Raw genomic sequence first — 111,025 nt, 5'->3', positions numbered from 1 at the left:
GACTAATTTCCCTGTCACTAGACTTACGTGTTTACTGTGAAACGTTCCTATAAACCTTACCAAAAAATTGCTTACACATGCGACGGGCAACCGCGGAGCACGGGACGGCTCTGTGCTGCCTGGAGCAGGAGAGCTGGGCAGAAGTCGCCAAGCGAGCTCTGGAAGCCGACACAAGACCAGACTCCTCGGTGGCGTGGCACGCCTTGTAGCATCTGGTGAGTTTTAAAGCTCCGTCCCCTCCAGCCTGGCCGCGGAGAACGAGGGTGGTTCTCAGCAGGGCGGCTGGCAGTGCCCCCTGCCCGCCGGGGGCTCCGCGCCGCCCAGGGCCCGTTCCCCGCAGCCCGGCACCTCAGCTGCGCGGCCCGTTCCCCACAGCCCGGCGCCAACGGCCGCCCGGCGGCCGTTACAGCGGCCCGCGCCTCCCAGCAGCCCCCGCGCCGCTGTGGCGGGGCCGGGGCGGGAAGCGGCCGGCGGGTCCCGGCGCCTGCGTGGCCCTGCCCGGGCAGGGCGGCTGGGCCGGCCCCGGCTCCCCGCCGCACCGCCCGATGCCATGCTGAGGCCAGAGGTGTCCGCTTCCTACCAAGAGGTACGGGGGGGAAGGACGGGGCTGGGCTGGTGGGCGGCGGGCCGCAGCTCGCCGGGAGGGGCCGGGGCTTGCCGAGGGGTTACCCTCAGCGCTGCCGCCCTGCGCGCAGCTCGGCTCCGGTGCGTGGCTCTGCGGCTCGGCAGCGCTGGGGGAGCGGGGTCCCTGCCGCGGCTTCGCTGGTCCCCGCCGGCCCGTCGGCATCTGCCGCAGCGCGGCTGAGCCCGCTGTGTCTGGGTCCGGCCGTGCGCGCCTCCCGGTGCTGCCCGCGCCCTCCGCACCGCCGGCAGCCGCGCTGTCAGCTTGCAGCTGCGCTCGCCAGAAAGAAACGCGCCTTTCGGGTGCGCTTGATTTCATGGTTTACCTTTAAAAAGGGTTAACGTAACTGGCAGCAGTACTTTTTAAGCGTATGAACTGGGCACAGCTGGCCGGCGAGCTCGTTCGTAACGAGCGGCTGCGGTACCGGAGCCCTGACATCGGAAACCGGAGGCCCCGGTGCCGCCCGGCCGGGAGCCCGCGGCGGCGCTTGGTTTGCGTATCGATGTGCGGGCTCCGGCAGCCGGAATTCCTTGCTCGTTCCTGTCTCTCGTGCTAGAGACAGAAGCTGTTTGCGCCGAGCTCGGCAGCGGTGGAGACTCGCAGCAGGTCACTTCTGTTTGCATCTTGCCGGCAAAAGGAATGCAGGTGTTCGCCTTCCTCTGCATGTGATGGGTAGTTTAGGGCTCTGCTGCTCTGCGTCCTGATTTAGTTTAGTATTGCCTGTTTAGTTTCAGCTCCTGGTTTCTTTTTGGGGTAGAAGACATTGGAAGGTGAAGAATCAGTGGACCAGAAAAGGCCTGTATGGACAAGTTCTCCCTTTATTTAAGAGGGTTTTATCCAGTAGGAAGGTTTTATCCCATGATTATCAGGATGAAATGAACTCCTGTAAGAGCTTGTATTTAGTGGAGGTACTTGAGAGACTTAATGAAGTTGCACTGGTACCTGAAGTGTGGCCTGAACTATACATGTTACATTTCCACCTTGTGTATCAGCCACCACTGACACTGCTCCATGTATTTGAGATTGTCCCAAACTCCGTTGTGCAAGTCTAGATGGTGCCTAAGTGCAGCAGCTGCAGGTCCATCCCTTCTCCAGCACCTGGGGCAGTCTGTGGTGCTCCTGCCCTTAACAGGGATGCTGAAATGTCTGTAGCTGCCTTTTCTGAGCTTCCGTTTGTCCAGTGCTTTTCTGTGTACAGGACTGAAAAGGAACTGCTGGGTCATGAGCAGGCTCCTGCAGTTGTTTCTCACTCAACTTCACATGCTGAGCCCAGAGGAATGCTGAGCAAATGTCTATTTCATGCCCTTCCTGCTCTTGACATTCTATCCTATCTCTGCATCCTTTTGCACATTTAACTGCCCTGCAAGTTTATGCTGCTTCTGCATTCATACCACACTTCACTGCTTTATCAAAAATGAGATGTAGGAAGAGCTGGCCTGTGAGGGTGAACGTGGTTGGCGTATGCCAGGTTCACTGTTGTCAGCTGCCTTGATTTGGGGATTCTACAAAGCATGGAGAAAGTAGAATCAACTGTCATGCAGTAATGCTGTGCTGCCTTCTCAGTTGTTAGGAAACTGCTGCTTAATATGCCTGAGAGTCATTGTTTTTGCAGGTCTGTGCTGCTGTGCCTTGTAGAGTCGTTGTGCTGCGTGTTGTATGCTTGGAATGCGGTGGCTGAGCCATGGACAGTGCTGGGCTTTTGGTGGTTTCAGTGGGTTTATGAAACTTCTCCGCTTGTCAAGCCAGGTGTTTGGTATTTTCAATGAAATTAGTTGGTTTTAGGGGGGTCTTGCACATGAGCTCAACTTGCTGCACCTGAGGCCATGTTAGCATTCCTGCTTTTGATTAGCTGTCCTTCACTGGTTTTACATGTGAAAAGCTTATGAAACTGTGTGCCTTGGGAGCGGAGATAATAAAACATAGTTGCCTGTTGTTTAGGGTTTTTTTGGTTTGTTTCTAAGGAATGCTGAAAGGTTACATTTTCTGAATTTTTCTTCCACATGTTGAAGAGTTGCTGTAGGTCCTCTCGAGAGGATAAGAAATGTTGCATGTTGTGTTCTTGCTTAAACTTGTGTTGGGATCTCCTTGCTATCAGGAATAGAATTTGTTTACCCTCTATGTAACCTCAATTGATGGAGTGCCTGTACCTGGGGAACTGCGGCTGAACCAGAGAGGTGTGGGAGTCAGATTAGAAACTGCAGTGACTTTGTAACTTACGTTAAATTTTTTTGATCGCTTCAGTATAAGGAATTTGCATGAGTACAATTGGAACTGGCTTCTTAGCTGATTCAGCTTAACCAGTACAAGAAGTTCAGTGAATACTCATGTGTCAGAATAGCTTCTTTTGGATCAGGTAAACAAAGAGAACTGGTGTGGTTCTGCAAAAAGGAGCAGAGTCTTAATTTTCATTTATTTTATGGCGATAATTGAAAAAAAGTATCTTTGGTTGGACCCTGGTAAGCCCTCCTGCAAATGAGTTGAGATTAGGCAATTAGTTACCTCCATACCTCGCACCACAGGAAATCATGCTTTATGTATATGCAAAACATTTAAAAACAACTGGGTAACTGCTTTCAACTTGCTTTGCGTGGTGGAAGTGAATACAGAAATATAGCAGGAGGTGATGGAGACTTTACGTCAGACTTTGAAGGCGTAAAGTGAGTGGACTCTTTCCTAATAAGTGAAAATGATGATCTGTTAATGGTATAGTGATGATTTCAATACAGAATTAAAGTTGGGTGAAATAAAAGCACTTCCTTATGGATACGTGCACTTTACTGTTGAGTAAGTTGGGGGTGTAAAGTTCAATAGCATTCAGTGTGGCTGCTATATTAACTGTGCCCTCATTTTTCTTGAGATCGGAACAAAGGTAATCTTCTTTACCTAATTAGGTAGGTGATGCTGAGTGTTTAGCTTGGACAGTTACTGTGTAACACATCATGTGTGCTGCAAGCTTATGCCCTGGTTTGCTTTGCTATAATTTGTACGTCAGTTCCTGCCGTGAAAGAAATTTGGAAAACATACAGGAGATACTTTATATAGATATAAAAGTCTAATGCTTCGTGGTCTCATGTGATGCCTATCTGATCTGACAACCTTCTGACTTTGACGGAAGCGTCTTGGCGGTTTGGGCCCAGAGCTCTGAGTACCAAACCAAGAAAACATCTGGTCTCTGTTGCCGTTTTAGAAACACTGGAAGACTAATTAGTTGCATAACCACTAATATATAATAATATGTACAGTGAGCTCAAATAAGTACCAGAAATGTAGGGATGTTTGGCTATTGTAATGACCCACCTACCTATGTGGCTGAGACTGCATTTGAGCTGCTTGCCCTGTCAAAATGCAACTTGCCCCTTTTGCACCTCTTTATTAAGAAGTGCTAAGGCTCTGTTTGCTGGTATGTGCTGTGGTTTGTTTATGCCTAAAAATACATTCCTGAGTGACAGAATGAAGTTCCTGCTAATTTCAGAGGGCATTGTCCTAATTTGGGGTTTAAAGTGAGCTGAAGCTGCCAGGGAAACAATTACTTTGATCTTAAAAGAAAAGGTGATGTTATTGTTGAAACAGCAGGGTGGAAGTAGGTTAAATTTAATGTGCCATCATTCTCTTAATTTTGTCTGTTGGTCTACGTAAATGTGGCTCTTGCCTTGCGAACAAATGGAACAGGTGTTGGGTGCTCTTGGACTGGGGGCATATTTTTGTGTGTTTGGTTAGTTGGAGCCTCTTTTATTTGTACCATAGAAATTCCAGCAATTGCAAGTTGAGAGCATATTTGGAAATTGAACCACTGTTTTAACTACACAGCTGAGTGAAGATGTGGAGCGAGCATCTGAAAACCCAGCAGATGAGAGAGAAGGAGAGATGGAAGTTCATGAAGATTCCAGCTCTGTTATTTTACCAGGTGAGAACTATTGACACAGAAGTTACCAGTTTTAAGTACCCGATAAGCTGCTTCCATGTGTGGGTTTGGTTGAGGTTTGGGTTTTTTTTTTTTAATTGTATTTCTGAAAGGAAACAAACCACTGAATTACTTATTTTGGGGAATAAGTGCTGATGGAAAGCCAAGGAGTTTTTTCCAAGGACTAAGATGAGAACATTTCTTTCCCATGAACTGTGCTCAGTCAAAGAAGATTCAGCACATCTGGTTCTGAGATAACAGAAAGGAAGATGGCATACTAAGCTGTATTTTACCTGAGTTGCAGTGTCTGTGATGGCAGTGGACTGCAGGCAAAATCTGTGCCAGTTTTACACGAGCAAGCTGCAATATTGACTAGATGTGCTTTTAAACAGGTTTTGGTTTGGATTTGCTTTTGGAGGGTGCAGGGCAGTGTTAAATGGGCTCGTTGCAGCTCAGATGCAGGTGTTAAGGTAAGCCAACCTGAAATGATGATCCTTTAAATGCTTTGCAGCTGTTTAATTTCCTTGGCTGCCATCTCCTGGCATATAACTTGGGAACCTGTGTGTGACCATGGACCTTCTTAAGAGGTTATGCGTTCAGCAGGACTTACTAAAAGGCTAGTGTTGGCTGTGGTAAGGAACAAACACCAAACCATGCTATTATAGTTGAATGGCAGAGTGTGACATGGCCTGAAAGGGCCTGACTCATTAAATTATACCACACAAAAGAGTCCATGTAAAATATGCCTATTTATCTCCTTTCCTATGTTGGCTTTTAATGCTCCTTTTGCGTGTTCAGCTGTGTATCGCTCACAATCAAAACATGACATGTAACTCAAGAGTACATGAACTTTTCCCTTGCAAGTATTGCCAAAAGAAATGGCAAATGCACGGAGTATGGGGAAAGCAGCGTCTATGAACAAGTGAGACTAGCGTGAAGATTTTCGCAAAATACGCTTTGAAGGCAAGGAAACTGTGAGAGAATTGAGTCAGTCTTTTTCTAGATGTAATTGGAAGAATCCTTTTGTGAGACTCTATGTAGTGTGCACAAGGAGTTATGAACTGGAGTCCAGAAATGAGAGGGTGACAAGTATCTAGTGACTTCTGCCATGGTGGAGATGCAATGCAGGTACCTGTGTGAGAGCATTAGAATATTAAATCTCTCTGCTGATGCATATGCTGAGTGTGTAAGAATGACCGCAGACTGGGAGGCGGGGAAAGGAGTTGCTTTCTCCAGGAGGGAAGATGGAACATCGACAGACATTTTTTCATATGAACTTTGAAATTTGTTTCCGAGTTGTCCTTCTTGAGAATAAACTTGTTTCCTGCCTGCCATGCCCTTAAGCAGAGTGATAAACACAACATGTGAAAAAGAGGCACAATCTTTGGATGATTGTGCCTCATGCTTGAGAAGGAAGCATCTAACTGATGACCAAAACCAGCAATAGTTGTGGGGGTTTTTTTTAATCTAGCTGAGTTTGAAGCTTACTTTCCTCTCAAGTGATTGTTCTTCGAATAAATGCTACATAAATTCTGCCCAGCTATCTGTATTTTACAGTCCTAATCCATATTCTGTTTGGTTCCAGATAATGAACTGGGTACCGCTGCCCCTTCTTTGCGTTTCAGCAAGACCTGCCTAAAGAATGTTTTTTCAGTAATTCTCCTGTTTATTTATCTGCTGCTCATGGCTGTAGCTGTGTTCCTTGTCTACCAAACCATAAGTGACTTCAGGGAGAAGCTCAAGCACCCAGTGATGTCTGTCTCTTACAAGGAAGTGTCCTTGTACGATGCACCCGGTAAGAGTGGTAGCAAACAAAATGGATTAAGTTGTTGTTCACGTTTATCTTATTTCACATTTTTGATGTTGATTTTCCAGGGCCCAGAGTGCATGTAATGCTTTGACCCAGGTCTTTTGCTTCCCCTTTTTTAATCAATGTTGTGTTGAGTTTGCACAGAAATGTTATTATTATGTGGCAGATTTTGGTAGCTTTCATGCCAATAACATGAATGACAGTAGCTATGGAGCATTATGCAACATTTGATAGATAAGTGTTTTCAGACTCTAAAATCAGTCCTCTCTTAGGGAAAGAAGGTAGTTCCTTATGGAAATAGTCCCAAAAGTGTATTGAGCAGGGTAGATGTTTATCAGGACCTCAGTGCTACACTGGACAGTGAGATGCTGTTGACCCTGAAGAAGGTGAATTTCTCAAACCTGTCACGAAATAACCACAATGCCATTTTCTGCTGCTGTTCCGCATTGTTTACAACTTAGTATTACATCAGTAGGCAATGAAAATGTGATGTGACTGCAGGGAACAATGTTGGCATAAAAATGCAGTGTGGCATCAGAAAAAATGTGTTTCAGTTTGCAGGAGGGATTACGCCACAGAAGCATGTTTGAATAGTGAGTTCTGTTGTTATTATTTTTTTCAATTATCCAGTAACCATTCATATATAGAGTTGTGGTAGAAATGCAGCTCAAACAGTCATAGGTCAGTTTCCAATTTAAAAATAACACTTTTGTTCAAAGTGTTACCACATTTTGCAAATACCCACTCCAGTAATTGTGGCTGAAAGGTGAATGTTTCAAGTTGTCGCCATATTCCTGTAGTTGTTTTTCTCTGTGGTCAGTTAGGCTCAGCTCTGTAAGTAGGTCCTTGTGTTTGGACCATATGGATCTGACTATAAGAGCAGGCTTTTCCCTCTTATTTTACTTGTTTTTTTTTTTTAATGTGAACTTTTCATACAGCAAGAGGAAGAAAATGTCATTTAAAGAAGCAGAGCAATGTACATGTAAATCCAGAAGTATTGGTGGGGATCCCTGAAGGATCAGAGAACCTGGATTAACGTAGCTCTTTACTTAATTGCTCTTTTGAAGTGTTGAGATGGCAAGTTGCAAGCATGGAGCACTGGAGAAAGGGATAAAGCCTGTTTAGACTGAAACACGCTGGCTGCTTTAACGTCTCGCATTTTGCCGGACAGGTCATGTCAATTGTGAGAGTTAATCATATCTAATAAATCATACTTTTTTTTTTTTTTTTTGGTAGTTGGTCTAGATTATCTTCAAGCAAGCTTGTTTCCAATACTGAATGTGGCATGTGTGGTGTAACAGGTTTTTTGGGCCCTGTATTTTGCTAGCCACCTACTGCTGAGGTGACTGAGGTTATTCTAATGCATGCTTTGGTCTGAAACAGTAGGTTTATTTGATATGTGAATTTCCATATAGGTGAAGTAGTAGCCTACCTACCCAGTGATACAAGTAATGAGGGATGGTAACAGTTAGTACTTGTTTGATGGCTTTGATTTTTATCATGACATCATATTGAGTGAATAGACGATCCTAGATGTTCTGAAGAGCATCTTTTTCACTTTTATTAGATCAGCCAGTGATCTTTAATCTGTCATGCATAGTACATGCATTACTTCCAATTAAAATTTGACATGTTGAATTATAATACCTGAAAACATGTACACACTGAAGTGCTACATGTCCCATTTGACTTCAGTAGCCTCCTAACTAAGTTCACACATTCATTTAATCTGGGGTAGGAGAGACTGTGTTGTGTTAGCTGATGGCTTGTGGGAAGACATGGGAAACTTTGGAGCTTCTGTGAACCTTCAGTTGTAACAGAATATGAATCCTGATTTTATTTCAATGCATCGGGGGGAGTTCTGTCCTGATGCAGCTGGCACTTTTGTCCTGCTCCAGAAGAATCCTGAAGCATGTGGTTTGATTTGATTGTTTTGCTGGATCTTGAGGATATCTCAATATCTGTGGGATTAAATCCCAGAATGAAAATCTATGTACTTGGGAAAGAAATCAGCTCTCTTCAGTGTTTTTTCTCCCCAAACAGGTATTGCCTTTTACCCAGGCAAGGCTCGGCTGCTTAGCTGCAAGCATCATTACTATGATCACATCCCGCCTCTGATAAATCCAGGTCAGCCAGGAGACATCGATTGCACCACTGAGAGAATCAACTACACAGATCCTTTTACTAATCAAACTATGGTAATAATAATATAATAGAAAAAAGCTTATTTAGTGGAATTTTTCTGCTTGTAATGGTATTTGAAAGTAAAAATATGTACTTAGTGCTGCAAAAAATCCTTGCTTCTAGTTTTTTTCCAAGCCATCTGTCCTTTTGTTTTCAAAAGTGTAAAAGACCCTAGTCAGTGTGTGTGTTATGGAAGATCAGCTGTCATGTGGGTGTGTGCGGGATGACAACCTGAATGGGACAAAATAAGTCATTTTTCACAATGAAACTTGTGCTTCATTCCTCTCCTAAATGAACTGGCAAGCGTACTCCTTGATATAGTAAATCTAGCTTTGACTGAAAGCGGTAGCAGTTATTCCATTAAAGCAGGATAGCTTTTCTCTTTTGCTATGTTTGCTGGGAGTTACATACTATTTTTGTCACCCTTGGAAAAATCTTAACTGGGCACCAGGCATTTCATTACACTGAAATACTGTGAACCAAAAAAGATGAGTACCTTGTGTGATAGTCTGTCTTAAATTGCCCTTAAAAATAAAGGGAATCTAGCTTTCGTGTAAACAAATGTTCAAAAAATAAAGTATTGAATATGTCCATTTGTATCTAAAGTGATTGATCAGGTTGTTTTTAAGGAAACTAAACATTAACAAACCATCTAGGTACCTGTTTTGGTCAGCTTTTTTCTCTTAATGCTTTGCCTTTTGTCTAATCAACATTTCTTTCTGGGAATCAGCTCCTTAGTATATTTGAAAGTAGTATTCTAGGTGCAAGTCTAATTTAATTTCTGCCACTAATATGCTCTTTTTGCATATTTTAACAGGCTAAGAACCTACGTTTTATGCTGCATGGTAGATTGATTTAGAAGCTTGCTGATCGCATAGGCTCTAGTCCTGCAGTGGAATGGAGAGACACTGAGGCAGAGACCTGAACCGCGCAGAGCCATGTTCAAATTGGCCAAGTCCTTCTGCAAGCAGCAGCTTGCTGTTCTATATCATGCCTGCACTACTTCAAGTTTTATTCTGCCCGCTAGCATTTTTATTTTATTAATGTTTTTCCTTTAAGCAGCTTAACTTGAGGTGCTGTGGGCTGTGAAACTGTTCCTCTTTCTCAAAGAGAAGCCTAATGTTCTCCACATCAGCTTGTTTAATGTCAAGAGCTGAAGAGTTTTAGACTTTAAAACAGTTTTGATTGTCCAGAATGCAGGTTGCAGGGCCTCGACTGGTAATTCCACATGAATCCAAAGGACTGTGGTAGAATGAAAGCAGATTTTTTAGAAAACCACAAAATCTTGATATAAAGACTTAATTTTTAAACTTAGAGGAGGGATTCAGTTGGCATTCTTGTTTGATATTTTAATAGATGTATACTTCGTCATGGCCAAGAAAATCTTGGTGTGTATTAGATTTCTATAGAGTATTAGTTCCAGCTGGCAAATTAATGAACAGGAAATAAGGACTCCTTCGCTACTCTCACCACCTCTCTGTCTGCTTACAGAAGCATGCTTTGGTTGTTCAAGGCCCTCGTGATGTGAAGAAAAAGGAACTGGTGTTTTTGCAGTTTCATTTAAATGGAACAGACCAAGATTTTAGCGCAATCGACTACCTTCTGTTTTCTTCTTTCCAAGAGTTCATCGACAGGTATGGAAAGGGATGAGCCTGTAACTGCATTGAACTTGCTACAACAATACTAGTGAAAAAGTGAAAGCAGGGGTTTTTTTAAGTGAAAATCAGACAGGCTTTTTTTTTTTTCCCTTCCATGTTTGGGTTACACTGATGCTCTTTCATGTCTTAGGTTACTAATATTACTTTTTAGAAAGTGAAGTGAGGACTTTTTCAGTGACAAAAACTGCCCTTCCGCTGTGCTTCAGCCATTTGTTGCTGCGTTTTCGGTAAGTTTGAAGTTTGTGCTGGCTTACTGCTGTTGTCAGCTGCGGGTGATCAGGAGGTGTGCTGTCCTGCAAAGTGTGCTCAGGAAGTGCACTGAGAACACTAATGTTTCTGTACCTTTTATTTTATTTTATTTTTTTTTAAAGCAATTACTGTGAAGATCAGATCCCTAGATTGATTTGTTGTGATTTCCTTGAAAGATTAACTGTATTGCTTTGTATTACTAGCTTTATGTAAGATTCTACAGAATTATGTAATTTCATAGATAGGGTTTTCAGAATTGCTTCGTATTGGTTTGACATTGGTGCCATTGGAATTATTGATCAACCTTCTTCCAGTTTTAACAAGGAGTGGAATTAATCCTGCCTTGAACTTTCAAGAAAGCCTCACCCTTTTTCCCACCTTGTGAGAATGAATTCCATACTGTTTGATTTTTGTTTTATTTAAATTTGAGTTCTGTTCTTCTCTCTGTGGTCCAAATGAAAAGCTAGACAAGATATATTAGTCACAGTGAGACTTAGAAAGCCTTAAATTGGTAACAGTCACATGCTCAGTGAAAAAAGGGGCAGGGGAGAAAGGCCATATGCAGAACAAAATTAGTTGAGGGAGCGGAAGAGAAATAACAGATTTTATCATAACAAAGCATTCTTGGAAGCTTGGACGTGATCATACTGGTGCTTGTCAGATGGAGCAAAGACTGGAAGTGTTCAGTCACAGTATCTCTGGGTAGGCAAAGACCAATTATCTGAATTTGTTCTTTACGAAAGTATTTCTACTTCAGTATAGGAGAACTTAAGTAATCAAGTACTTTCTGTAACTGTACCTCATAAAATCCTAATGTTTTGGGTATGTTAGACATTGACATTTCAGGATGAGAAAATACCAGTTAAGAATATTGATGTAGAGGGTGCTACTTCTTCCTTCTGTGTTGATTTTTCACAGAGTTTGTGGCTCGTGCCGCAGTTAGTGGTATGTACAGTGGGACCGATACCAGCAAGGTGCACAGCTATGTCTATACTGCAAGACATGAGCACTGTCCGAGACCAGCTCTGGTGAAACACAGAGCAGAAGGCACAGTTGTGTTGCGTCTGGTTCCTGCCTCTTTGCAGAATGAGCCAACTTGCCAAGACACAGCTTGGTCTGTGCATACTCCAGTCTTGGAAGCCACATTTCTTTGCTCAGTGTACCAATTTGCAGATAAGCCATTTTAAAGAGCTGTTTCTTCCCAAGTTAAAGCACGTATGTCATACTTAAGTACTTCTGCAATCGAGCTGCATGTCTGGATGCTGCTGCCCCAAACATTTGACATTTGACACAGTCTCCCACAGCATCCTCGCTGCTAAACTGAGGAAGTGTGGACTGGATGATCGGGTAGTGAGGTGGACTGTGAACTGGCTGAAGGGAAGAAGCCAGAGAGTCGTGGTCAATGGGGCAGAGTCTGGTTGGAGGCCTGTATCTAGTGGAGTGCCTCAAGGGTCGGTACTGGGACCCGTACTATTCAATATATTCATCAATGACTTGGATGAGGGACTAGAGTGCACTGTCAGCAAGTTTGCTGATGACACCAAGCTGGGAGGAGTGGCTGACACGCCAGAAGGCTGTGCTGCCATCCAGAGACCTGGACAGGCTGGAGAGTTGGGCGGGGAAATATTTAATGAAATATAACAAGGGAAAGTGCAGAGTCTTACATCTGGGCAGGAACAACCCCAGGTTCCAGTACAAGTCGGGCAATGACCTGTTAGAGAGCAGTGTAGGTGAAAGGGACCTGGGGGTCCTGGTGGACAGCAGGATGGCCATGAGCCAGCACTGTGCCCTTGTGGCCAGGAAGGCCAATGGCATCCTGGGGTGTATTAGAAGGGGGGTGGTTGGTAGGTGGAGAGAGGTTCTCCTTCCCCTCTACTCTGCCCTGGTGAGACCTCATCTGGAATATTGTGTCCAGTTCTGGGCCCCTCAGTTCCAGAAGGACAGGGAACTGCTGGAGAGAGTCCAGCGCAGGGCAACGAAGGTGATGAAGGGAGTGGAGCATCTCCCTTATGAGGAAAGGCTGAGGGAGCTGGGTCTCTTTAGCTTGGAGGAGACTGAGGGGTGACCTCATTAATGTTTATAAATATGTAAAGGGTGAGTGTCAGGAGGATGGAGCCAGGCTCTTCTCGGTGACAACCAATGATAGGACAAGGGGTAATGGGTGCAAACTGGAACACAAGAGGTTCCACTTAAATACAAGAAGAAACTTCTTCTCAGTGAGGGTGACAGAGCCTGGAACAGGCTGCCCAGGGAGGTTGTGGAGTCTCCTTCTCTGGAGACATTCAAAACCCGCCTGGACGCCTTCCTGTGTAACCTCACCTAGGTGTTCCTGCTCCGGCGTGGGGGATTGGACTGGATGATCTTTTGAGGTCCCTTCCAATCCCTAACATTCTGTGATTCTGTGATACTGTGAAACACTTGTGCCACATGTTGTGCGAAGGCAAGTTAGAAGTCCAAAGCAGCAATAAACAGTATCACAAAGGTTCTAGCTTCAAGGCTGTGTTTGTGCCAGTGTAGGTGAACGAGTAAGAACCATGTGTGGGCTGCCTTGGAGAAACCTGGATCGCAAGCTCCTGCCTCCAGGTTTGCCAGGTCAAACTGGTTAGATGGCAGAATCAATCCCTGAAGCAATGGGGGAATGTCACGTTGTCCCTAGAGAAGCTGCTTTGTCTCGCTGTTGGAAGGCACCAGAACTGAAGCCGTGAGAGCAAAGGCTGAGCCTGGGTTATGTTTGCAGCAAAGTGAAAAGGTGGGAAATGGTGGTGTCTGTTTGGGGCCGCATCCTTTCTGTCTTGCGCCAGGTGGTAGGAATGTGAGTTAAAACTGGTTTTGAACTAACCCAGATGATGGTAAAACTGGCAATGGTATGTAGGCGTTTAAACTCAGTAGTAAATGATCTGGTTGTCTATGTGGAATACAAGAAGAGAACTAGTTGTGCACCAGAAGCCGGTTGTGTCTCTTTCATAGCATCCTTCAAAGCTTGGTACAAATTGTATGGCTTGTCTTGCTCAGCCTTGTGTCTTGCTGTCCTGGTGTCCTGGGGCATCAACTGGACAGGCTTAGGGCAGCTTGAAAGTTTGTTTTCTCCTGACTATGAAGCGCATGCGGAACCACATGCGTGTGTGGAATATACTCATTCTGTCCAACTTCCAGCAGAAGAGAAAATAGAAATGATTTCCAGTTCATCAGCGGTTGCTAAATTTAGTTGATGGGAGGTCTGGGCTAAGATGTCTGTAGAAACTGTTGTGTATTGATAACACAAGTTTTGTCCTTCCATGCAGCCTCTAAAAACTTCAGTTACTGGCTGCTAACTACTTTTCCTGACAAAGTGTCTCTCTGGTTATGAGAGCATGTTATTAGCACTGTGTCCAGCAATTAATGTGAGGTGTTATCAAAGATGTTGAGATATATGCTAAAACTCATGAGATATCATAATTATCTATACAGTTTTTTGCCATGGCTGCAAACCGCTTAGGTTGGGCTGGGCAGGCAGACTGCTATAAGATACATGTGTAGGGTATTCCATGATCTTAAATCACAATCCAAGCTCCCTTGAAATTGGTGAGAAGAGTCCTGCTGTATCTACACCACAGTTCCTGTGTAGGCAGGATTATGTGCAGCTCACTTTTGCTTTAAACAGCAATAATTGTATCAGTGAATGCTGCTGCAAGCATCAGCAATAATAAAAATGTCATCTAGAAACTTGTATCTTTAAGGGTTTTTTTGAGGCATAGCAAGTGGTGAGGACTCAAGGTACAGTTGTTTCTGTCAGGGGTTTTGTTCTCTGTTGCTCCTGGGTTAAAATTGGATCGACAGACTACATGAAACTGGCACTGCTTGCTAGTTTTGTTCTGGCCTTCACAGAACGCTGCTGGACTGTGTGCTATTGTTGGCCTGTGAGCTGGAGGGATGCTGCCACTGGCTTGGTTTTTTTTTGAGACAGTGGCAGCCGCTGTCTGTACCGTATTAATTAGAAGGAAGAAAATAATGAAACTCTTGCAAATTACCAAAAAAGTGTAGTTAAAAATACAAGTTCCTTTCCTGAACTGTCATTAGTATAATACGTGGGTTTAAGAAGAAAATCCTCTTGAACGTATTATTGATAAAACTACTGTTAGTGTAGCACGTAAAATAACTTAGTCGTGTGAGATGATTAATACCAGTCTGAACAGATCAGAGATTATTTAAGGGTCTGAACAGAGCTCCATGTTCGTGTCTCTGGTCTGGATTGCTGCATGCAGAGAAATCAGTGATAACGTAGAAGGGTTGAGATTTTTGGTAGCACACCATCTGGTCACCAGAGAGCACTGGCTGCGGGGAGAGCGGGGCTTTGTAGCTCACCTGAGTGAGACAGTGGCCTCTTCCACTTCTTTTTGTCTGCTGTGATGGAGGAATTTTTGCATGGTCTTGAGGTACCATTAATATCCTGGGAGAGCATGGTGCAGAGTATTCCAGGAATCTTACAATACGGCTAAAGGGCAGTATCACAGGTAGAAGAACTTACTGAACAAAATAAAATGAAATAATGTGCAACCTTTGTATGTTGTCTGTCTTTGGGGTGAAGAGGGAATTAAAACAAACTGCCTGGAAAATTATTCTTCATCCTAAAATCCCTTGCCTGTCTTGTGTTCATTTAGCCGTGTGCGGTTTTTAAGCTGCTTTATCTGCTCTTCGCTATTAATTGTACAAACCTTGTGCCTCTCTGCTCTCCCTGCCCTACTCCCCCCACCCCTTTTTATTTTTCCTGACTCTCTGGCAGTGGTCTGGATTATGTGCACATGCAAGGAGATGCCTTCTCAGATCGCTTCTCCTAGGATATTATTAATCTTTTTCAAACCTACAATTACTGTCAAAGGCAAAGCATACTACTGCTCTCTGCTTACCATGTAGGTTGTGGCTGTAATGTTCAGCTCTGTGTCATAACTTCCTGCCTCGATTTTCCACATTGGTTTGGAAAGCTTTCCTGGGATGCCGGCTTTAGTCAGGCATTACGCATATGACTGGCCAGCAGAGTGCTAATTATGGTTGTTCCTCTGAGTGGCAAAGCCTCCATGCTCTTCCGTGCTGTCCCATCAGTTGCTGCTGTACCCACATACCGAAATGGGAAGAAATCATTGTGCGATTAGGTCTCCCGGTGTCATTGGTTTATATGGTGAGGAGCAGTCAGACGATCGGCTTTGTTCTGATGCTTTGCTTACATCTTCCTTGTGGGGGTTAAGGACGTGCACTGCCATCCTGGTGGGATCACTAATCAAGCACCTAATGTAACAAATAGATAAAGATACAGCCTGTGCTTTTAATGCTTCATGACTCATCACAGTGGTCTACCCCTTCATTTCAAATGAAACCTTATTGAAAAAGCAGCTGCAGAGCCAGGCGTATTTCATAGAGGTGACATGGAAGTGGCTAAAATCACAGTACTGAGGAGCTCCAAGTAAATAGCCTGGTTAATTCATTGTGTCGTGTGCAGTAGGTAGAGAAAGGATGGAGACCAGATATGCCTTAGAGGTGCCTCATTACTTCTTGCTGCATGAGAGGTATTGGAAGCCTTAAAATGGGTTACGGTAGCAGCATTAAAAAAAGATACAAAGCAATCCTGCTGTTCTGGGGCTACAAATATCTGTGATTGCATTTTGGGAAAACAGCCATGCTATTGAAGGTGGGAGCCTTACACCAAAGGTATAGTGTTTCCACAATAGTAGGAATATACTGAATGTAAATTGCAAAGCATTTTAAGTACGTCTGCATTGCAAGCAGTTTATTTGCATCCCAGAAATGGGCTGAGCAGCCCGCCCTACCTCTAGGCCGTTCCTTCCATCTCTTGCTTTCTAGCATTGTGGTGAATTGTTTCCTGCAGTCCTGGCTCTGCTCCTTTCTGTCCCAGAGATGACCCATGAGCAGAACCAAGCTCCCCTATAAGGCAGAGCAATCCTGGCGGCAGGCAGAACTCTAGGGCGGTGGGGCACCAGGTGAATCTTCTGCGATTAAGAACACATGAGTGCAAGTGGTACTGTTAATCAAAACATAAGTACTCAAAATGTTTTAGGTATGCTGAATTTTAGGAGTTGAAACATAATAGGAATTGCAAATACATTTTGAAGTGGCTGTAGGTCTGACATTCTCCTGCCTACAGTGCTCAGATACCGTTCTGAGCTCGGTCAGTAATGTAATGGTCTTTTTCCTTTAGTCCAGAAAAAGCAGAATTTATGAAGGACTGTGAAAGTTCATACTCCAGCTGGAAGTTTTCCGGAGGCTTTCGAACTTGGGTCAAGATGTCCTTGGTGAAAACAAAAGAAGAAGATGGTAGTGAGACTGTCGAATTCAAACAAGAGGTAAAAAAAAAAATAAAAAATCAGGAAGAGTCTTTTGGGACCTGTTAGTTTATTAGGAACTAGTTACTGCTGCAGTTTTAATGATAACTGGCCAACAGAAACAGTTCTTGGGGCAAATACCAATGAGTTGCAAGAAGGGTGGGTGGGTTGGCTGGTTAAGTAAGTGAAACATCAGGAGCTTGGGGTTTTTTTTTGTTTGTTTCATTGCATCTATTGCGCCACTTGCCACTGAGCAGTTTTGGCTGTACAGTTACTTGCATCCTTTCTTAACAGGGAGAGGTTCTGTAAAAGCATAAATGTCTTGATGTGTGCAGCTGTTGGTAGGACTTAGTGAGACATCTCAGGAAAACATCCCCTAATGGGGAGGCGAGAAAGTCCAGGGCTTGAACGTGTTGACAGCTGTAATCTGAGGTAAGGGTCCAAAGAGACCGACACAGAAATGCTAACACAGCTGCCTTTAGTTAAAAGTGGGGAACAATTGCCAGAGGAATTGTCTAAATAGCTGGTATTGGAAAGGGGTAATGTTTAGGTTACCACAAGGGCTGATGTGAGGATGAAGAGGTAAACATAAGCCTTTTATCCTTTGTAGCATTCTCATGTCTGCTTTTTGTTGGGGACTGGCATTTCTATCTGTTGAGTATCTTTAGAAAAATGGAGTAACTTAACTTCTTGCATCATTTAAAACTAGAAAATACGCAGGTGGAAGATGCAAACTTAGCTAGAGATTAAATGAGTTTGATTCCCGTGCTGTTTACAGTAATGGACAGGACACTAATTGTGTTTTGAGTTTGTTATCTTGCTCCCAGTGTTGGTTGGGGATAAAGAGTCTTGTTGGTGATGAGCAATGAGAATTTTAAGAGAAATCCTTTTCAGACAGTATGTGTTTCAGAGGCAACATGGTCTCTTAGTTTACTGTACACTTGGAAAGAGTACTTTGGAGACTAAGATGATGCAGAATCTTCAGTTCCCTGATCTTTAATTTTCACAGTTTAGGGCCTTATGTGGCAAAGCCTTAGGGGAAGAGCAGAGCAGTCACCAAGGTGGTTACCCTCCTGCTCCGCTGGAGGAGGCCAGGAGGCAAAGCCCAAATCCATGCAAGTCCCTAGCTCATGCCTTGGTTTGGAGGAAAGGATGCATCAGTCAGCTGCTGCCATGGATACGCTAACAGCAGTTGTCTGTCTATCCCACATTGCCTACAGCTCTGTATCACTTGCCATTTGGTACTTACCTAGTGTAGCACTTTTGAAAGTCGTCCTTGGTGTGCACAAGTCTAACATGTTGCGAAGCGGAAACAAAAGGCTGACTCAAACTCGGAAAAAGCCGAGCTTTTTGTGACCATGAACATCCATTTAGTCCAGCAGTTATGACTCTGATCATCTGGGTAGATGAATGCTGTGTTGGGTTTATTTGGTTTTGTGGGGTGTGTTTGATTTAAAAAACAAACAAACAAAAAACCCAACTAGGAAATAGGAATCGGTACAAATATGAATTTTGGATTGCAGATCCCTGTTACCAATACAGTAGGAGTTGAAATAGCTCAGCCATAAATTGCACTTGCTTTGTTTGACAGTGTCTCCTCAAATTGCGTAAGGAAGTCCCATTAGCCTTTCAAATCTAAAAGTGGGAGACAGCGTACCAGAAAGGTAGATACAAATATTAGGTCAAATAGCAGAGTCAGCCAGTCTGCTCACTGACCCCAGTAGTCATTACGTTGTCTTTTCTTCCTTCCCCACTGCCTTCATTTAGCTTTGTCTGCTGTGTGCTTCCTGGTGCACAGTTTTCTGGAATGAGTGTAGTTGGGGTGATGGCATGCTGCAATTATTAAATGAGCTGTAGAAGTATGGGGTAAGCCTGTAGCAAAGGTGTTTGACCAGAAAACGTGAGGTGGTGAAGCTCCCATGTGCTCTGAATGGACACATGTAGAGTTCTAGCTCCTGCTTCTTCGTGTTGGCAGCCTAAAATCAGGTCAGGCAGGGTGTGGGGAGACAGCTGATAGAAATTGTGAAGTATTTGTAAAGAAACTGGGTTTTTGTGGTAGGTCATACAATGTCTGTTTTCATAGCTATAGTTCCTGTCACAATCCTGAAATGAAGTTACAGTACTGCTGGATTACTTCCAGTACAGTGTTAAACCAGTGTAGGAAGAGCAGCAGGACACCCCTCTGCACTCACCATGATGTAAATACTCCTTTGAGAGCTGGAGAAGGGAGCGGTTCTTCCATCACTTTTTCAGCTGCAACTCTGGGTGCTTTCCTGTTCCATAACTGCCTGGCTGTTGAGTGCTTTATATTGTCTCCTAGTGGCACAGGGAGTGGTACAAACTGGTGTGACTGCCTGTATACAAACCCCTTTAGTTCCCCTCTGGGCTGGGGGTGTGTTACAAGACATGATAAATGTTTTTCTGAGGCCTGATGTCTTAAGACTATGGTTTCATGTGGCTGTAACATCAAGCTGTACGCTAAACTGGTGGAATTGTGCTGAAGCTCTCTGCCGGTCAGTGCTAGTTTAAAACGGTAACTTAGTTAATGGGCAGTACTGGGAAGTATGGTTTTGTTAACATCTACGCTTCCTTCCCTTCTGTTTTCATTCTGTGCTTGCTAGCATCTTCTACTTTAAAAAAAACCCAAAACCAGTTGTAGGATAAAGTCTTCCTGCTGCCATTGTGAAGTTCTCTGGTAAACAAAAGTAATTTGGTATTCATTCATGAGGACTTTCCAAATGATGTTTTACTCCAAGTAAATGAACACTGTAAATGTTATTTCCCCCCTTGAAAGGGAAAAACCTATGTGAAACAATAAAGGCCCTGGCTACCAGTGTAAAAACAGTATTGCAGTGTTTTACTAAGTGAGAAATAGGAAAAGAATATGAACATGAGACAGATGGAAGAAACTGCCTTTTCCCGATTTTGGTAGCCTCATTTTCCAGGTAGAGGAAGGCTGAGTTCCTGAGCAGTCTGCTGTTTTCTCCTCCTTGCAAGCCTTTTCTGTTGTACAGTTGACTCATTACACCACTGAAGGAAGTAACCTGCATGTTTTTATTTCCCTCTCTCCAGACTAGTGTGGTTAACTATATTGACCAGAGAACTAAACCGAGAAGTGACCAGCTGTTTTTTGTGGTGTTCGAATGGAAAGATCCTTTTATACAGACTGTTCAAGATGTGAGTAACACCAGTCCCTTTCCAAATCATTGTCTCCTTGTACAGCCTCATGGTTTATGTGTGTGTGCAAGCCTGTTACCTCACTCCTAGCAGAAATTCAGAGGAAACAGTGAGGTTACTTCTGAAATTTCAGTCTGGGCTCTTCCTTATATCCAGTAATGTGTGTTCTGCAGAGGTCAAGACCATTTGATGCTTTTCCTTGGCTTGGAGCATTCTGTTTGCAGCTGGAGCTAAGAAAAAGCACGTCCCCTGTGTTCTAGCAAAGTGTAGCTTCAGGTCAAGTCTGAACTTTGTGCTTAAATAAGCGTGCTTTTGATTTAATGCCTTTTTATTGACAAGTAAGAAATCTAGGCTTAAATCAGAATAATAAAAATAAATAACTAGTGCATTTTTTTTATCCCTTATTTGACTAGAATTTGGTACTGCAATCAAATGCAGAAAAAGCACTTGAAAATTTAGTTCAATATAGAATCATTCTGGTTGGAAGACACCCTCAGAATGATTGAGTCCAACCATAACCTAACGCTGGCACTAAACCATGTCCCTAAGAACCTCATCTAAATGCCTTTTAAACCCCTCCAGGGATGGTGACTCCACCACTGCCCTGGGCAGCCTATTCTAATGCCTGACAACCCTTTCCGTGAAGAATTTTTTCTTAATATCCAATCTGAAGCTCCTCTGGTGCAGACTGAGGCCATTTCCTATGCTGCAGTCAGAGGTGTATGATGTGCCAGACCAAACCACTCAGTTAATGAGTGCTTCAAAGCTGTGCAGGTGTGTGCTGTGGGTACATGTGCTTCAAGCATGTGAGCTAGATCTTGTTTTTCTGGTGTTCGAAGGGAGAACGTCAGATACATTTGCCCTCCCCAGGAAAACGTAGAACTGCAAAGTGTGCAAAAACAATCTGTTTAAGGTTTTTGCATTTAAAATGGCCCTACCTGACAACCAAAATCACCAGCAACATCCACAGTGTTCCTGTTGTCTTGCCCAAAACGGGAGTGCAAATGCAGAGCGTGCAGGTCAAGAGTTGGTAGTTGGTCCTTCACACTCCTGCTGTCATGGCTGTGCCGCGCACCCTCCTCAGCCTCGAGAGCCCTGTCCCGCTGCCAGGGGAGTTCACAACCTCTGCCCTCTTGGAGCTCAAAGGTGCCCTCAACCCAGTGGGCTGGGACAGCTTGTTTCCTCCTCAAAGAGGCCACAGCTCCTGAGCACTGGCAGCCAGCACTGCTGCTTGTAGGAGGATGAACAAACACAGAAAGCCTGTGTAAGACCTTCTGGTTTGGCTGGTGACCTAGAGACACTGCGCTCATGCTGACCCTTGGAGCTGTGTGCTGCTGCATTGCTGCCTGAGCCTAGCTCTGCTTGCTTCACCTGAGATCCTAGAAGTCATCCTTGTACCTACAGAGAAACTTAACTACTCTTGAATAAAACGGAGTTAAAAATAGAAATATAAAATAGTTGCTGTAGGTCTACAGAAACAGTTGCCACTGTCAAAACCTGGTTTAGCCTTACAATGCTGTCTTGTTAAAGCCTTCCAGTAGCTGCTTCGAGCTGCTTATTTTTGTAAATCTTTAATATAGTAAATTAAATCTATAATCTTAAAATTAGCAGTTTAACTGTATCTTTAAAGTTTTAAACAATCCAATAACCTGAAATAGTCTAAAAAATTTCACACCTGGTACAGTGTGGTTTCTTCCTGACAGAAGGAATCAGAAAAGCCATGGTGTGAGGCAGATGTGTGGAGAAGGCACCGCAGGCCACCTCTGCAGCAGAAAGGAGCAGCCGCAAAACCTTTCACTTTGAAAAATGGAATTGTTACTGACTAGGTCTAATATATGCTGAGTCAGATGAGGGGAATAATATTTTAATCTCTTTCAGATCGTCACAGCAAATCCCTGGAACATGATTGCTCTTCTTTGCGGTATCTTTTTGGCTCTGTTTAAAGCAGCAGACTTTGCTAAGTTAAGTGTTAAGTGGATGATCAAAATCCGAAAGAGACATCTGAAGAGGAAGAGTCAAGTGATGAACCACATAAACTGAGACTGACCGCCTTTTAACTAACAGAAGGGGCAGAAAATAACTGGAATAAACTTTGATCAGCCATACAGCAACTGAAGATGCAAACCAGGTATGTTTTCTTCAGGAAGAACAATGACTGGAGGAACAGCCTAGTGAGCTGGCCTTTGAACTTCAGAAAGGAGCTAACTCTAGGACAGGTCTAACAAACTCATGCTTTTCTACTCTAAATTTAACAAGCTTACCTCAATGTATGAGGGGACCAAGGGAGAAGGAGACAATTCTCTCATGTTCAGAACATCACCACTGTAATGGTTCAGCTCTAAAACATGGATGGTGTTTGAATGCATCTCAGAACAGGAGACTATTGAACTTCCACATGAGCTGTGACCTGCATCTGCTGCCCTCACACAGTTAATTCCTTGATGCTGTTGAGTGGAACAGAAGGTAAAGCACTCAACAAAACAGTCTGGCCTCCCCTCTCCAAAGTACACATTAAAATACACTGGATGTCTATTACATGTCATTTTTGATTTAAAATACAGTGACTTTAATATTAAAAAAACCCCAAACTTCAAATAAGATATTGTGTACATTCATTGAAACTACCTGCTCCCAGATTCAGCTGGTGCTGTACAGGAGGTGGTCTAGGCAGGAGTATTAGGGCAAGAAGATAAGGTGAAAACCTAAAAATCTATTCCTGATCAGTCCAACTCAATCAGTAAACTCAGTCAGCTCAATACCTGGGCAGCTGAGCTGATGGTAGATTTCAAAGTTTGTCTTAGGCTGTTACTCTTCCCTCTTTCCCCAAGTCTTTGCTAAGGAAGTACAAAACAGTCTTTCATCAGCCTGGCATTTAAATGTGCCTCTCTATTATATAGAGAATGTGTGCTAACGAACTGTAATGCGCTGGTGTAGTCTTTTTCTTCCTTATAAGTCCTTTATTAGTCTAGATGCCCAACTCAGACTTGTGGAAGCGACAGGAGCAGCGCACCACACTCCGTGTTTGCTCTGTAGACTTTGTTGCAAGGAAAGAAGCATGCCAAGTCATATTTCCTTCTTCCATCCTCTACTAACAGAGTATTAATAAGAACAGTAAGTATATCAAAAGTACCCCCTCATTCTTTTTTTGCCTTCTAAAGAGGCATTTTAGAACAAAAATTACTACTTCCAGCTGATTTCCAGAGCAAAAGTGTAGGTACAGAGACAGGTGAGCTCTCAACTCCTCCCTGTCAAAGAAACACCCAAGTGTACCTTTAACAAATGATATTACAGCAGCTATTTCTTGGATTTTACAACAATATTTAGAAAGAACGACTTGATCAGGTACCAATGCATCCTACTGCATTTTTTTTGTTCTTTTTTTGCTAATGAGGTCAGAGAAGGTGAGCTGGAAGACAACTTTGCCCCAGCTCTAGGCTAAGTAGGAGGTGTGGTTAAATAAAGGATGCACTCCTTTCTGCTCTATTTAATGTACTATTTTTTTTCTTTTCTTTTTCAAATCAATTCCCATACTAATCAACTTCAGTCACTACATCTCAGCTATCACGATTTTGTTTTATAAGGAAACATTGTTACTGGAGTAGGCCACCTGATGCCAGCCAAGAAACCTTTCTTTTGTATGTCTATTTATAGGAGTGATGCTAATAGCAAAGTGTTGCACAATTTGTTAGAAATGGCCTCTCACAGCTAGTGTTGTTTTTCTGTTACTTACTCTTGATGTCCATATTTGTAAATTTTTTAACAACTCATAACAACAACTTGTTCTTTGTGCCATTGCAAGGTGTTAGATTCCCCAGTGTCTGTATAATTTATTTCCCTTAGACTTTAGAGCAGCTGAAAATATTTTCTCTCTTAAACTGGGGGTTTTATTCTTCTATGGAAAAAATACACTAAAATACTAAACTGAGGTAAGCTGTGTCTGCGTGACAGTGATCTCCCTCCTGAGCTGGCAGAGTGTACCCATGCAGGCCCCAGGGTGTTCAACATCTGGTTTCACGACTTCAAGAGAACACCACGAAAAGTAAAGGATTCTTTTCCCCCCAAGATTTTGGGCAGCTACTTACCAAGGCAGAATCTACTTTGGTCAGCTGATTATGTAGCCTTTTCATGTAAAACTGACATGTAGAGAATAGTAGCTTCTTGGTTTTGATCAGACAGAGCTAGTGAAAGTCACTTCAGGCAGTGTTATTCCCATTTCCTCTGTGAAACACAACTACTTGGGAGACAAAGAAAATGAAGTAACAATAAAAGTGTAATAAAGGCAACTGAAACAGCACAGTAAAGATTTTTCCCCCCAGGAAACTGAGTGAAGTTGGAAAACCAGCCAAGCAATAGGTAAGACAAGCCCAGGACACACACCTGCCTCAGCACCTGCTTGTATTGCACAGAGCCAAGCAAAGCTTCTGCCTTGCTGGCAAAAATGAAACCCCAGCAGCCTGTGCCTCCCACACTTGTGCCACTCGCTGAAAAGCCACAGGTTATTCAGATGCACGTGCAGTTAAAAGGTTGGTTGTTAAAGCCATTCTAGTTCTCCTGGTCTTTATAAACACAAAGATGTGATATACAGCACTAAATACAAACATAAAGACTTTATTGAATGCTGCTCAATTCCCCAAAGATCTTTCATTACAAAAGTTTTCCACACAACTGCAATTTAAGAGATTGGAATGGTACTCTGATAAAAGATGTGAAAAATACTTGATCAAGTAAACAGACAAGACTTCTATTGTCAACTTTTCACCTTTAAGAAACAGACTGTATTTTCTTTAAATAAAACAAGGAACTCTTTCTTTACATCCTTCCCTCCTTACTAAAAAAAAAAAAAAAAAATACAGATTAATCCCAATTTTGGTCTTGTTCTTCAGTCAATGAGATGCTAAAACTAATGCAGAAACATCCACAATGGTCTCTAGGAGACCTGCACTACTCTGCAGGGAGTCCTTGGGCTGATGAGGAGCATCATTGATGGGCTCTCTGGAGGAAGCTCCATCCTCAGCTGCAGCAGGAGGAGATCTCTAAGCAGCCCAGGACCAAAAGGCAGCGAGAATGGGGTAGAGACACTCACCAAGTGGTAGGCCAGATGCACGGACCACCCCAGCCTGTTCAACCTCATCCTAAGGTGAGTGTTAAATCTGAATTCAAGGACAGCACCATAGCCAAGTTCCTTTCAGTGCTGTAAGGGGCACATACTCTGAATATTCCAAGTTACTGGTAACGTACCTTGGTTTTATTTGAGAAAATACAGCACAACTAGAAGCCTTTCTATAATCTTAACCAAAGTATGCAGCGATGTGAAAAGCACATATAAAACAAGGAAAAAAAAATGTACATAGCAAACTATACCACCTATGTGCAACACAATCAAAAATTCAAGTCATAATTCTCACCACTCCCGTAATGATTTCACTCATTAACAATGATAATTCAGTTCTATGAAACGTTGGAAGTGACAGTATATCAATAATTAGACAAATTTACAATATGCTGTGGTAATGACATCACTTAACTGCTGTATTTAAATTCAAATCTTTACATTTGCCAGAAAAAAAAAAAATGGCTGTTTCTATTATACTGATGAGGTTTGTTTTGCAAATCCTTATGCATTTCAAAAGGGTACAAAAAAGTATGTCTGCTGAGTAGAGGTGGTCATTTCTTTTATTTGGCACTTGTATTGTGTGCATTTAGCACATTGTGAGTGCTGTTCTGTTTTTCTACCATAGCCTTCTTAAGCTTTAACTCCTCCAGCTTTCTCCACAACTCTTCACGTTCCAATTCTTTCTTTTTCTCTCTGTAAAAGAGTGAAATATCAATTTCAGATGTGTTTTAAGTGCAACGTGGAGATACAGCTAATTAACAACCACGATTTAGATCTAGTTTTTCTCCAAAGCTACTTTTAGAGGCAATTACGATTTCCTCTATTAAAAAGCGAGCATACAAATTGGTAAGGGTTAGTGGTAAAACTGTAACTTTGCTCCAGCAAACTCAGACAACTGCTGTAGTGTGGCTCTGCACAGACGCCTGCAATTCTAAGGAGGTTCTTTATCACATGCATCCTTTGGGGAGAAAAGCACAACTATTGAAAGGAGACACAGCATGGGGTCTCAGCTGGCTCAGGATAACTTGTGCCCTGCTTCCCCTTCAACAGTCCTGCTTAGTAGGTTAGTAGGATACGAGAAGTTTTAGCTGAGCTGTGGGAGAGATTCTCCAGCTCAGCTTCCTTCAGACAACAGCCCCGAAGCAGCAGAGCCGGTGCCAGGCGGCCCCTCGCAGCAGCAGCACCTGAGCCTGGTTTTCCCAGGCAGGACGAGGGGACAGGGCCTTCATAGAATTGTTTTGGTTGGAAAAGACCTTTAAGATCATTAAGTCCAACCATTAACCCAGCGCTGCCACGTCCTGCCGCCTCCAGGGGCTTCAGCTTCCACACCTGCGTGGGTGCTGCGTACTCGAGTGACACCCAGAGCCAGCACCTGCTGAGCAGTTCCACTACACAACCCCACAGCCACAAGAGTGAAGTTGTTTCTTTTCAGCTGGTACCTTTTAGATCTGTATTCATCAACATGCATTTGGAAGAAAAAAATACCAGTACCTTTGCCTTTCTGCTTTATATGAGCTTGTAAGTTCATCGAAGAGCTTGCCATTCATCTCCATCAGGGTTTTCAGCACATTATATACCAGTGCCACTATAGTTCTAGAACACAAGGAACACAACCATTAGAATTACTTAACACTAAATTAACTTCAGTTAAAAAGTGTCCTTTTCTTTATTTTTTTAAACTCTGAGCTTCTTATTTAAGATACTACTGTAAGATCAGTGACTTTCTGACACAAAATCCTTTACTATAATTTCCTTTGTAAATTAATAAAATGCATATTTAAACATTTTTTGAAATGTCTACTTAAATTCCTAACTCTTATAATTGCACAGGATATAATTATTAGTACTGTGGCTGTACTACAAAGCCATTCATTGATGTTAACATTTAATAAGCCAAGTTTTAACAACAATTTAAGATTTGAGTAATGGAATGTGAGAGTCTAGAAGAATAAACTTCTGGCTAATAGCTTCAGGACTGGGCAAAAGAATGCAGCAGAGGAACCACAGGTGTGTGGTTTAATACAGCTACTAAAAGCTCTACCAGGAGCATTTCTGGGTAGCAGATACTTTCGCTGCACATGCCCCACTAGAGAACTGAACTGAAAACATCAGACAACGGTTTCCAGTACCTCAGTTGCTTTAAGAAACTGAGCAGCTTGAGCAACACTGGCTGTGTCTTAAATGGCTGGCTGTATTTCCATGTTAGGTGTTGCTCTGATTTTTGTGAAGGCACTCATATTTCAGTAAGTTAAACAATATTTAAGGTATCTCCTTTAAGCCCTCTCTCAATTAGAGACAGAAATAGCAATAAAATTAAACATTTCAAAGGTGCCTTTCATTAAGCTCGACACTAATCTAAAAAGTTGGTAAACTGTCATCCCCAATCTTTCCCTTGGCTGGCAGCTCCCCTTCCCGCAGCAGCCTTGACTGTAGGGCTGTGGGGCAGGGGTGCCCCGCAGTCTTGTGGCCTTGAAAAATGAGCAAAAGGAAAAATCTACAAAGTAACCAAAGGACCAAGTTTGCCTTTTGGGTCCACTCTGCCTGCTGTGGCACTAGGAAATCACCCAGCTGTTGGTCAGAGGCCTTATGCGCAGTCAAAATGCACCGTACGCTTCGTACACTTTACCTGTCTATGCACCTTTTTTTTTTTTATTTGGAACCCTGACTTTCACATGGTTTGAAGACAAAAACTTATTTGGGATTTTGATTTTCTGAGAGGAAAAGCTGGATTTTGAGCAAGTAGTTAAGTCCACATCAAACAGCTTGATGGATAGAAGCCTATTTCTCCGCCCTCCAAAACAGTTTAAAACCAAAGGGTTAGATTTTGTGCCCACACAGTTACCCTGTGCCTTTCACTTCCCTCATAAAGAGCCACCTCTGTCCACTGCAAGGGAGAGAGGGACATCCTCCAAATTGGTTGAGGTCCCAAGCATGAGCTCCAAGAACTAGTTCTCCAAAATTTTATATTCAAGTCTCGGCTGATACATTTGCAACTAGACATACCATCTAGATAAACTCAGAATAATTTCAGAGCTTCTGAGGGCTTGAAACAGGACACTGGATTTACTGAAACGTTGCAGGAAGCTCCTGCCTACCCTGGCTTTTGTGTGAGCTTTACTTTCTGCAAATAGATTTGCAACTTGAATTCAGGATGGTGGAGATGAGCAAACTTTGCTTCCTAGTATTTCAGTGTAGTTACTGCTGCTTTCAAACATGATGTAGAAATACTAATATTTAACTTGTGGCATTACATATACAATGAAATAGTCACTCATTTGTCATTCCTACCACCCTTCATAGTGGTAGGAATTTCTCTTCTCCTATAGTATCTATCCCCCTTACCTCACCGGGCAGCAGTAACTACTTATGAAGACGCTGACAGAATTTTATTCATCTGAAGTAGTAAAAGACTTAACTTTAACATTACTACTTAAAGCATAACTGCAGCAGAAGCATCCCCTGGAAATTGTTTTGCCTTAAGTAGTATTAATTTGCATTAACTAATCCATAAAATTAAGTGTGATTATAGTATGAAGACCATCATCCGATTTCCTCATACTTTTTCAATAAATTCCAGGTCTCCATCATAACAATGCAGACAGTGAATGCATAATATAGCTGAAAATTACATCTGTTTTAGCACCCATAATCTCATTGAGTTCATCAGATTTAAGTAAAAATGAAGTCATATTTACAAGCTTAAAATACAAATCTGAAATAGTGGACAACTTATTTATAGTACTATAGATAAAGTTAAACGTTACATACGGATTCCAGTGTTCTTTGGAGATCTTGTATAAACTGCCAAACATAATTGGTAGAATTTTATCAATATTCTCCTCAATCAGGCTAAGAATATATTCATTATTCCAGAAGTACAAAGCTCTTTCTGCAACCTGAAACACAGAGTTTAGGGGTCAACAGCCACAAAATAAATTACTACAAGTGATTTTTTTATACCTTTTTTTTTTTTTTTACCTGAAAATGTGAACTTGACACACACTTGGATATTTGCTTAAATAAAGGCTCTTCTATTTTTTTGAATTGCGTCGGTTCTATTACATCTAAGATTTCTTCAATTTCACCTAAAAACATTACCTGTTTGTATAAAAGAAATATATCAAATACTGCAAGAATGTTTGATATTGCCATTGTAACTAGGATCAAATAAAATACCACTTATACATTAGTCATGAATCCCGCAAGGAACACTGTCTGTAATTACAATGCATTAGACATCCACAGCTTTTTTGCAGCCTGAAAGAAGTCAATCATCAGTTTCAGTGACCAGGTTACTGCTCTCATCTCGGATTTCTTCTTTTGTGTACTTGCTCTAAACACTTCACAGAACTACTTCTGCAGAATATGGGGTTTTTACAGTTAAAAAAATCCTAGAACATTTTATTTCTTCAAGAATGGCTGCAGAGGTTACCATTATCCGAGAGCTCCAAAGTAGCTTTTGAAGTGATAAATAGTTAATTCTCGTTTTAAATTACAACCAGCAGAACACAAGGTATGTGGGACAGAAAAATTCAATACCACTCACAAGCAGGGACAACCGTGTTAAGGGATCCCACTTTTAAAGAGCCGGCAGGGTGGGATTTGGTGGCATAAATCAAACTCCTGATTTTCATACTCATTTTAACTACATAGAAGAAACAAGAAAAAAAAAGCATTTCCCAAGACCACTGAAAGTTATTTTTATACAACAGCAAAAGAATGTATGTATGCTTTACCAGACATTTATTCGGTATCTCAATTGCTAAGTCTGTGTCACATTGCAGATGACTACCTCCTACCTGCTCCTTATCTCCCAAGATACTTCTCAGCTTGGAAAATTGTTTCTCTAGACAATATCTTAATTAGAATGCAACTTTTAATATAATTTTAACATAATAACACCATAGTAAGAACAGACATATAAAGCAGTTGCACTGAGTTGCATGATGAAGATGAGCACCTCAAGAAGCTTCAAGAACTGCACGTTTCCTGCAAAGTGTCTTGAAAAGCCCAGCAGAGCCCGCACTACGTTTTACATCACAGCGAACACCAGAAACATGAGACAAAACCAACCTCTTTCTGACTGCAAGTTTTGGGCCAAAATTTGAGCAGTCCTCTGATTACCTGTATTAAAAACACAAGTTAAAGCAGAAAAAAGTTTCTATTACATATTTGATAAGATTAAAGAAAAAAAAAAAGTACTATTTTTCATTGAGCCTCTGGTTAAGGAAAAGCAAACTAAATGCAGCTGGATGTAGTTCCACTAAAAATAAATACTGTGCTGTCTCATTTAAATATTTATCTTGTTTAGGCTACCAGAATAATTTAGACGCTTATCTCTTTGATTATCCATTCACACTCTACTCCCATGCCACTGCACACATTAACTGATAGGATGTTGATAACATCAAAGCGTCACAAAAGGAACTTAACCCCCCTGTAGCGAGATTCCCCACAATCTTTTTTGCCTTTTACTCATCCATACTTTGGGGAGCACCTGTCTTGGCATCAAGGTTTGAAGCCAAAGAGCAAGTGTGCACTGACTATGAGGAACTACAGCCTCTACCACTTCTTTTTTTTCTAGAAATTGAAATGCTAAAGACTAGAAACTACCAAAAAAAAAAAGTGAACTTACAGAGAAAATGTATTCTGGTATCTACATGGGAAACTATCTTACACAAGACTGGAAAAAATCCTTCAGGAAACTTAATTAGAAAGTACAGCCCCCAAGAGGAAAGGAGGGGGAAAAAAAACCCCATACAGCAAAGGCTGGAGGCCTGTTTCCTAGAAACAAACATCTGACATGGCATCAAAATTACAAAATTAATGCTGGTTAAAAAAAAAAAAGCTGCAATTGGATGTTTCGGAAGCAGAAACATTCTCGGAGCCTTATAAACTTTAATTCTGAGGAAGAGATCTCTATTTTTATGATACAACAGCACCTAATTGATCATATCCAAGGGTTAAGCTTCCTCAACGATTTGAATACCTTCCATGTTTGATTTTTGCCAAGCTGATTTTTTTTTTCCGGCTTCCCAGCTGTCTGTTTTATTCACAACTACGTGTACTATCAAAAGTGACTTTCCAGAGAAAAAGTTAATATGATTTTAAGTGCCCACAAGTCTTTATCCTAGGATACAGACATATCCTGCTACTACAAAACTGAATGTCACTTCAAATGACACAGAGCAAATGTAGAAACCTCAGCCAGCTGGTGAACTCCTATGCTCAAATCCACAAAATAAAGTAGGTTACATGGAAAGAACCGATCCCTTAGAGATCCTCAACCACACAGTTCTACCCAGCTGGCTTAATGCTACAGACAGCTGAAACACTAAACACCATCATAGAATCATTACAGTTGGAAGAGACCCTCAGGATCATTGAGTCCAACCATAACCTAACTAGCACTAAACCATGTCCCTAAGAACCTCGTCTAAACACCTTTTAAACCCCTCCAGGGATGGTGACTCCACCACTGCCCTGGGCAGCCTGTTCCAATGCCCGACAATCCTTTCCATTAAGAATTTTTTCCTAATATCCAATCTAAACCTCCCCTGGCGCAACTTATGCCCATTTCCTCTCATCCTATCACTTGCTACTCGGGAGAAGAGCCCAAGCCCCTCCATGCTCCAGCCTCCTTTCAGGCAGTTGCAGACAGCGATCAGGTCTCCCCTCAGCCTCCTTTTCTCCAGGCTGAACAGCCCCAGGTTCCTCAGCCGCTCCTCATCAGACTTGTGCTCCAGACCCCTCACCAGCCTCGTCACCCTCCTCTGCACTCTTTCCAGCACCTCAATGTCCTCCTTATGATGAGAGGCCTAAAACTGAACACGGCATTCAAGGTGCGGCCTCACCAGTGCCGAGTATGGTAGCACAATCACCTGGCAGGTGCCGAAGGAGCAGAAGGCCTGGGTCGGCCCACGCAGGTGACAACTTTGCAGCCTGGCCCCCAAAAGCCGAGCTCCCTCCCACCTCCATGGACGGAGCAGAGGAGCTGGGGCATGTGGCACAGTGACAGGGACAACAAGTTTTGAGCTCCCCCATTTCAGCGGGGGGAATTACCTGGTCTGGGAGTCCTTCACTCACCTGCTTCTGTTCCAGCCTCCAGGAGTCAGACTGGCATCAATTATACTTGTTTCTCTAGATTCACAACTTAAAGTAGTCTACGTAAATACATTTTAAATCTAGGGCCATTTTCTGTCAATTAGCTTGTAACTGAAGCACTCAGTTATATACTATTGAGATTTTGTATTTTTAAAGAACAAACCTGAACATTTAACAGAAATAATAGCTCATTCTGCTGACACCTTCCCTTCCCCCAGAACAATGCAAGTAAGCCAAAAAAATTCGGAGAAGCATATTTGCTAAAGAAAAGCTGTGAGAACCTCCCAAACTGGAATATGAATTTACTGGTCTCAAAATCATAAAACAGAGTTAGCTGGAAGAGTCCAGTTTCCAGCACTTGCTAGTTTAAGAGTGTTGAATATACTTCACTACACAGACTTGTATTCTCAACTTGATAAAGAAATGGCATGTTCTGAGTATAACAGTGCAGACCTCAACAAGATACCTATTGCTTGCTCCTCAGAGAGTATCAGTTTCTAGCTTGACTATGCTTTCATATTAAAAAGCTGATACATGCACATTTATGTTCAAAAATTTTATTCAAAGAAATATTCAACAGGAATGCAGATCTGAATTCCTGCTGCTCTTAGTACAGAAAACTCTTAAGATTAATAATTCGCCCTGAGCTACAAAATTCCCACAAAGTTGACTTACAACAGCAGGCACCTGCTAGAAAACATCTCTTATGTACAAGGTCTACATGTTGAGCCTGACTTCTTCAATGTAAAGGCCACTGCACTTAGCAGGGTTAGGTAACAAACTCTTCTTGTCAGCTCTGCAAGCATCAGGCCTGACCTAAGGCAGACTACCCTAGTTACAAGAGCTTGGATTGAACGTCCTCTAAATTGACCCTGAATGACGATTCCTGCCAGAAAAATAACAGTAAGGTACCCATGAAGACAGCCTTCTGATGGAGTTCTTAAAATATTACTTGACCTAAAGCCAAAAAAATTTCCAAATGCTGTCTCATCGGTCGCTCCAAATTTACTTACATTTACTTTTCAAGCATTTCAGAAAGTTTCTTAAAGCTTCACTTCTTATCTTATTGACTTTTACTCCTTTATAAAGCCTATTTTACTATACACACAGAGTAATGACCAAAGCAAGCACAGGCAGTGACTCTGCAGCGAGTTCTTGTATCTTCTCCATTCTGAATTTATCTTTACTGATTAAGAGGCAACCAGAATTGTATATACTGCAGTCCTGATGAAATCTCAAAATTGCACTATGGCACTCCTACTTCAAAAAGCTTGCCTTCTTCAAAGCCAGGGCTTGGATCCTGCTTCACAGTTCTGTAAATTCACATCAGGAAGCTCTGACTTTGTTACATTGTAACTTCATTCTATCTACCACACTTTCATGCAATACTACAGGTTTTCTGCTCACATGTCAACTTTAACTGTCAAAATGCCTGGGTTGTTTTGTTGCTTGGCTTAAGGAATTAGGCTTACACAATTCCTTTCGTCTCACCCTATCCAACAAAATAAGCTCATTGACCATAGCTGGCAACACTGCACTGCACAGGGAAGGAAGATGCTTCAAGCAGACAAGTCAAGTTTATAGTCAGGTTGACCAGCTTCCACCACCTACAGAGTAACTTGTCTTCTGATGAGGAACATCAATACTTCAATGGCTGTGCAGAAAACAAGCTTCCACTGAAAGACTGGTGAAGATCTACGTTGTCTCCACAAAGCTGTTTTATCTTTTTTCTTTACAGAAAAAAAAATTCTATTTTGCATAAGCTCTTTGTTTTTCTGTCACAAAAAGGGATAAAGTGTTTAGATACCAACATAACCCTAACATAAATATTTCTGATTGTCCAGCTAAAACCAGTTTCTGTTCTAGCTGGTCTGATACCATGTCCCCATGAGCTGCCGCACTGCCCAGAGCCTACATTCTTCTTTAGGGGCATTGCCGAAGCCCTTGCATGGAGCACTGCAGACCCAGCTAAAAGCTGAGCTGTCAATGTGTATCATGGGAGATTCAGTCTGGCAAAAGCCACTGCTGCCTGCAGCACCTGTGCGGGTAACTGCCAAGAGGCACCCCCGTAACTGAAGAGACAGAACAGAAACCTCACATTTGGAATTTCAGAGTTCTTTCTGTCTAAATAAAGTGCTCTTATTCTTCCCAACTTTTATTTTGGGATTGTTCATTCGCTGAAATATTTCAGCTTTATGCAGTGGCTAGGTACAAGCCATCAGCACCAAAAATAATGAAGTTTTAGTTCTTCTCAGGAGGGAATACAGTTGTTACATGCTTTCTCATATGAGGTAATTTACATTATATCAGTGGTTCAAACTTTTATTTAAATTTGTGCTCTATCTTGGCCACAGGTTAGAGATAACTGCACTTGCAAACCCAGAATTTTCTTCAAAACTGTCCTGGATTTATTTTTTTTTCCAAAAACCACCTATTATTAATCATTAATCAAGACAGCATAGGTAGCAATGCTATACAATTCTAACAAGTCACACTGAAATATTTAGCTGAAATTAAAAACAGAAGAACATTCAATTGAAAAACACTTACAGGCTCTGTTAAAGTTGTATCTTTTTCCAGGAACTGTACGACACAATAGGCGAGCTAGAACAAGCCATATGATTATTTAGGTTAAACAGACATTGTTTAGACATTGCAGCATAACTAAATATCACAGTTTATAATGCAAGTACTTCAGATCTGGGGGGAAAATGGGGTGGGAACCCAACCCAAAACACCCCTACACAGCCATTTAAAATTCTTTCAAACTAAACAAAACAGCAATTAAAGCAGCAAGATATACAAGGCCTGCTCTATCTCACAAAAACCTCCTGCATACCGAAAATCTTCATTTTTTTCATCTTAGAAGAAAATGACTTTTAAGCTCAACAGACATTTCCCTAACTCAGATCCAGTACCCAGACAGATTTTTTTCAACATCAATTCCTGTATTAACATTACAAAGCTATCATTGTCAAACATCTATATTGGGGTAAAAAAGGTCACACTTTCCGTCAAAAAAGTTTAAAACAGGTTTGACTGAGCACACACGAGTACTAGATATCTACAACATGCAAGATCCAGCGATAAGATTTCAGGTGAAAGAGTTTTAACGCATCCCATGGCCAGGAGGGACCAGGCAGCACCTGTCCAGCTGAGCGTCCCGTCCCCAGCACCCAGTGCCAGTGGCAGAAGTGGGGAAGCACAAGCTGATGAAGCCACCAGCTCTCCCAGCCTCCAGGGATTCCTGTCCAGGGGTCTTCTCAGGCCAAACTGTGATATCACATGTTATATAACTACTCATTGTTTAGTTACTTAGCACTTCATTAAGCAACACAGCAATCATCCCTCTGCCCAGTATAGAAACCATACACTAACCCTATTGCTGCAGTAGCTACAATCCTAGATTCCATTAAGACTGATTTTAAGAAGTCACAGTATTTTTCATGTCACAGTATAAAGCAAAGACTAAAGTTATTTACATGTAACACATGTACATTTCAGTACTTAGGATGCACTACAAGCATTACCTTTCAAATTTTTTTTTTTTAATTCTGTTATCCCAAAGCAGGCAATTATAATGCTGTAATTACATGTCTAATTTATTTTGTTTACCCTTAGGCTGAGGATGCATATGTGTAGATTCAAAAAATAATAAATGTCACACATTAATCTCAATAAAATCCCATTTTATATATATGGTACAGTAATGCTTTATTGTTCAAAGACACAAAGACTCAAACTTAATTCAGCTTTAAGGCTTTAACTTTTAAGGAGAGGCTAAACTTGTACTGTAGCAACAAAGCAACCAGGCCGCTCCTGACTGCAAAGCAGATTTAATGCTGATTTACACCTGCAGGATAATCCAAAAGCAGAAACACACGGTGCTGAAACTGCACGTGGCACTGGTGGTTTATGACGGGACAGCTGAGCAGCCTGGTTAAACCAAATGCTACTTTCAGCTACACAGTGTATCTGAATTAACAGGACTCTTTCAGGTACTGACAAACTGGATTAAACACATCACAGAAAAAGGACAGTTTGCTGGACTGATCTATCCATTAGAATACCTTCGGCAAGCGACTGCTCCCTTTCACATCACTGACTCACTCCACGGAGCAGCCTATTGTATAGCAATAAACCACAACAACAAGTGATTTAATTAAATTAAATTTTTATAGGAGAATTAGGAATTAACTGAGCTCTTGTCTTGATCCTGTTTGTAGGCTTTATGGTCATAATAATTTCACTTTAATTAGAAACTCATTTCCTTGTATCTTTAGTCTATCAGGAGCTGTACTAGGGAGCTAAGTTAACAAAGCAAGTTTTTAATTAGCCACAGCAAGATTACTTGCAAGTTTGCATCAAATGTATTCAATACTCAAGTGCCATATGTCTGGAAAGGATATACATTATTTCTCAAACAGAATGCTGAACATCTGTGCAAAGTGTGAGGATGGAAGCCAAATGCAGAACTGCGGCATTCTGACAGCGTGTCATGGTTCTACATAATTTCTAGCTCATCCAGAGAGCTACTATACGTTTCTGCCATTTATATCCAACATTCTCCTCCCCTCTCCATCACTGGAATGGTTTTAGAAATAAGAAAGCACTTCTGAAATAAGGTTCCTTTATACACAGCATTTAGGTTACATAAAGGAAATGATAACAGAACAAGGTCCTGGGATTAAATGAAGCTTAAAGTGTGACAAGACTAGCAAGCAAAACAAGCTTCCCGCTCCAGTTGACATGATTTTGACTCACTGCTATATTCTTTCACTTTTAACATATGCTAAACACTATCTCAAAAATTAACATTTAGACATAAGATTTGCAAGATCTTTAAAAAATAAGTGAATTTGCAAGTATTTTGGAATATTGATATTATAACATATACTGCTTTAAATTTCATTAGTTTCAATGCAAACAAGAAAACCCCACCACTCTTAAAAATAAGCAAAAGCTTACCTGCGCATGAAACAAAGCTAATCCCTTTGCAGTATGCATGGGAATCAGAACTTTCATAAGGAACTGTTTGTGTTCTGCTTTCAGTGGCAGTGCAAAACCATTGATAATACTGAAAACATGAATAAGCAGGATTTATTTTTATTAAAAAATATTTTTTTCCTAGCAAGCCAAGAACTTCTGCAAATTCAAGAGACATTCAATTTCTGATTCCATTTCTAAACCTGATTATTTTGAAGCCATAACATAGCTCTACATATGTAAAACCTTTAAAGTGCTGGTATCATGCAAGTTTAGACTCTTGGTAGGAATAACAGAGAGCCATAGCAGAAGTCAAATAATACTCATCAGATGAACTGAATTATTTTTATTGTGACCTCCATTAAGTAAAATTATCTACAGCAAGTCGTCTTGTCTAATTGCAAAGCTTGGACAGATGCATGAGCAAATTGATCCATTTCATTCACAATCACTAGCAACTTGCAGAGGAAAAAAAAAAAGCATAAACTTTTGAACTATTTTAACATTGCAGTTTGAATATTTGTTTTGAGACTCTCAAACAAGCTTTCCCTCCAAAAGCAAAGTTTAAAAGTAATCTCATTGATTCAGTAATCTTAAGAGTCAGTAAGCTGTAGAACAGATAAAAGTCCTTCAAGGAAGACGTTGGGGTTTTTTTTCCCCTCCTACATTTTAGATAAATCAAAGAAAATAGAAGGTATCCCTTTCACTTGATTTTCATGAAAATCTGTTTCACAGTAGCCTCACAGTGTTTGGATTTTCAGTTACACCAGTGATATTTATAAAATTTTCTACTGTGAGATGTGTGTGACAGTTTTGGCAAAACAAAACAGCAAAATACTAACACAAAAAACTTCAAAGTTAAATATTAAATTAGTGAAATAATGTCAAAAAGATAACTAAAAAACCCTAGCACACTTACAAGGCTTTCCTGAATAGAATTTAAAGAAAAGCAGTCTGGTGAAGATTAAAGCTCTTCATTCAACATGAGGGCAAAAGTTAACATTCATTTTCTGAATCAAAGAACGAGTAATCTATCAGACATAAGATAAGCACAAGTAGATATTCCTGACAGACAAGGACCCTTAAGAAATATTTTGCCAGTCATCTTTAAAACTTGCACTGAAAAAGAATTATTTATACTCTATATTCTAATTTGATATCCACATGGTAACCCAGATGGTATTAGATTATCTCAGTGACTGCACTTCATCACTCGTTACTGTAATAATTCTCTTTCCCTCCCTCCATTCCCAAAGCAAGAAAGCCAAAGCAAACACCCACAATAACATTTTATATGTTTTCTGTGTCAGATCAAACTTACCTTCCTAATATCTCAAGAAGTTCAGCAACACCATTGAAGTGCTCTGTTTCATATATAAACCTGTTACAAAAAAAAAAAGACAACCATCAAAAATCAAAACAGAGGATCAGATTCCAGAGAAAAAGCCTTTAATAAGCTTCAAATATTTGAAAGCCAGATCACGGATAAAACCCGGGTCTTCTATTTCAAGAATAACTCACTACAGACTCAGACCATGAACGCAAGATAAAATATTTCTCAACCTAGTCACACACACACAGAGCATACCTGAGGAAAATGTTGTTAATCTGTTTCCTGATGAATGCTCTTAAACCGAGGAATTTTCCATAAATTCGATGAAGAACTGTCTTTAGGAAATCACGTTCTCGTGGGTCTTCACTATCAAAGAGCTCCAACAACTTTAAAAATTCAATTGAAATGTGTTACTTTTGAAAGACTTCAATTTTGTTATGTTACTGATTAATTTACAAGTTCACATTACAAAAAATAAAATCAGTTAACAGAAAATTTATGTCAATATTATATTTTCAAAATTAGATTTTTAATAAAGCTGATTTTTTTTAATAAACCCAGCAACTTCATTCCCTTCAAAAGTCTGTATATAACAGACACCAAAGCCATCCTAACAACACTAGCAAAATAAAAATGAAATTCTAAGAATGAGATTATCAAACCTTAAGTCATTTATACTTGGACTTTAAGAAATCAGAATGAATCAAATCTGTGTCAGATATTTACAATTCCTTAATTAAATTCCTGTACCACTCATCTCAAAAAGCTACTCGTGTCTTGAAGGTTAAGCAAAAGCATAATTCTTTGCAGAATCATTTTGCAGGATAAGTGGATGGTAAGACTCATGCACACTTCCTCAGGGGGAGAAAGGGAGAGATATATTTAACAGAATGATAATGCATTAAAAATGAACAGTTGGGAAAAAAAAAATTGCAAGTAGAAGTTCGTTCATTTCTGGCAGAATCTACTATTAATATTCTCTGCTGCCTCCAGCTTTTTTTTTTTTTTTTTTTTTAACCACACCTTTCACACACTCCACCCCCATTTTTCTCTTATATATTCTGGGTGACGAGCATGATCAATTTTGTTGCTATACAAGAAATTCCACAATTAATGATTAAATACGGGGGGGGGATGTTAAAAATAAGCATAAGATATGTAATTATTAACTGATTCTTTGCTAATACAGACTAAGTGCCACAATAAGCCAGCAATATTTTCCACGCGTTTTTGTCTTGTAGAAAGTTTTCCAAGGACCCAGAAAAGACCATACTCAATTGAAGACACCTAAAGATATTCCAGTCCCATTACAGGTCATTATTTTAGCTAACCGTGCTAACCAAGTTAGTTACTTAGCTCAAGCAGTCACTACAGTGTCCTGCTCAGTCCAGGTGTGCGGGCTTAGGTATGTCTGCACCGAGCAGCGCAAGGGACTGGAAACAGCTGGTTGGGAACTTTGTTCAGGCTCATTTCATTTTTATATTTAGAAGGAATTTCTCAGGGTCACTACTCCACTTTCCCTCCCGCCCATATATAGCTAGCTGTTCATTGCATTGTGTTGCTTGTACTCTAGAGAAACATCAAGCAAAATGTCAGGAATTGAAACTCCGCAATGTGGCTCTTAGGAACCACAGGTCAATTGGTAAATTGGATGCCCACAGCCAATAGTTTAGCAACAGCTTCAGGCCTAAATTTTGTGGGAAATTCAAATAAAACACAGAAGAAGGAAACACCTATAAACAAAAACAATAAAACCAAACAAGTGGAAATTAAATGCAGTCACTGAAGGTGGGGAGGGAAAGTGTCCATCTGTGTTTTTACTTTCACTGCACTGTGATGGCCGCCAGCACTCTGAGCTTTTCCTTGACAAATAAGTATTTTGACATGGGAAAAATCCCCACTGAGTTAACCTTGGACAAAACCTGTTATAGTATTCAACAGCCTATTTCCTTGAGAAGTTATAATAAAAATGGTATCTCACTTCACTTTCTTGCGCATAGTCACTCTGCATGGCAAAGCATGATTTTCCTATGTACTTACTTTCTTGATTCTCCCTCTGTGGTTAACACACAATAGTAAAGAGAATGACACTACCTAGCCACCAGTTAGCTGATGTTACAATACATTTCAGTGTATTCTAAGTACAGGGGCTTTTTACAGGAAAAGTTTGCTGAAAGTTTACCCATAATAAATCTATGGAAAAAAACCCCAAACATAAAAGCACTACAACAATTTAATCAGCACATTGTTGGTCTGACTGGAAGTTACGAATCATTAAAAACAGAATTTGTATTTACAAATTACAAATATCTTGCATCGCAAAGCACTGAGGTTGACATCTGAAAACAAAGTGTTTCTGAAGTTATTAATTACATGTAGCCTCTATAGTATGATGTGCAGTTTATTTAGTGTTTGGCAGAAACCACTGTTGAAACAAATAAAACTTAACCCTCTTGTCAATATGAAAGCATTAATATCTCCTTAGCTGTACAGCCATCTGATAAATTAAGCTTGAGAGGAGATCTTTAAGTCTCGGGGTGGGAAAACTCCCTACTTACCTGCTGTACAAATTTCTGGTCAATATATCGCTTTGCAATGCTAGGCTGAAAATCTGGGCTCTCCAGAAACCTCAGGAAAAATTCATACACCAACTACAAACATGGAAATGAGAATGTTGATGTTAGTAAGTACACCATAACGGAGACCTCAGCCCCACCACTACCACAAAGTCAGTGGGACAATTCACATGTTTAAAAGGTCCAAAAGGAAACTGAAGCCTAACACAGTGCCTTAAACAGTCTCTACCAGAATTTACCGAAGAATTACAGTAAGTATCGAGAGCACTTTAATTCCCGGAAGAGCCAAACTTTAATGAATAATCTACTGAAAATACCACTATTAGACAAAAAACAAGTTCCGAGTATTACATATATTCACATTTCCTACTTAATAATTTATTATGTAGAAATAAATTACCAAACACTTATCAACACTGAGGGTAAAATTAAGTGATCTAACATCACATAATTCCTTAAACAGACAAGGGAAAGTCTGCTAAGTGTTCCTGAAATCAAGTTTCAGCTGCAAACTCCAAAACTTAGAAGTCAAAAAGCTGAATGAATACACAGAAACTTAAGAGTTTGCCTTAACGTTACGTTTCTATATCCTGGACACTCAATTTAAACAACAGTACCCTCTGCAGAATTATCTTCAATATCCCTTACATTTCCTCATATATTATTTCTATTCAGTTCAAGTCCCCATTCGCTATGATCCTACAATGCCCACAGATGAAAAAACACACAGGAGACAGAGCACGTGAGGGCCTGAGGTAGCAGAGAGAGGCACAAAAAAGCCAGAGTACAAGTCACATATCTGGGGGTTCATTAGAGGTCCAAGATACAAACCACTGCACTTCCATAACAATGGCAGATTTATAAAATACAAAGAAGGCATCTCAACTAAGACAGAATTGAGAGGAAAGGTGTCCTACATTTAGATACATTCAGGACTGCTTAAGTTACCAACACCTATTTCTTAACTCCATGTTAAACAACTGATAAGTCATAATACCAAAATGTAATTTAGATACATAAAGACCCCACTGACTGGACTTCTAAATAAAACCCACACAGAGCTGTGGTCACACTCACAGGCATCTATTTCAATTATTACCACTAAGAGTACTTCTTAAACTGAGAGCCAACACCTGAGTAATTCATAAGTATAATTATGAAGTTCACTTGAGAGAAGTGTTTGACAATAAGTACTTTTTATCTAGAACATTTCAGGTGACAGCCTCAAGGAGGGCATGCTGTATCTGCAAAGCAGAAGCTCAGAAACACAAGTTAGCCTTCACTCTTTCTTCCTCTCTCACAGACTGTAACAAGAGCTTTTCATGTCAGCAGTTTAAATGTACACAAATTTCATCTAACTGTATTAAAACCCAAGCTTCCCTGTACAGCCTTAACTTGTCTTCCTGTGCATAAACACAATAGCACACAGTTGCACAATAGACAACTTAGGACAGAATTTTTAAAAGCTTAATGATAGACAAAGCTTAATGAACGACAAATCAACACTATAATTTTACATGTCTCCATACTCTACCAGCTGTCTTAGAAAGAGATCAACCATGGCTGTTTAATGTCTTCACCAATGACACAGACAGTGGGACCAAGTGCACTCTTGGCAAGTTCACAGATGACACCAAGCTGAGTGGTGCAGCTGACACACCTGAGGGACGGAATGCCATCCAGAGGAACCTGGACAAGCTCAGGAAGTCGGTCCATGCGAACCTCATGAGGTTCAACAAGACCAAGTGCAAGGTCCTGCACCTGGGTCAGGGCGACTCCCAGTATCCATGCAGGCTGGGGGATGGAGGGATTGAGAGCAGCCCTGCAGAGGAAGACTTGGGGAAGCTGGTGAATGAAAGATTGGACGTGAGCCGGCAATGTGCACTTGCAGCCCAGAAGGCCAATTGTATCTTGGGCTGCATCAACAGGAGTGTGGCCAGCAGGTCAAGGGAGGTGATTCTGCCCCTCTGCTCTGCTCTGGTGAGACCCCACCTGGAGTTCTGTGTCCTGCTCTGGAGCCCTCAGCACAGGAAAGACATGGACCTGTTGGAGAGGGGCCAGAGGAGGCCACAAAAATGGCCAGAGGGCTGGAACAGCTCTGCTGTGAGGACAGGATGAGAGAGTTGGCGTTGTTTGGCCTGGAGAAGAGAAGGCTCCAGGGAGACCTTATAGCAGCCTTTCAGTACTTAAAGGAACCTGTAAGAAAGATGGGGACAGACTTTTTAGCAGGGCCTGTTATGATAGGACAAGGGGTGATGGTTTTAAACCAAAGGACAGGAGATTCAGACTAGACATGAGGAAGAAATTTTGTGCAATGAGGGTGGTGAAACACTGGTCGAGGTTGCCCAGAGAGGTGGTAGATGCCCCATCCCTGGAGACATTCAAGGCCAGGCTGGACAGGGCTCTGAGCAACCTGATCTAGCTGAAGATGTCCCTGCTCATGGCAGGGGGGTTGGACTAGATGAGCTTTGAAGGTCCCTTCAAGCTCAAACCTTTCTATGGTTCTATGAGTCTACTGATCTTTTTCAACCTAGAAACTAGATAAAATTCATTAGCAGTTTGCATTGAAATGGGAAACACGTGGCTAGAGGGAGGTTATTAGTACAACTTCTTAGGGATTAATTTTGGAATTAAATTTCATTAAATATTTCTGTAATAAATTCCTATATTAAATATTTTTATCAGTGACCACAACAAAGAATAGTCATGTGTGATAATTGCTTAGATCACAGAATCACAGAATGTTAGGGATTGGAAGGGACCTCGAAAGATCATCTAGTCCAATCCTCCTGCCAGGGCAGGAACACCCAGATGAGGTTACACAGGAAGGCGTCCAGGCGGGTTCTGAATGTCTCCAGAGAAGGAGACTCCACAACCTCCCTGGGCAGCCTGTTCCAGTGTTCCGTCACCCTCACTGAGAAGAAGTTTCTTCTCAAATTTAAGTGGAACCTCTTGTGTTCCAGTTTGAACCCATTACCCCTTGTCCTATCATTGGTTGTCACCGAGAAGAGCCTGGCTCCATCCTCGTGACACCCACCCTTTATATATTTATAAACATTGATGAGGTCACCCCTCAGTCTCCTCTTCTCCAAGCTAAAGAGACCCAGCTCCCTCAGCCTTTCCTCATAAGGGAGATGCTCCACTCCCTTCAGCATCTTTGTGGCCCTGCGCTGGACTCTCTCCAGCAGTTCCCTGTCCTTCTGGAACTGAGGGGCCCAGAACTGGACACAATATTCCAGATGAGGTCTCACCAGGGCAGAGTAGAGGGGAAGGAGAACCTCTCTCGACCTACTAACCACCCCCCTTCTAATCCACCCCAGGATGCCATTGGCCTTACTGGCCACAAGGGCCCAGTGCTGGCTCATGGTCATCCTGCTGTCCACCAGGACCCCCAGGTCCCTTTCCCCTACACTGCTCTCTAACAGGTCATTCCCCAACCTATACTGGAACCTGGGGTTGTTCCTGCCCAGATGCAAGACTCTACATTTTCCCTTGTTATATTTCATTAAATTTTTCCCTGCCCAACTCTCTAGCCTGTCCAGATCTCACTGGATGGCAGCACAGCCCTCTGGCGTGTCAGCCACTCCTCCCAGCTTGGTGTCATCAGCAAACTTGCTGATAGTACACTCAATTCCCTCATCCAAGTCATTGATGAATATATTGAATAGTATTGGTCCCAGAACTGACCCTTGAGGCACTCCACTAGATACAGGCCTCCAACCAGACTCTGCCCCATTGACCATGACTCTCTGGCTTCTCTCCTTCAGCCAGTTTGCAGTCCACCTCACTACCCGATCATCCAGTCCACACTTCCTCAGTTTTGCCGTGAGGATGCTGTGGGAGACGGTGTCAAATGCTTTGCTGAAGTCAAGGTAGACCACATCCACTGCTCTGCCATCGTCAATCCACCTTGTTACGTCTTCATAAAAGGCTATGAGGTTGGCCAAACACGACTTCCCCTTGGTGAAGCCATGTTGACTGTCCCTGATGACCCTCTTATCCTTGATATGTCTTAAGATGGCACCAAGGATAAGGTGTTCCATCACTTTCCCAGGGATGGAGGTGAGGCTGACCGGTCTATAGTTGCCCGGGTCCTCCTTCTTGCCCTTTTTGAAGACCGGAGTGACATTTGCTTTCCTCCAGTCCTCAGGCACCTCTCCCGTTTCCCAAGACTTGGCAAAGATGATGGAGAGTGGTCCAGCAATGACTTCAGCCAGCTCCCTCAGCACCCGCGGGTGCATCCCATCTGGACCCATGGATTTATGGATGTCCAGATTGCTTAACTGGTCCCTAACCCAGTCCTCATCAACTGAGGCAAACTCCTCCATTGCCCTGCCTTCCTCTGGGGCCTCAGGGGTACAGGGCTCCTCAGGACAGCCTCCGGCAGAGTAGACAGAGACAAAGAAGGCATTCAGTAACTCTGCCTTCTCTGTATCTTCTGTCACCAGGGCACCCCTGGTGATGATGCCACAATACCAGAAGCTACCACCAGGAATGCTAACATTTGCAAACTTAAAACCACAACAGCAGCTACCAACTAGGGGGACAAGAATGGATTCTCCCCACAACAGACACTAGCTGCTCCTATCAAAAACCAAACCAAAATTTAAAAAAAACACAAAAAAAGAGAGATATGCTCAACTTTCTTGAATTTAAATGAAGCATTACCATTGAAAATACTAGATTGGGGGGAACTGTTTGATTTAGTAATTTTGTTTTTCAAAATTGGTCTGCTTGAGTAGAAGAGCTATGATTTATAATTCCTCTTACTTCAACCATTTAATCTTTCTCGCAGAGACCACTAGGATATTACCGCTCTAAGCTAACAATTCCTCCAACTCCACTACTCCCTAAGCTCCAAAATACGCAGTGGCTTTAACGCCAACCTGTTCAACCTTGTTTGGAAGTTACACATCATCTTGAGTATTGCTTTCAAGCCACGTCTTTCAAGTGGCACTCCTTTCACTGAAGGTCTAGAGTCTTTTGTTGTGACTACACACACAATGGTAACTTACTAAGACATTATGTATCATGTTATTTTAGAGAGAAATGCTGACAGATTCAATCAGAGAAGAGATTCAGGTTTATTTTCATTCCCAAAAAACTGGCTCCCTGACTGCCAGATAAGGAGAGAATTCTGCATTTGTTTGTAACTCGGCAATCACAAATCACTGCCAGCAAAACATCCACACATCCCCCCAAGTAGTTCTTTAGACTGTATCAAAAGTAGTAACGGGTTTTGAGGGGGAGGCTGGGGAAAGGGTGTGCACATCCCCTTCCTCCATACACAGAATTGGGTATTTCCAGCAGCTTTGTGCTCCTGGAGGGCAACTAGTAAATTACCAAACTCAGTCTTCTACCATCCGGTAACACCTGAACTGTAAAAGAAAGGAGAGGAAAACACAAACTCTTTCCATGGTGCTGCAGTGAACAAGATATTCCAAGGACAGGATGAACAACTGATGCAGGAGAGGGATATCCACAATCAACGATCAGACAGCCTGGCTGAAACTCATTTAGAAAAGGGCAAAGGAAAAAGCTGAAGATAAAATTTCAAATAACACCACAGGCTACAAACCTCTTTGAATTTACATTAGACAGGCCTAAAGCACAATTGAACTGGTCACAGAAACCACAAGTCTTTTTATAGAAAAAGAACAATAGTTTACTTATGACCTAAAGTGAACTGAGCAAATATCTATGAGTTTTACTCCTGAGAGACAGGGACATTTGTAAGTCAGATGCCACTACTGACTACATGAGACATTTGCATAGCCCTTGCACCCTCCTGCCACTCCAAAAATCAAGCCTCTAATCTAATTCAGCTATAGCAATTTCTCCTATGAACTAGAATCAGCCATATATAAGTGAGATAATTACCACAGCCTTTAGCCTGCAGAGTTATTTTTTGGTGATAACTTGTTTCTCACTTGGTTTAAGTCTCAAGTACTATCCTGAACATGTACTTTTTATAGCCAGTATTAGAAGCCCAGTTTTTAAATAACAGCATTTGTTGATACATTAAAACTGTAAGGTTATAGGGATAGAGTAGCATTTGAACTCCCTTAAGAGAGGGGAGGGAATGGTACGTAGATGTGTGCTACCTATTAATCTTCTACCCACTACTAGAAGTTGCTACATAACTTTTATTTAACAGATACTACTTGTTTAAATTCAGCAATGAACTGAGATATGAACTCGGATGATTACAAGCTATTTAGGCTTGTTCAACTTTTAACAGTTAATTGAAAAATAAATTCAGCAGTATTGCAAGTCAATCACATGATTGACACAGCAGTGCTATAGAAATCACGAGATGAATGCAACAATAGAATAACTAGCCAACTGTTACCAAACAACAACACCTATATTGTAAAGTTTTTGCATGGAGGGAGGGAAGATTCCGGGTGAGAAGAATGAGGAGATATCTATTTCTTGCTCAAAAGACAAATAAAGGCTATTGCTCCATTTTTTGTTACTGTCACAAGAAACCAAACTGTTACCATCCACTTCTATTTTAATGAATCACACAAAAAGTTGCTTAAGTGCAGAAAACAAAACTACTACGTAAAGAACATAACTACCTAAAATACCCAATGCTTTGAAGACATACATATGCTATACATTAACAGTGCAATCACTCTGTTAAAAAAAATGTATTTAAGCAATTTGGAATATTTACATTTTACCATATCTATACACATTAAGAGAAGCACCATTTTTTCCCCTTCCAAGTATAGAAACTCAATTGTATTATAAAAGCAATTTTGATGTTCTTACCAAAGGCACAACATGATTTAAGTATCCGTTCACAGTTCTTGCCTCAAAAGAAGGCTTGAAAACAAAGAAATCACACACCTGTATGTGGGGCCATGAGGCTTCGAGAGTTGGTTCATCTTCTTCTGGATCAAAATCCGGGTTATCACTAGGTGGAAGTGTTCTGAAAATATTAGAACTAATCTGCAAGAGAAAAAAAATCCAAAAAACAAAAACCAAACTGTTTAGTTGTATGACTTTCTATGCTTCCACAGACCGCAGTCAGCAAGGTACTGCTTTTATCCTAAAATTACATAAAACAAAACCAGCTTTAAAAAAAAAAAAAAAAATCAAAAATCAAATCACTTTTATTCTTTATTTTTTCAAAGCTGCTAAATACAAACAGTCATAAGTCTGAAACAGGCCAATGAAAATAAGAAAGTAATTTTTGTCTCAGCCATTTTACAAGTTCATAGCTACACAAGGTTGTATTTAAATTTTTTCTCTGAAAACATGATGGTTAAAAGAAAACTGTATTTTCTCCTTATAAAAACCAATTTTTAACTGTGTGACACTGAGAACTGAAGTTTTATGTAAGACACCAAATACAGAATAACTAAATGTGATTTAACGAGAGCTCTTTTCACATGTAAGACAGACAATCCCCAAAATATATCTAATTTTAGAGTTTTTCACTTAATTTCAAGATATTCCTCACTTTCAAGTAAGAACTGAAGAACCGTTTACAATTTTTCCCCTTCCATATTTTCAAGATGTCTCAAGGCTTTGGAAAGTCAGAAATAAAAAACAATACCAACTTTTTGATTTAACACAGAGAAACTTCGAAAAAGCTAAGAAAAATATCTACCAAGTTACTTTAAGTATGATCTAGTCATACCAAATCAATTTCAAAACAGTGAGTTTAAGAAGGTTTCTTCAGGGATTTTTGAAGTATACAGAAGCCTGCATAGAAGACCAATCTTTCAGATGTCAAAAGAAAAATAAATGTCATCTTTTCTTCCAGATGTAACATAATGGATTTTGAATCTCTCTAACATGAACGAAAAAGAACCTGAAGTTAATTTTGTTTCTCCGTTTTCTACTGTTTCTTCAGGAACACATTTAGCCCAACTTTTCCAATCCTCTTTCAAACTCTCCAGTCTTTTCTATCAAATCTGTTTCAAATAGCTGGTAACCACCCAAGCCTACCAAATACAAAAGAAAGAATGTTTGACAGTTCGCAGCAAACGCTACTCCGCAGCTTCCATGGAGTCTCCAAGGTGTTCGAAGAATCTCGCAAAAGGACTTTAAAAGATCCTGAAGTCACCCAGCTGGCTCTGTGTGGAAGAATCAGCTGCCTCATTAAACCAGATATAAAGCTATTGCATAAACTGGCTTCTATTTCCTCCTGTGCGCTTCATTCTCTGACCTGTCACTGTCTCCTGTTGGTACCGCAAAGCCGCAGGCGCTGCGGCTCTAGAGTCTGAAGGGCAATGATGTTCTGTATGGATGGGCACTAACTACGGCAGTCTCCTAGTCTACTGCACAGCAGAAAAAATAATCCCAAAACTATACGGTTGTCCTTTGATGTTGTAAACATAAGGGAGCACAAGAGAAATCGGCTGAGGGGAGATGAGGGGGAAATGGGAGACTTGAGAGAACGTGGATTTGAATAAAGTCGGAAAACCGAGACTATAATCTTGGTTCTGTTATTTGACACTGTCTACTCTTATGAGGTACTCAACAAAAACATCCAACAGAAAAAAAATCAGTCCCCTATAGAGACTTCTCTACCTCTGCTTGCAAGACTCCTGGTAATGTCTCTTCAAAATGCATCTTTTTATTTCTAGATGCATCTTGCTGAACTGAACTAGTCAACCCATTAGCACAGAACCTCAGAGCACAGAACACGAAAGCCGAGAACAAAACAAAGCTACTAACTATTGAACATACTTTTATAGCAGAAACAAAGAGTCTCTCAGCCAGATCTTCAGAAATTTAATTGGATGATTTTCACAGTACGCAGTACTTCTACCAGCATTACTGGTCTCCTGAGAACATATGAAACTTAGAACAAACTGTGCACCCATTTTTATGTACTAGCCTGTCTCCAAAAATAACTGGTTCATTTACTTGATTATGTTTTAAATACTTTTGCTCCCTGTCTCATTTGCTTATTGAATTGATCAAAAATGTGGTTTGAGTTAAAACTCTCATTGTTTTTTCTATAGCAAATTCTTCTTTATATCCTCTCACATGATTTAAAACATCCCCTTTCCTTCGTAAGTGGGGTCTTATCCCAGAACTGTCATTTGAGAAATATAAATAATAAAAGGCTTTCATAATTGGATAGGTTTCCAGAGAAATCCAGAATTAGCTTTCTAAATTAAATCTCAAAGTTTTGTGAATGTGACATCTGAAAATGTGCCAAATCAGGTATTGAGATACAGCAATTATATTTTATTAAAACAAAAAAGGAAAAAAAAAAACCCACAGAAAAAGATAACTTATACTTCCCAAGGGGCTAAGCATTTGAAGAGATACTAGATTCAATACCAATTTCTGAGTGTGCACATAGGGATACCTGATGTTTGTGTGAGACTCTGAATTCATAGCTGTGCAAGCTGCTAGGATCATCTCATTTACACTGGATTTTTACATGCTGAGGAGGAATGAGGGGAGATTAGCAGACACAAGAAGATGGAGGAGTAATATGTACAGGAGGGACATTTCTGTTATGCTCCTGAGACAGAGCTTCCTAAATTCCCAGGAAGTTTTAATACTTAAGATATTCACAGTGCCAAACTCTAATTTGCTGTTAGCTTCAGAGTACTTGCAATGCAGCATTTCCAGGCAGAAAAGACACTAATTTTAGATGACCTAGAAAGGAGGTGCACAGACCATTGTGCTACCCCTTCAAAACTACTTGTGAGCAAAACTCTTCCTCAGTTTTTAATTCGAAGGCTTTGGCAAAGGAATTATAGGAAAATCAGGCTGCCTGGTACAACAAAAATCATATGCCCTATGCAGCTACCTAAATATTTTTTTTTTTTTTAAATGATCTTGTTCCATACTTGGTGACTTGGAAAGACACTGGTATCATTTCAACAAGTGCTCCCTACCTCAGGATCCAAGGAGAGCCAGGACAACTCCAGGAGCCATGACTGTGTGGTACTGGCCTAGCAGCTCTCATGGTAACAGAAACCAGGTAAAGGGAAGAAACACTGGGTGACCTCCTCACCCGCACAGACCTTGACTATGAGCTGCTCAGGAACAACAATCTTTTTTCCTCTCTTGATGGCTGTAAAGCATTGTTGACTTTGGCTCCCCAAGACTCAGACAAATCCAAGGATGCTGAGGAAGCAGCCCAGTTAACTGAAGAAAAGGGGTCCCAGGCCTAGAGAAGACAAGAGGCTTTGGAAAGAAATTAGCTCTGCTTCTGCCACTAATGCCACTCTGGCTTTTTTCAGGGAATTTTTGTAGTTTGTATAGCTTTTACTACCAGTCAGATGATAGTCGGGTTTCATTAAGGCTGATTTCTGCTTTTTCATTTCAAAAACACTATCCTTCAAACTCTGCGAAAAACTCTAATGTTTTTATTTTAATGTAATAACACTGAAAAGTATAATAATAATAATAATAGCAATAATAAAATCTTTTAAATCTCGGAAGTTTTGCTGGCACATGTGTTGTTTGGAGGGAGAGACCCATCCAGAGTTCTTTCTGAAAGCTGGTACTTAGTCCTAATTCACAGCAAAGACCTTTGCTGCTGCCAGTTGCCAGGGAGACTGGAAATACTATTCAGGCTTGGAGGGATCTTTTGTCTCAAGCTCTGCAAAAGCTCTCACTGAGCATTTAAGGCCTTCTTCATTTTCTGTCATTTTAGGGGAGAAAAGGAGATGGAAATTTGTTATGGCAGGAAAAACAAGCATCCATGGAACCCAATCATTTGCACAACAACAACTACCTCAAAAGAACAGCTCAACAAAACCTCCTCTCCAAGAAAAGAAAACAACTCCAAGATAAAAGAAAATCTCCCTTCAACAAGCATGATAGGCTAGTTAGTATACTCTTTCTTCTAATAAGAGGCTATAGAGGGCACGCAGAGTAAGAAAATACTGTAAGGATTCAGGCTTGCTGCCACCAGCAGCAAAAATAAAGCAGCCAAAGAAGAGGTGGACACACTCTGTCCTTTATTTTCTTGTGTGAAAAAGGTTTAGGACAGAAACACAGGTCCTTTAATAAACAAAACTATACAAAAAAACCCAGTGCCCTAGATCTTTTGTAAATCTTAATAAGCATCTAGTGAAACAGCCAAAATGATTAAAAGGGTTTCAATAGTTCTAACCCTTCAGTATAATGGCAAAATTTCGGCCCTTAAAGGATCTGATCTTCCATATCAGCTGCTCACAGAAAACAAAAACCACCAAACAAAAAACAAACAAAACCTTATTATAAAATAGCTTACAATGTAGATAAAACTACAAAAGTTGTAGGCGGTGTGTTTGAGCTGGTCTGCTTACGTTCCCAGTAACTACTTTTGAAGTCAGCATTGTGCCTATGTAAACCTAACTGAAGTTTAGGGAACCACTAACCTAAATACATGGGCACTAAACACACACCTTTACATTTCAGATTTCTAGAAAAAAAATTAAAATATTTCAGATTGTCAAATGTCCTTCAGTTGCATTCCCTGTACATGGAGTATAGGCATATCTAAAACATCACTTACGTAGCATTTGAAAATGCATGTAAAAAACCTGGGAAAGTCAGCAGATAATGACCACAAATATTTTGTTGCTTATTCAACAAACCATTTGTAGAAATTGCACAGTACGAGTCATCCTGTGGTTTACAACTCAAGCAAACCACTTAGGCTACTCTAGCACAGCTCTCCAAGGCCAAAACAGTAACAAACAGCCATATAAAGTATTTACAAAGTAGAGTTGCTTTCTTACACTGACAAACCTTTCTGTTGACACTAGTACCCACAAGAATCTTTACCAGAAAACTTTAGCCTGTCACTCCATTGCCATTCTTAAATAAACAAATTTCATTTTCTGAATGAGAACAACTTCAAAGTTTAGCCAGACTGCAAGCGTCTGCAATATACCAGTTCTTTCATTTTAATTAACCTGAATGCATCATTTCATCTAGTAATTAAAACTTAGAAGTTGTTTGTTTTTACAAGCCTTTCTAAACGATCTTATAAGCCAAGTTATCATTAACGAATTATATTTTATAAGCAGAATAACCAACAGCAATTCTGAGTTCAATGTTAAGATATTTTATTAAAAATACAATATATTAAAATGTAACCAAAGTACTCTACTTACCATTTTCACTATGTCAGCATAAGCTGATTCAACAATCACTCCACGATTCGTTGAAACATATTCAACCAGTTCATTCAGTGTTGCTCTCTTAATTTCTTTGCTTTTCAGGTCTGAAACAGAGTCCATGAAGTCAAAGAGTACACAACACTGTTGCAACTTCTGACAAAAAAGATCTTGCTGTTCATTGAAGGTGGCATCTATGAAGACAAAAAAAAAAAGAAAATCAAACAGAAAAATAACACCAAAGTCTGTAGAAGCAAACTTGGGATTTCTAAATCTATTTTGTTGACTAAAATTTGCATAGTTAGTTTTTTATTATGGGGAACAGCATGGTCTATAGTCAGAAAATTAATAGAGTATTGTGAAAACTGAAACTATCTGTTTAGGTATGTTAGAATGAAAGACCCGCCATTCACAACCTGTGTTTCATACAAGAAATAATGAACATATGGCAGTAAATTCATTTAGGGAAAAACAAGTTCCTGAATTAACTTTATTTGAAATACATAGACATTAATAGGTACCAGCTTTCCCCCATCAAAAGTCATATACAGCAGCAGTGCATCATACTAACCTTTCATTCATCCGATTTGTCTTGTTCTGTTCCCTAATCCTTTATTATGTAACCTGCTTAAAAGCTGTAAAATCTGCTTTGAAGGAACCTTGTCTTTTTAACCCAATGCAAAATACTCCACATAGTTTTGACATCATGTGATGAATGTTTCTCTTAAGAATTAACTCTAATATTTCAAAAGGATAAATCTTGAACTTTCCTGCTTTGGTCTAAGTAATTTATTACATTCTTAGTCATGTAAGGTTTTCCAGGGGTTTTTTTGCCTATTAGGACAATGTTTGGCTATGACTTGGCATTTTCATTTTAGAGTGCAGTTTCTCTATAAGCTGATAATGTGAAATACTAATGGAGAAATTTTGCTTATCTCTAAAAAGATGTATTACTAAGTACTGTATACTTCAAAAACTGAATACATCCTTAAAATGTTGTAACTGTTCAAAAGTTCCATGATCACGACAAAAGCAGCCATGATTTTAACTGAGAAATCTGTTTAATGTGCCTTTTGTTCTTGTTTTTTGTTTATTGTGGTTCTAAGCCACTCTGGCAACACAGCATCACCTCATCTATCAGTCAGTAGATATTTCACTTGTTTTGGCAAAACATTTTTCCTTCCAATTTTATCTGCAAATAAGGAATGCTCCCCCTGCTTGAAGATTTTTCAAGACCTGTCCATAGTCAGACTACTAATCCCTGAGTTTCCTTCATTCACTGCAGTATTGATATTAGCACTGCTGTTCCATCATAAGGAAATTATCGAGACAAGAAAAAGGTAACTGCCTTGTAACACCATGTATAGAAAATCTGAAATCTCACTTTAAAATCTGAACAAATCACAAGAAGATCTCATGCTTCTCTTTATTATTTTAGGATTATTCTAGTTAAGCAAACTCCATTTTAATTTGTAAGTTTAGCAACTCGAACAGTCTTTGATAATGCCAGTTCCTCAAGTTTCTTACCAAAACACCTTCCATTTAGTGGCTGGAACAGTCAGTAGTGGTTTTAATATTCAGTAATTATTTGGAAAGAATTCTTCTGTTTCCATAAGCAAAAAGTAATTGCTAAAATGGACCGAAATGCCTGCACTGTGATCCCAGCTGCTCACTCTGCCCTGAAAGTTCAAACACCAGAATATTGTATTGTATTCCCTTTTCTCATCTGACAGTTATGATCCTATTAACTGAGCATAACAACTTCAATGAGCTTTTGAAAAAAACAGCAATTACTACTCCTCTCCTACAGAACAATTCATACTTCTGAATGTTAATTCTGCAATTTTAACCATTTTTCCTTTGAACAAAAGTCTTGCGAGATGCTTATTTCACTCAGCTAACTACAAAGACACCAATTGTTACACCCTGCAAAATAATGAACATCAGCTGTAAAAACATTTGTAAGTTACGTAACATTTCAGCTCCAATCTTCTCATATTCTACAGCAGATTGCATGAGTAAGTAGTGTATCATAGCAACAAGGCAATAACAGTGACATGCTGAGGACAAAATCCAAAAAGCCTAATTTAAGGAACTGACACAGGAGGGACAGCTTTTTTTTTTTTTTTGACATTAGCCCCAAGCCGATACCCAGACTCAAACAGGAGTCAAGCCTACTCTTATTTTTCCTCACTACAAACTTAACTGTACTCCAAGCTACAAAAGCCCAGCAGCAAGGCACAGCTAATACTGTATTTAGGTGATGTTCAACAAAATGAAATACCATGAAGCAGAATTTCCCTAATAGTTTTTTAAAAAAATACAGCAGACAGCAGTAGGATAATCCTAACAGTGGCTAAAACAGATTGAGGCCTAAGGTTAAAAGCAAGTAACAGGAATTCAGACAAAATAATCAAATCATTTATTACCTTCCCTAGAATATCAGAGAAATCCTTGCATTAGCCACTTTTAGTTAGACATTAGGGTAACAGAGATGGTATCTCTCCTGCCAGGCACCACCAGCCCATTTCATTAGCAATCTGATCTATCTCCATTAGACATGTTTTCTCAAATGAAAAACCTTCCCTTTAATCTGTTTTGTTACTCATATCATTCAAAGCAAAACCAAAGAAAGTGCTTTCTTCCATTTGTACATCCATTTTGCATACTTATAAGAGGAATCATAAAATCAAGACCTCTGCAAGAAATTAAAATTATGTGCAACCACGGTAATAAATAAGGTAACAAGGAAGCCTGTTCTGTGGTATCAGCACTACCTGTCTTCATGTGCTCAATCCCTGCTTGACATACAGCACATTTGTCCTGGGAATGTCCCGAGAGGTACTACGGGAACCATGGAGTGAGCTGGGAAAATTTGTTTGTCAGGTCACATTCTTAACTTTTTAAAGCCTTGTCTTTAACTATCCCAGCACAATGGAAGCTAAACAACTCTGCACCATGATAAAATCATACTGCCATAGTTTATTCCAGCTCTTTGAATAAAATAAACCCTGCCACCGTAATTGCATCAACATCACAGTTTTTAGCTTTAGTAGTTTAGAAAACTGTGGCACCATTTTTAAACCAGTTTTAATTTAACATCTACAAAGATTTACACCATACATCTGAAGTTCAAGATAACTGCTTTTCTTCAAATACCCTAAATACCATAAGGACCACAGAAGACAAGGTAGGTTCAAAGTATCATAGACAGCAGATGCTTCACTAAAATAACCCTGTTGACAGGCTGTATTTTGAGGCAGAAGCAGGGTGGAGAGGGATTAAAATTAAGCCTAAATTACCAGCCTGTCCCTGAGTTGCTGCATGTTGTTAGAAAGGACACTTGAGGGGAAAAAACAACCAACCAACCAAAACACACACAAAAAAAAACAAAAAAAAGGAGGAAAACAAACAAAACATAAGGAAGCCTAAAGCAGAGGAAAAGCAGCAAAGACATTTAATCCTACTTAGAAGGGCGTAAAAACACATATATTAAACCACCCCCCCCAAAAATGCTCTACACACCATATGATCCAGGTGATCAAAATGCAATTGCCTCAACTTTATTTCCTAGAGGCTGTTCAACAGAACTGTGATTTAGGAAATTCTTTAAATCCACTGCTACATTATTTGAAAGGCTGGTTGTAAATTCATCTGAGGTCCTTGGGAAGGTAGTAATGAGATTTTAGGCAGCAAGAGAAAGCTGATTCTTAACCACATATGATGGTAGGAAATCCTAAAGACAAAAATTTCCATCCAACACCAAAGATATATTGTAAATTGTGACTCGCTTCAACCAGGACTCTAAGGATATTCATTGCTTCTGGTCATTTCAACAATAGACGGTAAAATGTTTGTAACTGATGAAAATAGTTCATTTGATCCTTGCACTTCCTAATACTGAAATGCTCAACAGACTGTTTCTAGTATTTACAAAAACCTGATCATTACAGACAGTAACCACAATGTCAAACAATAAAAAGTTACAAACAAGTTGACTTGGAAGATCCTCCTGAACAGAAGTTATTAAACATTAAAACTGCATGATTGTACAAATTTGTCTCTAAATCGAATACTTTCAAGTTTATAAGGTCATCAATCCAAGTCTAAGTATGGAATATTGAGTTAAAAGACGATTTTTTTCAGGGAGGGCCCCTAAAAAATACAGATAGGGAAAGGTAGTTCACAATCACAGTACTACCTCACTACCATGTAAATGGAGAAACAAACACCATCATAGCACTTGCCAGAGGACCACAATGACATCTTCCTGCAGTATATTTATTGCATATGTTTACAGGCATTTATCCTGGAAGGAAGAGGCAGATACTTCTCCTTTCTCAACAGAAGTGTTTAACCAAGTACAGAGAATCCAACAAAATCCTTGCTTCTATAACAGGAACCAGAATCTAAGACCACAAAAACTCTTCTCTCAACTACACAAACTGGAAGTTCAAAAAGCCTACTTCCCCTGCCAATATAAAATAAACCCTCTCAAACATCTGCAATGAGTTTCCAATATTTTTTTTAAAATATCTCTAAGTAAGAATTTCTACTTTTTCCTGAAACAGCTACCCCAGGAATATGCAGAAGCCAGAGAAACAACCATGAAGTTTTTCTCTGACAGCCTCTGCAAGCAGTTCACATACAGCCCTTCCAAACACTCGGAGGACAATGATATTATGGAATAAGGTCCTGCATCCCTCCTTACAGCAAACTGAACCTGGTGGTCAACCCTACACTTCTATATAATTCCCTGACAAACTGAAATACAGGCAAGGATTGACACATGACAAGGACTGTGCCACAGCTGTGTTACATTCCACAGTGTGAAGTTCAGCATTTAGTCACTGTTGTCTGGTTACCTGCGCTGTGCTATGTGCAGCTATACTCAATGGCAGAGAGATCTGGTAGAGCAAAATGAAGCCCTAACACTGACAGGGAGTGAGGAGCACATGTACTATGAGACATCAAGTGTTCAGCTTTGTTGGCTTTTTCATTTCTTCATAGCAGTAAATTATCAACACTGTTGTACAGCCTGCTCTTTTCCATTTGTATGGAAAGGCGTTAGTTTGGGAAACTCTGGCCTGGCCTACATAAATCAAGCATAGGGAGTCCTGTTTAGCCTAAATTTAAGATTTACTTCTGTTCTGGGGAGTTGTTGTGCACCATTGTTGTGATCTCTCGCAGCACCTCAGTGTCAGTGTTTATGTTCCAAGCGTGGTAAAGCATTTTTAAGAAATGGAGTTTTGATGCAGTTGGTGTTATAACAGGGGACAGACAGAACATGTTTCCAGGTTCTCAGAAGTCTACATCTGCTGCTTGACAGGCAGCAAAATCGCTGGCTGACACTGAAAAAGAGAGGTGTCTCTCCCCGCTATCCCCTGTGTACCATTTAATCCTTCCTCTCTCTCCTCTGCTCCCACAGTCACATCCATCCCTCAACGCTGGCTCTGGAACTTGTCAGACTCCTCTGTGAGCTGCTTTAACTCAACCACATGGCCATATTAATGAGGTTAAATAAATGGCTTCTGGAGGGGCCTGATGCACATGAGCTCCCACAGGAGGTTAGTGATGGGAACAGAAACTCCTTTCAGCTGCACTGGGCTGTTAAGTTAGTTCACCATCTCCATTGGAACCATGTCATCCAACTATAGAAGTGTGAGATAATGTGTAGGTAGGATTCTTCAGTTAAGCTAGCCGCTTTTTTGAATAAAACATTTTGGGGTTTTGTCAGGGTTTTTTTGGTTTAGTGGTGTTTGTTGTGGGGGGGTTTTTTGTGGGTTTTTTTTTTCTCCTTTCCTTTTTTCCTCCTTTGTTTTTTAACGCTTTAAGCTAATTTTTAAAGAAAAATGTAGGCCCTGTATAAAACCTCATGGTATACGTGGCTGTACTGGCAGTCTATAACATTCTCCAGTAACTCCATACACGTGTAATAGAAGTTCCCACAATTCCAGCTCTTGGTAGCTCAACAGCTCAAGTGAAGCTGGTGGGGCTACTCAGATGAGCACTTGTGCAGCACCTTAGGTATTCAAGGAATCTTGTCATCAGTATTTTCAGGTTTTCCATGACCAAAACAACAACAAAACCAAACCAAAAACCCACAACTTCACCACCCTAAGGAATAAGTACCATTTGTTAATAGACTAGGGTTGTAGGCTTTTCCCCACCCACTCCATTCAGAGTTCAATAATATATTTTCACATTTCCTGTTACCTGAAAGTCTACAGCTGCTGCTGGAATCCTGGAAGGGGCTGAGTAAGTTCTGTGTGTTTTCAGTAAACACAGCTCTGACTTTCCATATCAGATAAGGGAGTCAGATAAAACAACATTATATATCTATCTTAAAAGTTAACCAGCTCCCTATACAGCAGTATTTTTTTCCACTAGCGAAGGAGGTTTGGAAGATGACAAAGTAGAATGGTATTCTTAAACATCCTGCTACAAGGAAATTCATACTACATACAGGAGATAATCAAAATGAAGACTTTGTACAGAGTTAAAAGTGCAGAAGGCACGTTGGTCAATCCTATCTAGGACCCGTGTGCTCATACCAACACTTAATCTCTTCATTTCAGAAATCAAAGGGACTGCAAAGGAGCAATCAAGGTTATGAGCTGAGCTTCTGCTGTAATTCCACTCATAGATAAACTATCCTGCAGGTGGTCAGCAGGCAGGACTTGTGCTAAGACATCCACATGAGCAATACTTCAAAAGTACACTGCGACACTCTACTTGCTCAACTGTCCCTATAGCACATGTTTTATCCAAGTTAATATACACCTTTCTCCAACCAGTTGTGCAAAGTCAAACTGTAAAAATCTGTAAAAAAACCCAAACCAACCAACCAAAATACCATCCAAGTAAATCTCCATTCTCTTTTGAAATAGCTAAGAAATCACAAGTTTTGCTCATTAGAATATTCTCGATTTAAGACTAATTCTGTGACACATGCCAGGGAAAAAAAAAGGGGTGGGGGGAAAGAAATCACATATTCAAACTAGATGAGGATAACCATCAGCAATGACTTTTACTCGCACTGTGGTTTTACAAAGTTGGTTACAAAGGCTAGGCTATAGATAATTTTAAAGTAGTTTACTAGAAGCACTCCTGGAAAGCCATCTCTCATCCAATAACAAATATAGTTTCTTCAGTCTCATCTGCCACGCCATGTGGCCAGCAGTTGACCTCAACTAATCAGTACAGAAAATCTGAAAAGCCTATCCTGATTTAACATCTGTCACAAATTCTGCGACATGACTCCTTGCAGAGATGGCAAACTGCAAGTTATTATCTAGATTGTTTCTACCATCTTCCAAACTTGCTTGTAATCTCATACAGTTAAGAGCCTCCAGCTAGTACCACATTAAAGCCCTTGATTTCAATGAAGGTTTGAGTCAACCGAGACACTTCAGACAGTAAGAAAGTACCCTGCTGAAGTGCTTTTATATTAATGGCCAAATTTCCTACTGTCCAATTACGGAAGACAACATGCAGCCAAATGCAAAATAGAAATTATTCTCTTGGTCCTCAAGAAGTTAAATAGCAAGATTCTAGTAACCAGGTCTGCCACAATTCACCTCATTTCTACCACACCTTCTCAAAAAGGAGAATTAAAGCACCATTGATTCCTTAAACCCAAACATACCAGCCACTGGAACAGGAACAAAAAACACCCTGAAGTCATCCTTAACAAAATGTACAACTTGAACTGTGAACAATACAAAGGTTTCCTCAAGAGCACACCACCAGTTCAGAATCTAACTGAAATTCAGCTACATGCAACAACAACAACAACAAATCCAGAAAAAAATATTGTCTGATGACCTGGCAGAGTTGAAGCAATACTGCTTCTGAAAGTATGGAGAAGTTGAGCAATTTGTGTATGGTTAACCACATGCAAGTTTTGTTCAGAGCAATACTGTATTTATTATAGAAGCCAAAGAAGTTTCACTTCTTATACAACTCCCCTTGTATTTGAAACAAGCTTTCTTCCACCAGTCAGTCAACTCTTGTGTTCCCAAGTGCATTCATTTATGTTTTTGGCATACACTGCTGCTGTATTTGCTGTCTTCATTTAAAGACCATCAAGCAGTTTTAGTGACTGATCACATGCCAGGATGGGCCTATCTTGAATACAACCAGAGGATCTGAGAGCTTAATATTCTCTCCTGCATGCAAGACATTAGCCCAATTAACGGTTTCACTGGCTTAACAAAGGTGTAACAGCTCATGATTAAGTACTAGTGATCTTAAAATAATTTAAAATAAGAACCCTGCCTCTTTAAAGAAAATAGTGCTAAATTTAAGGGTGAGAAACCCTGTCACATAATTAACATGTACAGCCAGGTCATTAATCTGGGCATGAGCAGAGAGTAATTGATTTCTGCAATGGGAAATTGCTTCTCACAACACATGAACACAGAATAGATGGCAACCTTTAACCCAAAGCTACAAAAGTTGGTACAAAGGCCTGAGAATTAGAACTGTTTTCTCAAAACAGAAAATACAGCTCCTAAATAGCTTTTGTAATATTGAAACGCAACAAAGCTTTTGGTTATGGTAAAACACACATGCTTCCAAGAAGTCCTCCTACCAAGATGGCAAATAAAGGTGAAGTCCTGGGTATATAAACAGGTCCTCTTTTTACAGTCTAACTCTGGTTACCTCGTATTAACCCCAGCTGAAAGCGCCCACCGAGAGGCTGGCACACAACAACTTGGTATTCCTGGGAACCCATGTGCCAGGAGCATGAACCAGCAAGACCTCAGAGACTGCAGAAAGGCAAAGAGACAACAGACCAAGTTTCCGAGACTGCTGAATCAAAAAAGATCAGAAGGGACAATTGGTACGATGCAGCTTGTTCCTGACACAGGAACTGTTAATTATACTTCTCGACAAACACGATTTTGGATTTTCACATGTAATTTTGAAGATGTAAAACAACCTTCAGATTGTGACAAGGTAGATTCAAGGAACTGTTTCGCATCCACTCTGTCAAGAATTAAAAGAAAAGGAAATCTGAACAGCTCTGCTCCCTATTTTGCCCCCCCAACAGCTGCAGCAATCTGTCCATACGTTACCCGAGGATAAAGACAGCTGACAAGCAGGTGACAAAGCTGTGTGCCGCCCAGGCTCAGTAAAAACTTGAGCTCAATAACCATTACACAGTACTGTATAAAAACATTCTCTATTCATAGAAACAAACATTTTGCTTGACCTGAAGACCAAAACAAATTGATTTGCACATTTTTAAGCTTGACACAACAGAAACTGTACCTACAATTTAAATAAGTTCCCTTTTCATTAACTGAACTACAAAACTCTTGGCTGACTGAAATTATGGTATTTTATAATTAGTGAGCATTGATAACAAAATATGCTGTAAGTTGATATGGTGTGGGATTTTTTTTTAAGTCTGTTAACTTTTATTCTTCCCCAGTCATCTTGTTACCTTATCTAAGCATAAAATTAGCTTTGAGTAAGATGCTGAAGTTGCTCTAGTTTGATATCACAGTAGAAAATGCAAGTTAACACTACAAATCAAGTTTGTTTGTATTTTCCCAGAAACTGAAGAAATATTCATGTCATTTTTCACAGGGCAAAATTAGCGCTGAGTGCAATATAAAAATAGCTTTTATTTGAAACCAAGGGGTAGCTGTTAAACATTACTTCACAGAAGTATAGAAATGGATTTTACAGTTAATTTAATACTTAGCTGTTTTAAATATGTGAAGGAGATGTGCAGGGGTGTAATTTTGTAGCAAATCTGTCCCAGGGGAAACATGCAATCTAGCTTTTCAAAGGCCAAGGAAAAACACCCTTGAATCCCTGTGTAAATCCGGGTAGAAGTTACAGGTATTGGATTAATGCCTTGGAAAAATATACTTTAAGAACTGGCTAAACCGGTGTTTCTGAATGTTCAAGTTTTCACAAATAAGATAATGAGATACCTTATTGTGGTGTTACATTAGGAAGAACCAAGATTAAATTAGATTGGAAACACAGGTGAAATCCTGGTTCTGCTGCATTCAATGACCTAACTCCCACTGAACTCAATGGGAACGGATCATCCTGAGCAGATAAATATTTAAGCGTTTGTAGGATCTCTTTACCCACTTCACCTAAATTAAGCATTTTTCCTCATAAATAAAAGGTTAAACTACTTTTTTTCAATTTTAACCATACTCTAACAGTTATGTTCTTTCTATCAAAAACTGTAAACATCAAATGTTCCGTAATGAGGGATCCTATATTTTATTCCCATTTGGCAAAATCTCTTAGCTATTTTTAAATTCAGTTTACACCATTTTCATGTAGGGAGTTTACTTTGCTCCTGCTTCCTGCTCTTAAGGGAAAATACACAGAAATGTAAATTACCAAACCTTGTCCTTATGACTCTATTGTAGGACCCAGCCTAAGCCTCTCTAGGGGGTTCTGACACATACACCTTAATTTTTCATTTCAAAATAATAATAACTGTTTTCCTACAGAATCCAACAGTGCTGATATGCAAAAATTTATTTCACACATGTAATTCAAAACTTAAGTGCAAGTCTCATCATTTGTTTTTGTTACATACACATGGAACCAAAATTTATGCTGCTTAACAGGACTCCAGTCTAACACATATGCCATATTTTAAGTGACCATAGAGTTTTAAATTAAAAACATAATGCACTTTTCAAAGGCTTTGCCCAGCTACACTAAATTGGAACTTTTTTTAAACCCCATTTTTCCCTTCCACACTTTCCCATAAAATTTCACTTGGGAAGAAATTAATACAACAAAAGCTGTGCTTTTCTTTTTTAAAGGACCAACCATCTACAAAACCAAAGTAACCTATTAAATCACTTCTAAAAGTTCACATGTTCATGTAGTGATGCTCCCTGCTAATTCTCAAATGTATCAATAGCAGAAGTAAAACCTTTTCCCCCTTCATATTCAGACAAATGGCTATAATTTTTTATTCCTGTTCTTCCTCTTACCAGCCTTCCTGGCCCATGCTATATTGTCTTTCTCTAAACTCGCTCGCCTCCTCTTTCAGCTTTTCTGAGAAAATCTACTGTGCCGCTTTTACCTCTGTTACCCAGAGCTTGTCAACTCTTCAAGTGTGTGATGGTCTCAGATGTAAACTTTTAATCAGTAATTTGAAAAAGTAAACTTGTATAACATATTGAAAGTTTTCCTGTTATGGTAGAGAGTAGGTTTAATGCATTTAATTCTCAAGGGTGTAAAAATCACTTACTGGAATTAGAACATCTTCCTCTTGCAGCACTGTTCTTTAATATAGAGATGCAAGTATATTTTTTGTTGTTACTTGTTTCCTGACCTCCCAGCTCCACAGCAAAATTCCTGTTTCTCTTCTTAACTGTATCATATCAATGAAGCTGACAAAACCTACCAATTTCACCAAAGCTTTGCTTGTTAAGATAGTGAGAAATAATAGCAAAGAGAGGGAACTTGAGATGAGAATGAGATAGACATCTTTTCCCAATGGCAGCCAGGCAACACAACAGCACAATTTTTTTTTTTTTTTAAATCTATAGCCTTTGTCTTTCACCATATTCATAGTAGCAATATAAGCTACTACTTTAGCAAGCTACAGGTCACCTACAACTCTGACCAGACTGCTGCCTCTTCTGATAGTCTCCAAACCCTCAAAATACTAAGGCCTAGCATCCTGCCTTTACATTTCACCAGCCTCTCAGCTTCATTCCCACCACTCCCAAACGTGCAGCACCCAGAAAGCAGTACTACTAAACACAAGGCTTGAAAGTTAATTTTATGTTCTAACCACAGTCACTGCAGTAACGTTCTCCTCATTTTAAATTCTCAAGACTCTCATTTAATGATCTAACTCATCTGCAATAAATTCCTCATGTACAGAACAAAATGCCTAAGCCCATAAAGTTTCAAGAAGATCATGGGAAGTTCAAAAAGCATGGTTGCAGTGAAAAACTATGAAGAAACTAGAAGAGAATAGGATAAGAAACATTTCCAGAAAGATGCACAGCCAACAGGAGTGTTGAGACTCTAAATACTGAGCTTAGAGGAGCTACTGGAAAGGGGCTGGCTTCTGCCCTCTCTTCACACCTAAGTTTCAGTAATCAGCCCACCACTTCTGTCCCATCCCCTCACCTGTAACACACTGCTTCTTGCTCGTAGAAAAAAAATAACATTACAAGTTTTCCACACGCTCAGTTGTTGTGCCTAGCAGTACTACAGACAAGGAAACCAGAGAAAAGCCACGTATAGTAGCCTCACAGAGCACATCAGATAAGAGTAGCGTAGCAGATACTGAGGTATCTACAGAATAGCATAGTGGATGCTGAATCATCAGTCATGCTACTGATACACAACAGCTACTGAGCAGGTCTCAGAATTTGGATCAAATTAGATCAATTTTCATTAATATCTATGTGCTAAGCTCCAAAGTACAGCAAACATTACACCTCAAGACAGTTTGGTTTTTTGGGTTTTTTTTTTAATATTGACACTATACAATTTATTTTTACTCTACTCTTACAAGCAGTCTGTACTGGTTTTGCTGAAACTAAGAAAATTAGCCTGAGGAATGGTTCCAAATAAAACTGTCCATACTTGGCATGGAAAACTTCAGTCCAAACAGTTTAGAATGTTGTAAGCAGCTGAGAATAAGGTCTTGTGAAGGAAAATTGTAGGCGACCTTAACTATTATGAGCTCTGCCTTTAGGTCAAAAGTACACTATGAAATAGGCGTCTTGTAGACAACATACTTCATTGGCCATGAACTCAGCAAAATTTAACAGAAACTAGTCCACTGACTCTGATAAAAATCGATGATTCAGAAATCGGTGATTCAGACATTAAAAAGAAGCCGTCACTGCTGGTCCAGTTTCTAGTAGAGCATTTTGCCAAGGGAATCTTATACAACACACATTATTTACTACCTATTAATCTAGTTAGGCTGTGGTTTCAGCCTTCAAAATCCACATGCTGTTATAAGACTATAAATATAATTTTAGCCTGCTAGATTAAAACAGGAGTTAGGATTAGAATGGCACAGAAGCTGAATTCTATACCCTTCACAATGGAAGTGTCTTTTTTCATAAGAACACTAAACATAACCCTTCTGTGCTGAAACAGAATATTAGTCTGTTCAGAACTGCCGGTATGACACCTTTTCAAAAGCACTAAATGACTTTAAGAGACATTTTTTTTTTAAATGTAGATAGAAGTAATCTTCTTCAGATCAGGTAGTCTGAAGGAATAGGTAATTCCATTTTTATTTCCTACAGCAACTAACATTAAATTCAGCACCTGCAAAACTAATATCTGACTAAACTAGAAAGCAACGAATATGGAAAAAGAAATCTGATACTAAGCTGGCACACAGAAGATGTGAAAGATTTAAATAGAAAAGTTCATGTGAAGACTGTCAATAGGCTCTATATTTAGGAGTTGCTCTTGATGGAAGTATATTCTAAGAGCAAAAATTCAAGTCTAAGGATAAAAAAAGGTCAATTTGTTAAGAAGTGAAGACTAAATGTTCCACTCTGTAAACTAGGAACAGTTCCTTAATATAGAAAAAAAAATTTAAACAGCTCATTTTTCATTGAACTATATTAGAATATTTAAAAATTCTTAAAGCATCTTTAGCTATTATAGATTCTCTATTTCTCGAGACTGTAATTTCACTAAACAGAAGTTTTTACTACTTTATAGTGCACCCTGCTGAAATTATACATGAGAGTTAAACCTAAATTCCTCATAGAACATCCTCATTCTTCATGTGAAATAAAGATTATCTCTCTTAAGGGAAAACTCACTCAAGACTGTAGTTGCAAGGGATGTTGAATACAAAAGGCATAGGATGAGGGACTACAGTAGAGGAAATAACAATGAATCATGAGGGACATTAAAAAGTGCAACCCTGAGACAGAAAACTGTCATTTCACTTCCCAGTATTTTTTAAGGCTGTAGTAAAAGTAAATCATTCTAAAAATTTTGAAGAGCATTTTTCTTTGGGGAGAAAAGGCAAAAATATTAATATGAGAATTCCTCTCAGCTGTTTTTAATTCCACTTATTTTTGTCACTCTGAAGCACATACTATATGACTCAAAACATTTAAAGTTCGAGGCTTGAACTAACCCTGATAGATTTTTAATAACGTTACAATTTTATCCATAAGCAAGCTTTTTAGGCCTTCCTGTAACATCTCCACAAAAGCTCAGCTTGAACAGAGCATTTGCTTTTCAGTCACATCCAAGCGCTCTCTCAAGGGTTTAAGTAACGAAAATAGTATTGTTAACACCTATTTTAGAACCCATATTTGAATGCTGAAACTATGCACTGAAAGGTCTACTTAAAAATTTCTTATTCCAGTGTATTTCACCACTGCAACTCTCAGTCCCACAGAGGTGGTTACAGCCATCACTAGCCTACAATTGAAAGATTTTTGGACTTTCCATTTCTTCTGTTGTAAGGGCCAGAGTCTTCTCTGTGGAGACAGAGTTTAGTTTGGAAGTGAATATTAAGAATTTCATTTCATATATTTATTCTCTGAGCGTGATATAGGAAATAAGCCTGCGGTGACACGGATCTTCCCAAATGGATATTCACTATTGAGAAGATCACAGAAAGGCATCAGGATGTTTATTCATGTTTATTCATTCCAGCTGCACTTGACATGTTTGGTACAGTGGAAAAAAAGGTATATTTGTTTGACAACCTGACAGATCATATTAACTGTGCTAAATAAAAGCAAAGAGTTGTGTTTTCTATTCACCATCTTCCACCTGTTTTTTTTACATGCTTCTTCAATCAAAAATGACAGAAACAAGTATGTATACTTTTACTGTAATGAGTCAGATCAGGTTCCAAGGTCAAGCTGTATCTCTTTTTTTTCCAAAATGAAGGTAACTGTATGTGCAGTCTTTCAAAATGACTTGCTATTGAGACAAAATTACCACTTCTTAAGATGTTAAAAATAACACTTCCTTTGCCAGATTTCTTTAAACTCAACACTCCCAGAATTGTTCATGAAGTCACAAAATCCTGCTGTTAACCAGCACATTATTTCAGCTGCAGATTTTTCAAAGGATTTGTATTATGTAAACTCCAAAGTAACAAAATGAAAAGGAAATGGGAAATAAAAAAAGCAACTTCAAGTTCTAACAGGTTTAACAAGTGTTTCTTTTTGTTTTAAATACTCTCTCTGGGTCTTCAGTATTTCTTATTTAGCTTTTAAATAATACAGTATAATGGACACTCTCCTGCATAGCAAACACATAGGAAACCTGCTAACTTAAGAACACATTACTAACTTATTTTATGTATCCTGACAGTCAGGTTTTGCTGAGCTTCTACCTAAAAATGATAGATAACATTACACATAAAAATAAGCTGAATGTTAATGACAACATACAAACTTGCTGCCCTTCCTCTCAATCTCACTCAACAAAACCTCCAAACTGGAATACCTACTATATGGGACTGTTACCTACTATTTACAGTTATATTTCTTCTCCTACTAGTGATACAATATGCAGCCAAATTAAGGAATTTTACTAATACGCAGCAGCAGTACAATTCACTCCAGAAATACGCACTTCTAAGATTATCTGTCTACAGGCTTCCAAATAACACAACTGTGAAAGCATGTTACACAATCTGATCTGGCCATTTTAGTGGCAAACAAACAAGAGCCCCCACATGAAAACCCCACAACATTATCTACCCAAAAAGGCACTTTTTGAAGTGGATGAGTAATTTCTATTTTTCTTCTCGAAACTCTCTCCTTCCAGTAAAATAGATGCAAGTATTTTAGGTCAGTCTGACAAACCTATTGGGGAGTTTCAGAATACTGTTTATACTTATTTTAGAATATTTTTCTTAAAAGCAATGAAACAAGACAGTAACTGTAAACAAGATGAAATATTTTACAGCAGCATAATACCAAACTGCTTTTTCATCTACAAAACGCTACTTTCCTCACAATGCGGGCTTCAAACACCTCAGATTTAACCATTTATTTGAAGATATCTGGGAAAGCAAAAAGTCTTAAGCTAATTTTTGTAAGTGTATGCCGAGCACCCTTATGCATCAGTATAATGACTGTACTTTCCTTTTTCCGCCCCTCCCTGGGAATGCTGGCTACTACTCCGTAGATGATGCTACACTGGCAGCACCACAACTATTACTGAATTCCATATTGGCTTTAAAGAATAAAGCAAAGCTTCATCTTCCCAAGACTTTGTGATTAGAACAAAAAGTTTTTGCAAAATGATACATTTATAAAGAGAGCAAACACTTTCTTTCTAGAAGCTTTTTTGGTTGGGGGGGGCAGGGGAGGTTCAAGAGAGGAAAGGAGAGATGAAGCCTCAAGTAGATGGAGACAAATCATTCTCTGTTCATAGCTACGTTCAGGACAAATGTAACATCACAAACCCAAGGGAGAAAACGCACAGAAGAATGCTGCCTAACTTTCTGCTAACTGGCTAGCTGGGATACTGTAACTCATAAAAGTATATTTTGCCCACAATTTATGTTCTGAAGCAGGTTTAGAGGGCAAGTCTTCAAATCATAAGCATAAAGACAGATGTGATTTTCATTTAAGAACTTAAGGCAGTTCAAACTACTATAAAACTCTGCATAACTGAAGAAATTCCTCTGATGGTTTACGGCCTCAGATTCCCAAACATCTGAGCTGCTGATGCCACGCAAAATTTCTCCATGTTATAAGTAAAAAGCTGTAAAACTGCACTCACAAAACTATGACTTAATCATACAGAGTTAAAAATTGAATATTAAAGTCCCAACTCAGCAAAGAATGTAAACTTAGACATTTTGCCGATTTAAGCTGGAATTGCTCTCTGCATAAAGTATGTATGTTTAACTGTTTGCTGGATCAGGACTCAAACTTCCTGAAGTCTGCCACCTATGTGCGATATCTACCAAGTGCTTTTACGAGGTCTCAAGTGTGGCTTTGTAAATATGATCTCTGAGGAAAATACACTGTCTAAACAGTATGTGAATAGCAGAAACTAAATCCTGACTTCAAACAAATTATTCCAGTTACAAATCCCTGAAATCAAACTACTGTGCCAAGACACGACACAACTTCACAAAGAAGTACAAAAGCAGCAGCAAGAACACCCCTGCTGTTGTTGAAAGTAACACCCAAAGCCACTGCAACAAACATGCTAAAAAAACAAAGACAAAACAAAAAAACACCTCCCCTTTCCACTCTTCTGCCCAAGCTTATTTGTTTTTAATAACATTTCTGCTAATAGTCTGTTTTATGGGTCATGTACATCCGCCACTCAAGAGTAGAAAAAAAAAAAAAGTGTCTTGAAATGTTACAGACATGACTGTAAAAGCCATTCAAAAACACCAGACCAAAAAAAAAACCAACACCTTAGTATCTAGGAATATTTTTAAGCTTGCTGTATTTCATTCAGATTTTGGATATTTGCTGCAAATCATCACATTTTTTCCACCATCATATGATGCAGCTTTAAAAACCTTAAGACTTTAACACTAGTGAGAGTAAAATTAATGTGCTGGGTCAAGTTAGGATAATCTCTCCCCATTGTTTTTCAAGTCCCCGTCAAATACTTTAAAAACAAGTTTATATTCTCTGCCTAATAACTATTTTTGTAATTTTTTAAAGGAAAAAAATACAGTAATTTATTTTGATGTTCAAAGGTGTGGAAGGTTGCAATTAACTTCGTTTCATTTTTGTACTCTAATGAACTGGGTCTTTTCAAACGTTAACTCCGGTAAAAAGTATAAAACCTTCGCTATCTGTTTTAACGTTGGCGATGCCAGCATCTACGATTTTCATTCACTTGTGAGTGTTCGCATACAGCACTGTGCAGGAAAAGGTCTCTGATGCAACTCCTGCTCATTCAAATAAGACAGGCAAAACGTCATGCAAACATTGTCCGAAAGTGACGGGAAGGAACCAAGAAGCCAAACGAAAACTCTCTCTGGTAACTCAGGATATTATGCCAAGAGGCACCGAGTTCCTCTTCGCAAAATCCCCCCGTGGGAGGAGCCACCACTCGCTCCTACGTCCTAGCGCTCAATTCCCTGCACTCCTGAACTCAACTTGCCGCTGAGTAAGACCTCGAAAAGCAAACCTGCCCGCCCAACACTTACTCCCAAATTACTCAGAAAAACGGTGGCGAAGTTAGTGGAGTCAGTCCCCGGGGCACCGAACGAGAACCGACCTGCACGACACTTGTATCTGTGAGCAGAGGCGGCGAGCCCACCCGCACACAGAATTACTCCCGCGAAGTCCCTACCTGGCAAGCACCGGGAGTGGAGGGGGACACGGCGAAAGGGCGGAGGGTGCGGGGCAAGGGGACAGGCCGGGTCGGGCAACGCGGGGCTGGCGAAGCGGTGTCAGCAGAGGCAGCCCGGGGCGGCCGACGACACCGGCACCTGTAGCCGGAGGGCTGGGGCGTGCAGGAGAGGAGGGGGAAGGACGACAAGACGGTACCTTTGAGCTGGGGCAGCGGCGAGAGCTCCACCTGGCTGCTCTGGCTGCGGAACTGCGAGGAGCCCTGCGAGCGCTTCTGCCTCTGAGCCTTGCGCACCGATTTCCGTGTGAAGCCATCCACTTTCTCCGCGGCAGAGATGGCCGCCGACATGGCTGGGCGGTGAGGCGGCGCGGGGGGACGTCGCTCTCCAGAAGCATATATTAAAACGGAGGAAGAAGCGGGCGGGCAAAAAAAGGGCTTCAAAAAAAAAAGGGCAAAACCAAGTCCTCCCTGCCCTCACGCCCGCCCGCGCACACGCACCCCGACGGGAAGAGCGGAGGAGAGGGCTGGAGTCCGAGCGGCGAGCGCGGCTGCCGGCTGCTGGGTCGGCTCCTGGGTCCGGGCTGCGCCTCGCTCCGCAGTTCCTGCTTCCCTCGGAGTTTCCTCTCCGCGCGGAGCCGGCGGCCGCGGCGGAGCGGAAGGGGGAAAGGAGGGAAGGGAAAAACAAACAAACCCAACAACTTTGCCCGGTGGGGCGGGCAGGCGCCAAACTTTCCCGCGGGGGCGGGCGGGGGGAACCGGGCTCCCGCTCTCCTCAGGGCAGGCGCGACGCGGGCCGGGCTCGGCCGCACCGCTGCCCCGCTCGCTCCGTGTCCCGCTCAGCCGGGTTCGCCTGCACCAGCCCGCGCCGAGCCCGCTGTCATCGGCCGGACTCGCCCCTGGGCCGAGCTCGCCGGGGAGGCGGCTTCCACTCCCCGCTACCCAGTCGTTCGCTTCCACACGCCCCTTCTCCGCCTTCAACCGCCGCCGGGCGCTCCCCGCGCCTCCGCCGTCATCCTGCCCCCTTCTGCTCCGCCGGGGGCCGCCACGAGTGTCTCCGCCCGCCGCAGCCGCGCCGCCTGAGCCCCGGAGCCGGCGGGCGAGCGGCCGCGCAACTTGGCGGACCGAGTAGAGTTGATCGGAGGAAGGAGGGGAAGGGGGCGGGGCAGGGGCGACCGCCAAAGGGGCAAAACGGGGCGAGAGGAGCGCCCGTTGCTGGCGGCGCCGGATGATTGACGGCCCGGTCTAGCCAATAAAAAGAGAGGATCGTGGAACACCCCCCCCTCCTCCGCTCAGGGCTTTGGTGAGGACGCGGGAGCTGGGACGCGCACCGGGGACGGCGTGATTGACAACAGGCTTCTCCAACCGAGGGGAGGCCAGGTGAGGTGGGTGAGGTTTTCCTGGGCGACGTGCAACGTGAGGAAAGGGGAAGGGGCGGGGCGGGCAGCGGCCAATCGCCAATCCGCGCCGGGGGGCGGGCGCGGGCAGCGGCAAGCGAGTGAGCGGAGCCGTTGGGCGCGCGGTGCAGCCGTTGCCGCGGCGCCTCTGGCCGCAGCCGCCGAAGGGTTTTTCTTCTTGCGGAGCCCAAGCCCTGCTCGCTGTGGAGACATGAGCCGTCAGGGGGGCCGGCGGGCGGGAAGGAGGTGCAGCCGGGCTGCCGGGCTGCGGCCCGCTTCCCGCCGCGGGCGCCCTGCCCCGCCGGGTCTTGGGCTGTGAGGGAGGAACGCGAAGAGGAGGAGGAGGTTCGAGGAGAGAGAGTGGCTGTCCCAGCTGAGGGCCTCCCCCTGCCGTGTGAGTGCTGCGGGGCAGGGCAGGCGCTTGCCCGACAGTGCCGGAGCTGCTGGGAGAGCACCAGTGGCGGTAGATGCGTTCGGCCAGCCGTTAGCAGCCGCAGGCGGCAGCTGGAGATGCTCCTCACGGGGAAAGCTGCTGAAAGGGTGTTTAACAGCGAGCGGCACGCACTGGGAGTCACAGCAGCCTGCGAATGCCTTTTATGCCGTCTTAAGTGCTTCTGACTTCGTTTTTCCACCCTCCTGGTGCTTCAACGTTTTTGGTCTTCCTTACATCTCTCCGTGAATTTGGCTCTTAGGAGTCTGTATTGCCATGGTGTTTACTTTCTCCCAGTGAGTCACAGTCTCATTTTGCAGGCTGAAAGCACAAAATTGCCTGAAACAACCACGTGGCTTAACTTTCAAGGAATGAATATTTATGGAGTTACTAGTTCTTTTGTTTTGTACAATTCATAGGGTTCAGGCTGAAGTTAGACTATGAGAAATGAGAATTGTGACTGCTGCAGATTGTGCATGCAGTATGCAGCTGCATTTAAGTCTGACTTTTCCATATATGAACAACCCCACCTTTTGAACTGTGAACATGTGGAATGCCTTAGCTTGTAGTCATTCACGTAGAGATAAGTTTTATGCACATCAGCACATTTTTTGTTACTACATAGTTTAAGGTGCCAATTCAGCAAATAAGTATTTCTAGTATTTTAAATGCACACTCAAGTTACAGTAGCTGTGGTAGGACATGAATACTGCAATATACATGTTATTTAAGTGCCTTCATGAGTTAGAAATCAATCTTTCGAAACCATAAATCAAAAGCCAAGTGTAGATTACAGCTTTATGCGAACATAAAAGAAGACTGTGGAAGCCTATTCAATAGAAACTGTTGTCTGTGTTTCCTTCTGTCATTCCTCCCTTTTCCCTTTCCTCTGTCAGCAAAATCACTACTAACTCTTAAATGTATGATTACTTGTGCACCTCCCACCTCTTTTTTGCTTTTGGTGAAATAGTCTTTAGTGTTTGGAAATAGGGAGATGGAGAGTATGCTGCGAGAATTCTGTGTGCTTCAGATTCAATCCTGGATACAACATATCTCAAAGTGATAGCGGATAAGTGCAATAATACTGTTTTCTTTCTTGTAGGTGTGTAGACTTTTAAATTTTTTTTAATGTATTACAGAATCCATTTTACAGACAAAATGGCAATCTTCAGGCACATGTCCTTTAAACTGCTAATTCATGTATTCATTGCAGTAAAGGAAATCCTTGCATTCTTTATGTGTTTAATTTGCATTTCACTTCAGGGCCCACGGCTCCTATCGAGAACGCTAAGGCCCAGGCCCCAGTATGTTCCTCTGTTCCTGCCTGCCCTCCAACAGCTGTCATCTTCTCCTGCACCCATTTTTAGAAACTGACCCTGCCCAGTGTGTCCTGTATACTGTTTATTGGCAACTCAAGCCTTGCTGCCTGTTCCCAGTGTAAAAGAGTTTCATCAATTAAATGTTTTGGAATTTGTTAATGAAAAGCCTTATGTAAGTTCTAAATAATGTAAAAATATTCTTCTGAGATTTAAAATATTTTCATCAAGGTTACTAGGCTTTGGAATGGCTGCCACGCTAAAACTATGTTGTAAAAATCCCCTGGCGGTTGAAATTCACAACGCAAAGGCCTCAGTAAATAATAAATGTAGTCTTGCAATGATGGGATTTTCATATCAGTTGCACTGGAAGATATTTTCAGATGGTATCTTATATCACTCATGAAAGAAACATTGGTGAAATGTGAGCCAGCCAAACAAAAATAAACTTTTGTTCTCTCAAATAAATTAAAAGCTGTTGAGTTTCTTTTGTCTTTTTAATGCAACTCTTCTGTTTTGGAAAAGTCAGCAGCAGCTCTGTAAACCAGCGACAGTTTCCCAAACCGAAATGATAGCGTTTGAATTAGTGTACGTGTGAAGTCAGTGGAATTACATGGATGTATGAAACCATTGGATCATGCGGGCCTGTAGGACTGGAGTATTTGGAGAAAAAAAAATGAAAGTGAGAGCTCAGGCTGGCAATCTGAAATAGCTGTGTTTGAGAAGGCTGGAGATTGCCCTTCCCCGCTTTCTGCACACACTCTTCCTACACAGCTGTCGGAGCTGCTCTGAGTCAGCTTCTCAACCCCCAGGTTTTCAGAGTATCTTTAAAGGCACACAGAGACAAAGCCAGGTTATAAGCTGCTGACTCCAAATCCAATTCATAAAAGTCTGAGGTGTCCATGGAGAATGTTGTGAATAGTAATTTCATGCCAAGCTATTCCCACTCTTTAATCAGAGCCCTCAATATGCACTAAAGCATTAATTCTGCAAAACCTTGTGCGTGTCTCTAACTTGACTTGGAAGAAAGCTCATTATCATTCCTGATCATTATTCAAAACTGAGAAGCAACATTCTGGAACAGATCTAACTAGAAAGTCGCATTTGCAGTTCTTTTCATTCAATCATAGGAATCTATTTCCTGCATCTTCTCAGCATCTTTTTACCCAGAAGCAAGACCTTGGGAAAGGTGAATGAGAACAGGACATATCATTAACTTGCAGAATCCTGACCAACTTGGCTTGGAAGTGTGGTGTGCTTTGAGTACCAGGTTACTACTGAGTTTTTGCTACAGGGAGTTGCCTGGTTGCCAGCAGACGAGGAGTTAACTGTAGCTCTGCTTTCTCATTCTTCTGTATGGATGCTTAAAGGCCAAGCTACAAGAAATTCACCTCTTCTCAGAGGCAGTGAGAGGAATATTTTAGTAAAGAGGGTGCCCTAAGTGGGTGAACCTTCAGCCAGGAAGGTTTACGGAGAAAGGTTACGAAAACTTTTATTTCCTCTCAAAATGAATTTTTTTTAGGAAAAGCCCTGTTGGCTGCAGCCATGCTTATATTTACTACTGTACCAGCCCATCATTTTTGGGGGGGTATCTCAGCTAACTTAAAGTACTTTCTGGGCTAAGTCTGTGCTCTTTCATGTAGGCATGGAGTTCAGTTTAAGCATTTGGACTGTCCCAATAAAACCAAGTGAGCTATTCACATAGTTCAGGTTAAACACTATATTTACATGTTATGCAGTCTGCACTGGCTAGTCACTATCTAGCAGAAGTGTTCCTAAGTCTTCTGCTTGATAAATCCTTAAATAATATAGCACTGGTTATCTCAGGGGCCATCTGTCACCTTCCTCCCAGAGCAGGATTTGAAATTCTGGGATTGGAACTCAGAGATTAGTAGGCGAGACCTTCTTTGAAAGGGCCCTGAGTTCGGTATCCTTCAGCATACCTTTGAATGCGTCATTACAGTCTTTCCAGGCAAAACTATGTGTATGGGTATGTGCAGGCAATGGATTGTAAAAACTAGCTCTGATTCATCTTGTTATTTTAAAAACCTTTTAATTAAATCTTCTGACAGATAATCCAGTGTGATTGTGTTGCAAATAAAAAATGTGTTTTAAGAAGTTTGTACAAACAGACACACACACGTACACTGATTAGCATAACTGATAGCCCAATGTATCCCAATTTAACTCCTTAATTCTGCCTGTCTCTTGAACTGTCATTTTGGGTGGAAACAGTGCTGTCTGAGAACTCAGCAGCAGTCTTTCTGGCTGAGTAAGATGCAAAACATCCCTCAGGGATAAAGATTTACAACTAAGCTTTCAAAGTCAGTTAGCATCTTTGCCATAATGACATTTCCTTAGCAAAAAGCTACAGAACATGAGCATATGAGTATTTATTAACCTGTTCTCTGTGATGAAGATTTGTTTGCATTTTATATATAAAATGGAGAAAGATCTTCAGCAAGAGGAAAGGATTCATAGTATTTTTTAAATGTAAAAAATGGCACTTGTATTCACTGAAATGCAAAAAAATACCCAAAACAAACCCAACCCAATCAACAACACTGCCAACAACAAAAAACCACTGTAGCCTTTCCTCTACTACTTTCTAAATGCTTTTTTCTGTGGCAAACCAGACCTTTGTAAATGCCAAAGAGCGCTATCCTCATCGTCACTGTCTTCTGTAAAGATTGTTCAACACAGCAGTTAGAAAATAAAAGAGAACTGTTCCTGTTATGAAATGTTTGCATGTAAAAGCAAACACCTGGAAGCTTGAGTTCTTTCAGAAATAATTCCTAATGCTCAGTGAAGGGAATTAAACAAACAAACAGCAAGGTTTATTCTGTCAGCTTCTCAGCAGGCTAACAAGAATTACTGCATGCTAAGAGTCAGCTGCTCTTGGAAACTTAATGAATGTGGCCGCCAGAAAAGTACAAAATGTAGGCAAGAAGTGTAAACCAGATATATAGGCTGTAACAAAGAGAAATGAAGAGGACTGGGAAATCTTGCCATAAATCCAAGGTGGAAAGGGTTCACTGTACCAGGGTTTCCAAGCACTTTGACAGTGTAGAATACTTTCTGTAAGGAATAGGAATGGGTTTTGCATCTCGAATTGTAATTCTATTCCCTTGCAATCTATTTTTCTTGGAGAATAATAGCAGAAAAGTATTTTTATATTTTCTTCTGTCTCTGCTGTCATTTAGCAACTGGAAACAAAGAGCCAAGTCTGCCAAACAGCCAGCTCTGTGTGGCCCACTATCAGCTGCAAATCTGTCCTCTCTAACCAGGCTCAGTTTCAAACTATACCTTTTCAGGGCCATTTTTTAGACTGTTTGTTTGGTTGGTTGGTTTTGGTTGTTGTTGTTTTTTCAAAAGCAGAATGAGTGCTACTAGTAAGGAGGAATCTTAAATATTGTTTAATTAGAATCAATCCTTACACTCCCCGGTTAATGAATGAAATCAAGTCACATGCACTTGTGAATACTACTGATTTGTCATATAGGTTATGCAGCTTTTGTATGCAGTTGTTTCATATTTTCAAGTTTTTCTCAACTGTTTTGAGAGCTGCAAGAGAGTTCTTATGCAATAACATGATTCCCAGAGCTGCATCTTTAGTGAGGAAAAAGAAGAAGTAAGACTTGAGATAAAGCAGTAAGCACAGAGGAGAGACTGACATGAGCTATAGAGAGATGTAAATAATGTTTATAGTAATTTAGTCATTTGTCTTTTTGTCTATAACATCCAAAAAGATTTAGTTTTGCAAAAAGATGATATAAATGGTCTTACTAAGATTTCAGAAGTATGTACTGCCATGTTAAGATCTGTCTGCCTTGGGGAAATGTACTGCCTTCCATGCAGCAATAGAGCCACAGTGGTGGAATTAAAGCAGCACAATAATGCCTGTGATTTTTCCTTATGTAGATGTGCTCATAGTCCTGCTGGTACAGGCAGCAGCGCTTGTTTCTGCCACAGAGAAATGTAATAGTATAGCAAAATCTGTCTCTCACAAGTCACCGTGTAGAGTGGGATCCCAGCAGGACGGAGCACCTTCAGTGACCTGACTTGCTCTCCTTCCAGCGGATCTGACACCACAGTCACTAAGCACAGACCATGCAGCAAGCTCAGTTAATCCTACCCAGCGAACACATGAGCCACAGTTTGCATTTCAGTCTGTAAATTGTTCTTTTGTTTTGCAGGCTTTACTGAACACAGTTTTATTTCATGTGACTGTGCTATTTATAGAGGAGTAAATATTGCCGGGGGTCTATTTAAAAAGGCCGATGACCTGGATTTTTTTCCATTTGAATTATCTCTAAAAGTCAGACATGTTTAACAACTGATTTTTTTTTTCCCTTGTTGCTGTAGACTGCAATCATTTCTAATGTGTTAGATCAACACCAACTAAAAAGACAAAGATTTTGAGAGAAATAAAACTTCATGTGGTATGAATGTGATTAGACAGTATGCAACCTTGCCATTTTTGGAAAAGATGAACTCCATCCTGAATTACCAGTTATCAACATAGCATGATTTTAATCTCTGAATAGTAGCCTTTTCATACTGTTGTGGTGATGCGAGTTTATAACTCTGGATTGTTCCTTTTATTTTTTTTTTTTACAAACCCAATTAGCAAGTGTGTTTCTACCTATTGCAAATAAATAAATAAACAGATCATATTTTCAGAAAGAGAAGATTTAAACAAGCAAATGTTTTTCTTGCTGTTTTTGCAATCTAAATAGTAGTATTGCTTTACTATCTAAGAAGCCGAAAGTTAAACAGTGCCAGGAAAATAGTGCTCTATTTTCACCTTCAAGAAAGAGCTTTGTGAATGCAAACAGGTAGCCACATGTCAGGAATATTGAATATGTTTGAGTATTCTTAAAAGATGAGCCAACCATATTTTTTAATATATAACATATTTTAATAGTATAAAATGAGTTGATCACAGTATCATGGGCTCCAATCCAAAATTTTGGTGTAGACACACTTATCTTTACCCAGTCCTGCAAAAGCATAAAAAGATACATTTATACTGAATGCCACTTCATATATGTCATAATATCTGTGGGGTTTACTGTGTCATTACGAGGTACCCTGGCCTCAGTGCAAGGCTGGCTTCGGGGGTCACCGGGTGGTTGTAACTCTCCCAGGATGGAGCAGGTGGACAGGGATGGGATTCTCTCAAGCTGGTCTTACTACCAAAGCCATCATCTCACCTGATTGCCTTTCTTCAACATTTCATCTTTGCTGGGGAAGGAGCATACTGGACAACACTTAGACAATTCAATACTCTGATGGTGTAAATGATGAACATATCTTTAGTATTATTCTGGCTTGAACCACACCACACCCTGGAGTAGCCATGCTTTGCAAGCTTCCCATGAACCAGTCCTACCAGCCCTGCTCAGCCCTTCAGGAAAATGCCAAGAAGCAATGGCAGAACTTCTTGTCCTGTTAGGATGTCTTAGGAGAGACAGTTAGTATGAAGTGTTGGGAAAAATATTACACTTAGCTAGTCAAACTAATAGAAATTTGCATTGATATTTTGTCTAATGAAACAAAACTGAATTTTTTGAAAGGATGTTTTACAGAGAATAAAGCTGTTTTTGAAGGTTTTGCACTCAAGCCCACCATTTATTACTTCGACCTTCTCATTTTTAGTGTCCCTTTTCAAATATCGAAGTGTACCAGTAGGTTATTTCACACTTTAAAAAGACGTTGTCTTCCTTGTGTCAAAATTGTTACTGTGAAATGAACTGCTGTCAGTGACACCTACAGCCTTCAGTAAGATGAGCCGTAAAAGTGCCATTTCATTCTCAGTTGTAACATATGTTTTCAGTTCTCATTTGTATTAGTGAACAGGAGTTTTCAGATTCTAACTCAAACCATCTTTCAAAATTAAATTAACTAAAGCCTTAATTAGCCAGCACAGATCAGAACAGATTGCAATGACTACATATGCTACTCCAGTCTATCTCTTTGTTAAAAAGCTGCCAGCTTTTAAGAAAATTTGAAAAAACCCTCAACAAACATACTATTTTCTGTCTTGATAGACCTCAAAACTGTCTGAGGTGAAGCAGAATAATTACAGTATAACCAAGCATCTGCTGTAATTCTTTCCTAGATTATTTCTTACTGATTAATGAGTTAGAACATAAAACAGACCTTAAAGGAAAAACGTGCTAAACTATTTGGTCATGTATATCCTCATACAGGAGTATCTCAGATTCCTCTTCCATTTTCCACGTCCTGTAAATACTGGTGTCCTGATTCTCTACTCTAGTTTTCGAAGACCATAGAACCACCCAAGTCATCAAAACTACATTGACATTAAAAGTACTAACTTCTGTCATTAAGGACTAACTCCTCAAATGAGCCTGAAGGCCAGATTTTAGAATTTAAAATGTAAATTTCAGTTTTCAGAAGTTAAAATTTATTTTAAAATACTAAGTTTTCCTTAAAATATAACATTAAATGGGTGTCTGGAATGTAAAGCCATCTGTTTTCCTACAGAACAGGTAAGCAGCAGAAGTGCGAGCTGATGTGTAAGTAAAGCTCCGTGCTGTTCCAAGACGACTGCTCTTAAAGGCAACTCATGATCCTGATCTCCCTGCCACAGTTATAAATAGTAAATATATACTGGGATAGGACTGGACTATATGCAATCTGAAGAATATATGTTGGTTCTATATATTTATATATTCTGAACTAAGTGTACGTTGGAGCAGGACACCTCTATCTCTTTGAGTACTCTGTTAGTACTCTGGGTTAGACATCTTGCTGCCTAGCATCCAGCTGCATTGCTATTGCCTGTCTGACAGCTTGTAGTGTCAAACCGCTGTATTATGTTAAATGACAAATTTATGTTTAATTTTATACTGTGTCTTCTATTCTAGTTATTCCGTTAAGAGTGCAAGACAGTCCCTCAATTTGACAGAATAAAAGAGCCTGCAATGTTCCTTTGCACTGTGCCACTTCAGCAGCTCTTCGCTGGGTACCTGCCTAATAATTGCAGAGTTTGATGTTAGGTCTCCCAGATCCATGCAATCCTTAACACCAAAAATATCTGATAAAGACAGATATATTTGTTTTGTCCCTCTGCAAGTTAATGAAATGATCCATAAGGCTGATCTGTTAAGGCCCTCGGTACAGGAAAGACATGGACGTGTTGGAGAGGGACCAGAGGAGGCCACAAAATGATCAGAGGGCTGGAACAGCTCTGCTGTGAGGACAGGCTGAGAGAGTTGGGGTTGTTCAGCCTAGAGAAGACCCCGGGGAGATCTTGTTGCAGCCTTTCAAAAATTAAAGGGGGCCTGTAAGAAAGACAGCAGGACCCCTTGTGATAGTACAAGGGGTAATGGTTTTAGACGAAAAGAGGGGAGATTCAGGCTAGATGTGAGGAAGAAATTTTTTACAGTGAGGATGGTGAAACACTGCCCCAGGTTTCCCAGAGAGGTGGTAGATGCCCCATCCCTGGAGACATTCAAGGCCGGGCTGGATGGGGCTCTGAGCAACCTGATCTAGTTGAAGATGACCCTAGGCATGGCAGGGGGCTTGGACTAGATGAGCTTTGAACGTCCCTCCCAACCCAAACTGTTCTATGATTCTGTTCCACTGTATCGCTCACACAAAACACCTGTTACCAGCTTTTCTGTAGCTGGTCCCCGGTGATGCTCACTCCTGGTACGATGCCCTGCTGGGCTGCACACTCTGCCTCCTCGCTCCCCACGTTGCCTTCAGCATCTTTGTGCTGCTTCTTGTCTGTGGGGCTGCTGCCGCTGCCTCCTCTCCCTTTTTCACCCTAGCGATATCCTGCTCTCCTGTCACTTCCACCGGCTGCAGCCAGGATGATTTCTGGCCCTAGGAAAATTCACGAGTCTGTCCTGAACTTTTTCTGCCCAGAGCTGGCATGAGTCCTGCAGAATTTATCAGCCTTCTCAACACCTCACCTGTGTTACAGGCATTCATTAGTTGGGAACCAGTGCAACAAAGTGTAGTGCTGCACCTGGGTCTACTCTGCTTTTCTTAAAATAATAATGGTTCAGAGGACATCATAAGAAAAATAAATGTAATTATCTTTTCCATAGGATGGATCACACTGTCACTGTATGCATTGCCCACTTGCTATTCCACTGCTTGTGGAAGCTCCTTGTCTTCTGGAGAGCCACAACTGGGGGCATGATCTTTGAGGCAGCTTAGAAACTTATGAAATAGGAGAGCATTTAATGGTTGATAAATTAAGGCAAGCAAGGAAAACCATAATTGGGTTTAGACATGAATTGTTTTCTAGATTAAAGACATTAAACATGCATTTGTCACAAAATAGCACCAATGCATCTGAGCTGATACTTGATAAACAGTGCGTGAAAAATAAGGCAGAAAAATGGTAGGTGTTCTTTCAACATAATCCTTGGTAAAACAGGATCATCATCTCTGATCCCAAAATACTCAGTGCTGTTGTGATTTCAACAGTTTAAATTCAAAAAACAGACTTTGTTGCATAGACCTTGTTGCTCCTATCTTGCCTAAGAATGATTACTCTGATTTTTGGATTTTGATGGCTATTAAGAAGCATCACTAGGAAGTTTACTAAGTGAGAGGAGAGTTTTTAAAGTACTGTTGCCGTGCCCTGAATTTCTTGTGTAGTATGTTTTTATTCTGTTCATGTCAACAGGTGTACTGCGCCATGTGTGAGGTGTCGTGCTGTGAAACCTACGCCTGCTATTCCACTCTGCATATTGAAGCGTTCAGAAAAAGAGGGGGGGTATAGTCAAAAGATGTCTTCAGTTTTACTCAATACAGGCATAGCTGAGTATTATTCTAGATTGCTCTAATGGATAGAAGATGCGATTACTTCTTATGACAACTTCTGTTAATATTCACTGCATTTCCAAAATAACGTAGACTAATTGCTATAATAACAGCATATATATGATTTCTGTGCTTGGAAATGACCCATTCATACTTCCAAATATATGGTCTAGATCAAAAATAGTTTTCTGTCTTTAGCAATTTTTACCAAAGAGGTTTCAGACAATATATAAGTTCTTGGCTTTTTATTTTAGAAGTGTCTTCACTGTAGTTTGGTGTTGAATGTGCTGCTGTCTACACATATAATTACTAAACACTACAAAACTGTATTGTCATTTAAATGTCTTTAGTGTTTGTTTGTCCAACAGAGCAGTGGGGACATCAAGCACTGCTATTTAGTTCTGCAGGTTTATGGGACTAAAGTAGGCTCGGAAATAAGTGCTGCAGTCTGTCTTGGAAAAAAGACCCTAAAACACTGCTTTTAAACAACATTTAAACTCTATTTGATCCCAGGCATATGTGGCAGCCAGCATGTTCTACACATCTTATGAATTTTGGACAATGTTATTATGAATGTCGTATTTTTAATGTGGAACAGACTGTTTGCTGACTGGGTCTATACCACATACTTGTCAGAGTGATGAACAGCCATTAACTTTAATGGCTGAAACAGATAAAGTGGAAAGTTCTCAAACAGGAAGATGGAACAGAAATTAAGAGACTGACAGTCCCGGGAGACTCACAGGGGGAACGAAATTGAAGATTTATGAAGTCTTTCAAAGGTTTTGAATGGGAAAGAAAGGCGATTTTTTTGAAGCAGGAGAAAAGAGATGTGAATTAATTATGAGACCCTATCATGTCAAAGAAAGAAACCTCGATTTTGAGGAGAAGCAGAGAGATGCAAGTCCGTATGCTAGAGGACATCTGGCTTATTGCCAAATAACACTGTGGAAACCAAGGTTTGGAAAATATCATTAAAGTGTATTATTCTGTGCATGGCTGTATATTTCTTTTGCGAGCTGAGTGCAGAGTCACTCGTTTTAGAGTTTGGTATAAAGTCTGCATGGCTCTGAACCCAGCTTTGAACAGACACCCAGAGATTTACACACGGCGTGATCCTACCCAGCTGCAGACACCTACATGAAGCACCCACTGTTAAGCCTGCTAACCAAGGCTCCCTCGAGTCAGCGGAGCGAGCTGGGCATGCCGTAGTGGAAAGTCACATCTCAGGTGGGCTGAGTTGCTCTCTGGAGACCGCCTGTCCCTCTACACTGACTGCAGAAGTAGTTCCCCGTGACCATCACCCTGTGTAGGTGTGGGGTATGACTTGAATCACAGAATCACAGAATCACAGAATGTTAGGGATTGGAAGGGACCTCAAAAGATCATCTAGTCCAATCCCCCTGCCAGAGCAGGAAAACTTAGGTGAGGTTACACAGGAAGGCGTCCAGGCGGGTTTTGAATGTCTCCAGAGAAGGAGAATCCACAACCCCCCTGGGCAGCCTGTTCCAGTGCTCTGTCACCCTCACTGAGAAGAAGTTTCTTCTCACATTTAAGTGGAACCTCTTGTGTTCCAGCTTGAACCCATTACCCCTTGTCTTACTGTTGGTTGTCACTGAGAAGAGCCTAGCTCCATCCTCGTGACACCCACCCTTTATATATTTATAAACATTAATGAGGTCATATTTATAAACATTAATGAGGTTGACCAGGCCTTTGGCTTCTGAAGGCCAAAACATCTGTGAAGCTGGAGCTATAGAGAAGGATTCCTGAAGATCGACAGGAACCTGAGACTATGGCTATACAAGTAAACAGTGCAGGGACTGTTCCCCGGTACTGGGACTCTCCCACATCTGTCCCTATGTTACTGAAACGGCTCCTGGCCCAAGCTGACCTACCTGACCTACCTACTTCCTGACCTACCCAAGCTCCCAGTGTGCCATGTACAAGCGGTGCCCTGGTTTTGAGGGTAAGAGTGTGGAAATGCTAGGAGCTGGCTTCCAAAAAGTTTAATTTATCGGAATAGAAGTGTACTTAATCTATGAAACACCTGGAAATCAGCTCACACTCATTGTCTGTTTGCACAGCCCAAGTCACTGTGTTATCCCAAACTGCAAAACCTATATGTGCTTTGCTACCCTTTGTCTGACTGTTGTCTCTTTAGGAAGGGACGATTCCCAGGCACTGGATCTTTGTTTCTCAAGCCTCAGAAAGCGGGTGACACAGCCCAACCACGTTGTGCTTTCAAGGTGTAGTACTGTGGGTCTAAGGAAACTTGGAAGTCTGTGCAGATGGTGAGGACACTATCAGCAGCACTTGGACGAGCATGGTTACTGGGTTTATAACTGGAATATTAGGATGTTCTGTTCATATGAGTAATAATAAGCATGTTATTTTAAGTCTTTTTTATTTTGCTAGATAATGCAAAGTGAAACTAGTTTTCATTAATTTATTTATTTCCCCCCTTGTTCTTTTATGACCATACTAATTTCTAATAATTGTTTGGGGCCGTTTTCTTAGCTCCATTACATTAAATAAGTTCATTAATTACCTTCACTCAAGATACACTGATTTACACCAGTTGAAGATCTGGCAATTTCTTCAAGTTTCTTTTTTCTACCTGCCCCTACTCCCTTCCCCCTGCCTCCCTGATTTATTGTATTACATTTGCTCTTTTCACTGACCACTGATCTCTCTTAACTGCAAACAGTCCGTCACTGTAAGAATTGTAGCACTATGTGATATAGTGTAGCTTTTAGCTCTGCAGACCAGAGTTTAGATTCTTTGTATTACTTTCATAGGTCATATCATGCTGAGTGTCTTTAATCAGATTGCATGCTGCTCTCATTTTGCTGTGTCTATACAATAATTAGGCCTTGAGAGGAGTAAGTAGTTTTAATAAGTTTAGGTAAGTTTTAATGACTTGGTAAGAAAAGGGATCTTTTATGGACCAGATAACTGAAATGGTAAGAGCTATTTTCCAGTGCAGAAGCATAGGCAGGTGAAGAGGTTTTGTTGAGTGCTGTTTGGTAAAGTTTGGTTCTGTGAGGAAGAGTAGAAAAAACAGAGAAACTGATATAGGGCAGTAAGAAAGTGATGGCTACAGACACAGAAGTACCAGTAGTCTGGCAATGCTTTTTTTTTTTTTTTTCCCAAATTGGACCTTTGGGCAGAGTGCTGTCTATACAGGGGATTGGATTTGTGAGCGAAGCCTGTCTACTCTGCTGCTTGATTCCTTTTGTATTCAAAGACACGGGATTTTTTTTTCCTTCTTTATAAATAATCAAAACTGAGCAAAGTAATATTGCTCCCAGTTTTTTCTTCTACAGAAACTAAACGATATATTCCCAATTATAGTTAGCAAATGGTTGAAAGAAGCAGCATGCTATTTTCACAGCTGCCATCCAGATTCTGAAACTTTTCATTTCCCTTCCTCCTCAACCAATCTGACAAGAATTGGTGTATCTGGGCTTTCCCAATAGCACAGACCACATCCTCCTGTGGCTGGTACCAAAAGGTGTGCTGCTTTCCTGGTGATTAGACTAGTCCTCTGCAGAAGATGCTGGTGGGGATGGGGAAGGCAAGGAAATACACATTTTTATGATGTTTTCAAAGTTAGAAGATGGCATTATCAGCTGACTGCAAAGTGGTGCTAGTATGCTCACCAGATTTGTCTAACTGCTCCCTTCAGTGCTAAGGATTCATGGTTCCTAAAATGCTTGTTCGTCTTCACAAGAGAAAACACTGGAAAATTACTTACTCTCTTCCATTTTAATTCATTTCTGCATGTGAGTTAGAGACCTATAAAGGTCTAGTTCATAATAAAATTACAAATAATAATAAAGCAGTAGGATTTTTTTTGAATGAGAGCTTCAGAATGGTAATCTACAGATTATGTGAGTGTCAGGAGTTATTTTAGAATAGTTTAATGTTGTCATGCTATAATGTCAGTGTGATACATTTGAAACTATCAGACATCAAAATATTGGCTTCTTGACAATGCTTTCTTGCAAACTTCTTCTCTGTTGCTGTGACTTTTAATTAACCTTAGATTAATTTAAAGAAAGGAACAGCAAGCTGCACAGCAGAACTAATGGGGCCTGGTTTCCTGTGACAGGTGTCTGATGTTCTACAGCGCCTCACTAACCACAGATGGCCCCTGTGAGTCCTTATGACCCACTCCGGTGCCCCAGCACTTCTGTGGGCAGGACGCTGATGGTGCCATGGCTGGCTCTGAGGTCTGCTGCACATTGACCGGCCAGAAATCCCATGGCTGTTGAGCTCTCGGAGCAATCACTTCTCACATTGGAGTAACTGCTGTGGTCTCCCCACCACAACCAATGTACTGATTTGCATGACTTTCGGAAGAGCTTTTATCTTTAAGAGTCCTGCCCTTTCGCCAGATGTGGTTAAAATTGGCCAACAGACTCAGGATTTGATGTAGGGGTACACCTAACAGTCGTACTAACAGACTGTGTGAATGCGTAAGTCCCATTTCCTTGAGCAAGCAGGCAAAGATGTATCTGCTTCAGGTTTTCTGGAAGTGATAATACAACCTGCATTTTACATCCTGACACATGAGTTAATGTGTGTCTGTAGGTGCCGAGCAGGGGCACTCTGAGAAATGCAGTGGTGAGGCACAGCGGGTTATCACTGCCCCAATCAGCCACACAGGGCCCCGGACCTCTGCCCTGACTCCGCTGTGTGTTCAACCCCGGCTACACCTCACCTGTGCCCAGCCCTGGCCACCATGACTGCGACTGACCCATGGGGCTCCATGGGGCCTGTCCCTCAGGTGTGCAAGCCCTGGCCACCATGACTTCCCTTGAGCCAAGGAGCTCCATGGGGCCTGTCCCTCGGGTGTGCAAGCCCTGGCCACCATGACTTCCCTTGAGCCAAGGAGCTCCATGGGGCCTGTCCCTCGGCTTGCACGGGATCTGCCCCCGTGGCTCCCTTGCAACTCCAGGGCCACATATGAGGTAAGTCCCAGCTCTGCTGGCTTCTGTAACATGCCTTGTTTACCCCCCAAACTCTTCCATGGGGGCCTGGAGAAGTCATTAGTCAGATGTGGATAATCTTTAATTCCTACTCATGAAATCTGAACTTCTCAGCAGTAATAATACCTTGACTCTTGGGGACGGTCCCAGTCTGGGCCACCCACTCTATGGAGCACAGTGACCCTCTGCTCCCGGATAGAGTAATGATTTTCAAAATGAAAAGGAATTAGCAATGATGGGTCATAATTTAGCTACTCTGCTGTAGTACTGTTTCTGTTCTGAGGATGGAAGAAAATGAGCATGAGATATATAAACAGTTCATATTATATGAAAAAAAGGTAATGTTATTAGCAAAATAAACTTACAAAGCTTGCTGCTTTATTCACATAGCTAATTTAATCAGTTAACAAATAGGTTTTTCAAACTAGCCATTACAGGTCTTTCACTTCTTATAAATTCTTATTATTCTTATTTATCAGGTAAAGTGTTTGATTTGTTATGCACACAATTTTATTACCACTGTGATTTTTGCAAAAGTTTTCTCTAGCGTGATTTGGTTTAAATGAGCTAGTAGGGCTTTTTTTGTTCTCATGGTTGAAGAATTGTAAAAATATAATTGTACATCCATCTTGTCAGGATGAAGTTGCCAGCTAAATGGGATTGTACCTTTCACACAAGTAAATAGGCACCACTTCTCTGTAGAGAAGACTTGTTTCACTTTCAAGGAATGTGTTCTCTTAAGTCAGACCTGCTAGTTATTTTAAACAAATGCAGCTGATTCAGGGGATACATATGCTGCACTTGAATAAACCTTGTTTATGGAGTTGCTTTATTTCCACTATACAGATTTGCCAAATGTGTTGTAAGACTAGCAGTATTTGGTGAATTTTCTAAATTATGGAGTTATATGACTATGTAAGAATCATTATCGTTCTCCAAACTGACGTATGGAATATGGATGCTGGAATTTGGCTTTCTACGGGACGGAAAACCTCACTTCCATATTGTAAGGGCTTGATCTACATGTTTCACAGAGACATCTTCAAGTCCAGCCAGCTTTGTCTGCAAGGTGTATACAGCTACCTATGCAAAATTTGATGCTGCTGTTTATTCGTAATTATTGGTTTGTCTTTGAACATTTTTTTTGTTACATCAGAGTGGACAGTGTGGAATTTCATATCTTTTAGAGAAGCTGTAATATATGTGGTAATTTTGATGTTAAAATCCACCTTTTTTTTTCTTACTCTTGCTTTACCTCTATGGCTGATAAGAAGATATGTCTTTCACTGCTTGCTACTATCAGTGCCATTTGGGACCAAACACAGGCAGTAATAATGTTCCCACAGTCTTGTGTCAGGATCCAGAAGTCAGTTTTAAAAGATATCTTTAAGGGAGGAAAATTGCAAGGTAATTAACTTTTAGATTCCTGTTCTCATGTCTGGGCGGCGCAGAAGTTAAGAACTGATAGCTCGGAAACTGTCTGCTTGAATACCTATCCACGCCAATCAGTAAGAGTTTGCATCACATCTCTGGTACCTCCCCAGCGAACCATCACCAGCTATGAATTGCCAGGATGGGCAGAGGTGGGATTTTAGAAATGGGAACTGGATTGTATTTTTAGCTGCTGAGGCAGTTTGTTCAAAGTCCAGAAAATATAAATACAGATAGAAACTCACTTTGATTCATAGTGCGTGGCCAGCATTAGTTCCTCATGTTCTAACAAGCTTCAGTGTTTAATATTAGATCCATTTTTATAAGAGGAGAACAAAGCAGCTGGATGATGGTGCTGTTGTGTAATTTCCACTGAATAGTGCTGCCCTTATCTGAGTATTTTTGTGGATTGAAAAAGTGGTGTGAGCTCTTGTACATGTTTTTTTGCTTGCTTTTTTGCTTGCTTATGTTACCACCTTGCACTATTTTCCATCTGCTTTTATAGTGGCCCATTTTTCTTTGTAATTTATTTTATTTTATGATATATCTCCTTCTGGAAAGCAGTTTGCCACACTTTTGTGATATGTCATCCCAGAGTGTTGCTTCAGCAGTTGAAAATAAGCGTGAGTTTCAAAACCTCATGGCTGCAAGCAGGTTTTGAACAAACAAAACAAAATCCTTGGGTTGTGCTTGCTGACAGTGAAAAATAACTGTACTGGGAAAAAAACAGATGTGATTGCAGGGCCCAGATGAGATACAGATATGGTAGTGCTCCTACTCATAGTGGTGAAAACACTACATAATGTTGAATATTGACATTTTCTCACTTTTAATAATGGTGTGCAAAGAGCACTCCTTATTGAGTGCTCACTTGTGTGTTGTCTCAGATAGCAGAGTTTAGGATCCAAACCGGCCCCTTGTAAAGACCTGGCATATTTATTTTTCGTGAAGCTTGCATCTGATAGTGGGGTTCTGAGATGCAGAACTCACCCGAGGCTGCCAAGGACCCCTTGTCCAGGGCAGTTCTTCTACAAGGGCTTGAGGGTCTGCACTTCTACACTAGTCATGCAACTTCTGCACATGGTTATTATTATCTGTATTCCAGAACAGCTCCAGGCCCATTACCCCAGGTACTGGATAAGTCCACAGAGATACAGCAACTATTCTGAATAAGATACATCTCAGACCCCAATACTCATATGGATTAACACATATGACTGCATGGATTCATACAAACTGATCTTGGGGACATAAGCATCTGAATTAGGGATCTGTACTCCCTCTACAGTCAGTGGAGAGAGGCAGTTGGCAGATGGGCTGAAGTTGCATTCTTGCAGCCTCTCAGTGAGCAGGAGAAGATTAGGCATCAATGCTTAAGAGGTTCAAATGTCTGGAGTCAAATGGTGTTAAAGTTTCCACATTCGAAAGATGCAGTAAAAAGGGAGGTAGGAAGGTGACTGTGTCACCTCGGGTGAAAGGCTTTTGCATTGAGCAGGCTGTGTATGCACAGTCATGCTAATGGCAACCAGGAATTTCACCGGAAAAGTAGGTGAGAAGCAATATAGGTAGGACGAATGGGGACGTGATTGTATGAGAGGGCTCCTAGAATCATGGTCAGACGAAGGCAAAGGAAAAGATGATATGCCAGACAAAGATGTGGTCTGGATTGTTCAGCTGATGTCACATTTGAGCCAAAAATTGTCTTCTTTGTTGCTGCTTTTTCCTGGGTTTGACTGCTAATAACTGGAAAATGGGTCAAGAGCAGCTGAGTAATGGGGATGGGAAGACATCCTGTGGCAGGAAAAGAGAAGAAGGGCCAACAGGACGGCCAGTTTGAGGCAGTATAGAAAGGTATAAAGCAGGTCTCAGCTGTGAAGCCAGGTGGTGGGGACATAAGGGTGGGAAGCCTCCGGTGCTGCCAGTGCTGGGACTGCTGGGGCAGCTGGGGAGGCTGAGGCTTGTTGTACAGGCCCCACACCTCAGCCGCTGTCAGGTTGCTGAGGTGGGTGAGCAGCTCTAGAGCTCTGGCAAGGAGGCCAACAGGACCTTGACACGTCTCTGTTTCTGCTGCGAATACGGGCAAATACATACCACACCTGTTTTGAATTACCCAAACATCAAAAATGTTTGCAAAACTTTTGCTAATAATGGCATTAACTCAAAGCAGCCCACTTGACAATTGCCAAAATTGTAGGTAGACCATATATTTTGATTATGGGTTTTGTGCAGTTTGTTCTACTCAAATTTGAAATGATGATATTATTTACAAACTCTTGAGTTTGAGTACTGTATAAACATAAGAAAGAAGCAACTGATTCATAGATTTGGAAGTTATCTTCTGCTGCTCAGGGTCGTTATTGATTTTTTGTGTTCTTAACTATTTCCTCTTTTCATCTGGGCTTCTCTGCTGTGGATGTCGAAGTTCACTGTGGCTGAGTGATTTATGGGGTACAATGGCTTTAGACAGGGGATCATCACTGGCTGAACTTTCTGAAAGCTCAGGCTCTTTGGGTCTTTCACTGGATCAGCCTTTATGAATAATGTAGGCTGTCTTCATTTTTTATATTCCTTAATTTGAAACTCCGAATAATGTTCCCTGAGTCTCATTTTTGAGCAGTCATTTATTGGGGTGGCTTGGGACTACAATGACATTCTCTTGGACATTCTAGTTACATTCAGATGAAGTAGTTTTCATATCTGCCTTAACATTTTACCTCTTAACCTCCTAAATCCAGACTGCAAGTTGTCAAAGTGAGGTGAATTGTTTCTGTATCATGTATTTACTCTTATAATTAATTTCCGTGGGTGCATTCAAGGTAAGGCTTCCCTCTAGAATGCAAGGTTAAGTTAAATATTCTAATAAAATTAGTCCTGTTCAGAGATGAGCACAAGCCCTATATAGCACTTATGTGCTACTATGACCCTCAAAATTTGGCTTCTTTGCAGCTTAAAGGATATGTAAGATTTGCAAGGAGTGGTAGATTTAGTTCCTAGGTCCCTGAGGTCCATTTATGAATCAACATATTTGCAAAGAAAAGCAGGCTGGTGCCAGTAGTGGCTGGTAGACACCAGCCACCTTCAGATAGTAAGTTAACTCATGAAGATAAGCAGGGTTCTTGTAGTTTGTGTTTTCTTCTAATTTGCACTCTAGTTACTCTTTAAAGCTCAGCCTTCCTTGCAGCAAGGCAATTTTGTTTTAAAGTCAATCCTGATCCATCTGACTGTTACCTTAAACACCAACCCACACCATTAGTGACCTGCAGCTGGAGAGACCAGACATGAAGAGTTTTTTTTACACTGAGGGTGGTGAAACACTGGCCCAGGTTGCCCAGAGAGGTGGTAGATGCCCCATCCCTGGAGACATTCAAGGCCAGGCTGGACGGGGCTCTGAGCAACCTGATCTGGTTGAAGATGTCCCTGCTCATTGCAGGGGGGTTGGACTAGATGAGCTTTGAAGGTCCCTTCCAACCCAAACTGTTCTATGATTCTATGAAATAGGAAGCCCCATGATGCCAACATCTGGTGCAGGTGCAATGCAGACCCCCTAGCCATGCACTGTGCTTTAAGGCATTGTATGCCTGTGGGTATCACAACATGCAGGTTCCTCCTTAAATGGCCTTGACAAGACACTGTCACAAGGCCCATTTGCTGCACACTTTTCTCTCTTCATGTACAATAAAAAGAAAAGGTGAAATTGCTGAAAGATCAAGCCTTTTGCTCTGTGACTTGCTCATTTTGGTTTCCAGAGATCTCAGAGTTAGGAAATGAGTCAGATGGTTATTATTTACTCATCTGCTCTGCAGTTTCTGCTATCTTCATCATTTTGGTCATAGCTGGGAGTGTTACCTTCTTCAAAATCAAGGCTTGAAAGATGAGCTGCTAATTGCAGTCTTCACTTGCTTGGTTAAAAAACACCAGTACATATAAGGCTGGCAGGCATATTAATGCCCGGGATGATGTACTTTCCTGCAGTGTTTAAAAGGATCCCCCAAGTATTTAGTCTGTAAGGAGAGTTAGAAGAAGTGCAGTTAGTAATGTAGGGACATCCGATGGCAAGGCCATAGCCCAAGGCCTCCTCGCGCCCCTGTGCATGGATAGACCCCGAGCCCTGCCAGCATCTGTGCTCATGGGGCTCAGGAGGAAGCAGAGCTGGTCCACGGAAGTGCTCCAAAACTGCCATCTTGTCTCCTAAGGGCTTGACAGCCCTGCTGTAATGCATCATATTCTATGATTTGTCTCTACATAAGCAAAAGTAAAAAAAAACCCCACCTTTTCTGGTCTTTTAATGGTTTATAATACCAACAACGAGTCTCTCCCACTGCATAATGTCCCTTGCAGCCTAGTCCTATTCACCTGAAAACGGAAGGACAGTTTCACAGCAGCAACCATAGAGGAGATATTTTCTAAGCATGCAAACGACTGTGGCAGCCTTCACTGTGGTATCTGAATACCTCACAAAACCATTGCTGCAAGCTCTAACTGCTGGTGCTTGCCTAGATGTAGGTTTAGAAAGTGTGGTATTTTGGGGAGGCAATCTGAAATGTGAATTGACTTGCAATAATGTCTGACTTGCTTGTGTCATCTTCCTTCTCCATGCAGCAGTTTAGTAGCTTGGTGTCTTGTTTGCTTTTGTTATCAAAGCAGCATGGTAGAGGTACAGGCTTTTTTATAGAGATTTCACATTCACCCACAACTGCTAGTGCTGTAATTGTTCCTTTGATAAAAAGTGCTGTGAGCACCTTGTTTGCTATCTCTATCACTGTCACATAACTGCGCTAGATGTCACTTATCATTGGACTACTGCCTTTTCTATATGTGGGGATTTTCAGTAACCATTAGACTTTCTCACTGCACATCCCTGTATGATTTTTTTATTTTGCCTTTTTTTTATAGCAGCAGCTAATGGTCCCGCCGAAATGTAGGAGCTATGTTCCAGCACGCAAAGCCATAAAAATAAATTGTCTCTGCCCTAGTTAGACAGCTTATAGTGTAAATAACAAAAAAAGGGCAGCTGATGGGAGAAAGTTAAGTCAATTCTGTTCTACTACGTTTCTGTCACTACTAGCATTTAGTGTCCCTCTTGGAATTTTTGGCAGAATCAAGATGCTACAGGAGTGTAAGTGCTGGTTCCAGACAGGCTGAGAAAAAGGGGGGAAAAATAAATACATCAGTTACCCACAGAGTTTCTCTTTATTGCAACCTGTACACAAACTGTAACCCAAGTCTCACAGCAGCATTAAGTCCTAGCCACTTACCTACTTCGTTAGTTCAAGGATTGTGGTGCTTTTAATCTGTGTGATCTGGGTCATCGCAGGATTCAGGCTAATGTTGGAATCAATACAGGGCTCGATTTTCCTATTCCTACCACTATGTGTTTTGTAGTCTGTCTGTTCTCACTTGAGTTGAATAAAAATGAAGGCAGACAGATTTTGAAGCCTGGCTTTTTTGTTGTTGTTGTTTAATAGTCACGTCAGTTAGGCTCATTCTTTGGTTTGTTTAAATGACTGACACGAGGTAATCGGGGATCAAAACCCCACTGTACTCAGCACTGTGCAGCCCTTTACTTCCCCAGCTCCTAGACGTACAAGCTTGAAAGTGCTTCAGGTGAAAGCCAGTTTTCTTGCCTGGGGTCATGGACTAGTTCCCTGAGCGATGTTTTACAGCTGCCTGGTACCTACCCCCTCTGCAAGGAGGACATCGCTGAGGTGCGGGCACTTCTCCAATGCCCTTCTCACGCCTCCCCACTGGAAATCCAACTGCTCCTGCAGCTGACAACGACCAGAGAAATAATCCTCAAGTTTACCAGTCCAAAGAGTTGAAGGAGGTCTCCCTGGACAGCCAAATCGTAGTAACATAGACAGTTCTTCATAAGCATTTTTAATCGGAGAGGCTGGGCTCTCAGACCCCGCTTCAAACTACCGGTGCCAACTGTGGCACGAAGACATATACTCAGAGGTGGTGTCAGTCTTTGCTTCAGATAGAAAACTCTCTCCCTTTTTGCCTCCAGCTTGTAATTGCCTTGGAGAAGGATGTGTTAACGTGTGTACGGGGGCTGAGGGGATGCTGACTCTCTTCACGAAGTGTGGAGGAGTTGTTCCAGTAGCGATCTCCTCTGGTCGGGAGTAATGATGTTGCTGCTACTAGAGAAGCAGTAAGGAAGATAGGTCTACACACATAGGTACCTTATCTAGTTTTGTGGGGTGGCTGTCAATTTCAAATTCAAATATCTGATAAACCTAAATGTGCAAGAGCCTCAGAGAGAAATTGTGTGGGGGAAAATAAGGTCTGTACTTAGGGAAACCTCTTTGCAATGGAAAATAGGCTGGTGAGGCAGGCTGAGGGTAAGAAAAAGAAATTATACCTCTCTTGTATTTATTCACTATCTTCCTATATTAAAATGCAGGAATAAGCAAGTAACAGTATTGCCTAACACCCACCTGCCCTGCTGGAATAACTGGGCTTGTGTTGGCCTTCTGCTGCAGCTGGTTTGTTAAGCCATCTGACAGGAAAGAAAAGGAAGTGACTTTTGGAATGGAAATTGGAATTTAGATGATCAAACCCATCAGTCTGATCTCAAAGTGGTGCAAGAAGACTGGGAGGAGTCCATCCTGCAATCAAACCTGGGATGAGGTTTGGGAGCTGTGGAAGGGCACACAAAAGCACAGCAGGGAAGGCAAAGGGGGGGTCATGGTAAAGAGATCCCCCAAGGAAAAATCCCAGAAGAAGTGATACAGAAATAAGTAAGTAAAACTAAAGGTGACTTTAGTTGGGACTTACATTGAGTTGACACTGAGGTTTTATTAACAAGAATATGATTCTTCTGTTGAGAGAGATATGTATTTATATAGCCAGTAAAAACTGCACTCTGCATACAGAGCTATAAAAAGTGTATGCCAGTATACGCTGTTTTGCTGTATGTAACTGGACTAAACCACACCAGTATAGTTGCTATTGTGCCAGAAAAGGCATTATGCTGGTCTGTGTTAGCATAATTAAGGTAGCAGAACTTGTAAGCACAGATGAATCCTTGAAGACCTTGGAATCTCATTTGGAGTCAGGTGGAGCTGCTGGTCTCATTTGTATTGCATTGCTTTTTAAAAATGTTTTTCTGTTTTGGCTTTTGCACAGAAATATTTCCTTATTGCCAAATAATCCCTCTCAGAGTACCTTATGCACTTAACAGTGTATGTTGGTTTGTTTCTGAAACGTTTCTTTTTTAATGTGTGGTTCTGCTGAAGCTTTGAAGAGAAATTCTGGATCACTTTTTAAATGAGGTGTGGAAAGCAAACTGTGGGAATAAGTAGACTTGGCTGGAGTGTAACTTCCCTAGATTCCCTGGGAGTTTTGAGTGTCTGAGGGGTGAGTTTGATCTTAAGAGTATCCCAGAAACAGAAGTTCCCGAAGGAAATAGTAATCATCATCACATGCACCCTAAACCTCAGCAGCTCCTGAGATTTCGAGCATTTACACTGTACCACTTGCTTCAAAGGAAGTATGCCTGAAGGGAGTAGTTAGATGATACACAATGAAGTCCATAAATATTATAAGGCAGTAAAAATATGATCCAAAACAATAACATGAACAACCTATGTGAAATACTGTAACTTCAGCAAAATGTGTGGAGGAAAATTCTGACCTCCCTCATCCTTCCAGAAAGCAGAACCACTGTCCTAAATACTAGGGAAAAGGATAGGGAAGGATTGTCATGCCTCAGCCCTTGGGAAAGATAAGCTAGATCCAGAAAGTATGAGAGGCATTTCTACACACGTCAGAGCAGAGAGGGGACATAGTTTTCTCTGAAGCACTTGAAATACTTCATCTGTTTAGGAGGAGTTACAGCAACAGTAATCAATGAGATATTGGCTGAGAAACTTGTGAAGTAATCAGGAGGATTTTAGATGGAGCAGAAAAAACTTGGGGTTTTTATGTATATGTACAATCACCTTTCTAGGAAGAGAGTGATAAATGGCTTTGTTCTGTGGTCCAAATACTGCTAAAAGCAAATGGACCCGCTCTTTGCTCAAATGAGAAAGATCCTGCGTCTCTAAGGAAGAGTATTCGGAGTCAGGCTGGGAGGCGCAGCACGGCTTTGCATGCTCCGTGTCTGCTGAGCGCGCAGCTGGATACCTGCGAAAAGCTGGGTGACCACAGCTCGTTTCCATGTATGCTGCAGCATTCCTTTGGCAGGAGAGGCTCTTGAGAGGTCTGTTCATAATGGACGTGTAAGCATGCAAGCTGCATTACCTGTCCCTGCCAACTCACCAGGAAAGTATGCCGTTCCTGCACCCGGGCATATGGAACCAGGGCTGTTTAATTATCATGTGCCTGGGCTGCCAGAAACACTGGCTTGCTCTGTCCTTGGGCTTTTCACTGAGAGACACAAAGCAGAAGCCTCTTGCTCCTCTGAATTACCACTGGTATTATTGCAGCCGCTGGAGAAAGGGAAGGGCAGACCAGGAAAGAGTTAGGCACTCTGCTTATGAAGAAAGTTGAGGAGGTGCTGATTTTAGTGCAAATCTGTGACTTACAATGTCTGTGCCTGCAATGTGTATGATACTTGAGATATCATAATTCTAAAAAAAAAAAAAAAACACCAAACCAAAAAAACCCCCCAAATTAAAGGTCTTTCTGCAAATACCCTCCATTATAATAGTTTAAATGGTAGGATTTATACACAACGTTTTTCTCTGCTTCTTCCCATGCTTGCAAACTAATGCTCTGAGACAGACCCGCAGTGTTGCTGTTTTAGTGGTGTACAGAAGAAAGCCGATTACACAAACGCTATTAGGAGCTTGAGAGGCAAAACCAAAAAACAAACAAAAAAACCCCACAACAACAACCAAAAAACCAAACAAAAAAAACCAGCAAAAGAAAGTTGAGGGATTAAGAAGGAAAAAAGAGCACAAACCCCAGCCAAAACAAAGCCACAGGAAATGGAATCTGAACGTAAGAGCAGGATCCAGACAGAAAGGGATTTGGCAGGAGAGAAATAATCGCAAGGACTTCAAGGAGAAATATAAGGCCCAGTTCTATAAAACTCGTGCTCATGATGAGTCTTTATCCCTGCAAATAAACTGATTTGCATGACAGTACTATAGCTTGTAGGTCTACAATGTTAGAAAAATACATCTGTTAAAAAAAGGGTAGCAGCACAGCAAAGGGACAAAAAGGTAGGAGAGAAGTGTAATGCATAGAGAGGAGGGACTGCTTGCTTTAAGCTCTCTCTGGCTGGGCAGCAATGCTCATACCCACAGAAACAGGTAGCAACTGTTCTTTTCCAAATGGGTAGGGTGTTTGTTGGGAAAACAGCGCCTCTGGTTGTGATGAAAAGGGGTACGGTGCACATATGCTTATTTGCCAGTTCTTCTGTTTCTGTCAGGATACTCCTTGTGATGCTGGATTCCTTCCCAGCCTCCTGTAGATTTTGGAAAGCCTCCCATTCAGCTGCCATGTAGAAGGCTTTGAACTTAAAATGGGAACAGCTGAAATGCACTCAGTGTTGGGGAGACCCTCACAACCCTCTCCCTGTTTCTTTCTTCCCTGTCAGGACCACCAGGAAGCTGGCAGGAGCCATCCTGGGACTTGCAGCCCTGGCAGTGAGGAAAAGTGAGGGGGTTTGCAGCGCAAGGTGGAAATGTTTGAAGACGGAGACATGCATATTTAATTGGAAGCCAGTGCCTGATTAGGTTTTAGTATGGAATTGAATCTCTTTGTGGAAGGGAGGCACTTGCCCACGTGAAGGATTTAACTGTACAGTGTCTGATGAAGAGACACCTGTCCCAGAGCCACAGAAGTGTGTGGGAAGGCTGCAGAGAGATGTGCTCCGTTACTGTGGAAAAAACAAGTAACATTAGGGTTTCTTTGTAAAAAGTCAAGAAGCTACTTTCCCTTCAAAGAACAGAAACACTGTTGAAGACAATGCTGCCTGTGCATCAGCTCCCTCTGACTGTAACTGTGTCTTAAGTCAGGAGAAAAAGAACTGCAAACTACTTAGCTGATAAGCACGAGCAATTAATTTAACTGTGGCATACAGTAGGTAAGTCTTATATTGGTGTGAGTTGTGTGCAGTTGAATCTGGCTCATAAAACAAACATAACTTTGGGCAGCTACTCAGCAAAGTCCTATACTGCTTCATCTCATTCAGAAGCATAGTCATGGCACTGATATGTAACGTATTTATTTGTCGATATGTCTGATGTTTGCATATAGGGTCTGAACTAGAAAGGCAAAGAGATACCCTGGGATATAGTTAATATTGCCCTCAATATCCTTGATACACCCAGTGCTGTGTTTACTTATCATAGCACATTTGAGATCCTCTTGTTGTTACCCTGAGGAGCTGCAGAAAGTTGTTGATGTGAGAGGGCATGACAACCCACTTTCTTCACTTCCTTCCTTACACTCTTGCGTAAAGCTGTGGTCACCAGCACAGAAGAAAAAATAATGCATGCTTTTTTGGTCCTGCTTTTCAAAGGCTGTATCAGGCTTCTTCCTTGTCGCAACAAAATTATACTTCAGTTCTGCTGGAGGGACCCTCATGGTTGCATGGACACCAGAGAGCTGCAGCAGACGGGGCAAAGTGCTGTGCCTCGCCAGCAGACGTACAGCCAGTCCCATACATACCTCTCACAGCTCTCCTTGGGAAGGAGGTTAGAAAGGCAGATTTCAGCCGTGATGTAAAGAAGGATCCCATCAGCTTACAGAGATTTCTTGCAACTTCAAAAGTGCCATCTCTGTAATAAAGGGTGTCTCACTAAGTTGGGGGTTGAGCCATGCAGGACATTTAGACATTAAAGGGCCGAGCACTGCATTGTTGGGGGGTTTGTGGGGTTTAAAATATGCAAGATAAGAGCAAGAGAGAAACATCTGAGTGAACAAATGGGGCAATTTAAGAATAGTTACTTTTACAAAATTTACACAAATGTAACTACTCGGAAGGGAGGGCGTGTGTTTTGTGGTTTTTGTTTTGTTTTCATTTTTTTGTTTGTTTTGTGTGTGGGTGTGGTTTGTTTGGTTTTGTTTTTCCTCCAGTGTATTTGAGAAATAAATTCTTCCAGTTTTGTTTGAAAACCAGCTTGGTTCTCCTAGTCTGCAAAATGCTTTGTTACTAAAATGATAGATCTTACACAGAAATAATGGGCTAATTTACAGATGAGAGGTACTGAGTTTAAAAGCTCATCCTTAAGAATATATTAAGTTTACTGACCCAAGCCTAGCTTAGGGAAATACGCTCTAGTATGTCTTTTCCTTTAATGATGTGGAAAAAAGAGCACATTTTAGACTTTTGGAATGTTTGACTGTCTTCTTTCACAACAGCCAGTGGTTCCTGTCCGAATATCTGAGTATGGGAAGTATGTTGTCTAACTTGGCCAGTCCTGATTCATTGTCCTGTTTGTATAATATCTCACATCAGTTCATACATGTTCCTGAAAGAGTGCACATGCTCCTGGCAGATGATGTACCACTCAGCTGACAAACACAAAGCTGTCCAGAAGATCCATGGACCTTTCTCTTACTGTGCATCTTGAGGATGTGTCTTGCTCCATATCCTGTAGGAAATGTTTAGGTACTTGTTCTACCCCACCCACCCAGGGCAAGCAATTCTGGCATAGTACAGATGCTAAAGCAATTCAGGAAAGGAATATCAAATTCAATAAAGTAACCAAATTCAGCAGATTATCTGGGATTTTTTTTCCTCTGGGATCTCCTTTGCTGGTCACTTGTATTTGTGTAGGTATACAGCATCCAGGAGGAGAAAAAACTCTGCAGAAGAGGTTTCTGAAAGAGGCAAGATCATAGAATCATTTCAGTTAGAAGAGACCCTCAGGATCACCGAGTCCAGCCATAACCTAATCCAACTCTAGCACTAAACCATGTCCCTAAGAACCTCATCTAAACACCTTTTAAACCCCTCCAGGGACGATGACTCCACCACTTCCCTGGGCAGCCTGTTCTGATGCCTGACAACCCTTTCCGTGACGAAATTTTTCCTAATATCCAATCTAAACCTCCCCTGGTGCAATTTGAGGCCATTTCTTCTTGTCCTGCCACTTGCTACTTGGGAGAAGAGCCCAGCACCCTCCATGCTCCAACCTCCTTTCAGGTAGTTGCAGACAGCGATCAGGTCTCCCCTCAGCCTCCTTTTCTCCAGGCTGAACAGCCCCAGGTCCCTCAGCCACTCCTCATCAGACTTGTGCTCCAGACCCCTCACCAGCTTTGTCACCCTCCTCTGAACTCTCTCCAGCACCTCAATGTCCTTCATATGATGAGGGACCCAAAACTGAACAGAGTATTCAAGGTGGGGCAGATAACTCATTAGAAACAGTCGTGGACAGAAGTTGCAATGTAGTACTCTAGCTTACTAGTATTTAATTTTCAATAATGTATGTGGGCCAGGTCCTGATAACTATAAGAATATCCTTCTGCTACGCCAGACTGGGAATTGTCTGAGTCAGCAGCATTGATTATGCTTTAAACAAACACAGGAATATCACACAATATATCATGGGGGAGAGGATGATTTATTGAAGTAAATGATGCAATAGGAATATTTTTGTGCCACTACTCAAAGAGGAGAGCCGAGGTGTTGCTGTCTCTGGACGGATGTGCCAGAAGTGCCCTTTGCTCTTGCGGCGCATCTGCTGGGGAGACGGCCAGCACACCATCGGCCAGCTAACCTCACTCCCTCCCAAGGCTTTGTCTCAAAAACAAGTATTAGTCATGAGGGAGATTTGGATAGTTGTATTGGAAAAATGCATAATTAAGGACTTTCTAAAGCATGCGTTATATCAGTTTCAAGCTGCAAAGCATTTGAAAGATCAATGTTCAGGGATTTATGAAATGATTTATTGTGTCAGTGACCACTTAGATACTTCATATCAATGGATTATTTTTCGCTGTCACAGGAAGAACATTTGTTTTCATCCAGCGCCAAAACCTGAAGTCATTATTCATTTTATTACTTAGGCAAAATTCTCATTAAAGACTTAAGTGTTTGACTCAGGGCTCAATATTTCAAAGGAAAATGTATTTAGAACAGAAAGTAGCAGAAAGATCTTTGTAAACATCCGAACATCTCTTTAAACTCATTCTACAAACACATTAAGTCCACAGCGATGCAAACAGAGGAAGTTAATTCAGCCATAATTCCCACCCTTCTTCAGTGCCAAGAGATGTTCGTGTTTACTCCTTGTGAAGATCACTTTGTTTACACTCCCTCTGTCTAATCTTAGTACCTCCCCTCTTGCCACCCTCACGGAGGTGAGCCCTGCCAGCCTGCCGTACCTGCCTGCTGCGATGCTTATCGCCTCGGTGGCCAAAAACATCTTAGCCTGTAAATAAAAACAAGCCAGAGCGGTAAAGCCTTTCAAGTGTGCTGTTTGAACAAATGATGTGGTCACTGAGGGAGCCTGAGATGAAAATAAACAGCATACAGATTTCAAATTGGCCCGAGGGCCCCGCTGAGAGATATTGAAGGAATATAGTGCAAACTTATCAGCAAGCATCACTGATGTGCACTGGGCATATATATTCTTGCCTAACTCCATTAGAGAAGTCGTATCTGTATAAATATAAGGTACTGAATGGTTCTGCAGGTATGTTTTCAAGTTTAATTGGATACTTTTAAAATATGGAAGTGGCTTACCTGTAATATGTTATACTTTCATAACTTTTTAGCTAGATTTGACAATACCTTAGGGCAGGAATTACCTTTGGTTGTGGTGCACATACAGATGACAATTGAAAATTTAGTAATGTGAGGAGAACTGGAAATGACTGTAATTCGCTTTGTTTTTCTGGACAGTCTTAAAACTTGCTTCTGTGGACTTGGACTACAGTAGCTCTACATTCATATAGTGGTGAGCTATAGGATTTCAGAGGTCAGTTTTCGGTGTTAGTTTCCTCATGTAAATTATACCACCTTCCATCCTGAAAACACATTCTACCTCTTTGTCCACATATCAAAGCTTCAGAATGATATTATTCTCTGAATTCTCAAAATTAAAGTGGTGAACAGGAATGGTTTAGGAAGGAACAACCTAAGCTGCACTTAGTCCAGCTTCTTGATTGCAAAGACAGAGAATGGTTTTCTTGAGTACCCAAACCAGCATGAGGATGAAGCAGCCTAATTCACCTTCACTCAGTACAGCTTTAAGATTTTGAATTCACATTGTCCAATATGATCTATTGCCCAATAGAGCAGAAAGCTGTTTTATTATTCCACAGTGTACTCCCCCTAGTCAAAGCCTTGTTACCTGAAATGATACTCTTGGCTGTTCAACCAGAGATAAATGTGTATAAATACTAATTTAACTTCAACTGCAGGGTGAATCTGAGCAGATCTCAAATGCTGGTGCACAGATGTGAGGCAGATTCATCATTAAAATAAAATGTGCATTTGTTAGGTAACCTCCTACTCAGAACTGTGTGAAGGCCATCAGCCTTTGCACATTAGTCAGATGAGAGTTTTTGCTCTCCCATGTTCACCAAAGATTTGTTTTGCATATGGACAGTTGATTTGCCCATAATTTATTAACTTGGACAACATCTACATATTTCAGGTGTCCCAAATTGAGTAATTTTAATGTGATCTGGGAAAAATGGGTAGCAAAGAGAGATTAATGGTCTTCAATATGTGATTGCTATATTTAATGTACACCACACATGGAATATTTCATGTCCTTTTACTCTCTTTTTCAAGTCATGAAGGCAAGTTCTCAGGGCTCTTGAAATGACAGATTTTTAAAAACCTGCCTGTTTAATTCTGTCTCTTTGTGTATCTATTTGCATAGTCTCCAACTGTTAGTTTTTGGCAAGTGATTGGACCTATTTGCAACGTCCGGATGCATGGAAAGGGATTTTCCCACTCAAGCCAGAGACGAGACTTTTGGGAATGGGGCGCATGTTGCTGGGGCGGCACAGCCGCCGCGTGACAGTGGCAAGTGGCAGGCCTCTGGATGCAGAAAAGGCAGCCAAATCCAGCACTGTGCCACCTCGGCTGGGTCCATACCACCGTATACATGCAGCCATCCTATAGCTCCTGAGTGTGCTCTGCCCGGCCTTCTGCTTTCCGTCCTCGCTGCTGCCCGGACGTGCGCAGCCTGTGCAAACGCCGCCAGCCTGTCTGGGAGCAAACACAGCTGGCACGCTCGGGCACTGGCTGTACCCAGGGTGCTTTTGCAAGCTTGCGGGAGAGAGAGTAAGTTAATTTGGTTTCCAGGGCAGCCTCTAGGTCACCCGTAATAGGTCACCCTTAACAAACGGCGTTGACACGGAACGGCGGTGAGTGAATGAAACTTAGCTCTCTCCTATTTGAGCAATGGCATTTATTCCCAGCTCTGACCTTATGCAAACTCTGTTACCATATTTATCACACGGAAAGAATGACCACGGCCACTGCCAGCAACGCGGGCAGGAGGCCTCCTCCTCAGGAGCTGAAATGCACCCGGTGGTGCTGGGGGAGGAGGGGAGGAGGGATGTCCTCTGCTGTCCCACCTGAATCCAGGTTTGTCACAAAAAGCTGCCAAACCCAAACAGCACACGGGGTGCGGAGCTGGGCTCTGCTGCCCCTCAGCGTTTCTTTTCTCCCCCTCCGCTGGGTGCCTCTGGGTGCAGCAGCACATGACCAGAGTTTTGCCCCCAGAAAGGGGTGAGGAGAGCTGGCCCGAAGCGCTGCTCTCTCCAGAGGTGCCATTGCAGCTGAGGGTGACAAGACAAGGAGGCTGCAGCCTCCCTTTCACCCTCACGCTTGAAATCAACAGCTGCATCTCTGAGACATGGGTTTGCGGTGAGAGATGCTGCGCTTGCTCTGCCAGCTTCTCAGGGGACCAGAAGGACAGGGGATTTCTGCACTGCAAAAATCTTCCCTTTGAATCTGTATCTCCTCTTGTGCTGGCAGGGGCTACTTGTACAGAAACTGCCTCCCCTTGCACTCTCTTCTCTCCTGCGTGCCCCTCTCTGCTGGGAATGTAGTTTGCCAGAAACAGCGACTGACATCCCTGAGCATACAGGAAGCATCACGCTAAAAAAAGCAAGCAGATCGTGTGAACAGAGCTAAACTTCCCACAAGGTGTAATTTTTCTCCCTTTGTTACTTTTAAATGCAAATACATGATGACAAAAAGATATAGAGGAGGTATAAGAGAGCAGGGGAAAAAGCCTTTGGGATCCGTCTGCTTTGCATTTGGATATCCTGAGCCTAGAGAGACATTTGTGCTAAAGGTTATTTCAAAGTAGCTCAAAGGGGAGGCTTACTTTTACTTAAGGATTTTTGTTAATCAGCTGTGACGCACCTCAAATCATTCACCTCCCTGGGCTTTTTGGAAATAAGTCTGTGCTTTTCCCGGCTGCCACACTGGTGGAAGGCAACATCCTATTATGGGCAAAGTGTAGGTTCTTGTGATAGCAGCGAGTATAAAAGCAAAGCCCAACGTGCAGGCACATCAGTGCTGATGTCCCTGCTTGGCAACCCGCAGGGACCCTGCCAGAGCCAGACAGCTCCCCGGGAATGCCAGGACAGGATTTGCCATGGCTAAGGGCTGTGGAGAGGGATTCCCAGGCCCAAGCCTGCTTTTTCAGGTGGTTTGTGGCAGTCCAGCAAGAATATGCTAAGAGTAAGAGGGTTTTTTTTGTGATTGCGCACCTGTTCGTTTGGACCATAGGACTTTTTCTAGGAGGCTTCAGCAAACCTGAATAAGTATAATAAAATATCTACCATAAACAAATTGTACTGCGAAGTAAACTTCTTTTTATTGCCTTGAAGTGGTGATTGGATGAAATATTACTTAAGGGCACCACTGCAGTGATCCTTCCATGGGTTTCCCTCCCCTCACCCACAGTGAGATGCCAGAAAGAAGGAGAGTTCACTGTGAAGCAGCTTTTTTTTTTTTTTTTTGGCACCCCCAGCTCTGAGACAGTAAGCCAGTGGTAACATTAACTCTTTGGATTTGGGGGACAATATACTTTCTCCTCATTCCACCAATTAACCTGGAACTGTAAAGTGCACCTCCATAGGTGTCCCTCTGCACAATGATTTTAAAGCGGTTTGCAAGTGGGAGATGCCACCAGCACTAGATGAAATAGAGAGGAATAACCTCATTGCAAAGGATGAGAAACAAAGACAAAAATGTCAAACAACCTGCAGAGAACCTGCTGCCGGCAAGAACAGGGTTCAACTCCAGCCTTTTGTCCTGTGGACATACACAGGTACGTGTCCACCTTTCTGCCTTGGCTCCTTGGGCTGTGCCTGGCCTGAAGCAGCACATGGTGCTTGGGCTGGTGGATGTAATGACTCATCCACAGGCTTGCTAAGTGAAAACCATCATGTGTGGTAAGTCTGAATGCCAACCAGAGTTTCCTGCTACACGTGATAGATACAGAAATGTAGGAGGCTACCAACAAATTGCAACCGTGGCAGAGGAAAATTTTGTTGCACACTATCGCCCGGTGAGCAAATCTTTTCTTTTTCTGTGGGTGTTTCAGTCTTTCTGTTTCAAGGTGGGGCTGGGTGCGACTGCAAACTGCACTTCCTAGCCAGCCGCTTGCATCGTGATTGTGTCAAAGCTGCCCAGAGAAAGTAGAATTGCAGCTGAGATACAGCGGAGCAAGATTAAACTGCTCTTTTTGTTTGCACTGTTTATCTTTTCCCTTGCCAGTGAACTTCCCTGCATTCCTCTGGTGCACTTTAGAACAAGTAAGCCTTTTGAAATGATTATCCTAGCACACATAGAAACCACCTCGGGCAGTCATCAAAAAGCCAGGCTCAATATAAGTGAGGCATACTGGCAAGAACGAACAAAGGTGAAGCTTTTTGCCTTGGAAAAGCGTGAAGCTGACTGTTGCAGTCTGCTGCAAAGGAGATTTTATTTAGAAACATGCACAAAAATACAGTCATGTAAAATACCACAGAAGATGTTCAAACTGTCCTGGCAGCAGATCTCTTTCTTGTTAATGATGTGATACAAATGGTTGGAGGCTTAAATCAGGCAAGAATAATAAATGAAAATTTATCTATTGTTTTTCTGGCTTTCCATTGGGTTCACACAACACTGTCTTCATTGCTCCTCTTGGCATCAGTTCCCCTTCATAACGTAAGCCTTCTATTTCTCTCATGCTCTGCCCTTTTGAAATGCTTTCATGAGAAGTGCTGGAGGTCTCTCATATTTAAAGACAAATATTGATTGTAGCGGTATAAAAATACATTGGTACTTACAGTTGAGGTGGTAAAAAAATGCTTCTAAGGTATCATTATTTTGCTGTGCTAGGATGCTGCAGAGACTTACATGTTAATGTTTGATTTAGCACAGCATAACTTCAGTGGTAGAAAATGAGCAATGTGCAAGTGCATTCACACAAGGCACCAAGAAAGCAGCAGAAGTTTTTATGCATTGATCTGCCTGACAATTTCATGAATCAGTAACTTCTGCCTTTAAAATAATATAGACAAGTATCAGAGGCTCCAATTTGAAGGTGCTAATTTTTTCTGAGTTGAGATTTTTGTTCTCATTAACTCAACCTTCATAGTTTCCTTCGGTGAAAAAAGTTTCCAGTTTGATGACGACAATGTCCGGACTGGATGCCCAGCCAGGAAGGCAGGTGACAGCACTGGAAACCCAGCTACATTTACACTGGGAACTGCCATCAGGGGTACCTGAGCTTTCGAAGACCCTATGAGGAAACGATTGCTCTACATTCTAAACCTCTTTGGAAATAACGGTATGGAAAATAAATGGCTTTGATCATGCCAGGTTTGGTTGGTAGCGCTTCCCCTTTCAACAGCTATTCAAATGCCAATCTATTTTTAGCATTGCAAATATTTTCACAGCACAGTTTTGGCGTGCGTTTTCATACCATAATTTGGAAGGATCAAATTAAAGTTTTGCTTTTACTTTTCAAAATGAAACCGAAGGCATAATGCAATGCTCTCTTAAGCAAAGAGCCTGACAATGAGCATGATTTGCCTTGTAGTGGGGTAGAGAATAAATATAAATTAGAATCTAACACCTGAAATACAGTGGGCAACACCTTCCATCAGTGTAAATGAGCAGAGCTGCCATGTCAGTGGAGCCTGGCTGATTTATATCTGTCAGAGTCTCTCCCGCTGTCTGTGAAACTCACATCAAACATGGCTGGGAGGTCTCAACACAGTCTCGTTTTCTGCTCCTGGATAGAGATTTTCCCCTGGCTGCCCCATGGGAATCAGCAGATACGTGTCCCAGACCCAGAGCATCAGGGGTGTGCTTTACCCTTCTGCTGACCTGTTCCTAGCAGGTCACCTTGGCATGAAAAACCACTTATCTCTGCAGGTCTGTGCAGGGCCAGATGCCAGTTTTGCCCCCTTATGATTACCCCTGCTCTATTTAGTGACGTAGATCTTAATGTTGAAATGTTCACTGATGCCAAATGTCCTTGGAAGACAAACTCCCACTTTCAAACGTCACTGCAGAGCGTGCCTGGAAGCTCAGGGGATGAAGGCTCCTCAAGGATTCGGGCACTCCTGAAGATGAGTGGGAAGGTGGGAACCAAAAGCACTGATTTCTGATCTGGTCACATCCTGCCCATGTTGCCATGGCTGATGCTCCTCTACTCTGTTCAATGGGAACACTATCATTTTGGGGTTTTTTTGGTCTTTTTTTGTAGTTCACCAGGATACAACATGAAACAGGGGTGATTTGGGCTGTGAGCTGTCAGTGGGCTGCCCGTCAGTCACGAGAGATGTGTTGTGCCTCAGTCACTGTCAGTTGTGATGGTTTATTTGTGCTGTATCACAGCGCTTCGACCCGAAACAGGAGACTGTTCTGGTGTTGACAAGTTCAGTGGGCCACAGTGATTTCATGGTAACTCTTGTGCCTGGTTAATGTGAGATTGAATTAACCTTGCTATGGTAGTGGGGTTTGCAGCACCTGTGTGTTGCTGAGCAATGGAAAAAGTGGCAGATGTCAGAGCAGGAAGGGGCTTTTCTACAGAGGATAAATCATTAGCGATGTTATAGCATATTTGGTAAATAGACTTGAAGCAAAGCTAAGATACCACTATAGAGCCGGAGGTGTTCAGGAAACCACTGTGTGCTCTAGCTTCATATAATTAAATAGCTGCCCTGTTTCAACACAGAGGTGGTAAATCTTCAGCAGCAGATGAGCCACTTTGCTTATAATAGGCAAAGGCAGCCTGCAAAGGGCTTCGGTTAGATCTAGAAATCATATTGTCTACAAGAATAATACTTGATTACTAAGAGCTGGAGTCCTGGTGCAGAACAACACATCTTCAAGTCTACGCCCTTATGATCAGAAGGATAATCTAGTTTTTGGGAAGAGTAACGGGAAAAGCAGTCCATGAGCAGCTGAGACTGCAATCTACTGGGTGCTGTTGGTGAAAGGATGTATTAGCCCAGTCCTCAGCACTTAATCATTGAGTGGAATACACAAAAATAGCCAGTAAAGTCGCAGGCTGCGCTGAATGGGTTGAAAGGTTGTGGGAGTATATTCTGGCACATCCACATGCTGTGGTGAGACGTGATGAGGGGGGAGGGAAGGGAGCATTTCGGTGGGCCTGGGCAAAGGGGAATATACTCTTGTTTCCATATAAACCACCTTCTCTCTTTCTTTCTATCACTCAGTATCATGTTTCTTCCTGGAGAAGAAATAATTTCCATTACTTATTTAGGGTAACACTTTTCTAATGCCTATAATGTGGAAGTGTCTCAGCTGCAAATCTATAGTCCCACTCAAACACTGGGCAAAAGCTTTAGTATGTTACACAATACAGTATTTGTAAACACAGATGACTTGAGTTTAAGAGGAACTTTGGTCAGCTGAAAAATAAACCAATGCAGCATTACAACATGACAACAAATGAGCCAGGCAGGGAACCTGCCTGTCGCTCTTAAAAAACCCACCACCAACTCAAGAAAAAAAACAAGCCCTGTTGCTGGAGTGGGTTGGAGAGCAGGTACTCCAAGGAAATTAGGAGAAAGAGCCTCTTGGTTGGCTACCTGTGATATATATGAAGAAAAGGCCCATAAAACCCAGTCATTGTGCCACAGTTAATATCAAGTTAGCCGCCTTGCTGCCAGACCAGCTAAGGCATGAATACTAATGCTGCCCTCAGCTGCCAGAGAAATTGTCTCTTTGCATAAGAGCAACGAAGACCTTTTGTCCTTAACTCGTTTATGCCAGGACTAAGCCAGGAGCTCCAGCTGCATCTGTCATCAGACAAGCTCCGCTTAGCAGCTCTGAA

The 111,025-nt window shown here is 41.4% G+C and overlaps 2 protein-coding genes across 4 annotated transcripts; one reads left to right on the top strand and one right to left on the bottom strand.

Moving 5' to 3' along the window:
- The first annotated feature begins 444 nt into the window (after positions 1–444).
- On the top strand, positions 445–24,727 carry PACC1 (proton activated chloride channel 1). Of its 3 annotated transcripts, none has more exons than XM_065632846.1 (8): positions 445–586; positions 4,430–4,526; positions 6,109–6,318; positions 8,377–8,531; positions 10,009–10,151; positions 16,612–16,756; positions 19,808–19,912; positions 21,791–24,727. In XM_065632846.1, exons 1-8 carry the CDS (start codon positions 551–553, stop codon positions 21,950–21,952), a joined length of 1,053 nt encoding a protein of 350 aa, XP_065488918.1. In that variant the 5' UTR covers positions 445–550; the 3' UTR covers positions 21,953–24,727. The 3 variants fall into 3 exon arrangements, with proteins under 3 accessions (XP_065488918.1, XP_065488919.1, XP_065488920.1); XM_065632847.1 differs by having other exon boundaries at positions 4,367–4,526; XM_065632848.1 differs by lacking the exon at positions 16,612–16,756 and having other exon boundaries at positions 21,791–21,893.
- On the bottom strand, positions 24,505–72,546 carry PPP2R5A (protein phosphatase 2 regulatory subunit B'alpha). Its single transcript, XM_065632845.1, has 13 exons — positions 71,611–72,546; positions 53,117–53,313; positions 47,883–47,984; positions 41,007–41,099; positions 38,704–38,834; positions 38,437–38,496; positions 37,098–37,206; positions 34,680–34,733; positions 30,099–30,149; positions 29,004–29,123; positions 28,794–28,921; positions 26,517–26,618; positions 24,505–25,718 (listed from the first exon to the last, which is right to left on the bottom strand). Exons 1-13 carry the CDS (start codon positions 71,759–71,761, stop codon positions 25,586–25,588), a joined length of 1,431 nt encoding a protein of 476 aa, XP_065488917.1. The 5' UTR covers positions 71,762–72,546; the 3' UTR covers positions 24,505–25,585.
- Positions 72,547–111,025: the final 38,479 nt, after the last annotated feature.

This window comes from Caloenas nicobarica, chromosome 3 (assembly GCF_036013445.1).
Source record: "Caloenas nicobarica isolate bCalNic1 chromosome 3, bCalNic1.hap1, whole genome shotgun sequence".
Classification (NCBI taxonomy): Eukaryota; Metazoa; Chordata; class Aves; order Columbiformes; family Columbidae; genus Caloenas; species Caloenas nicobarica.
This window is presented reverse-complemented; position numbering and strand designations above follow the sequence as displayed.

Bases quoted from the DNA above. Each gene is read 5' to 3' on its own strand.
- PACC1 (XM_065632846.1), top strand. From the start codon at position 551: ATGCTGAGGCCAGAGGTGTCCGCTTCCTACCAAGAG. The intron at 587-4,429 runs GTACGGGGGGGA...TTAACTACACAG, and splicing joins TGTCCGCTTCCTACCAAGAG to CTGAGTGAAGATGTGGAGCG. The intron at 10,152-16,611 runs GTATGGAAAGGG...TTTTTCCTTTAG, and splicing joins TTCCAAGAGTTCATCGACAG to TCCAGAAAAAGCAGAATTTA.
- PPP2R5A (XM_065632845.1), bottom strand. From the start codon at position 71,761: ATGTCGGCGGCCATCTCTGCCGCGGAGAAAGTGGATGGCTTCACACGG. The intron at 41,100-47,882 runs GTGTGTGATTTC...CCATGTTTGTAG, and splicing joins CCTCATGGCCCCACATACAG to TTGGTGTATGAATTTTTCCT. The intron at 38,497-38,703 runs GTATGCTCTGTG...TTTTTGTAACAG, and splicing joins ATTAACAACATTTTCCTCAG to GTTTATATATGAAACAGAGC.